Here is a 142,500-nt window from a genome sequence, read left to right on the forward strand (position 1 = left end):
TATTTTATTCTCCTTTTTCCTTTCTACAAGCTTTTGCACTAATTGTGCTTTATTTTTTAAATATATTTTCTGTATATTGTACATTTTCTGTTATTCTTTGTTTCCTGCCCAGAGACTTTAGATGAAAATGAGCTTATACAGCTAAGAAGCTATGCATTGTCTCTGTCAAATAAGCAAACAAACAAATAAAGAAAGAAAGCTTCAGGTTCAATAAATACTTAAATAAACATTCATATTTATAATATTACAGGTTCTACCATTTACAGCTATTCATTTTGTCTGAACACGATACAAGATCTTCTGTTTCATAATGATTTAGTGAAGAGTAGGGCTGTTTCATTTTATTGATTTTAAGTTATTCAATATGCTTTATTGGCATTTATCAATACTCTGAAATTTAAATAATCTGAATTTAAAAAGGCGTAGGTTATGATTATGGCTGTTAGAGTTGAAATAACTCTGTTTTTCCTTTAGTTTAATTTACATGTTAAATTTTCATTGACACACTGAAAGAAATAATAATAAAATGAATGTGTTGCATTTAAAACGTGATTTAAAAAGTTAACACCATTTGTGTCTTCTGATAGAAGAAAGCAAAAACAATATTTGTGATATCTTTTTTTATTTTGCTTTTCAGTTAAAGAGCAAACACTTAGCATACACAACTCCCATTCCCAAATACAATTAAAGTACGCTGAAGCAAAGCTTTGTGTGAGATTATTACATTCAACAATTATTTTCCTTTGGAGTCTTGTTGATCCAGAACAGGAGCTTTGAGATGTCTGTATAGCTGTTAGGTACATTTGTGTTGTACTTTTATAATGAATTGTGGTCACATTAAAAGAGCAATAAACAAACAAAAAAAAAATATATGTATGCTAAAGCAAAACTCTGTGCAGGACCTATGCTCCTACGGTTTGTTCTCAGGACGGTTAATGATTCCGTTGATCCAGGTAATGTATTTAGATGTGTCAGTGTAGACATTTGGTACATGTGGGTATCTACAGTTTCCCCTTTGGTTGAAAGACACGACACCAACAGCCTTCCCGCTGCAGACCAGAGGACCACCAGAATCACCCTGTGAAGAGGAAGAGGCTCTGTTTGTTTATCCATAATTTGATTTAAGATATTATTTTTTCTATAAACTGACGGAAAACATACCTGACAGAATCCTTTGGTTGTGCCAGAACCACCTGCACAGATGACATTGGCAGGAAGATAACCGTCCCACGCAGTCCCACAGTCTTGTTGTTTAATGATCGACACATCCACCACTCTCAGCTCATCAACAACTGCACCACCAGTACGTGTGTAACCCCACCCAGCTACTTTGCACTGTGTACCATCTTTTATGTTTTCTCCAGGACTTGGAAGTGGAATTTTTGTTATGCTGTTGTCCAGTTTAGCCTTGTTTGACAGCTAAAACACACAAAATAACAAATCAAGAATTACAATGTCTAATTTTAATGTTTTTATATGACATTTGTATTTAATTTATCAATCACTGGAATATGGAGCTGATAAAATATGAAATATGATAAAATAAATAATTTCACCTCCAATAATGATGAAAATTAGTACTTACTTTGAGGAGCATGATGTCATAACCATATCCTACAGTCGTGTAAGAGTTGTGCTTGTGTTTCTCTTTGATGGATAGTTTTTTTCCATTAGCATTCTTGAGATTGTGGGTGCCGACAACAACATGTGTAAGACTCCTGAATGAGAGATCATTGAGACTTTGTCAGTACATTTTCCACAGTTTTGACAGCAACAAAGATGTACAAATCTGTTGTTTTTTTCATCTTAGTACATTTAATTATTAACAGATTATAATTACATGAAGTAAAGATTGTCAAAAGGAAAACTCACGGTGCGTCACAGTGTGCAGCAGTAACCACAAAGTCTTCACGGATCAGGAATCCTCCACAAACATGACGATTATTGCTGTTCTGCACTGAGACCATATAACGCATTGACCCCTCCGCAGCCTTTTCTCCATCTATGATGTCGCTCCCATGTGCTGCAAAGATAAGTAAAAATCAAAATTAGGTTAGTGTCCAAGTAAATGGTTGAGAATAAAAACAGTTTCTTACCATGTTGTCCGAGACATGTCAGAAGATGAAAAAGCAGAAATCTGTGCAGAGCATGCATGATGCCAGCAAGACAACTGACTCGTCTTCTTTGGGGGAGTCAAGTTGACCCTTTTATAAAGCAGTTTGCTGCGTGGGCAGTTGCAACTGTCATCTTTTTTTTTCTTAATTTCTGACCACATCCTTTTGCTGATTGTGTGATGTTTTTATCTGTTGTGTCAGCATCCTAAGTATTATTTGATCAGTGTTTAATTAATATAACACAGTCTGTCATTCATTTCTCCTTCTTACTTTTTATATCATTCATTAACTTTTGTATTTGTATTGACTTCAGTCTCTTCATTCATTTTATTCCTCATTGTTTATGAATATGGCTGAGCTTCATCAAGTGACTTTTCACTTCAGTCTGGAGGTCAAATTAGTCACTCTAGCTATTTGGTTATTTTAGGACAAATCATTAATCAATTCTTGATTCTCTTATTTTAACCTCCTTTATGACTTGTATTCTGTATCTTTTTGTTCATTCTAGACAACAAGTCATCCAAACCATTCCTCCACATAGCTCATTTATTTCTGACCTCAAACAGGATCTACAGGAGCATTTTCATAATGAATGCTCCTGCACTGCAAAAAAAGAAAAGTTCAAGGCAACAAAATTCCGATTTTTGTCAACTCAACTGTAAGTTGTACTAACTTATAATTAGGGCTGTTGTAATTACGCACCGGGGCGTCAACTATGTTGGGGTATCTGTTTAAAGATAGCAATTGCCTTCATCAAGGATCACCAAAAATGTGCTATTCCTCACACGCGGGCACAATAAATGTTGGGGATTAAGGATGGCTCTTTTATGAATAAATGATGACCTTGCACAGGGCGTCGAATATATTAATAAAAGGGCGTTATCATAAATACTATCCCTTCCATAAGGATACCAAATATGCAGGATGAACACTTGTGTGGATCTCACGGTTCAAAAGTGTGGCTAGATGGTTATAAGAATTATTAATAATTATCATAAACAATTATTAATCATAAGAAATGATATGACTTGATTTACTCTAAGTCAGGTCGTAAAAAGGGGCACCATCTGTAAGAACAGAAAAATATAGCCAATTCACCTAAATCAGTCTCATAAAGTTATTAAACTATCAATTTGGAACACTGATTATTAATTATGAATATAATTATAATCAAATTACCATTTTAATATTTAATAGTGGTTGAAGGAATCGTGAATTCTTGTCAAAGAAGAGGATGGCATATCATTCATAATGTACAACATTAAATAGACAGCATTTGTAATCAAAAGGTATTTATTCTAAACAAGTAAAGCAAATAAAAGCACACATCTAAAAAATTAGAACTACATTACAAAAGAGTACACAAATGTAGTCCACAAATGTTAAAGTCCACAAATGAACCCAAAATTCACCTGTGGTAAAATCCCAACAGGGCCTCGGGGCAATCGCACCGAGCACTGGTCCCATACAGCAATAGCTGTAGAATACACATTTTGCAAAAAACTGCCCAAAATTTTGCATTGAAATGAATGGGACGGCCAACAAAAAATGAGCGAAAAACAACAATAATTGGAGATATTTAAACGTCTACTTCTCTAGCATAATTTCACCTAGAGACTCCATTTAAACTTTGAACAGTTGACACAAGTCTTGTGTATCAGTGTATTAATCCACGTTTTGATAAGTCATATAGTTTTTTTTATCAATCCCTGTTCAATGACCATGATCATTTTGGAGAAATTCTGAGATTATAATGGGTGTGTATTGCACGGAATGTTCGTGTCACAGTGTGTGACATCATCGCCAGAGTGTAGAGGGAGAGAAACAATTGTCAAAAAATAAATTTGAAAACTGCGCTCCAGGCCGCAAATTCCACTCTACAGAAATAATTTATACATAGAAACATAGGAAAATTTGTCTTCTCACTCACAATCCTCTGGTAAAGCTGTCAGAGTTATAGTTTGGGCGTACGACGCACAGATGATCCACCAACACCACCAACAGCCTCATTGGCTCCCATATTAAAAACGCAGGAAGATTTCTGAGCTGTCTGAGATTTAACAGTTTTTTTAGATCGCTCAAACAAAGCTATTTTGTCATTTTTCTTAAAAAAAAACATATTTAGACGTTCAGGAAGAACTCAGGATGCTCAAAGTGAAGTCGGATCAATGATAGGTATTATGGTTTTGCCAAAAATGTTTTCTGTTCAAGGCCAGAAATTCCACTCTGTCCACCTCTATTACGGAACATTGGCAGGTGTCAGTTAATTCTGTTGATTGCTTTGATCTTTGATGCGATTACAGTTACAGATACACACACACACACAGGTAATGTTATGTGATTTTAATCACACACACACACACACACACACACACACACATTTTGAGGTTAAAGGGCATAGGTTGCTGTATGAATAAATACTTGAAAAGGAATGCTTGTTGTAGGTGTGCTCCTTGTATATAATATAGTATCATAACATTACTAGTATTAACTGTTATAAATCTCTGAAGAATCTCATCATAGTGTACACACACTGGCAGTAGCCCCCGTGGCCCTTTCAGAATTTCCCCAGAGAAAATTTTCAACTTTTACATTGTAATAACTTTTAATCCTTACTTCTGCTAACTTCTGCAGTGTGCTGAATTGGCACGATTGTACCGCTGCTATGAAATGTCAGCTAATGTTGCGACCACAATTTTGAGTTAGCATTGATACGCTAATGGCTACTCTTGTAGCTGTAACAAGCAGCGCCGCTAGCATCAGTTAGCCGCTAGCGTCAGTTAGCCGCTAGCATCCGTTAGCCGCTAGCTTTCGCTAATGACCAAATTTCACTGCCTTCCCGCTTTTCACAACAAAGAAATAAGAGTTAGCAGAACTATTGTCCCTTGTTGTGAACCCCAACTTAAAGATATAAGTAACAACAACTCACAAACTTGTTTTTGAGCAGACAACTGGCTTCCTTTGTTGTGCTAACTTACATTATTGCCCTAAATGTCAATAATTTATATTTCCAAGTTTTACCAACTTAAATCACTGTTTTAGGCCAAAAAACACAAGTTGGCTTTTTAGCAGGAGATTAACACATCGTTTTAAAGACATCGTTAGCGTTGTGAAACTGTTTTTTTGTGCAACAGCACAATTTAAGATTAGAAAAATAGTAAATGTTTAGACTTTAAAAACGAAATGACTTAGTTAGGAACGGACTGCACGCAGGATAAGATACAAAGATACAATAAGTTAATTGTAATTTAGGGAATTTAATGAATAAATGACACTTTGTTAGGTTCTATTAATAATACTTAATGTTTAGCTGGGGACATTTGGCTGTTTGGGGTTTTGGTAAAACAGCACACACAAGATTTCTTTTGAATTTTGCGACAGACCAGATGAACCACAGAATCTGATGTCTCAACCAGTTTCCTCCTTCAGTTATGACACTGGTGTGTCAGTAAGTTAGGAAACTTAACTGCTGATTTAATCAGTATTTATCAAGTCATTATTTGAAAGTAAGTGGTCTGAACTCATCAGCAATTATGAAACGATTCAAATAAGTTAATGTGATGCTTTTAAAAAAAAAAAATTATCCAAAGATGGATTGCAATCTGTAACTGCCCTGCAGCCCCTCAACCTTGTAGCAGTTAGTGTTAAGTCAGTACATTGCAAGTTGTTTTGTTCATTCTCTACACAGAACTAAAGCCTTCAGACACCAGCATGATTATCTGCTCTTTAGACCTGCTCTTGTTGAGGGACCATTAGCTAAAATCTTGTTTAAATGCTTCACACATGAAATTAGGATCATTGAATCCACAAGAGTCTTCATTTTCTTGTGTATTTAAATGTATTGTGTATTTATGTATTTAAAAAGTCTGTTTAGGGACCGCAGTATGCCTAAATATACAAATACAACAGGTTAAAATAAAACATTTTATGCATGAGAAACTTAATGTGTGTGTGGTTTTTTTTTTTTTCAAATTAAATGGCATCTTATCATCTTAAAGTTGGCATGTGTGCAAAGAGGATAAGATATTAGATAAGAAGTAGCTTTTTGCAGAGATGTGTGGTTGATTTGGTGTGGAAATAGTTGGCACAACACACGACATCATGTCTTTGAAATCTGCAACAATCTAAATGAACCACAGAAGCCAGAGCTGCATCAATGTTCTCATAGTTGTTAAACTAATGTTCTCGTTTGTACATGCAGGAGAGCTCAAACATACACAGATCCAGACAGGGAAACCTGTTATACATATAACGGTGTATGTTATATACTACTCTGCAGTAAAAAGGCTTTCTTCCTGTCATGTATTGTTTTCACTTTGGTGAAAGTCACACATTAACATAATTAATTAATCAATCAATCAATCAACACTTTATTTTGGACACAGGGTTGGTCCATATAACAATAAAATAAAAAGCAAAATGATAAAAAAATACAATAAAAGCAGTATACATTGGGGTGCAGAAAGTTTTAAAAAGAGTGATCTTCACAGACAATGAGCACATACAGAATTTCCGTTTCAACATGTTGGCCTGTGCATAGGGCATTGTCTTTGAATGTCCCTATCATCAGACAAGTCATCAGTCAGTATTTGACCTCTTCACACGTTTTAAGGACAGTGCCTGAGAGAGAGAAGACAGGAAATGACAATTTATTGTCTTCCTTGCTTCTGACTATCATAGTATTGCTCTTTTTACCATTGTATTTAATATCAAAGTCAGAGCCATATTGCGAACATACTCTGAGTAACTGCTGGAGGCCAGCACTATATGGACACAGGATAACCAGATCATCCGCATACATCAGATGGTTTACAATGGTGTCACCAACCATACATCCTGTTCTGCAGCTGTTTAGCTGGTTGCATAGCTCGTCCATGTAAATATTAAAAAGGAAGGGAGATAGAATGCTCCCCTGCCTAACTCCATTGCATACTTTAAAAGGAGCAGATGTAGAATCACCCCATTTAACGTACATTGACTGATGTGAATACCAGAAAACCAGGATTCTTATAAGAGATGTGGGAGCCCCTCTATTTTGCAGCTTATAAAATCATTTTTCATGGTTCACCCGATCAAAGGCCTTAGAGGCATCAATAAAACACATAAACATTGTGGTATTATGTCTGTTATACAAATCTAAGATCTCTTTAAGAGCAAAAATGCACGTATCTGTGCCATGTTTAGGTTTAAAACCAAACTGGTTATCGGAAGTCAGGATAAACTGTTCCAGCTTATTCAATATAGTCCGCTCCAAAACCTTGGATAATATGCTGGCCAGGGCTATGGGCCGGTAGTTATCCGAACTGTTGATTTTCCCAGATTTGTCTTTATTAATAGGCATTAATAGAACAGATAAAATGGAATCTGGTAAAATACCATGAACTAAAAACCCGTAAGTCGCGAAAAACTGCCCAAAATTTTGCATTGAAATGAATGGGACGGCCGAAAAAAAATGAGCGAAAAAGAACAATTATTGGAGATTTTTAAACGTCTACTCCTCAGGCATAATTTCACGTAGAGACTCCAGTTAAAGTTTAAACAGTAGACACAAGTCTTGTGTATTGGTGTATTAATCCACGTTTCGATAGGTCATATAGTTTTTTATCAATCCCTGTTCAATGACCATGATCATTTTTGGAGAAATTCTGAGATTATAATGGGTGTGTATTGCACGGAATGTTCGTGTCACAGTGTGTGACATCATCGCCAGAGTGTAGAGGGAGAGAAGAAATTGTCAAAAAATAAATTTTAAAACTGCGCTCCAGGCCGCAAGTTTCACTCTACAGAGATAATTTATACATAGAAACGTAGGAAATTTTGTCTTCTCACTCACAATCCTCTGGTAAAGCTGTCAGAGTTATAGTTTGGGCGTAGGACGCACAGATGATCCACCAACACCACCAACAGCCTCATTGGGTCCCATATTAAAAACGCAGGAAGATTTCGGAAAAAAGGAAGATGGAACAGTTTTTTTACATCGTTCTAACAAAGCTATTTTTTATTTTTTCTTAAAAAAAAATCACATTATGATTCAGGAAGAACTCAGGACGCTCAAAGTGAAGTCAGATCAATGATAGGTATTTATGGTTTTGCCAAAAATGCTTTCTGTTCAAGGCCAGAAATTCCAGCCTGTCAATGTTCCGGAACATTGACAAGTATCAGTTAATTCTGTTGATTGCTTTGATCTGATTGCCTTTGATCTTTGATGTGATTACAGTTACAGATACACACACACACACACATGCGCGTAAGCATACCACACACACACACATGCATACACATGCTTCAAACGCACGCACGCACACACACACACACACACACACACACACATAACACACAGTAACTTTATGTGATTTTAATTACACACACACACACACACACACACACACAACACACACACATTTTGAGGTTAAAGGGCATAGCTTGAAATCTATGAAGAATCTCATCATAGTGTACACACACCGGCAGTAGCCCCCGTGGCCCTTTCAAAATTTCCCCAGAGGAAATTTTCTAGTTAGGACTATTGTTTTGTAGCTTCCTTGCAAGAGAGTCAGACCTCATTGTATTTTCATTCCTCTAGATGAAGCGTAGAGCATATTTAAAACTTGCATGTGCTTGTTTCTTATAGTCAAATAAAGGGCCATGTTTTTGTCTGCCTGACTCAACCCATACCTTGAAAGCCCTCCTAGCCTAGATTTTCACAAAGGGAAAAAGGCACATGATCATGAATTACATGTATTCATTGTTGTTTTTCACTTCATAGATCTATATTCAGATGCAGTTGTAATATTTGATACATAAATGCAAGCTGTTTCTGTCTGGTTATAATACCATTATACTCATCAGGGATCGCTGCAGTCAGACCAAAGAGTTGTTTTCTTGCCTTTTGACCATTAGTGGGCGCCATTCCATCACTTTATGCACTTTGTTTCAAACCTCCCTCAGTCCAAGGCAAACGATGACTCTGACATCCTTGTGAGTCTTTAAAATCAAGATAGAACTGTGTGTTATTGTTGCCCCTTTTTTCTATGTTTGTGAGTGTCTGTCCTTCCAACCTGTTCTCACTCCCAACTTGTCATGGACAATTGACCCTTGGTATCACTTTTCAACTCACTGTGTCAAACAGTAATTCTCCACTATGGTCACAGTTTCTAAAAAATGTAGAACATGCAGTAAATGTTGTGAATTCGAACAAAACTACTTTGTTCAGACAAACATCAGGGCTAACAGTGTAGCTTCATTATTTATAATACAATGCATATTATTATTTTTAATGCATTCTCTTTTGATTTTATGTTTTACAAAATGTTTTTACAAACCTTTCTAGAATCAAGATTGTAAATTTTTGGCCAAAAAAACTCCAAATTATGAAATGAAAAACACGTGTGTGTGTGTGTGTGTGTTGACCTTAGTGTGTGTTCTTAGATTTAAATCTTGCAACATTTGACTTTTTTCTTCATGTGACATCAGGTTTGTGTGAAGAAAGATGTGGTTTTGAGTTATGCAACAAACTGCAGACAGAATTAGTTTACTCTGACATGCAACTGACTTCATCAGTTAAGTTGGATTGATTGAAGCTTTTCAAATTCACCAGTAAAACTAAATGTTAGAAAATTACTTGTCACCATTTTATGATTTTAATAACACTGTTATGAGCTCATCTAGAAAATCATCTTTGCATTTGTTTTCATATTCGATTAGCCATTTTATATATATATCAGTGAAGTATGTTACCTCAAAAAACAAAATATAATACAGGTTTGTTTTTACGCACAAATGGCCATATTCAGTCAATAGTATTTAGTCAATACCAATAGGGTCTTATGGGGGAATCTGCTTGACAACACACAAACAATTCTTTGAACTGTCTGAACTAGTTGAACCACAGTAACCAAAGTTTCCAGCCTCTTCAAAGAGTCATGAAAAATGATCGTATAAACTGGTGATATTGTAGACCAAAGACACACACACACATACACACACACACACACACACACACACACACACACACACACACACACACACACACACACTAACACACAGACACACAGTAGATAAGGTGGCTGACCTTTGACCTTTTTTCAGCTTCAACTTCAATAAATATTTAAATAGAAATTCATATTTATAATATTATAGTTTCTACCATTTACAACTATTGCTTTTGCCTGCTAGAACACAAAATATGAAATGAAAACTTAAAAACTTACAGTGTCTAAAAAATAAATAAATAAATGAATAAGTCTTCAGTTTAACAATCATGGGAAAGTGTATGTGATGATGTTTCCTGAAAATTAGTACTTAGTACCATTTACAACTATTGCTTTTGCCTGCCTGAACACCAGGGTGGGAATTTCACGGCCATGGCCGTCGTTGCCCCGCACTTTGGCCTTGATGCCCTGTGAAAAAATGTTCAATTTACGGCCAAGGCGGCCTTTGTGCCCCTGTCAAAGTTCCAGTATAAACACAAGGCTAGTGACGCGGTGGGCTTATGGAATTATACAGCCATTCTATTGGTCAAACCCCGACCCACTCTCCATCCTCCAGACATGTGCATCAACACATGGCTCATTGAATATTCAAATGAGCCATGCACATTTTTGCATCATGAAAACTAGCATAGCTAGCTAGGTGGGATAGTGCTAACGTCTTCCCTAGCTCAGGAACAAGGGCTCCACATTTAGCTGTCAATTTCACCTCAGCAGTTTTCTTTTTTATGGCAGGAGGAGGCATTTCTCTTTCTTTACTATTAGATGAACTCAGGCAGGAGTCCATCTTTTCAAAACACATTTGTCATTTTCCAAAAAGGTCCTTTATAATATATTTAATATATTGTGCACTGCACCGTGTCAGGAGAACATGTATCTCTGATACTTCTGTGGTTAGGTCACAGTGGTGGCTGTTGTCTTTCTCTACCAGTATTTGTCTGAACCTTCTCACTTCTATGGCCTCTAACACTGTTTCAGCCTCTCTCTCTCTCTCTCTCTCTCTCCCATACTCACAGTCTCTCTTAATGCAGTGTTTTACAATATGATATGTTTTTCAATGTTTTTGAATTAAAACAAATATTTTAATTCATAATTAATGTTTCTTGGTAAATGAGAATGTTAAGGTATTCATCTGAAAGGTAAAACCAGCGTAATTTAACCAAACGGCCTTTGTGCCCCTGTCATGTGGCCCTTAGAAAAAATGTGAACAGGAAGGCCAAATGGCCTTGCCCCTAAAATGACGAAATTCAAAGCCTGCTGAACACACTACTTTACTACTTTTAATATCTTTGTCATAATGATTTACTGTACACTAGGACTGTTTCATTGTATTGATTGTACATAATTCAATTTCAATGCTTTATTGGCATTAATCAATGCACCTTAGCTAAAAAAAAAAAAAATTATTATGCTATTATTAGGACTGTAAAAGGGCTGAATTCATTTTGTTTTTCATTTTAGGTGATTTACACATTAACTTTTCATAGAATTTCTCAACACACTGCTTCTGTATTTATCTGCCTTTCTGTAATAAAGGATGTCCTCACTGACCTGCTTCTCTGACCAAACTAAAATTAATAACACACTGAATGAAATAATACATATAATCAAATAATATCTACCAACACAAGCCAGTTAAAGTAGCTCTCGTATATATCCTCAATCAATCTTACCCTGAGACATTTTGTGGATATGTTCCTGGAAAAAGATTTTGTGCTGTATTTTTAAAAGTGATGTAAACTCCATTTGTGTCTTCTGACAGAAGAAAGCAAAAACAATAATTGGGATATCTGTTTATTTATTTTGCCTTTCAGTTAAAGAGCAAACACTTAATATACACAACTCCCACTCCCAAATACAATTCGTATACAGACAGTTTGCAGAAGAGTTTGCGTGATATTATTATATTTAACAATCCTTTTCCTTGGGATCCTTGTTGATCCAGAGCAGGACCTTTAGCTGTAGCTTTAGCTGTTAGGTACATTTTGGTAGTTACTTTTCTTAAGCAAAACTCTGCAAGATTTGTGCTCCTAAGATGTAATGATTCCGTTGATCCAGGTAATGTATTTAGATGTGTCAGTGTAGACATTTGGTGATTGTGGGTAGTTACAGTTATTCCCTCGGTTGTGAGCCACGACGCCAACAGCCTTCCCGCTGCAGACCAGAGGACCACCAGAATCACCCTGTGAAGAGGAAGAGGCTTCATTTGTTTATTCATTATTTGATTTAAGATATTATTTTTTCTATAAACTGACGGAAAACATACCTGACAGAATCCTTTCTTTGTTCCATATCCACCTGCACAGATGACATTGGCAGGAAGATAACCGTTCCACGCAGTCCCACAGACTTGTTTGTTAATGGTCGACACATCCACCACTCTCAGCTCATCAACAACTGCACCACCAGTACGTGTGAAACCCCACCCAGCTACTTTGCACAGTGTACCATCTGCTATGTTTTCTCCAGGACTTGGAAGTGGAATTGTTTTTATGCTGTTGTCCAGTGTAGCATTGTTTGACAGCTAAAACACACAAAATAACAAATGAAGAATTACAATGTCTAATTTTAATGTTTTTATATGATATTTGTATTTAATTTATCAATCACTGGAATATGGAGCTGATAAAATATGAAATATGATAAAATAAATAATTTGACCTCCAATAATGATGAAAATTAGTACTTACTTTGAGGAGCATGATGTCATCACCATTTCCTACAGTCGTGTAAGAGTTGTGCTTGTGTTTCTCTTTGATGGATAGTTTTTTTCCATTAGCATTCTTGAGATTGTGGGTGCCGACAACAACATGTGTAAGACTCCTGAATGAGAGATCATTGAGACTTTGTCAGTACATTTTCCACAGTTTTGACAGCAACAATAGAAAAAGGTGAATAAAATATCAGTTAATTTTAAATGTTAATATATTTTTATGTTGTATAGTAACATAAACAAAACATCATGAGGAAAAGTAACTCACGGTGCGTCACAGTGTGCAGCAGTAACCACAAAGTCTTCACGGATCAGGAATCCTCCACAAACATGATGATTATGTCTGTTCTGCACTGAGACCATAAACGTCATTGACCCCTCCGCAGCCTTTTCTCCATTTATGATGTCGCTCCCATGTGCTGCAAAGATAAGTAAAGATTAAAATTAAGAGATAGTGTCCAAGTAAATTAAGTTGAGAATAAAAACAGTTTCTTACCATGTTGTCCGAGACATGTCAGAAGATGAAGAAGCAGAAATCTGTGCAGAGCATGCATGATGCCAGCAAGACAACTGACTCGTCTTCTTTGGGGGAGTCAAGTTGACCCTTTTATAAAGCAGTTTGCTGCGTGGGCAGCTACACCTAATATTTTCCTCTTTATTTCTCGCCACATCCTTTGTGAAAGTCTGCAGTTTGTGTTATCTTTTATCTGTCATGTCAGCAGCGTAAATCACACATACAAGTATCAGATAAGCATGTAATGACTGTAACACAGGCTGTCTTTCATTCCTTCTGCTTACTTTTTATATCGTTCATTAACTTTTGTCACTTCAGTCTCTTCATTCAGTTAATTCTGGACGTTTTTGACCTCTGTTCCTCATCGTTTATGAATGAGTTACATAAGGGGCCTATTGACTTCAGTTATTAATCAGTGCTTGATCCTCATTATGTAGAGTAAAAATGAATAATAATCATTCCATGTATCAGTTATCTTTAAGTTATCACAAATCTTAACTATGATTGATAATATATCTAAGTAATAATCATCTTAGTGTAAAAACCTTTATCATGTTTCAGTTATCTGCAAGTATTAATCAGTTATTGAATATAAATCACCCTGCAAGTATTAAAGAAAGTCAGCAAGATGTGTGTGAAGTAAAATCTGTAATCCCTATTAGGCGTGTGTGTGTGTGTGTGTGTGTGTGTGTGTGTGTGTGTGTGTGTGTTGAGCCCACAGAGGACGGATGCCTACTATGACAGAGTTTGAAAATGGGCCCATCAGATAAGCCAGCAGTGTATGCATGCACACACAAACAACAATTATCAGATGATCAGCAATACTCACATGCATATCAGATGTTTTTGAACATCAGCAATATTTATTTCTTTCTTTCTTTGCGTATTTGACAGGGACAATGCATAGCTTCTTAGCTGTATAAACTCATTTTCATCTAAAGTCTCTGGGCAGGAAACAAAGAATAACAGAAAAATGTACAATATACAGAAAATATGACCTGCCATTTTGGGAGTTGACTCAGAAAGCTGTTGCATTTAGTCCACAAATGAACCCAAGATTCACCTGTGGTACGATCCCAACATCCAACTCAACTCTATCTTTACCATGTGTGAAGATGAGTGTCATCCACATACATTTGGGTTTCAACTTCAGGGCAAACAAGTGGCAGGTCATTAACATATAAACTGAATAACAAGAGGTCCTAAAATTGAGCCCTGTTGGACACCTACAGATCAAATAATGAGGTCTGATCTCCAACCCTTGTGCATTGTCTTCTCATAGATAGATAAGACTCCATTAATTTTATTGTACCATCAGATAAATTAAAATTGGACAGTTTGGCGAGGAGAACATTGTGGATTACAGTATCAAAAGCTTTCCTCAAGTTCAAAAATACCCCGACAACCTCCCACAGTACAACTATAGTTCATATTTTCAGTGAAGTAGCTGTTGAGTGATTTGTTTTAATACTTAATTGCAAGGGATGGAATGAGACTTCTCCTGAGTTTAGGAAGTCTGTTAGTTGTTCAGTCACCACTTTCTCTGTGATCTTGGAAACTATGGGTAAAATATTGACGGGTGATCAGTGGCCAGCAATACCCACAAGCTTGCTGGTTGTTTTGAAATAACTGAACAAAAATGGAGGAGCAGAAGTGCATTAAAGTGGGAGACCTGAGCACCTCAGGGAACTGTCTCAGGGTTTTGATTTGTGTTGTTGCCTGAGCACTAATAAAATCTGAAACTTTATTGCCAGGGAAGTTTTGAGTATCGTGTGTGGACTCTTTTGACCTCCAAAAGAAGTGGATTTTTGGTAAATGTTGGGACAATATCTCAGACTAATTTGGCCCATGTTCTAGGAAGATATGCTGCCATAATTCATGATTTATTTTTGGCACACTTGTCTTTATTCTGTAGAATCAAGTTGTCCAAACCATACCACCACGTAGGTCATTTGTTTTTACCCTCAAATTCGACCTACAGGAGCATTTTTTCAAAATGAATGCTCCTACTGCTAGCAGGAGATTAACATGTCATTTTAAACACATCATTAGCATTGTGAAACAGCTGCAGTTTGATAAGGTTGAGGCAACAGAATAACTATGGGTTGCTCATTGCTTACTTCCAACAGAGGTTCCCAGATCAACCATCCAGGACCTCTGTGACCCTGTGCACATGTGTGCATGAAAACGTTGCTACACTTGTAAATTTTGTATATATGTATATATATATATAATATATATATATATATACATATATATGCATACATACATGGGTCAGTGACAAATAAGGCATGGCAAGTTGTCAAATAGTGTAACCACAAATTAATTATAAATATATATATTTATATAAACTTTTTCCGTGGATTGTATTTTTTTCTCTCATTTTAGTTCACTTTTGTTTTCCCTATATTTAGATATGGATATCAGATTTTTATGAAAAAATAATAATAATGGTTACACCAACTGACAATGGATTAGATCACGTCATTGACCCACATACATACATACATACATACATACATACATACATACATACATACATACATACATACATACATAAATACATACATACATAAGTTCTAGCTACAGCTAACAGTATAGCTTCAATATTTTATTAAATAATGCATATCATAATTTGAATGCATTCTCTTTAAATTTACGTTTTACACAATATCCCAACAGAATTGCAAAATTTGGGTCGTAAAAACTCCAAATTGTTCAATGAAAAACACATACGTCCAAATTATTGATAAGTGCAAAAGTGCATGTGTGTGTGTGTGTGTGTGTGTGTGTGTGTGTGTGGTATCAGATTTAAATCTTGCAGAGTGCGTAATTACAATCCACTATCCTCTGTTTACCATTTTCAGGTTTGTGTGCAGAAAGATGTGGTTTTGAGATATGCAACAAACTGCTGACAGAATAAGTTTACTCTGACGTGCAACTGACTTTATCAGTTAAGATGGATTGAATGCACCTTTAAAATTTAACAGTAAAACTAAATGTTATCAAAGTACTTGTTACCATTTTAAGATTTTAATAACACTATTGAGCTCATCTAGAAAAAAAACTTTGCATTTGTTTGTACGGTAAATAAGCCGTTTTATATATATATCAGTGAAATAAGCAAAATATAATACAGGTTTGTTTTTACACACAAAACGCCATATTTAATCAATAGTCAACACAGTAACAACACAGAGGCTCTTATGGGTGAATCTACTTGACAACACACAAACAATTCTTTGAACTGTCTGACACACACACACACACACACACACAAACAGGATAAGGTGGCTGACCTTTGACCTTTTTTCAGCTTCAGTTTCAATGAATATTTAAATGAACATTCATATTTATAATGTTACAGGTTCTACCATTTACAGCTATTCATTTTGTCTGAACACAATACAAGATTTTCTGTGTCATAATGATTTAGTGAAGAGTAGGACTGTTTCATTTTATTGATTCTAAATTATTCAATATGTTTTATTGGTATTCATCAATGCTCCAAAGGTAATGTGTTTTACAGATTATATTTGGAAAAAGGTTGAAAAAGCTTCTTTTTTTTCTCTTTTAGGTTAATTTACAAATTAACTTTTCATTGAATTTCTCAACACACTGCTTCTGTATTTATCTGCCTTTCTGTGATAAAGGATGTCCTCACCAACCTGCTTCTCTGACCAAATTAAGATTAATGAATTTACCAACACAAGCCAGTTACTGTAAAAGTGATGTAAACACCATTTGTGTCTTTTGATAGAAGAAAGCAAAAACAATATTTGTGATATCTTTTTTTATTTTGCCTGTCAGTTAAAGAGCAAACACTTAATATACACAACTTCCAGTGGCGGTTCTAGACCAGTTTTACTCTGGGGGCCAAGGAGGGGCCAGTGTTTAATCAGAGGGACACATTAAAAATCGTCAAAAATGATATTTAAGCATTCAAAACCTTTATTTTAGCTAAAAGTCTCTTATTTGGAAGAACTACATTGATTGAAACAATGAGACTAACCAACATTAACAGTTATTTTTGTACGACAATGACATTTCTCATTTTTGTGCACAATTACTTTTTATTTTATTTTGAAAGTACAGTACAGAGAGAATGATCTTTATATTTAGCTTTTATTGCACAATTAAACTACTATACAATGTACACATTATGGGTCCCTTTTGTGAGCAATGAAATATTGTTTGAACAAAAAATAGTTAGGAATTGTTCCATCGTTCATCGTTATAATTTGATCATTTTATTATTAATTTGACACAGGGGCCACAGCAGGGGCCAAAGGCTTCTTCACAGGGGCAGTGGCCCCTGGAGGCCCCTGTGTAGAATTATTACATTCAACAATTATTTTCCTTTGGAGTCTTGTTGATCCAGAACAGGAGCTTTGAGATGTCTGTATAGCTGTTAGGTACATTTGTGTTGTACTTTTATAATGAATTGTGGTCACATTAACAGAGCAATTAACAAAAAAAAATAAAATTGTATGCTAAAGCAAAACTCTGTGCAGGATGTATGCTCCTACGGTTTGTTCTCAGGACGGTTAATGATTCCGTTGATCCAGGTAATGTATTTAGATGTATCAGTGTAGACATTTGGTACATGTGGGTAGTTACAGTTTTTTTCCTTGTTGTTAGCCACGACACCAACAGCCTTCCCGTTGCAGACCAGAGGACCACCAGAATCACCCTGTGAAGAGGAAGAGGCTTCATTTGTATATTTATTATTTGATTTAAGATGTTTGTAGTATTTCTGCACCAGTTAGATTTTTCTAGAATTTGACAGAAAACATACCTGACAGAATCCTTTGCTTGTTCCATATCCACCTGCACAGATGACATAGGCAGGAAGATTATTGCCCCACATCTTCTCACAGACTCGTTGTTTAATGATCGACACATCCACCACTCTCAGCTCATCAACAACTGCACCACCAGTACTTGTTGAACCCCATCCAGCTACTTTGCACAGTGTACCATCTTTTATGTTTTCTGTAGGACTTGGAAGTGGAATTGTTCTTATGCTGTTGTCCAGTTTAGCCTTCTTTGACAGCTAAAACACACAAAATAACAAATCAAGAATTACAATGTCTAATTTTTATTTTTTTTTCTTCATATATATCTTTATTGGGTTGTCAGGACATAATACATATTCAATCAGAAAAGATATTTCCCCCTTTTAGAACAACCCCCCGCCCGCAAACCAGAGAGTTACATTCACAAAAAATAAGCAAAAAACAATAAATAGTAATGATAATGAGAAAATACAACTCTCTCCCCCTCAAAGAAAAACAGGAGGGATGAACAGTAGCCAAATAAACAATAATAAAAAACGAAAAATAAAAATAAAAATATACATATATATATACATACACACACACACACACATACACATGTATACATACATACACACATACATACACATAAAACCAAACAAATAATAATAATACTAAATAAATATATAAAATAAAAAGGGGCATTTAAAGGAGATATACAGAATGCTTGGAAAAAACAAACAATAAATAGCTATAACAATTTGTATATGTTGTGCCTAGAGTTTGACCACCAAATCAGTATAATTTTTATGTTTTTATATTACATTTTTATTTAATTTATCAATCACTGGAATATGGAGCTGATAAAATATGAAATATGAGAAAATAAATAATTTGACCTCCAATAATGATGAAAATTAGTACTTACTTTGAGGAGCATGATGTCATAACCATTTCCTACAGTTGTATAAGATGGTTCCTTGTGTCTCTCTTTGATGGATAGTTTTTTTCCATTAGCATTCTTGAGATTGTGGGTGCCGACAACAACATGTGTAAGATTCCTGAATGAGAGATCATTGAGACTTTGTCAGTACATATTTAATTTTAAATCTTAATATATTTTTATGTTGGTACAATATAGTAACATAAACAAAACATCAAGAGGAAAAGTAACTCACGGTGCGTCACAGTGTGCAGCAGTAACCACAAAGTCTTCACGGATCAGGAATCCTCCACAAACATGATGATTATGTCTGTTCTGCACTGAGACCATATAACGCATTGACCCCTCCGCAGCCTTTTCTCCATTTATGATGTCGCTCCCATGTGCTGCAAAGATAAGTAAAGATTAAAATTAAGAGATAGTGTCCAAGTAAATAGTTGAGAATAATAACAGTTTCTTACCATGTTGTCCGAGACATGTCAGAAGATGAAAAAGCAGAAATCTGTGCAGAGCATGCATGATGCCAGCAAGACAACTGACTCGTCTTCTTTGGGAGTCAAGTTGATCCTTTTTATGAAGCAGTAATCTTTTTTTTTTCTTAATGTCTAGCCACATCCTTTTGCAGTCTGTATCTTTTTATCTGTTGTGTCAGCATCCTCATCCTCAAAATATCATTTGATCATGTAAACAATACACACTCTGTAATTCATTCCTCCTTTTTTTATATTTAACTTTTCTGTTTCGTTAGAGCATGGGCTTTTAAAGCCTCCAACGCTCACCCAAACAAATGAATAAAGTTAACCATTTATTGAAAGAATCATAGCCAAATGCAATGCTCAGCGCTGGACTCTGCAATGTGATCTCGATGGCACCACAAGACAGAGTGATTACAAATTTTACAAATTTTCCTCTTCTTGGGTTCGGCCCACCCCGTCCATTTGGGTGAGCTTTTTAACGCAATTGGTCAATTTTTGTGTGATGCTTTTCGGTTCCCACCCTTAACCGTGCATCTGGGGATTTGACATCTCCTTGACGTTTCAAAATGTATGTGTGTGTTTGTTGTCTGCTGAGGCCTTCACATCCTGTCTCCCCTCCTTATTCTGCTTCTCACCCTACACATACCTTTCCTGACCTGAAGTAACCTGGCCATAATTTTGAAACTCAGCCAATCCGAATATATTCTTTATTCCTACAGTTTGTATTGTTTTGACTGTGGTCATATTATAGTTATTGTTTAGCAAACTGCATTTGTATGTGTGCCCTGTGTTTTTGTTTTCCTTTTTTATATGCAGATTGGAGTGGGCCATAGCTGTGGTGTTATTGGTGGAGAGGTTCCACGCCTGGGCCGTGATTGGCTGCAGCCGGAACCAGCTGGTTTAAATGGAGCCAAGATGGCGGCTGTCGGTGGCAGCAGGCACTTTCCTCATCCTCCTCTTCTCCCAACCGGTTCACACCTTTTGTTTGAGTTAACTTGTGGTTTTGGACTTAATTCCCTTGTTTTGAGCAGTAAGGGTGGGTTGCCAGGTTTTGTTTCTCGTTTTCTCTTGTTTAAGTAGGTAGGGAGGTAAGATTTTGTATCTTTTGGTTTTTCAGGTAAATTTCTTATTTTTGAGATAGGATTGTTTTGTTTGTTATTTTGGCTTTAGTCCACCCCTAAGTTGAAGAATATTTGTATTTACCTAAGTTCTCTTTGTAAATAAATATTTACCCATTCTTCAAACTTATCTTTGTTTGTGGCTACTTGGGAGATGGGGAAGATGGGGCCTTTTCATGTTGTGCTCTAGGCCCCTAGACTGGGGCATAACAGTATTTACTTCAGTCTTTTCATTTAGTTTCATTCTAGACGTTGTTGGACCTTGTTTATGAATATGACATTAAGTGACTTTTCACTTCAGTGTGGAGATGAAATTAGTCACTCTGGCCAATGCTTGATTCTCTTATTCTAACTCTAATTCATGATTTATTTTCTGTATTTTTTTTCCAATCTGGACAACAAGTCGTCCAAACCACACCACCACATTTGTTTCTATGACCTACAGGAGCTTTTTCAAAATGAATGATCCTACTGAAAGCAGGAGATTAACACGCTATCTTAAACCAGGCGGCAACCTCCGTGCCTGATAATGTGTTTTAGTCTTTTGCGTCATTTTGTGTCTTTTTTTGGTCATTTTGTGTCCTTTTTAGTCATTTTGTGTCTTTTTGTGGTCATTTCGTGTCTTTTTTTGCTCATCTTGTGTCTTTTTTGATCATTTTGTGTATTTTTTTGGTCATTTTGTGTCTTTTTTAGTAATTTTGTGGTCATTTTGTGTCTTTTTTTGCTCACCTTGTGTCTTTTTTGGTCATTTTGTGTCTCTTCTGGAGATTAAATTAGTCACTCTGGCCAATGCTTGATTCTCTTATTCTAACTTAATTCATGATTTATTTTCTGTATTTTTTTTTCCAATCTGGACAACAGGTCGTCCAAACCACACCACCACATTTGTTTCTATGACCTACAGGAGCTTTTTCAAAATGAATGATCCGACTGATAGCAGGAGATTAACACGCTATCTTAAACCAGGCGGCAACCTCCGTGCCTGATAATGTGTTTTAGTCTTTTGGGTCATTTTGTGTCTTTTTTTGGTCATTTTGTATCCTTTCTTAGTCATTTTGTGTCCTTTTTAGTCATTTTGTGTCTTTTTGTGGTCATTTCGTGTCTTTTTTTGCTCATCTTGTGTCTTTTTTGATCATTTTGTGTATTTTTTTGGTCATTTTGTGTCTTTTTTAGTAATTTTGTGTCTTTTTGTGGTCATTTTGTGTCTTTTTTTTTGCTCACCTTGTGCCTTTTTTGGTCATTTTGTGTCTCTTCTGGAGATGAAATTAGTCACTCTGGCCAATGCTTGATTCTCTTATTCTAACTTAATGATTTATTTTCTGTATTTTTTTTCCAAATCTGGACAAGTCGTCCAAACCACACCACCACATTTGTTTCTATGACCTACAGGAGCTTTTTCAAAATGAATGATCCTACTGATAGCAGGAGATTAACACGCTATCTTAAACCAGGCGGCAACCTCCGTGCCTGAGCATCGAGGCCAACCAGGAAGTGCCTTAAGCCTGCAATCCAGCAAGGTTGGTTAGCACACACACAGGTAACTTTATGTGGTTTTCGTTACACACACAAATGCACGCGTAAGCGCGCACACTCCTCCAGATACACGTTACATACACACACACACACACACACACACACACATTTTGAGGTTAAAGGTCATAGGTTGCTGTATTAATAAATACTTGAAGAGGAATGCTTGTTGTAGGCGTGCTCCTTGTATATTATATAGCATCATAACATTACTAGTATTAATTGTTATAAATCTCTGAATAATCTCATCATAGTGTACACACACCGGCAGTAGCAGCCGTGGCCCTTACAGAATTTCCCCAGAAGAAAAGTTTTTATAGTGATATTATTATTTAATTGCAATTTATGCAATTCAAGGACTGTTTAGGTTCCACAGTATGCCTAAATATACAAAATGTGAAAATAAAACATTTAATGCATGAGAAAATTAATGTGGCTTTTGAATTAACCTGCATATTATCAAACCTAAAGTTGGCATGCGTGCAAAGAGGATAAGATATTTGATAAGAAAAAGCTTTGTGCAGTGAGGTGTGGTTGATTCTGTGTGGAAATAGTTGGCACAACACACAACATCATTTCTTTGAAATCAAAAACAATCTAGATAAACCACGGAAGTTTCGAAATTCAGTTTTGAGCATTGATGTTCTCACAGTTGTAAAACCCAGTTGTTTTTCACTTTACAGATATCCAGATGCTGTAGTAATATCTGATTTACATAAATGCAAGCTGTTTCTGTCTGTTTATAACATTATATTAAATCATATATGAGCCTTAAGTACCAACACTGAATTTTGTCCACATGAGAACCCTAACTTGTATTTTTTTTATTTAAAAAAAATCATATTTATACTGATACATATATATTAATGTAATTCATGTAAAAAAATATATATATAATTATTCATCAGGAGGAACTAAAAAAATCTTAATCACACATTCAGCGCCCAAAGCTTTTGAAATATGGATGTGATCTTGGATCATGGTCCATTTCTTTTGCATATTGGGTACAAGTTGTCAATCTTCTGTATTAACACTACACTGCAAAAAAAGAAAAGTTAAAGTTGACACAGCTCAGTGTTTGAGCTCTGACAAACTAGAAGACGGAAGTCATTTTGTGTCTTTTTTTGTCATTTTGTGTCTTTTTTTGTCATTTTGTCTTTTTTTGGTCATTTTGTTTCTTTTTTCTACGTCATTTTGTCTTTTTTAGTAATTTTGTCTTTTTTTTGGTCATTTTGTTTCTTTTCTACGTCATTTGTCTTTTTTTGGTCATTTTGTTTCTTTTCTACGTCATTTTGGTCATCTTGTGTCTTTTTTGGTCATTTTGTGTCTTTTATGGTCATTTCTGTGTCTTTTTAGTAATTTTGTGTCTTTTTGTGGTCATTTTGTGTCTTTTTTGGTCATTTTGTGTATTTTTTTGGTCATTTTGTGTCTTTTTAGTCATTTTGTGTCATTTTGTGGTCATTTTGTGTCTTTTTTTGCTCACCTTGTGTCTTTTTTGGTCATTTTGTGTCTTTTTTGGTCATTTTGTGTCTTTTTTGATCATTTTGTGGTCAATTTGTGTCTTTTTTGGTCATTTTGTTTCCTTTTTTTGGTCATTTTGTTTCTTTTTTTGGGTGATCTGAACTGTGTGTGTGAGATTCTGTTCAGTGAGCGGGGGTCGCGGACAACATGCATGTTAAATTGGGGGTCGCGACTCAAAAAGGTTGAGAACTACTGCTCTAGTGGAGTAAAGACACTGGTGGTGTTGATGAAGCAATGGCTGAGGATCTGGCCGGATGAGAAGTGGAGCAGTACTTCTCATAACCTCACTGGTTGTGATGAAAATCTCTGAGACAAACAAGTGCAACAACTTTTTTTCTGTTGTGTGGATCTACTTTACTCTGCTCAGTGTTTGAGCTCTGACAAACTAAATAAGAAGACGGAAACCAGTTTCCTGACACAGCTCTGAGTATCAGTGGTTTTACAATCACACTTGTGAAACTTGTGCCCTAGTTAAAAAAAATGTCATTATTAATGGACAGCCACAGTTCTTTCATTATTACTCAGTCTCTTAATGATTCATTGAACCAGACGAAGTTATTGTTGTTTGACTTTAGGGTTTTTGTTCTACATAAGATATAGAAAATATATCAGGAAAAAGCTACCTTTCAGTCCTACAGGGCTCTGGAGCCTCTTTAATTACATGTAATAACAAGAAATACAGTGCAGTGTTTAACATTAAAGTTTTATTTTCATTTTTAATTCGAGCAAACTCTGACAGAGCAACTTAAACACAATACCTTCCACAAGAATAAGCACAAAATGCTTTCCAAAGTTTGACATTTAAAAGAAATGAAGAGCTGCAAACGGAATAAACCGCTAATTGTTTTGTAACATAATTAAATAGAAAAAAAAACAATTAAATACAAACGATCATGAATGCATTGCTGAACAGGTCTCCCAGGCCTGGAAGAGACTCAAAATGAACCTAAAGACACATACAATTATAAGATAAGATAAGATAAAATAGAACTTTATTAATCCCGAAAGGAAATTATGGTTCCAGATTGCTCCAAAGCCTCCAAAACATTTTTTTTTTAAAAACAGTCATAATTCAGGATAATATCAGAAAAGCAATGAACAAAATAGGTTAGCTGTAACAGCTAACAGCAGCTACAGAGATGTGATGTGTCAACACTACAATGAGACACAGAATAACAACAACAACAACAACAACAACAACAGCTAAACAACTGTAAAGTCTGTGTTTTGCTCTCTGTAGGAGAGACGGCAGGGCTTTTTGCATGAGGCTCCACTGTGCCAGAGTGAATGTGGAAGTGGAGTAAAGGCTTGCTCTATGGTTTTAAACATTTTTTTTTCTTCAGAACCTTTTTGATCCAGGGAAGGTATTTAGATATATCTGTATAGACGTTAGGTAGATTGGGGTAGTCACAGTTTCTCTTCATGTTGAAAGACACGACACCAACAGCCTTCCCGCTGCACACCAGAGGACCACCAGAATCCCCCTGTGAGGAGGAAGAAGCTTCATTTCTTTATTCAATTACAAAGACTACGAGCTGGGAAAAGGGAACGAGCTGGTATAATATTTTAAAGTCAGAAAAAACATACCTGACAGAATCCTTTATTTGTGCCATATCCACCTGCACAGGTAACATTGGCAGGAAGATTAACTGAGATGCTACTCCATTCTGCCTTGCAGACTGTCAGGTTAACGATAGACACGTCCACGTCTTGCAGCACATTGACAACTTTACCACCAGTCCTTGTCCAGCCCCATCCAGCCACACGACACTTCTCTTTTTTGTTTACTTTTTTCCCAGGCTTTATAAGTTGAACTGGTTGTAAACGCTTGTTCAGTCGAGCTTTCTTAGTCAGCTGGAGACACAAAATCACAGATTGAAAATTTAAAAAAGGGTAAAAACTGGCATACTCGCCTGTTTAAAACAAAAGTGAGGTGCAAGGTTTCACTGGTAACAGAATTTGGCCCCGAACCAAAATCATTTTTTAAGAAAAATGTGTTCTTCCAACCCAGGTTGATATCCCATAAATTCTGCTCTGCACTAATAGTGAGAACCTGGTCTCAAAACTGAAACGGATTTCGTTACAATGCAAGTTAATGACAGTCATATCCCGTGGCTATTCCAACATACAAAGTGATTATGTACATTCACTGAGTGAATATTTAGAAAATAAAACATATATTTCTCGCTAGAAATGTGATCAAAATCCATTTTTATGCAGAAACTATTGATTTTTTTCACTAAAAATGAGAGAACTGTCCGCCATGTTTTTTGTTCTGGCCGCCGGGACCTTGAAAGTCACGTGACTTGGAACAAACCAATAGAAACAAATATCCATGGAATAGCCACGGGATATGACTGTCTTTAACTTGCATTGTAGCGAAAATCCGTGTCAGTTTCACGGAAATTTGATTGATTCCGTGGCTATTCCACGGATTTTGAGTTAAGCGAATCCGTGGCTATTTCACGGATTTCTGTGAGACCAGGTTCCATATTTTGCAAGTGTTAGAACTTAACAGGGTTAATACATTTACATGTATCAATTTGAATTGTTCACTCATCACTATGGAGTTTAGTCAACTTTGACCAGTCAATATCAGTTCTGCACTTGCCTGCATGTGTGACTGTGCACAAAAAAAATCATGTTTGCACGTTCGACTGCTAATAGAGCATCTACTTACTTTGAGGAGCATGATGTCATCCCCTTTAGCGACATCGACAAAAGATGGATGCTTGCATCGCTCTACGCTGTATCTCATTGTCCTATCGTCAACCTTCTGGAGGTCGTGAGTGCCAAGAACGACACTAAGCTTCCTAAATGCACAATCATTAAAATGTTGTTAGTACACTGTAACACATTGCTGTTAGAAAACAGCCAAATTGTGACAGTAACATACTGTTTTCCATCAAAAAGGTATTATACTGTAGAAAACAATGCATTCTGGGCAATAATTGTAGGTAGCTTGCCGTTTCCCATAAAATATATGATATTTTAATGGCTGTATTTTACTTAACCCTATAAAGCCAAGTGTATCATATTTGATACACAAGTTTTTGAGACCTATACATCATCAGTGTGATATTTTTTTCCTGAAAAACCTGACATGTGTTGAAAAAAACAACAACTGAGCAACAAATTGCATAAAAATACAAGATATAGCAAAAATTATATGCAGGTTCCACTGGTGGATCAGTCATTGCTGCGTGAAAACTTCATATAAGCAGATGTATGATGTTGTGTTATATGGAAAAAAATATTTTGCATGTTTGAGGAAAATGTTAAAAGAAAGTAAAGCCTTAAAAGGTTAAAAATGTTGGGTTTTATATGTTTTTGTTAGTTCAAGAAAAACAAACTGTGAGCAATAAATTGCACAAAAAGAACTGATGTATCAAATATGATCCAAATTAGAATCATATATCCCTATTGTTTTGGGATTTTTTTTTTAAATTATCTGTCAGCAGGTTCAATAAACACTCAAGTTTAAAAAAAAAACAAATTCTGGCAATTATTTAATGGTTCAGGCTTTATGGGGTTAACTAACTCATTCAGTATATGGTTTATTAAAATTACTGAGGTTACAGTGAAGACAGCGCTTAATTCATAGTAATTGGCTTTCAGACAGTAATACGCTCTATTTACAAAAAAATGACTGTATTGTATACAGCAAAAATATTGCAACTAGCTTCAGCACTATACTGTGATTTAGTCTACTGTAAAAAAAAAAAAAAAATCAATGAAATGCAGGATTTTACTGTAATTCAGTATGTGGTTTTATCACAGTAACATACTGTAGATAACAGTAGAGGAACTGTAAAATTAACAGCAGAATACTGGCAACCCTGCTGCCAGTATTTTACAGTTAATTTATAAGACAATTGTTTACAGTGTAGCATTTCTAAAAATATACTAAAATAGTGCCTTATTTTGATTTTACTTCTAATGACATGAATCAAATATTGTTGAAAGGTATCTCACGGAAAGTCACAGTGTGCAGCAGTCAGCACAAAGTTTTCATTAATGAGGAATCCTCCACATTTATGTCTTCCATCATTCTGCACAGAGGCCATATACAGCATGGACTTCTCCTTGGTCTTGGTCCCATTTATGATTTCATCTCCAAGTGCTGAAAACATGAGAATATTAGAAGGATGAGTTGTTGTGTTTGTAGATCGGAGACAAATAACCAGATGTGGTGATTGTTAGGGATTAATGAAAAATAGCAATAATCACTTTATGACTTTTAGCAAGAATGCTGCATAGACACATTTATAAAACATATTTATATGCCAGGCACAGCACACAGAAACAAGGAGTATCGAAAGAAAGGACATACTGATAACGCTTTGCACATCGCCACATAATTTGAGGGCAAGATAAAAAATAACTGAAGCACTCTTTGTGCTCCAATTCAAGGCCACGGGCCCAGGTGGAGATAGATACTGACCAACTCTAGACAAGATACAGTAGTGTGCTGTTAGCTTTTTTCCTTCCACAGGGCGCTGACTGGAAGCTGAAGCACCAAGAGGCTAGGACTATAGCCTGCGTGCCAACGTAATGGGTGGACTGAGTCTAAACCAGGGGTGTTCAACCCGTGGCTCCAGAGCCTCATGTGGCTCTTTAGGCCGCCTGCAGGGGCTCCCTGTGGCTGAGACCAAAATAATTATATACATATTTTTACATTAAAATGTTAATTTATCAATGGTGTAGACCAAAAGCTATTTGTATTCCTCAGTTGTAAAATTGTTTAGCCTTTTTCCAGCATATTACAAAAAACATTTAAGTCAACTAAAATGTGCTTCATAGCTTACGAAAGTCTCCGGCCCATCACCTTAACCTTTAAATTTTGCCAACTTTGAGTTTAGTTTCGAGTTCCCCGAGATAGACTAGTTTTGAAAATCGTATTAATAAATGCTCAGTATGACTATTAATAATGTTGGTATTTAGACTTCTTAGGCTGTTTAATTTTCATTTTAGGCTCAATATAAGGTTTGTGGCTCCATTCCGCGATTTTGTCATTTTTTTTTGGCCAACAGTGGCTCTTTAGTTAGTAAAGGTTGTCCACTCCTGGTTTAACCATAGTGCTGCCCCAACAGTTTTTGACCAATCAGAAAGTTGCACATTCATATTATAAAACTCTGTGTAAAAGTAAGTTAGGCATCCTTTTCTGGGAGGTGGTTACAGCTAACAGAGAAGGTCGATGTACATCATTTTACTCTTTCATTATTGTCTTAAATAAATAGTCAAAAGGATTTTATTCTCCTCTCATCTGTTCTGCAAAAAAAAAAAACGAACTCTAACATGATCTTACCGTGAAGTCCAAAACATGTCAGGAGAGGAAACAGCAGAACCGTGTGGAGAGAACTCATCATGCCAGAGACAACCTGAACCTGTAGAGTCCCCCTTATATACAGCAGTGTGCTCAGTGACAGACCCTGTGGTTCACCAAGATGTTTTTAGCTGCATCCTCTGTGCGTCAGTGCAACCTTTAATTTACGTAGTGGTGAGCAGTGGTAGAATGTAACTAAGTACATTTACTCAAGTACTGTACTTAAGTACACTTCTGAGGTACTTGCAGTGTTGGGGGAAGTATTCAGATCCCTTACTTAAGTAAAAGTACTAATACCACACTGTGAAATGACTCCACTACAAGTAAAAGTCCTGCATTCAAAACTAACTCAAGTAAAAGTACAAAAGTATCAGCATCAAAATGTACTTAAAGTATCAAAAGTAAAAGTACTCGTTATGCAGAATGGACCCACTCAGATTGTTTTATATATTCTAAATATATTATTACATTATTTGTAATGTGCCTTTTATGTAACCAGTGTTTTAATTTAGTAAAGACAGGACTCATTGTATCTACTTAAAATACTGTTATGAGGTTTAATTAAAAATATGTCTAATCACTTTAAATTGATCTTATATTTTATGTTATATCTCAACCTGTAAAGTAACTAAAGCTGTCAACTAAATGTAGTGGAGTAAAAAGTACAATATTTACCTCAAAATGTAGTGGAGTATAAGTATAAAGTTACATAAAATAAAAATACTCAAGTAAAGTACAAATACCTCAAAATTGTACTTAAGTACAGTACTTGAGTAAATGTACTTAGTTACATTCCACCACTGGGTACTTGTACTTAACATGAGTATTTCCATTTTATGTAACTTTATACTTCTACTCCACTACATTTAGAGGCAAATTTTGTACTTTTTGCTCCACTACATTCATCTGGCAGCTTAAGTTACTTTTCAGATCAAGATTTAACACGGAACAACACGATAAATTTAAAGTGTTTTGTTTTGTTGTGATTTTTTTTGAAAATCAAACCACAAAACAGTATGTTAGGTAATGAAAATGCTTACACTGCTTACATGAATGCATCAATAATAATGATAACCTAATGATATATTTAGTAGGTTCATTCTGCACAATGACAACTTTTACTTTTGATACTTTAAGAACATTTTGATGCTGATACTTTTGTACTTTTACTTCAGTCAGTTTTGAATGCAGGACTTTTACTTGTAGTGGAGTAATTTCACAGTGTGGTATTAGTACTTTTACTAAAGTAAGTTATCTGAATACTTCTTCCACCACTGGTGGTGAGTGCATGTGGTCAGAAAAGAAATGAATAGTCACGCAGCACTGACATTGTTCCAGTAAATATAAAGCCTGTGGTCCTGAGGCAGATACATAAATGATGTGAACACCATGATTTTCAGTTAAACTTAGTGTTATCCAAACAATGAGAGAAGGTCTGACAATCCCAGAAATATAACATATAGATATAGATTAATCCCTTAGTGCAGTGGTGGGATGTAACTAAGTACATTTACTCAAGTACTGTACTTAAGTACAATTTTGAGGTCCATTTTATGTAACTTTATACTTCTACTCCACTACATTTAGAGCCAAAGCTTGTACTTTTTACTCCACTACATTTAGCTGACAGCTTTAGTTACTTTTCAGGTCGAGATTTAACGCAAAAAAAATTGATTATTTTAGAGTGATTAGACTCATAACAGTATATTAAGTAGTTTAAATGAGCCCTGGCTTAAGAAAATTAAAAGGCTGTTTACATAAAAGCATCAATAATAAGAATGTAATAATATATTTGGAATATATAAAACAGTCTAAGTGGGTCTATTTTGCATAACAAGTAATTTTACTTTTGATACTTCAAGTGCATTTTGATGCTGATACTTTTGTACTTTTACTTCAGTAAGTTTTGAATGCAGGACTTTTACTTGTAGTGGAGTAATTTCACAGTGTGGTATTAGTACTTTCATTTAAGTAAAGGATCTGAATACTTCTTCCACCACTGCTTTAGTGTAAAGGCTGTGTGCAAAGTCATCATGGTGTTCACATCATTTATGGACCACAGGTTTTATATTTACTGGAACAATGTCAGTGCTGCGTGACTATTCATTTCTTTACTGACCACATGCACTCACCACCAGTGGTGGAAGAAGTATTCAGATCACTTACTTAAGTAAAAGTACTAATACCACACTGTGAAATTACTCCACTACAAGTAAAAGTCCTGCATTCAAAACTTACTGAAGTAAAAGTACAAAAGTATCAGCATCAAAATGCACTTAAAGTATCAAAAGTAAAAGTACTTGTTATGCAAAATAGACCCACTTAGACTGTTTTATATATTCCAAATATATTATTACATTCTTATTATTGATGCTTTTATGTAAACAGCCTTTTAATTTTCATTTAAACTACTTAATATACCGTTATGAGTCTAATCACTCTAAATTAATCAACTTTTTTGCTTTAAATCTCGACCTGAAAAGTAACTAAAGCTGTCAGCTAAATGTAGTGGAGTAGAAGTATAAAGTTACATAAAATGGAAATACTCAAGTAAAGTACAAGTACCTCAAAATTGTACTTAAGTACAGTACTTGAGTACATGTACTTAGTTACATCCCACCACTGCACTAAGGGATTAATCTATATCTATATGTTATATTTCTGGGATTGTCAGACCTTCTCTCATTGTTTGGATAACACTAAGTTTAACTGAAAAATTTAAATTCTTTGTCATAAATCTGTCTTTTGAGCTGTGAACTCTGGCTGCTGTTGGTCTTTTGCTGCTGTGATGATGCACCAAAAACTAAACCACAGGCTGCAGCTTCAGGTTTGAGCGTCACTTCTCAAAAGTCAGTCAGAGTCAAAAGTATGACACTAATATTCTGAATACACTGACTGAAAACTCATTTTAAATCTCTTCTTAAAACCCACCTCTTCTCGTTGGCTTTTAACACCACGTAGAGTGTTGATTTTATGTTGATTTTATGATTTTTTGTTTTTATTGTATTCATGCATATTTTATTTTGTGCGGGCAGTACATTTTACATTTTATTTTATTTATTTTTATCCCATTTTTAATTTATTTTATCTTATTGCATCTTACTGTTCTATTGTTTACTACATCTCTTTGTATTGTGTTATGTATTTATTGTTTGTGCAGCACTTTGGAAACCTTGTGTTTGCTAAAATTGTGCTTTATATAAATAAAGTGGATTGGATTGGAAGTGTAAAAGAATATTGTGACTATAGTGTCAGTGTTTTGCTTGACCACAGTGGAATAAGTCAGAGGTAAAACAAGAAGTATGTGAAGAGGAGGCATCACTTAAAGTAAATGCATGAATTAGATTATTACATGCAATAATTTGTACATAAAAACACATGAGGAAGGTAAGTTCAGTGGTGTAAAAAGCATTAAGATCCCTCACTTAAGTAAAAGTACTAATACCATACTGTGAATTTACTCCACTACAAAAAAAGACCTGCATGCAAAACTGACTTAATAAAAGTACAAAAGTATCAGCATCAAAATGCACTAAAAGTATCAAAAGTAAAAGTTGTCATTGTGCAGAATGAACCCCTTCAGATTGAGTACTACTTGAGTAAATGTACTTAATTACATAAAGTCAAAGTCAAAGTCAAATTTATTTATATAGTGCATTTACAGACGGCTGAGCCGCACCAAAGTGCTTCACATAAAAGTGCAAAAAGTGCAATAAAATACAGAATTGACAAAGGTAAAAAAGAGACTAAACTAAACAAAACAAAACAAAACTTTAATTGTAGGCAAGAGAAACCACTGGGTTAGCTGAATTACTTTTTTAGTATTACAGTGACGGTCATTAACAGACTTATTCTGCATGAATCCACTTTAATTCTCTTGATTTAATTAATTTTGGACCTTGTTGTCTCCATATTTGTGCATGCTACTGTGCAGCCACATCAAATGAACTTTAGCTGCGTAAACGTGTTAATTGGAAAACACAAACACCCACATTTCTTTGAAATGCGCTACGCTGCTGCAAAACCACGGAAACCACAGTTTCCAGCTGCAGATTTGAACGTTTACGTTCCCACAGTCATGGTTATGAAACTAGAGCTCATTAATTTCATTATTATTTCTCACACAGCAGAGCTATTTTAAATACAGCTTAAATTCAGCTGCAGGCAGAGGAGCTATAGGAGACTAGTACTATTTTAAACTTATCTTGAGAGGTTTTGTGAATATTAAAATTAGCTCCACCTTCACCAGTTGCAATGTGAAAGTGATGTATACATGACTGCATCAGTAATTATAATTCAATAACTTAATAAACTCATTTGAAATGCATTGTACTTTTTTGGTACTTAGAGTATAAGTTCAAGTTACCACTTTTACTTATTATATGATTCTGGATTATGCTCACTGCAAATACATATTTTTTTACTTGATTGATTGATTGATTGATTGATTGATTGATTGATTGATTGATTGATTGATTGATTGATTGATTGATTGATTGATTGATTGATTGATTGATTGATTGATTGTTTGTTTTTATTTCGAACATGCAAGCAATAAAAAAAAAAGTTTAAATATTAATAGATGAATAAATAAATAAAAAACAAAACAAAAAAGCAAAAAAAATGTAAAAAAAACAGACACTTTCTACATGCTCGAAAGGGGGTAGGAGGAAGTAAAAAAAACGTATCTAGTCCTACCCCTTAACAGATCAATTTGACTTGGATAGTTAGTATTATGTTATTAACATGTCAGTATGGTAAAAGCTATATTAATGCATATGTATATGAAATAATGAACAATTGTGTGTGTGTATATATATATATATGTATATATACTATAAACAATTTATATTACATTATAAATACCTATACATGTATATTGTAAATTACTATATATATATATATGTAAATATTATAAACATAAATACAATTACCATGTATATTACAAAACTACAGTCTACATATGTCCATGTTACAGAGGCTTTTCTTCTTTATGTTTTGTATTATGTGGATTTTAGATTAACTACAATTGATGCAGGAAAATTTCAATTATCTCAGAAGTAGGTGGGCTTCTTTTTCTACCTCATTCAGGAACCTTTTCAATATTTCTCATTAATTAGTTCATTAGTTAAACAATTTCTCAACCACAGATTACAATTACAATTAATAAACCCTGCAAACAATCCTATCCATTGTCTTGTATCCAAGACTATAGTGTATAGAAATCAAATATAATTTTTCTCACTTCACTCCTGCAAAAACTTAAAACTGACTTGTTTATGTGTAGTTACAGTGAAGCACCAGCTGGTGGCAACTGTGTCCTGTGCTGTAATTTCCTTTCTCAGCTTTGCCATCCACTGTACTGTCATACCTGTTTTACCATCATATTTTTATGTGTTTGCATAATAAAGAAGCTCTTGTTCCAAATTAAAGCACAGTCCAAAATGTATAAACTCACTCACTGCAACATAAAACCATAAAGACAGTTGAACTACTTCTAATCTCAGGGTGACAGGAAAATGATGTGTGATGCATGTTTTATACATTATGCTTTCTTTTTTCCAGATCTACATTTGGACATTATTAAGTGTAACATTACATACAGTGTATATTCTCAGCTGCTACTGTCAGTACTTCATGATATTCAGCAGAGAGTGCCAGAGTTTGCAACAAGACTTTAAAATCTGCTCTGCTGTTTCACCATCAGAGGGTGCCGCTTCTCTATCAGAGTAAATTTAATGCAAAGTCACAAATTGAGCTGTCTTAAGAACTTTCTTCCTTCTGTTATGCATTAAAGTTAAATCCCTCACATTAAGCAAAACAGGGAGCATGTCATTTCACTACAAATACACAAATAGTGTCTCACAGTTTGTGACCTGGAGGTTGTTTATACCAGTAGTTCTCAACCTTTTTGAGTCGCGACCCCCAATTTAATATGCATGTTTTCCACGACCCCCGCTCACTGAACACAATCTCATACGCACAGTTCAGATCACCCGAAAAAGAAACAAAATGACCAAAAAAAGACACAAAATGACTAAAAAAAGACACAAAATGACCAAAAAAAGGAAACAAAATGACCAAAAAAGACACAAATTGACCACAAAATGATCAATAAAAGACAAAAAATGACCAAAAAAAAACACAAAATGACCCAAAAAAGACACAAAATGATTAAAAAAGACACAAAATGATCAATAAAAGACAAAAAATGACCAAATAAAGACACAAAATGACTAAAAAAGACACAAAATGATCAATAAAAGACAAAAAATGACCAAATAAAGACACAAAATGACTAAAAAAGACACAAAATGACCAAAAAAACCCCCATTTTAACACAGTGGAGACAGAGCTGACTTACAAAATGATTTGGCGACCCCCAGAAATCATCTCGCGACCCCAATTGGGGTCGGGACCCCAAGGTTGAGAATAGGTGGTTTATACAGTTGGACAGTGATCTATGAGTCCCCATCCTTCTGTCAACTGTACTCTGAGTAAAAACTAGACCATTTTATGTTGGGTATAGAATAGGTTTGACATGTAAGCAATGAGCAAAGACCAAAAAGATCCAGAATAGGTATCTATATAAGTTTGACATCCAAAAGGAGCCAAATATCTCATTATGTGGTGTAGTTAGTTTTAAGATTCTACTAACTCTTCTTATTTAGCCCCAACTAAACCATTATTTAAACAATTGCAACTACTTACAATTTATGAGGTCAATAAGTATCAAACAGGGGTTCTTATGTATAAAGTAATTTGCCTTCCTGCATCTTTACTAACTTTTGCCATAGTTACTTTGAGTTTAATTCTCATTATCATGCACATCTTACAAGAAGAAAGAATGATTTACATATTCCTTTCTGTAGGACCTCTGTTGCCAAATTCTCATTTGTTTATCAAGGTGCAGTGGAATGACATAAAACATCATAAAACAGAATCATGTTCCTCTTTAAATACTTTTAAGACCAAGCTCAAAAAATCCCTATAGATGTTTTACACCTTTGTATTTGTTTTGTTTAAATTTTGTTTGTATTTTTTTTATATTAATCTAGCTATGTAATTTAAGTAAAGTATAGTTACTTATAGGTTTAAGAGGTTGGGTCGCGTATATAAGCCCTTTGGGCTTTTTGATCTTTCCTGCATTTTCTTTTACTGTTTCTTGTACTGTTATTTCCTAACGATTGTATGTTTTTTTTTAAGTGCAAACAACAATAAATAAAAATAAATAAAAAAAAGATTCTTCAAATCTAAATTGCTGATAAACAGCATCAAAATCTTCTGGTTTGGGTTTGAAACACAAGATCTCAAAGCCTCAGAGGTCTGATCGATTGGAGTTCTCCTGTCTGCAGCCAGTGAGTCTGGTGCTGAGGCAGGAAGACCAGAAAACCTTTAAAGATTGTTGGAGAAGTGATGAGCGCTGTGTGTGGACGTGACATGAGCTGCCACTGTGTTACTGTCATACGTTTTTCATATAAAGTAGAAAATGCTGCTGAGTTTTGCATGAAGTTGAACCCTGCAGCTGGTCTAGACACAGATGTTCTGCTAGAATGATTTCAGTCTAATTATCACTGCACTGCAAAAAAAGAAAAGTTGGGTGAACTCAAAAGTTCAAGGCAACAAACTTCGATAAAATTTTAAGTTGGACAATTAAACTTAATATTTTAAGTTTTGTTTTTGAGTTTGCTCAACTCTGAATTCAGATTTTTGTCAACTCAACTGTAAGTTGTACTAACTTTTAATCCTTACTTCTGCTAACTTCTGCAATGTGACGATTGTAACGCCGCTATGAAATGTCAGTTAATGTTGCGACCACAATTTTGAGTTAGCATTGATACGCTAATGGCTACTCTTGCAGCCGTAACAAGCAGCTCCGCTAGCATCAGTTAGCCGCTAGCATCAGTTAGCCGCTAGCTTTCGCTAATGACTTAATTTAACCGCTTTCCCGCATTTCCCAACAAAGAAATAAGAGTTATCTGAACTATTGTCCCTTGTTGTGAACCCCAACTTAAAGATATAAGTAACAACAACTCACCAACTTGTTTTTGAGCAGACAACTGGCTTCCTTTGTTGTGCTAACTTACATTATTGCCCTAAATGTCAATAATTTATATTTCCAAGTTCTACCAACTTAAATCACTGTTTTGGGCCAAATAATACAAGTTGGCTTTTTTGCAGTGTGTAACTGTTTCACAATCTGTTTTCATACACGGCTATAGGAAGGACCAAAATAAATATTATATACAGCTTGTTTTTTAAGCCCTAGTTTTAGCCAGGATTTGAGTAGAAGATTGTTCTCTTACAGACAGATGGATCTAGCATCCTGTTTTCCATCTCGTGTCGAGTTCTTTCTCCTACGACATGATGACAGACCTTGACAGAGGAAATGCTAATTATCTGATGGAGCCTGCAGGTTTTAATCCAATAAAAACTTTCTCACCTGCTTTATTTCAAATCACCTAGCAGGAAAAAGAAATCTTGATTTTGACATTGATCATGAAAAAAGTGCTTTTTCAGAAGAACGCCCACCTGTTAATCTTTGAATTAAAAAAAAAACCCTTCTGTGTTGACAGAGTATCGCTTTGCATGCAGTGACAAAACACAGAGTCTGTCTGGTTTCACTGGCATGAAGAATTACTTCACACAGCGGGGCTCACGGGGCAGGGTGGATAGGCTTTGGCACCGCTAACACTTTGCATGAAGCCGTACTGACTTTGGTCTTTTCCAGTCACTGAGGGCCAAAGACAACCTCATGATGTTGACTGGGACGTTGGCCAACATATGCTTGGCCCGCTTCAATTGAGCAAACTATATAGAAGATGGACTGTGCCCCTTAAGGCTGCCACCACCTTTCAAGTCATCTTTTTATAGTCTTGGATTTTATTTTGATGGCTTGTATACATTTGGTAATATTTCTATATTTGACAATTTGCCAGTTGCAGGAATGACGCAAATATTATGCTCCTGTACAAATGTCACACACATTAGGAGTGAAATGATGGTAGACAGAGAAAAATGATTCCTAGTTCAGCCCACAGACTGTATAGAAGAACATGGACTTAAGTATGTATGGCTTTAAGTCTTGATATAACACATGTATAGTTGTCATGAACGAGGGAATAAGCGATAAGCGAGAGATTGTTTTTCCCCCAGTAAAGTTGGACATTTCAGCATGGGAGTCTAGAGTCTAGACGGATTTCAGAATAAAGGCCTTCTATAAGAAGTGAGGAGCATTTATGGGTACAAGTCAGGAACCGGCCTACCTTACATATCTCAAGGGTGCTGAGTCCAAAAAAAATGGTTCCCAAGCGAAATTTTGAGTTTTTGACCTTCTAATTTGTATATCAAATGGCCACCAAATTGCCCATCTTGCACAGTTATTGGACCATTTCCCCTTAGTTTTTTTGTAAGTAGGCAATCAAAGATGAGGAAATTAAGTTTCTGGATCTATAGTCTAGGGTCAGAGCAAGGATATAGAGGAGGCTCAGTGTCTTTTATATATATATATATATATGCAAAATACCAACTGGAACATTTAAAAGTGATATTGATTGAATATTTATGTTGGCCTTAAAAAATGACACAAATAATGCTTTATTTAACCTTACAAGTTGGTATTTTGCATATATATATATATATATATATATATATATATATATATATATATATAAAAGACACTGAGCCTCCACTATATCCTTGCTCTGACCCTAGACTATAGATCTAGAAACTTAATTTCCTCATCTTTGATTGCCTACTTACAAAAAAACTAGGGGACAATGGTCCAACCCGTGTCAAATCCGTGTCAGTTTCACGAAAATTTGAGTGATTCCGTGGCTATTCCACGGATTTTTTGAGTTAAGCAAATCCGTGGCTATTTCACGGATTCCTGTGAGACCAGGTTCGAAATAACAGACATTTTGTCTGATGTCCCCACACACAGTTTAACTTCCAACCAAGGAAGTAACTCTTATTGTCTTCCTCCAAAAATATTCAATAACCATTCCTGTTTATCCATCATAAGACTCACTCATTTACTGTCCTAACTTTCCTCTCATCCATTCTGATTCACACAATCATCCCTCCGTCCGTCCACCTCTTCACCTCGTCCCCCGGTGTCTGGCACGACTGCAGGCATGCGGAGAATGCCCGACATGGGGTTTGGCCGGTCGGCACCACATACCTGCGGCGTGGCATGGCCGGGCTTTAGGGGAAATGTGGCGCATGTGCCACTCAGCAGCCCTGTCTAATGTCCAGTAAGTGGCTTCAGACATGAACACTAATCCAGTCAGTGATGAGAAGAATCAGTCTGATGGCTCTGCTGCAGGCTGCCAAGACTGTCCGAGCACACTGTCGGGTTCAGACAGAGCACAATGGGGACAAACTCTCAGCTTCAAAGGGAATCAATGCAACTTTAATGAAATTGCATTTCCTTTGCAGGTATTTGACTGTGATGAATCAATTTGTTCATGCCTTTCCTCTCTCTTATGAGGTATTTATTTTCCAAAGGAGACACAGGACAGTGAACTTTGTAGAGGACATAAACAAAGACCGCATGTGGAACAGTTAGAAGAACAGTGTTTTCATTTTTTAAAGAGCAATCATAGTGGTGACCATCGTTTAATGTAGTAGTTCTCAACTCTTTTTGAGTCGCGACCCCCAATTTAACATGCATGTTGTCTCACAGAATCTCACAGGCACAGTTCAGATCATACAAAAAAGAAACAAAATGACCACAAAAGGAAACAAAATGACCAAAAAAAGGCACAAAATGACTTTAAAAAGGCACAAAATGACCAAAAAAAGGCACAAAATGACCAAAAAAAGACACAAAATGACTTAAAAAAGGCACAAAATGACCAAAAAAAGACACAAAATTACTTAAAAAAAGACACAAAATTACTTTAAAAAGGCACAAAATGACTTAAAAAAGGCACAAAATGACCAAAAAAAGACACAAAATGACTTAAAAAGGCACAAAATGACAAAAAAAGGCACAAAATGACCAAAAAAAGACTAAAATTACCAAAAAAAAGACACAAAATGATTAAAAAACCCCACAAAATGACCCAAAAAGACTAAAACACTTTAACACAGTGGAGACAGAGCTGACTTCCAAAATGATTTGGCGACCCCCAGAAATCATCTCGCGACCCCAATTGAGACACTTATGTACTTGAGAAAACATACATGAACATTACTAGAACATATTAAATGTTTGTGATACCCGTGTCACCGTGGGTTCTTATGGGTTAAGTTGTGTACTATCCCACCTGTATCCAGAAGGTTGGAAATTTAAAATTGAAATTGCCACCTGTAGTCTCACATTAAGAAATAATTGTCTCACTTTATGTGTTAAACATGGTATTGTTTGACATTGCTCAATACAGTTTTCAGAAAAATTCTGCACATTTTTCATCTTTGTTGCTCTGTGAACCACAGAGAAAACTACAAGCTATCATTTCTACACGACTTATCATTGAAATGGGATTTAAGACAAACCCCTGAATATTATTTTCACAAATTTGGTCATAAACATAGTGTATACCTGCAAACCATACACACACACACATGCTCACAAACTCACATACACACTCATCCGTCGTCCACCCTTTAGTCCATCTATTCAGCATTATAACTTGGGCTGTTTTTGTAACAAAACAAGGCCTAATCCTAAATTCAGGGAGCTGTGAATGTGCCTCAACAAATGGCAGACAAATGAGAAGGATTAGCGAGGGCCTGTGAAAGAGTGAAAGGTTTGCCATTGATCTACGGTGGTCCTGTTCTCTTTCAGGGCCACTCGGTTTGAAAACCCCACTGAGTAAGAGCATACAGGGCCACTCCAGAGCCCCCTAGGCCACCGAGAGACACACAACAGCCACAATTAGTCTCAGGAGCTGTAATGGCAATTCAATAAGCGCTTTAAAATTGTGCCTTAGTCCGTCTGCCACCCCCCAACCCCTCCCATCCCTCCCATTTTCGTCTACATACATAAGATTGGTATTATGAGTGGCGAGGGGCTCTTTTTTTCTTTCCCACCCACCACAGTTCTTTTCAGTCACTGTGAGAGAAAATGACCACACAGGGTTTCAAAGGTTCCAGAGGCTGTGGTTTGTTGTCGCTGAAGCAGCATGACTTGTGCCCCTGTAGATTTTGGCTAAGGCCCTCAAAATGGGCTTCTATTATTACTTTTTTCTGTCACTCAGCTGCAAATTAATTTCGAAGCAGTCAAAGTAACCTTCTCTATAAACACTATTTTTATTGGGTCATGCAGCGTTACCTTAATCCAAGTCATGTTTCCGTGCATGTGCTGATGTGAAGATGTGCTCTACACTGTAAACAATTGTCTTGTAAATTAACAGTAGAATATTGGCAGCAGGGTTGCCAGTTAATTTTACAGTTCCCTTACTGTTTACTCTACTTTACAGTATGCTACTGTGGTAAAAACACAGGTAACACTTTACAATAACCAGCTAAGGGATGTTTATAGATGGTTTATAAACCAATTATTATTAACCATTTACAAAATTCTATACATATTTAATCTTAAAATGGTTTCAAGTAGGTATAAGAATAATTTTGAAATCATTTACATACCTAATATGGTGTTAAAAATGTTATAATGTGTGTAAAGCTATTAATAAACTAATAATTATGTTTGTTTATGGTAAAGTAATCTATTTGGCATTTATAAATTATAGTTCAACATTATTACATTTTCTATTCACCATTCTAAATGGCCTATATATGGTTTATAAATGATGATTAAACATTAATAAACGATCTGTTTACCATTTATAAATGATGGTTATTGTAAAGTGTTACCAAAACACATACTGAATTACAGTAAAATCCTGCATTTCATTGATTTTTACAGTAGACTTAAACACAGTATAGAGCTGAAGCTAGTTGCAATATTGTTGCAGTATACAATGCAGTCATTTTTTGTAAATGGAGCATATTACTGTCTGAAAGCCAATTACTATGAATTAAGCGCTGTCTTCACTGTAACCTCAGTAAGTTTAATAAACCATATACTGAATGAGTTAGTTAAATAAAATACAGCCATTAAAATGTGGACAAGAAGAGACTTAGAAAGTATCATGTATATACACTACCGGTCAAAAGTTTTAGAACACACCAACTTTTCCAGAATTTAATTGAAAATGATGCAGTTTAATGTCTCAGTGTACTCTGAAATTAATGCACATTTGCAACATTTAAAATTCTTTATTGAGCATGATAGTGTTTTGAAAGTAAAAAAAAGATTCAAAATCACATTTTATGTTGGACTAAAGGACTAAAAAAAGACACAAAATGACCAAAAAAAGACACAAAATGACAAAAAAAGACACAAAATGACAAAAAAGACACCAAAAGACACAAAATGACTAAAAAAAGACACAAAATGACTTACAAAGACATGAAAAGATTTCAAAAATGGACAAAATAGCCCAAGACTCCATAGAGTTAAGTTGTTAACCCATTTCTTGTTCCCTGAAAAAGGCCTTTTAGTATCATTCTGAAATGTACATTATTTTCCAGTTTTGGTTAAGCTTACCTTTTTTTATTTACCTCTGGCAGTTCACCACTTACCTTTGGACCCTTTCAAGCTGTTCATTTGACTTGAACTGCTTGAATTTCAATAAAAAACTGGAAAAATTGGGGTGTTCTAAAACTTTTGACCGGTAGTGTACGTATCATATATTTTATGGGAAACGGCAACCTACCTACAATTATTGCCCAGAATGCATTGTTTTCTACAGTATAATACCTTTTTAACAGAAAACAGTATGTTACTGTCACAATTTGGCTGTTTTCTTACAGCAATCTGTTACATCGATGATGTTTTAAGAGGCCTTTGCAGCAACATAAAGACATGATGTGTTGTGCAGCCTACCAGGTGCTATCTGACAGCAACAACATCATTGCATGACTCACTGTCTCAGTCCTCTGCTTGCACAAAATCAGATCAAACGCAGCCTAAACACCTGTGCTCCTGACATCAACACATCACGCCAGCGAAGGAGCCGAGGACGTCTTCTGGACGGCTGTCATTTCCATTCTCCTGGACTCTCTTTGGGACATTCCTCGTTGATTTTGCACAGTGTTTAGGTTTTTCCTTTTGCTTCATGATCAAAGGCCAGAGCTTTTGATCAGGACTTCCAAAGGATCCCTCTCTTGTTTTGCTGGCGAGCGCACTGACAGGACAGTGGTGCAGCAATGATAATTACAGCTCCCATTTGGTGTCCCTGGAACTGGCACCAACAGGCAGTCGCACCCTTAGGCCAAGAAGAAAGGGGAGATTCTTGGACGGTTAAAGAGGAGAGAGGAGAGGTAGAGGAGAAAAGATGGAGGACACGCTGACAAAGAGGCGAGTCAATCGAGAGAACAGGCAGAAAATGGGATTACTTCGTGGCGTGCATGTTTTAGTGTGTCGGTGCCAGCTGAGGGTTGGATAACGATCATATGTTCAGAAACACCTGGAAAACCTGCATGTACTGTATTTTGCACCACTTTATAGTATTTTTTTTTATAACAAGAAAGCAAAAAAGAAAATAAATCATCTATGTAGTGTCTGTTATAGCACAAAAAACAAAAACAAGGGAAAACTGCAAGTGTAAACGCTAAAATTTGCCATTTAAAGGCAGGTATTTCTTTGCAGACTTGACATTACTCGACATCTCATTGGTCCGACACAGAGAACTAACTTGATGATTTCTGGGGGTCGCCAAATCATTTTGGAAGTCAGCTCTGTCTCCACTGTGTTAAAGTGTTCATGTGTTTTAGTCTTTTTGGTCATTTAATGTCTTTTTTTGGTCATTTTGTGCCTTTTTTAAGTCATTTTGTGCCTTTTTTTGGTCATTTTGTGCCTTTTTTTGGTCATTTTGTGCCTTTTTTTGGTCATTTTGTGCCTTTTTTAAGTCATTTTGTGTCTTTTTTTGGTCATTTTATTTCATTTTGTGGTCATTTGGTTTCTTTTTTTCTCTAACTTCAGATTATTTAGTTGACTGACTGATAGGACATTGGAACAATTACATGACAGCATTTTTTTACAAAGTTTCCACTAGTTGCCGGCCACTGGCAGTGTTGCCGGATGAGGTAATGTAAACTGTCAAACTGGAGGCTGAAAATTATTATATTTTGAGGAAAAACACTGGAACAAAAAGACTTTTGTACATCTGGCAATGTTGGCTGCTGGTCTTTTACTACATACTACCTTCGCTTAACTCAAAATCCGTGGAATAGCCACGGAATCGCTCAAATTTCCGTGAAACTGACACGGATTTCGCTACAATGCAAGTTAATGCCAGTCATATCCCGTGGCTATTCCAACATACAAAGTGATTATGTACATTCACTGAGTGAATATTTAGAAAATAAAACATATATTTCTCGCTAGAAATGTGATCAAAATCCATTTTTATGCAGAAACTAAGTCAAAATATTGATTTTTCACTAAAAATGAGAGAACTGTCCGCCATGTTTTTTGTTCTGACCGCCGGAACCTTGAAAGTCACGTGACTTGGAACAAACCAATAGGAACAAATATTAACTTGCATTGTAGCGAAATCCGTGTCAGTTTCACGGAAATTTGAGTGATTCCGTGGCTATTCCACGGATTTTGAGTTAAGCGAAATCCGTGGCTATTTCACGGATTGACAGAAGGATGGGGACTCATAGATCACTGTCCAACTGTATAAACCAGCTATTCTCAACCTTGGGGTCCCGACCCCAATTGGGGTCGCGAGATGATTTCTGGGGGTCGCCAAATCATTTTGTAAGTCAGCTCTGTCTCCACTGTGTTAAAATGGGGGGGTTTTGGTCATTTTGTGTCTTTTTTAGTCATTTTGTGTCTTTTTTTGGTCATTTTGTGTCTTTTTTAGTCATTTTGTGTCTTTATTTGGTCATTTTGTGTCTTTTTTTGGTCATTTTTTGTCTTTTATTGATCATTTTGTGGTCAATTTGTGTCTTTTTTGGTCATTTTGTTTCCAAAATATTGATTTTTTTCACTAAAAATGAGAGAATTGTCCGCCATGTTTTTTGTTCTGACCGCCGGGACCTTGAAAGTCATGTGACTTGGAACAAACCAATAGGAAAAAATATTAACTTGTGTCAGTTTCACGGAAATTTGAACGATTCCGTGGCTATTCCACGGATTTTGAGTTAAGCGAAATCCGTGGCTATTTCACGGATTCCTGTGAGACCAGGTTCACCTTTTAGATAAAGATTGACAAGCTGTTTCTCCATGTTTCCAGTCTTTGTTTCTCAGCTAAGCTAGCTGGCTGCTGGTGGCGTACAGACATGTATTTTACAGTTTAAGCACAGAAACAACAAAAGGAACAATTCCAAGTCTTTACTTTCTCAAAAGGTAACAATCCCTCAAGGGTGCACTGCACCAGACAAAGACATTTGCATGGCAACAGTACAGCCAGACCCCCCATACTGATATTTTTGTGCAGCACCCAGACCTTCGGAGCTGAACTACAGTGTGACTTCACGCCATTCTGACCAGACATGTACCCCGTCACAGTAATCTCACATTATGACAGGCTGAAAGCTTGGCCTTTATTCACCCCAAACAGCCACTATTCATCCCCGACTCTCCTTTCTGCTCGGTGAAAAGACCGAGTGGCCTCCTGTGCCACTGGAGGGCTCGTCTGTGTGTAAATGACCTTGATGCTCGGGTGCATAGTTCATAACCGCGGAGCTTTCATCAGACACGGGGAGGTCCTCCACATCAACGCCTCTCCTGCTGTGAGTTTTGTCATGATTATGATGAGGAGGGGGGATTATGTCCAAGAGCTCTGATGGAGATGTTACCAACACTTAACAATCAGAGCCATGCACCAACCAGACTGGAATAAAATGCCGTCTTTGCATATTTTTGGAGACATTTGGAGAGATTTTTTTTTTTTTAAAAGCCCTGCTAGCATTAAGGTAGCACTAAGTTTATGAAACTATCTTTCTAAGAGGTTATAACAGATGAGAATAGCTAACAGCTGACTGCTGTGCTACACTGTAAAACATTTTTTGTAGAAATAACAGTAAAACTCTAAACTCTAGTAAAATTGTATATCACCGTATTAGACACTTTTAATTACCGTAAATCAAAGATTGAACTGGAAGAAACACACAGTTTTGCTGTAAAAATATAACATTTTCATGCAAAATTTATGGAGAAATACCATGATGTGTGAATGAATGACACAGTAACCCTGAAAATAACAGGATTATTCAATTAAAATGCCGTCTTTGCATATTTTTGGAGACATGATTTTTTATTTAAGCCCTGCTAGCATTAAGGTAGCACTAAGTTTATGAAACTATCTGTAACACTTTACAATAACCAACTAAATAATGTTTATAGATGGTTTATAGACCAATTATTAACCCTTTTACAAAGTGCGGTACAAATTTAATCTTTAAATGTTTTCAACCATTTTCTTAAAGGTATATGAATAATTTCAAAATCATTAACATACTTAATATGGTGTTAAAAATGTTAAAATGAGTGCAACTAAAACTATTAATAAACTATTAATTATAATTGAATTGTTTGTTAATGGTAAAGTAACTATAAACTTACATTAATATACCATCTATTTGTCATTTATAAATTATGTAGTTAGTTAAACATTAATACATTATGTATTTACCATTCTAAATGGCCTATATACGGTTTATAAATGGTGATTAAATATTAATAAACTATCTGTTTACCATTTATAAATGATGGTTATTGTAAAGTGTTACCAAATATTCCTGCTCATAGGTGAGAAAACCTTCATTTTAGATAGTTTGGTAACACTTTACAATAACCATCATTTATAAATGGTAAAAAGGTTTATTAATGTTTAATCATCATTTATAAACCGTATATAGGCCATTTAGAATGGTAAATAGATAATTTATTAATGTTTAACTAACTAAATAATTTATAAATGACAAATAGATGGTATATTAATGTAAGTTCATAGTTACTTTACCATTAACAAACAATTAAAATATAATTAATAGTTTATTAATAGTTTTAGTCTCACTCATTTTAACATTTTAACACCATATTAAGTATGTTAATGATTTTGAAATGATTAATATTCCTTTAAGAAAATGGTTGAAAACATTTAAAGATTAAATTTGTACCGCACTTTGTAAAATGGTTAATAATTGGTCTATAAACCATCTATAAACATTATTTAGTTGGTTATTGTAAAGTGTTACCTTTTTTTTTTTAAAAGCCCTGCTAGCATTAAGGTAGTGAGCCATGACTCGTGTTTTATCCACATTTTTTTATTGAAGTTTACCAAACTCAGCATGGACCAAGGCATTGAAATGATTTTACTTTGCTGAAATGAATCTAAAGACTGTTTGTTCTGAGACTTTGGCCTTTATATACAACCTACTATTACTGGCCGATAGCTGACAGCTGTTTATGATAAGTGGATCACAAATATACCGATATCCATTAGTAATACCATACAGAATGAGCTGAATATGGACTTGAATACGATTACTTTTTTCCCTTCTTTTTTAACAGCATGACTACATTCCAACACAAAAAGTCGACAATAACAATAAACATCAACCTCAAACAGTTAAAGAGTACAAAATGTTTTAAATATATTAAATGTTCTATTAGCAACAGCCTTGTTGTCAAGAAAATGTTAGCATGACTTAACAGAGAGGCAGCATGTAATAACCTTTTACTACTGTGTACAAAATTAATGGAGTTGCTGCTATGTGACATCTGCTATAATGCATTAAATGACTCAAAACGTACATTATTATTTCACGAATCAGACACTAGATGAGACACAATGCATTCTTTTCTGATACTGATTCCTAATCTATCAGCTGTGGGTTGTTGAATGGAGAAGCAGTCAGACAGAAGCATGCAAAAACATTTCTCAGAAAATCCAGCATGTTATCCCAGTAGTTAGCTTAGTTTCTGTTGTGTTCTTGTCATACATAGACATATACAGACAGAACAGTACATTTATCATTTATGTGGAGATTTTCATCTCATCTGTACAGTTCAGATGCAGCTCAGTGTCTCTTATCCAGTAGTGTCAGTAGAGTAAATCCCAAGAAACATGTTAGATTTGTAGCAGGGCCAGGATCTTTGAAACACTGAGGTCATCGGTCCAAGTTCCCCAATAATTTCGCTTTTTTTTTGTCCGGTCAAAAGTTTTAGAACACCCCAATTTTTCCAGTTTTTTGTTGAAATTCAAGCAGTTCAAGTCAAATGAACAGCTTGAAAGGGTCCAAAGGTAAGTGGTGAACTGCCAGAGGTAAATAAAAAAAGGTAAGCTTAACCAAAACTGGAAAATAATGTACATTTCAGAATTATACAAGTAGGCCTTTTTCAGGGAACAAGAAATGGGTTAACAACTTAACTCTATGGAGTCTTGGGCTATTTTGTCCATTTTTGAATTCTTTTCATGTCTTTGTAAGTCATTTTGTGTCTTTTTTTGTCACTTTGTGTCTTTTTTTGTCATTTTGTGTCTTTTTTAAGTCATTTTGTGTCTTTAGGTATCTTTTTTTTTGGTCATTTTGTGTCTTTTTTAAGTCATTTTGTCTCTTTTTTTATCATTTTGGTGTCTTTTTTTGTCATTTTGTGTCTTTTTTGTCATTTAATGTCTTTTTTAAGTCATTTTGTGTCTTTTGGTGTCTTTTTTTTTGTCATTTTGTGTCTTTTAGTGTCTTTTTTTTGTCATTTTGTGTCTTTTGGTGTCTTTTTTTTGTCATTTTGTGTCTTTTTTTGGTCATTTTGTGTCTTTTTTAAGTCATTTTGTGTCTTTTTGTGTCTTTTTTTGTCATTTTGTGACTTTTTTTAGTCATTTTGTGTCTTTTGGTGTCTTTTTTTGTCATTTTGTGTCTTTTTTTAAGTCATTTTGTGTCTTTTGGTGTCTTTTTTTGTCATTTTGTGTCTTTTAAGTCATTTTGTGTCTTTTTTAAGTCAAAACACTATCATGCTCAATAAAGAATTTTAAATGTTGCAAATGTGCATTAATTTCAGAGTACACTGAGACATTAAACTGCATCATTTTCAATTAAATTCTGGAAAAGTTGGTGTGTTCTAAAACTTTTGACCGGTAGTGTATATTAGCCCTCCCCACTTAACTGCTCATAAATAAAGTTTCAGGTGGAGATAAAATACCAATTTTGTTATTCACTTATTTATTTTTATAGTCACATTCAGCCTTAAAGACTTTATACACTCAGGGTGTTTTATCATGTGATTAATTCACGTAAATATGTATCTTTGAATGGTTATTTTTGTCATCAGTACTTTCACAAAGAATGTGAATATTATGCGCTAAAATGAGGAATTTTTCATATTTCATATATTTTGTAGAGAGCAACAGTATCCTCAGTGGTAGCTACGGCTTCAAAGTTGCTTCTTTTTGTTTTTATAGAGATACTGGTAACACTTTACAATAACCATCATTTATAAATGGTAAACAGATGGTTTATTAATGTTTAATCATCATTTATAAACCATTTATAGGCCTTTTAGAATGGTAAATACATAATTTATTAATGTTTAACTAACTACATAATTTATAAATGACAAATAGATGGTATATTAATGTAAGTTTATAGTTACTTTACCATTAACAAACAATTGAATTATAATAATAGTTTATTAATAGTTTTAGATGCACTGATTATAACATTTTTAACACCAAATTACACTGTAAAAAAAATCTGTTTAATTTATGGTAAAATACCGTATAAATAGCTGTGGTTGCCAGAACTTCACTGTTAAAAGTGAAGAGTTTTCTACTGTAAATTTAAATGTAAATACCAGCAAAAAAATGTAAGACATATTTTAAAACATTATTTTCTTTATTTTTAAGGGTAATTGTGTCCTTGTGGCAATATGGTTTTTCTCCATCAATTTTAAATTAATTTTTTTATATTTTTACAGTAAAACTGTGTGTTTTCAAAAGTTTTGTACTATTTCTTGATTCACAGTAATTGAAAGTGTCTATTATGGTGATATGTATTTTTTTATTTTACTCCCTATTTCTGATGCAATTTGACAGTTTTACTGTAACTTCTACAAATATTTCTTACAGTGTAAGTATGTTAATGATTATGAAATGATTCATATACCTTTAAGAAATTGGTTTAAAACATTTAAAGATTAAATATGTATAGCACTTTGTAAATGGTTAATAATTGGTTTATAAACCATCTATAAACACCAATTAGTTGGTTATTGTAAAGTGTTACAGAGATGCTTAAAATAAAAATATCACTTTTGCTGTACCAGATGCTTCTTCTCTTATTCTGAGCATCTAAAATAGGCTAAATAACAAACCAGTGAGCCACATTAAGTTGTTTCCGTCCCTTTTTTAGTCCTCTTAAAGTCACCCAAACACCGTTTTACATGCAGTTCAGACAAATACTGTAGCCAGACAGATGCCTGGAGATAGTATAACTCTACTGTATATTTACCGTATTACTGAACATTATTAGAAAATGGAGAAAATAACTTAAAAGTACATATTATACTAACTCTACAAATGTTACAACCCTCAACAAAATGTACATTTATGTGACAGGAGGATGGAGTAATAAAAATAAAGATTGCCGTCACGGCGAGATCAACACTAGTGTAAAGGGGGCGGAGCCAGCCGGTTGCCGGGCAGAGTTCAGACTGGTGCAGCTAGGAGGGGAGCATGGGCAGGAAATGAGTGGACGGGTGTCTTCGTCGAGCCTTGTGGCCTCGCCGCGGCTTCCCCCGGCCGTTCAACGAAACAAACATTTGCCTGCCGCCGTGCTTCCAGCGCAGCGAGGCGTACGTGTTGTAGCCGTTCTCCTCGATGCGCTCCTTGAACTTGCAGCTCGGGTTGTACTTCACCTGCGATCAGAGGGAAGGAGACAAGTTTAAGAGGTTATCAGTGGCGGTTCTAGACCAGTTTTACTGTGGGGGCCAAGGAGGGGCCAGTGTTTAACCCTTTGATGCACAACATGGGTCTAAAGTGACCCGACAGTTTTTATGTTCTATATCGTTGCAATAATTCATCATTCAGTATTCCAGGTTTTCCTCAATTAGTTTGTTTTTCATCATCATACATCCTAATTTTTATGTTTTCCTTTATTCATTTTTGAATAAAATACCTTTTTCTGTCACGACTCTTCTAATACACAACATGGTTGAAAAATGAGCCATATCCATTTTTTAGCTAAGTAGCTTGTTAAGCTAACTTCTTTGCTAAGTATTTAGCTAAGTAGCTTGCTAAGCTAACTACTTAGCTAACTTCTTGGCTAAGTAGTTAGCTTAGCAAGCTACTTAGCCAAGTAGTTAGCTATGTAATAATACAAAAACTTTTTTTCTTCATAAATTATGAGAAACAAAATGGAAATAATGATCTGTTTTTATCAAAAACAAGATATTTTAAGAATATTTAGAATGTTCAATCATAAAATAAGTTGAGCACAGAAACACACAGCAAGCAATAGATAACATGGGAAATGAATGCGGGTCATTTTTGACCCATGTTGTGCATCAAAGGGTTAATCAGTTAATTCATTGAAATCAATTAATTCATTTTACAGTGTATACTCGGCCAGAAGTGCACAAAGGTTAACCCTCTATGGTACGCATTATGAAAAAAAGGTTTAGAGAGTCTTTTTTTTGTCTTGAAATAGACCAAATAAACATAATCTGAAGATTTTGGGGTTTGTTGCCCGTAGGCAACATTGTACCATTACGGTGCACAAGTGAAAAAGAAAGTTTGTAAAATGTATTTTAACATTATTTATTTCATAAACATGTGTAAAAGATTCAGTAGCTTCAACAGGGTACAATACATAACATTTTAAATTTAGAAACATTATAAAAGGACATTTTTTAACTAAATGTTGCCTGAACCAACGACCCATTGAAATGATTGTCTTGAACAGTCTAAGTTTATGAAACTATCTAAAATGAAGGTTTTCTCACCTATGAGCAGGAATATTTTAGTTTCAAGATGGAAAAGGGCCAGGAAATGACGTTTTGAGTGATTTTTTGTGGCACAAAATGGCAAAGCTGCACTGTAAAAAATAATCTGTTTAATTTACGGAAAAATACCGGCAGCTGTGGTTGCCAGAAATTCTAAATTTAAATGTAAATATCAGCAAAAGCTGTGATTTAGTCTGAATAATCCTGTTATTTTGTAGGATAATTGTGTCATTAATTCATACATCATGGTATTTCTCCACAAATTTTGCATGAAAATGTTATATTTTACCTAAAACCTGTGTGTTTCTTCCAGTTTATGACAGAAAAAAAGTAAAAGTTTTGTGCTATTCTTTGATTTACGGTAATTAAAAGCGTCTAATACAGTGACATACAATTTTTCATTTCATGCCCTATTTCTGATGTATTTCACAGTGTTTTACTGTTATTTCTACAAACCTTTTTTACAGTGTGTTTCCTTTGTAAAAGTCTGCAAAATAGTGTTTTAATATGGCCTCCTGGAGGTCATGTAACAAATTAAAGCATTGCTATTGGTTCCCTAGACTCTTCCCTCTTTTTTAAAGTATCGCATCACTCAAAAACATGCATTGTATAAATTTGACAGGCTTAAAATAGATATGTTGCCTGAGAGCAACACCGTATCATAGAGGGTTAATGTCTGTTGTTGCAGTAAAAAGTTTCCTAGATGTTTGGAGTTTTTGCATTGGCTGATTTGTTTTCCTTTAAGGCTACAATAGAGGTTTTTAGTGTAGAATTAAAGAAAAGGTTCACTCGAATTGCAAAAACAGCAATTTGTGTCTAGACATGAAGATATATTTTGAGGTTTTAAGATATCTGAAACTTCTTTTCCATCAACCCAATAAAGTTGATGTCAGTGGAATTTAGTTTTCTGCTGCTCACAGCATTGAAATATTCGAACCCAAAAACAACATGTCTTTCCAGAAACAATGTTCTGGTAACTCGCAATCTACAGGCCCCACAGTTCAGTTTTTATTGGGGCCGATTTCTGAAAACTGATCACTAGCTGAAACTGATCACAATGAGGTCTGTGAAATGTCCTGAGTAACTGGGACATTGTTCCTGTAATGAAATGTTGCTCCTTTTTTAAAAAAAATCAGGTTTTCCACCCATTGGACAGGAAAGTAACACATAATAATGACTGCTATTATTTTTTGTGACTGTTTGGAACACACCAACTTTTCCAGAATTTAATTGAAAATGATGCAGTTTAATGTCTCAGTGTACTCTGAAATTAATGCACATTTGCAACATTTAAAATTCGTTATTGAGCATGATAGTGTTTTGAAAGTAAAAAAAAGATTCAAAATCACATTTTATGTTGGACTAAAGGACTAAAAAAAGACACAAAATGACCCAAAAAAAGACACAAAATGACAAAAAAGACACAAAATGACTAAAAAAAAGACACAAAATGACCAAAAAAAGACACAAAATGACAAAAAAAGACACAAAATGACTAAAAAGAGACACGAAGTGACCAAAAAAAGACACAAAATGACAAAAAAGACACCAAAAAGACAAAAAAAAAAAGACTTAAAAAAGACACAAAATGACCAAAAAAAGACACAAAACGACAAAAAAAGACACAAAATGACTTAAAAAAAAGACACAAAATGACCAAAAAAAGACACAAAATGACTTAAAAAAGACACAAAATGACAAAAAAGACACAAAATGACCAAAAAAAGACACAAAATGACTTACAAAGACATGAAAAGAATTAAAAAATGGACAAAATAGCCCAAGACTCCATAGAGTTAAGTTGTTAACCCATTTCTTGTTCCCTGAAAAAGGCCTACTTGTATAATTCTGAAATGTACATTATTTTCCAGTTTTGGTTAAGCTTACCTTTTTTTATTTACCTCTGGCAGTTCACCACTTACCTTTGGACCCTTTCAAGCTGTTCATTTGACTTGAACTGCTTGAATTTCAATAAAAAATGGAAAAATTGGGCTGTTCTAAAACTTTTTAACCGGTAGTGTATATTGATCTGTGTAGGTGATCCAACAGTAAAACAGCAAAGCCTCTTTTTTTTTCATGGGTGGCTGCTGCTTCTTATCAGTTAGTCAAAGAGTCTTGAAAGATATCGTAGTGACAAGAGGTTCTGCTGCATTCCCTTTCCCAGATTGTTATCATGCAGCTATAATGAGGCTGTCTGTGATAGCATCAGATAGTATGAGCCTGGCGTGATTCACCTGCCTGTTTGTTATAATGGGAGACCTTCAGATCTGTTCCTGTCTTATTTACTGTGTTAGCTTGTTGAAGGCACTTCTCTTATCACTGCTGCTGACTGATTGCTTCTCCCTGATTTCTCCTTTTTTTCCGAGATGTAAATACATGAGCTAGACACCACACACCTTTAAGTCTGATTTGTGGCTGATTTTAACAAAAGACAGGTGATTACTTTTGAAAGCTTGTTTTTTGGTCATTTTGTTTCCTTTTTTGGTCATTTTGTTTCCTTTTCTGGTCATTTTGTGTCTTTTTTGGTCATTTTGTTTCCTTTTCTGGTCATTTTGTGTCTTTTTTGGTCATTTTGTTCCCTTTTCTGGTCATTTTGTTTCCTTTTCTGGTCATTTTGTTTCCTTTTTTTGGTCATTTTGTTTCTTTTTTGGTCATTTTGTTTCCTTTTCTGGTCATTTTGTTTCCTTTTCTGGTCATTTTCTGTGTTTTTTGGTCATTTTGTTTCCTTTTTTTGGTCATTTTGTTTCTTTTTTGGTCATTTTGTTTCCTTTTCTGGTCATTTTCTGTCTTTTTTGGTCATTTTGTTTCCTTTTTTGGTCATTTTGTGTCTTTTTTGGTCATTTTGTTTCCTTTTCTGGTCATTTTGTGTCTTTTTTGGTCATTTTGTTTCCTTTCTGGTCATTTTGTGTCTTTTTTGGTCATTTTGTGTCTTTTTTGGTGATTTTGTTTCTTTTTTGGTCATTTTGTTTCCTTTTCTGGTCATTTTCTGTCTTTTTTGGTCATTTTGTTTCCTTTTTTTGGTCATTTTGTTTCTTTTTTGGTCATTTTGTTTCCTTTTCTGGTCATTTTCTGTCTTTTTTGGTCATTTTATTTCCTTTTTTTGGTCATTTTGTTTCTTTTTTGGTCATTTTGTTTCCTTTTCTGGTCATTTTGTGTCTTTTTTGGTCATTTTGTTTCCTTTTCTGGTCATTTTGTGTCTTTTTGGTCATTTTGTTTCCTTTTCTGGTCATTTTGTGTCTTTTCTGGTCATTTTGTTTCCTTTTTTTGGTCATTTTCTGTCTTTTTTGGTCATTTTCTGTCTTTTTGGGTCATTTTGTTTCCTTTTCTGGTCATTTTGTGTCTTTTTTGGTCATTTTGTTTCCTTTTTTTGGTCATTTTGTTTCTTTTTTGGTCATTTTGTTTCCTTTTCTGGTCATTTTGTGTCTTTTTTGGTCATTTTGTTTCCTTTTCTGGTCATTTTCTGTCTTTTTTGGTCATTTTGTTTCCTTTTTTTGGTCATTTTGTGTCTTTTTGGTCATTTTGTTTCCTTTTCTGGTCATTTTGTGTCTTTTTTGGTCATTTTGTTTCCTTTTTTTGGTCATTTTATTTCTCGCATGAGTATGAGCCTGGCGTGATTCACCTGCCTGTTTGTTATAATGGGAGGGCCTTCAGATCTGTTCCTGTCTTATTTACTGTGTTAGCTTGTTGAAGCACTTCTCTTATCACTGCTGCTGACTGATTGCTTCTCCCTGATTTCTCCTTTTTCCGAGATGTAAATACACGAGCTAGACACCACACCTTTAAGTCTGATTTGTGGCTGATTTTAACAAAGACAGGTGATTACTTTTGAAAGCTTGTTGTGCGAAACAGCAATTGGCAGATGGCACGCGAAGACTTTAAAAGGAGCCCAGCTGGCTCTTTGTCACTGCTGGTTGGGTGTCTCTTCTCTTCTCTGCTATTTATTTTGACAGTGGAACAAGACAACTCAAGCTGCAGGTATCGTCACCTGCAGCCCAGGTGTACAGCCATGATTGATTGTTACACTCTGACCTTTTTTCTGGACTTTCCTGCACTGCAGAAAAAGAAAAGTTGGGTGAACTCAAAATTTCAAGGCAACAAACTTCGATAGAATTTTAAGTTGGACAATTAAACTAAATATTTTAAGTTTTGTTTTTGAGTTTGCTCAAAATTCAGATTTTTGTCAACTCAACTGTAAGTTGTACTAACTTATAATTTTACATTGCAATAACTTTTAGTCCTTACTTCTGCTAACTTCTGCAACGTGCTGAATTGGCACGATTGTAGCGCCGCTATGAAATGTCAGCTAATGTTGTGACCACAATTTTGAGTTAGCATTGATACGCTAATGGCTACTCTTGTAGCTGTAACAAGCAGCGCCGCTAGCATCAGTTAGCCGCTAGCATCAGTTAGCCGTTAGCTTTCGCTAATGACCGAATTTCACCGCTTTCCCGCATTTCACAACAAAGAAATAAGAGTTATCAGAACTATTGTCCCTTGTTGTGAACCCCAACTTAAAGATATAAGTAACAACAACTCACCAACTTGTTTTTGAGCAGACAACTGGCTTCCTTTGTTGTGCTAACTTACATTATTGCCCTAAATGTCAATAATTTATATTTCCAAGTTTTACCAACTTAAATCACTGTTTTTGGCCAAAAAACACAAGTTGGCTTTTTTTGCAGTGTGCAAAAGATCCCCTTCACTTCAGCAGAATCAAACATGTTTGGGTATATAGGAACTCATTTGGGACCCCTATACATATATACCTCCCCTCCCCTCTCCAGCCCTCTCATCTTGACCTCCAGAAACAATGTTGCCAGGTTGTATACGCACCGATCCAAAGAGCGTGCCTTTCTTGGACATAGCTAAGTACAGCCCGGTGCTGACAGATTTGATGGCAACAACTCCCACACTGACAGATCGGATTTCCATCAGGCCTGGAAAATAAAAGAGGGAACAAGAGTCTGGGTTAGAAACATCTAGCTTTGTGAGTTTTCCCATCAAAAGCCACTCTATCATTAGCGATTAGGATACGAGACAGCCATATGCTTTGAGGGGGGGGAGAAAAAAACACACACACATACACAGGACACTCATGATGGCCGGAGAGAGCTCCCTTTGTGAAAAGACCAGCCAAGCTCAGAGCATTTCCAACAGGTTAAGGTTTGAATATTACAAAAGGCAGGACATTATCGTTATTTTATCGTTGAAAATATGCTAATTGCTAATGGTTTTGCTAATGGTTTTCCCACATAAAAAGTAAAAACTTTGGGAAAGGGATGGAAGCACATATTTTTTTTCTCCCTCGTTGAGAAATTCTGGATCTGCCCTTAATGTAGACCAGCTATTCTCAACCTTGGGGTCGGGACCCCAATTGGGGTCGCGAGATGATTTCTGGGGGTCGCCAAATCATTTTGGAAGTCAGCTCTGTCTCCACTGTGTTAAAGTGTTCATGTGTTAATGTGTTTTTGGTCACTTAATGTCTTTTTTGGGGGTAATTTTGTGTCTTTTTTTGGGTCATTTTGTTTCTTTTTTGGGTCATTTTGTGTCTTTTTTGGTCATTTTGTGGTCAATTTGTGTCTTTTTTGGGTCATTTTGTTTCTTTTTTGGGTCATTTTGTTTCTTTTTTGGTCATTTTGTGTCTTTTTTGATCATTTTGTGGTCAATTTGTGTCTTTCTTGACAAAACGAAAACTAAGGACATTTTCACTATAATTTCAGTTAGTTTTAGTTAGTTTTGTAACCACAAAATACAGTTTAAGTTAGTTAGGGTTTTTTTTTTAAACTCTAGTTTTTATTTTTATTTCAGTTAACGAAAATGTTTTTTCAATTCTAGTTTTCGTTATTTTGTTAGTTTTCGTTAACTATAATAACCTTGACACACACACACACACACACACACCCACACACACAGTATCTGAACCTGCAGAGTGTCATTCTGCCTTGTTGCTTCGAGCCTCGTGACTCCAGATGTGACACTCCATCCTGATGATGCACCGTGTTGTTTACTGAGGGACACAGTGTCTGCTGGCCACTTAAGCAGCCTCTCAAACTCACTTCACCCCATGAAAAAGCTGGCAAGCTCGTGGGCTAATTGTTTCCTCTGGGCACTGATTGCAAACAAGTCCCATGTGGCTCGCTCTTGATCTGGTTTTTGTCTGCATACAAAAATAAAGGCACACACCCATTGTCATGGCTACGACAGGGAGATGTTTTGGAGATGACCTGAGGGCTTACCGCAGGCTTGTGAATAGCTGCTAATTGCTGGAGATGAAGCTCTTTTTTGGGATGATATTTTCCTGGCTTTATGCGCCCACTTACACCTTCAAAAGCGCCCTGATGTGGCTATGTGCTATCTGATCAGAGCACGGAATCTCCTTTTTACACCCCTGGAAACTAATGCTGGGCTTACACCAAACGATTTTCCCAGTCCCAGACTAAAAGCTAAAAGTCTTTAGTAAATCTAGGAGTCTTACTGGAGTCACAGCGCGCTCCCGTCATCCCGATTGTTAAGTGTAAGGTATTAATCTGCGCTGTTTCACATCAGTCTTTTCCTAATCTTTGGTTTGAGATCATATCAAACGTGTTTGATATGATCTCAAGTCGCAGGGACGGAACACAATCACCAACCAATAGATGAGCGGTTCAGACCGGCCAGTAAAACCACTTTGACAGGAAAAAGTTACATCATAATAATATTATTAAGCTCAGTCCTAAATACAAATATAGAGATGCAATATCTTTACGGCCACAAGCGGGATTTAGGGGGCGCTGTTTCTTAGTAAAAAGAACAGTAAGCAGACCCAGTTAAAATGTATAAATAAATGTATACATAAATAAGTAATAAATAATTAATAAATAATTGATGATGAATGTGTGATTAACTAAATGAAAGTTGATAGAGCTGATAAGTATAATTATTCAATTAAACAAATAATTAAATAGGACATAAATGTATATCATGAATTCTTTTCTACAGTTTCCTTTCCTTTATTCTTCCTTATATCTATTTTTACTGTAAAATAGTCAACTTTTCATGTCAGAAAAACAGAAACCCCTTTTCAGCTTTGTGAGGGGGCATTTTGTGGCGTCTTCTCTTCTTCTTTTTGTTGTTTTTTTTTTCAACACAAACCACTGCACACACAAAAATTGCATGGTAGGTAAAAAATGCTAAAGGAAATCTAGTTGTAGTCTTGTAAATAGTGATCCTGCAAGATTCACAGTCTTTGTAGAATCTCAGTCTGAGACTAGGCTGGGACTAAAAACTCTCAACAGTTGTCTTTAGATGTGAGCTGATAGTTTTGCAGGAGTCTTTCCAAATCTTTTCAAAGTCTTCTGGTGTATAGGTAGCATAAGTCTATGCAGAGAAAACATGAACAAGTGGTGCTCAAAGGCTAGGTACTGTGGGATATTTGTGAAATAGGGATTGTTAGCTTTGGATAGATGCTGTAAACATAGCACCAGATCAAGGTGCTGAAGGACAGGGTGACCCAAAGCTGGGAGGAAATGACGGAGTCGTAAAAAAGCAGCAGTGGGCCACCGGCCACCCAGCTGACCAACCCCCAGCTGCACCGGCACAACCACAAGTCTTGTCCGGAGCAGTGACTGAGTTCCTGAGCCGTCTCGCTGGTTAAACCCATCGAGCATGAAAAATAAACTCTCACACCGGGGGTTTCACAGGTGCTACTCCGTCTGCACTGCAGTTTTTTTTCAAGATATTTATTCGTGTAAATACAGATTTTGTTTGGAAAGAAGCTGAACTTGACGCAAATGCTCAACTTAATATGTTTTTGGATGAAATAGTAAGTTATATATTTGTTTTAGAACAGACTTTAAAGGGTAGGCTCATATTTATTCCAAGTCTATCATCTTAATACACAAATTAAACTTTTAAATTTTTGTTGTTGACCCATTTGTCATCCATGCAAACTTCCTCCTTATTCAGACTTTTTTTTATCTTTTTCGTCTGATAAACTACAGCTGGTAAAGACAGGGAAACACCAGCAGATTTAAAAAAAAATAAAAATTTGCATCCTGCAAACCAACTTTGGTTGGACATAGTTTGAATATATGTTTCAAACATTTCCCTGAAAATGTAAAAAAAAATTGCACTTAACCTGACTGAAAATGTATAAAACTCAATAATGTGATAGCTTGACCAATAATCTAATAAAATGGGGTGTAAAGTGTACAAGTATACAAAATGTATAAAGACCACCTTGTTAACCTACTGAAAAAACATTTGACACTGATACAGATTTTGTTTGGAAAGAAGCTGAACTTGACGCAAATGCTCAACTTAATATGTTTTTGGATGAAATAGTAAGTTATATATTTGTTTTAGAACAGACTTTAAAGGGTAGGCTCATATTTATTCCAAGTCTATCATCTTAATACACAAATTAAACATCATTTTTGTTGTTGACCCATTTGTCATCCATGCAAACTTCCTCCTTATTCAGACTTTTTCACCTTTTTCATCTGATAAACTACAGCTGGTAAAGACAGGGAAACACCAGCAGATTTTTTTTTTAAAATTTTGCATCCTGCAAACCAACTTTGGTTGGACATAGTTTGAATATATGTTTCAAACATTTCCCTGAAAATGTAAAAAAAAATTGCACTTAACCTGACTGAAAATGTATAAAACTCAATAATGTGATAGCTTGACCAATAATCTAATAAAATTGTGTGACTAATGTTGTATTAATGTAAAAAATAAACACATTTTTTTGGGGGGAATGTAAAGTGTACAAGTATACAAAATGTATAAAGACCACCTTGTTAACCTACTGAAAAAACATTTGACACTGATACAGATTTTGTTTGGAAAGAAGCTGAACTTGACGCAAATGCTCAACTTAATATGTTTTTGGATGAAATAGTAAGTTATATATTTGTTTTAGAACAGACTTTAAAGGGTAGGCTCATATTTATTCCAAGTCTATCATCTTAATACACAAATTAAACATAATTTGTTGTTTGTCCATGCCCTGTAGAAGGACGCATAAACACATTTTCTGATCATATCTTTTAGGCAGCAAAATGACATGGTTAAGTTTAGGGAAGGAGCGTGATTTGGGTTAAATAACTACTTGGTTAAGGTTCAAAAAAAACATTGTGGTTTGGGCTAACATCACCACTTTCCTGAGATAACTGGAGCTTTGTCTTTCAGGTTACAATATTAAACACTTTAAGGTTTTGAAACGCTGAACTTTGGTGGGAAATGGGAACCAAACATTAGTCTTCCATGTTAAAGTCTGATGTTTTGTTGACCCATTTGTTATCCATGCAAACTTCCTCCTTATTCAGACTTTTTCACCTTTTCCGTCTGATAAACTACAGCTGGTAAAGACAGGGAAACACCAGCAACGCCACAGTTCTTTGTGACAGATTAAGATGCCCTTATGTGCATAAAAACGGTTTTTGATTTGCAGTGACTGTAAATACAGAGTTTTATACTGAACAAGGACTTTAAATTTTGTATCCAGTTATCACATTTGAAAAGGATCACTATACAGCCAGCATGGACAGGAGCAATGACTGTAACAGTGAACTGTGACCAAAAACTATTTCAATATAAATATGGTAATGTGAAAATAACTCATTGGATGAACTCAATTCAATTGTGGGCAGAATTTCCATCCAACAAATATATGTAGCCCAAACTCAAAACAAGTGCATCGATGCAATATAATGTATTTGAGTTAATGTAGCTCACTTTTTTACATTTGGTCGAACTCAAATTAAAAACATGTATGTATTGTATTTAAATTGTGTTACCTCAACTCATTTATGTCGAGGAGAGCTAAAATAAAGAAATTGTGTTTGTTCAACCTAAAAACATAGAATTGGAAAACTGAAAGTCATTCTTTTTGGGTTGAAGGGAAGGACAGGGGAGTCAATTAATACATGTTAGGTTACACTTCTTAAACCACTTTTGATTTGATTTTAATTGATATATTTTCATTAGACAAACAATACATTAATGTGTCACATCTAAGAAGGGCTTGAATCATTTTTTTTGAGTGGTTAGAACAGACCTGAAAAATGTGAGACTATTCTAAAATGTTGTGACAATTAATACTTTATTATTAATACTGTACACATGACACTAACATTCCAATAGCAAACAGAGGTGCAACTAACCGCTTCCTCTGCTAACATCATCAGACTACTGTCACTGCTTTCAAAGAGCACATCTAAAGTGCTCCAGACCTTAAGAACACACATCTGCTGCTCCCATCATTTAAAACACGCAACTAACTCAAACTTTTTTCTTTTCTTTTTTTTTTACCGGTCTGAACATCTTCAGCCGTGCTTACCAAGTGAGATCATCTACTTAAGGGCATAGACACAAAGAAGTACAAAGAGTAAAAGAGAAGGAAAGAAAAGACGAGGAAGGTAAACAAACACAAACTCCTGTTGAGTGTCTTTCTTCTCTGACAGCACCGTGTAAATGAAGCCCTCTCTCCGCCCGACACAGCTGCAGGGAAGAAGGGAATGCCTTAGTCGAGTGGATCCAGGTACGAGCCCAGCTGCACCCCCATCATTCCTGCTTTCCTCTGATCCTCCGAGGAAACATTAACACTTTGATGGCAGCCTCCTCTTTTTACGAGCTGTGTTTACAAACACCGGGTGTGCTACGGTGGCACCTGAAGCGTGCAAGGGACTCATAAGCAATTAGCCGAGGCCCGGCTGGTGATTGGAGCGCTGCAAGGATTTATGGGGGATTAGTCCAGGCCAATGAAAACCGCTGGTGCCTGAAAGTGGTGCCAGCAGTAATTGCCATTATTTGCTGGTTCGAGTTCCAGGCACAGTAGGTGTGTTGGAAGGATGTTTGTCACATCTCTTGACACTGCAAAGGGTTGTTCATGAACACAATAAAAAATAATAATATACTGTTTGCTATAGATACACTACCGGTCAAAAGTTTTAGAACACCCCAATTTTTCCAGTTTTTTATTGAAAATCAAGCAGTTCAAGTCAAATCTTGAAACCTTCAAACAGCTTGAAAGGGTACAAAGGTAAGTGGTGAACGGCCAGAGGTAAATAAAAAAAGGTAAAATATAACGTACATTTCAGAATTATACAAGTAGGCCTTTTTCAGGGAACAAGAAATGGGTTAACAACTTAACTCTATGGAGTCTTGGGCTATTTCGTCCATTTTTTAATTCTTTTCATGCCTTTGTAAGTCATTTTGTGTCTTTTTTTGGTCATTTTGTGTCTTTTTATAGTCATTTTGTGTCTTTTTTTGGTCATTTTGTGTCTTTTTTTAGTCATTTTGTGTCTTTTGGTGTCTTTTTTGTCATTTTGTGTCTTTTTTTGGTCATTTTGTGTCTTTTTTTGTCCTTTTGTGTCTTTTTTTTGTCATTTTGCGTCTTTTTTTAGTCATTTTGTGTCTTTTGGTGTCATTTTGTGTCTTTTTTTGGTCATTTTGTGTCTTTTTTTAGTCCTTTAGTCCAATATAAAATGTGATTTTGAATCATTCTTTTACTTTCAAAACACTATCATGCTCAATCAAGAATTTTAAATGTTGCAAATGTGCATTCATTTCAGAGTACACTGAGACATTAAACTGCATCATTTTCAATTAAATTCTGGAAAAGTTGGTGTGTTCTAAAACTTTTGACCAGTAGTGTACATTTGTGTGAAGCTCTTCAACAAAACTTGCGTCTATACAGCACATTAAATATTGTCCCGTCTGTGCTCTGGTCTCATGGGTACCCTACATGTCATTTTATTCATACATGCTGGTGTAGCAGCCAGCAGACACAAAAGATCTAAGGACACGAAATGGGGATTTCACATTGTCTGGAGGAATCACTTGGGCTCTGGACGCTTGACCACACATCTATAAAGACCAGTTAGATCCATATAACTCACAGTCCCCCCTTTGAAAAGTCACTCCATTGTGTCCAAAGCCTGAGAAATCAGAGTGAGGTATTTCAGGCTATTAGAGGGTTTTTCTAACTGCTGAAATCCAAAAGGTCACCTCACTGGAAGGAAAGACTGTGCTGAGTTCAGCCTGAAGCTGTAACATTGATATTGTTTTTATAAAAGTATATATTTTTCTCTTAAATTATTATTTATTTAAGAGATGTTCAGAGATTTGATTGTTGGCAGTTTTTGAGAAATCCTGATTTTTTCCCATGCCATGTTGGGAGATTTTTTTCAGCACCATCTCATGATTTTTTTTTTCACTTTGACTTTCTGGATCAACAATTTGAACACCAAAAAAAAAAAAAAAAATTGTGGATGCCAACAATTCAAATAGATTGGGGTGGAAACCCCCAAATGTTGGACTGTCCCATTTAAATTGCATTCAATGAATATATATATTTTCTTTACAAATTTTTAAAAAAATATATATTTTCTTTACAATTTTTTTTTTTTGCATCCTGCAAACCAACTTAAACTTTGGTTGGACACATAGTTTGAATATATGCAACATTTTCCTGGAAATGTAAAAAAAAATAATAATAAATTGCACTTAACCTGACTGAAAATGTATAAAACTCAATAATGTGATAGCTTGACAAATAATCTAATAAGATTATAAGATGTGACTAATGTTGTATTAATGTAAAAAATAAACCTTTTTTTTTATACAAAATGTATAAAAACCACCTTGTTAACCTACTGAAAAAAACATTTGACACTAATTTCATGTCTAAAATGTTTTTTATTAGCCTACATTTGAAATCAAGTAGAGTGCAAATTATTAGATTTTTGTTAAACCCTGCTATGTAAAATCTGGCCTGTTGCTAATTGTTAAGAAATTGTATATACACAGACAGGACTATCTGATTTAATCAAATAAAATCATCCTTATTCTGGTATATTTAAAAGAAAATAAGGCATTTTTGTTTTGTTTTCATTTCAAATCTGTCGAACAATATCAAAACTTGAAAGAGAAACAATGGGGACAAATTAATTCTTTGTCCTGGAGTTGCATTGGAAAGTGAAGGTCACTCCTGCACCGTGTTCTGCTGAGCAAGTATCAACTGATGGCCCTATTGAGCTCATGAAAAAGGTACTTTTGGCTTCCCACTTGCAATTGGCAAGATCTCTTAACCTTTGACATGTTTTGGCTGGGACTGTCAATAAGCTCAAGCTGCCATTACAAGCAAATCCTGCACTATACATGTCTAGTCAACTGTGGACTTGCCATTTATTTCTCCTCTATGGGATTTTTAAAAGCATAGAAAAAGTCTTTTACCCAGTCTTTTTTTTTTTACTCTTTCTTTTCTTTCCGTCCCCCATTTTTTGGACGTTAGCCCAACGTCAGATCATTCAAGCCTTTTCTGACTTTGAAAAAAAAAAGGCAGAAAGGAAAGAGAGAGACACTCTCACGGGGTTCCCTTTTGTCAGACTCATGGTATGGGGGAGAAGGAGGGAGAGTACAGGGTGAAGGTGCTGGTTATAAGATGGGGGTTTGGGCGGTCTGCTCCCCCGAATAAGTCTTTGTTACTCACCTGAGAGGTGAAGAGCTAGACAAGATCTTATTAATGACCGAGCGTTTTCAATGGGGCTCTACAAAGTGTGGCAAAATGGTTCCTTTCATCACAAATTTAAAGCAGAAAAGAGTGAAAGACTGAGCAAAGAGAGAGTGAGAAAAAGAGATTTTTCTGCTCCTTTCCTCCTGTCTTCTTTTTGTTCCTTTTCCCAGGTCTTTAATTTCTTGGGTTGCCCCCTTGAAGCAGCCCTCCATGGCTCAGTGCTCGACCAGAGCCGAGCCTGGGAATCTCGGAGTTCCCGCTGTGCTCCTGCTCTTGATTGACATACCTTTTCAATTATTTCACAGTTTGCTTGCTTTTTAAACGAAGAGGGCCCTGTTGTTTTTTTCCTTCTGCCCTCCTTTTCAAAACACAAGCTTTTCATGTCGGGTCTGGGCTGCCGGGCCTAATGGCTGTGACCAGCACCTTTGATCTGCCATGACCCCCTCGAAGGGTCTGGTCCTGGGCGAAGCAGCCGCCACGGACAAAGGCTGCATCACTCACTATTGCTTTAAACACCTTGAGAGATTACCATGAGAACGGCCGCTCTGGTGGAGGCCATCACAGGTGGTGTGATATGAAAACTTGGACATTAACCCTTACATGTACAGTAAATGACAAAATGACCACAAAAAAAGACGCAAAATGACAAAAAAAAGACACAAAATGACTTTAAAAAAAAGACACAAAATGACTTTTAAAAAAAAGACGCAAAATGACCACAAAAAAAGACGCTAAATGACAAAAAAAAGACACAAAATGACTTTAAAAAAAAGACACGAAATGACTTTAAAAAAAAGACACAAAATGACCACAAAAAAAAGACGCAAAATGACAAACAAAAAAAGAGACATTAACCCTTACATGTACAGTAGAGCAGTAGTTCTCAACCTTTTTGAGTCTTGACCCCCAATTTAACATGCATGTTGTCCGCGACCCAGAATGAACAGAATCTCACATGCACAGTTCAGATCACCCAAAAGAGAAACAAATGACCAAAAAAGACACAAAAGGACAAAAAAAAGATGCAAAATTACCAAAAAAAGACACAAAATTACCAAAAAAAGACACAAAATGATTAAAAAAAAGACACAAAATGACAACAAAAAAAGACGCAAAATGACAAAAAAAAGACACAAAATGACAAACAAAAAAAGACACAAAATGACAAACAAAAAAAGACGCAAAAGGACAAAAAAAAGACGCAAAATGACAAAAAAAGACGCAAAATGCCAAAGAAGACACAAAAGGACAAAAAAAGACATAAAATGACTTGAAAAAAAAGACACAAAATGACCACAAAAAAAGACGCAAAAGGACAAAAAAAAAAGACCCAAAATGACAAACAAAAAAAGACGCGAAATGACAAAAAAAAGACGCGAAATGACAAAAAAAGACGCGAAATGACAAAAAAAAGGCGCAAAATTACAAAAAAAAGACACAAAATGACCAAAAAAGACACAAAAGGACCAAAAAAGACACAAAAGGACTTTAAAAAAGGGACACAAAATGACCACAAAAAAGACGCAAAAGGACTAAAAAAAAAGACGCAAAAGGACAAAAAAAGATGCAAAATGACAAACAAAAAAAGACGCAAAATGACAAAAAAAAGACGTAAAATGACAAACAAAAAAAGACGCAAAATGACCAAAAAAAGAGACACAAAATGACAAAAAAAAGACACAAAAGGACAAAAAAAGACGCAAAATGACAAACAAAAAAAGACACAAAATGACCACAAAAAAAGACACAAAATGACCAAAAAAAAGACAAAATGACAAAAAATGTTGATTTCAGCACCTTTGATCTGCCATGACCCCCTCGAAGGGTCTGGTCCTGGGCGAAGCAGCCGCCACGGACAAAGGCTGCATCACTCACTATTGCTTTAAACACCTTGAGAGATTACCATGAGAACGGCCGCTCTGGTGGAGGCCATCACAGGTGGTGTGATATGAGAACTTGGACATTAACCCTTACATGTACAGTAGAGCAGTAGTTCTCAACCTTTTTGAGTCGTGACCCCCAATTTAACATGCATGTTGTCCGCGACCCCCGCTCACACGCACAGTTCAGATCACCACAAAAAAGAAACAAAATGACCAAAAAAAGACACAAAATGACCAAAAAAAAGACACAAAATGACCACAAAAAAAGATCGAAAATGACAAACAAAAAAAGACACAAAAGGACAAAAAAAGACACAAAATGACAAAAAAAGATGCGAAATGACAAAAAAAAGAGACAAAAAAAAAGACTAAAAAAAGACACAAAATGACTTAAAAAAGACACAAAATGACCACAAAAAAAGACGCAAAATGACAAAAAAAGACACAAAAGCACAAAAAAAGACATAAAATTACTTGAAAAAAAAGACACAAAATGACCACAAAAAAAGACGCAAAATGACAAACAAAAAAAGACGCAAAATGACAAAAAAAGAGACACAAAATGACCACAAAAAAAGACGCAAAATGACAAAAAAAAGACGCAAATTGACATAAAAAGATGCAAAATGACAAAAAAAAGACGCAAAATGACAAAAAAGACGCAAAATGACAAAAAAAAGACGCAAAATGACAAACAAAAAAAGACGCAAAATGACAACAAAAAGAGACACAAAATGACAAAAAAAGACGCAAATTGACAAAAAAAGACGCAAAATGACAAAAAAAGACGCAAAATGACAAAAAAAAAGACGCAAAATGACAAACAAAAAAAGATGCAAAATGACAAAAAAAGGCGCAAAATGACAAAATAAGACGCAAAATACAAAACTTGAATTACTTGAAGTGGACTTTTCCATCATATTCTAATGCATTGAGATGCACCTGTAAAACTGGTTTGATCCAGATTTACCTGCAGTTTGAAAAGCAGCCAAGAAACACAAGGAACGATGCGCACTGTCCTTTCATTTTAATTGTCCATAAAGCATAATAAGGACATGGATTTGGGGCAGAGGTCACTGTTTATGCCCTGACAACATAATGTTGACCCACAAAAATACTGAGATTGGGGCCCTTAGCACGTTGTTACAGATCAAATCCAAGTGTCAGCACAAGAATCACTGCTACTGTGTCACAAAGGGAGCATGATCACTGCTCTGCCTTCATTTTCAATAAGTATTCAGCTCCTTTACTTAACCCTCTATGGCAGTAGTTCTCAACCTTTTTTGAGTCGCGACCCCCAATTTAACATGCATGTTGTCCGCGACCCCCGGTCACTGAACACAATCTCACACGCACAGTTCAGTTCACCCAAAAAACAAACAAAATGACCAAAAAATGACTAAAAAGACACAAAATGACCAAAAAAGGAAACAAAATGACGCAGAAAAGGAACAAAATGACCTAAAAAAAGACACAAAATGACAAAAAAAAGACACAAAAATGACTAAGAAAAGACACAAAATGGCCAAAAAAGGAAACAAAATGACCAAAAAAAGACACAAATTGACCACAAAATGATCAAAAAAGACACAAAATGACCAAAAAAGACACAAAATGACCAAAAAAAAGACACAAAATGACGTAAAACCCCCAGAAATGACCAAAAAAAGACATGAAATGACCAAAAAGACTAAAACACATTAACACATGAACACTTTAACACAGTGGAGACAGAGCTGACTTCCAAAATGATTTGGCGACCCCCAGAAATCATCTCGCGACCCCAATTGGGGTCCCGACCCCAAGGTTGAGAATAGCTGCTCTATGGTACGGTGTTGCCCTCAGTCAACATTCCCATTTTTGGCCTTCCAAATTTCTACAATGCATGTTTTTGAGTGTTGTGATACTTTAAAAAAGAGGGAAGAGAACACTGCAAAAAAAGAAAAGTTGGGTGAACTCAAAATTTCAAGGCAACAAACTTCGATACAATTTTAAGTTGGACAATTAAACTAAATATTTTAAGTTTTGTTTTTGAGTTTGCTCAACTCTATGTCAGGTAATGTTGCGACCACTATTTTGAGTTAGCATTGATACGCTAATGGCTACTCTTGTAGCTGTAACAAGCAGCGCCGCTAGCATCAGTTAGCCGCTAGCATCCATTAGCCGCTAGCATCAATTAGCCGCTAGCTTTCGCTAAATCGCTAATTTGCTAATCTTTCGCTGACCGAATTTCACAACAAAGAAATAAGAGTTAGCAGAACTATTGTCCTAAATGTCAGTAATTTATATTTCCAAGTTTTACTAACTTAAATCACTGTTTTAGGCCAAAAAATACAAGTTGGCTTTTTTGCAGTGTATAGGGAACCACGAGCAACGCTTTAATTTGTCACATGACCTCCAGGAGGCCATATTGAAACCCTATTTTGCAGACTTTTTTTCAAAGGAAACAGCTTTGCCATTTTGTGCCACAAAAAAATCACTCAAAACGTCATTTCCTGGCCCTTTTTTCCATCTGGAAAAATATATATTCCTACTGATCGGTGAGTAAACCTTCATTTTTGATAGTTGCATGTTCAATGGGTCGTTGGTTCAATGGTACAATGTTGCATCCAGACAAGAAACTGGTTAAAAAAGATCCTTTTATAATGTTTTTAAATTTGAAATGTTATGTATTGTACCCTGTTGAAGCTACTGAATCTTAAAATAAATTATGTTAAAATTAATTTAAAAACTTTCTTTTTCAGTTGTGCACTGTTATGATACAATGTTGCCTATACGGACAACAAACCCCAAAAACTTCAGATTTTTTTTCTTTAGATTATGTTTATGTGATCTATTTTAAGACATTCCAAACTTTTTTTTTCCTAACTGGCATAATAATGTGTACCATAGAGGGTTAAGTAAAAATGTACTGTGAGAATACTCTAGCGCTGCTAAGTGCTCACACAAAGTATAGTATCTTGAATTTGCTCTTAAGAATAGTATTTGGTAACGCTTTATATTAAGGTCCTTGTAATAACCATTAATTAACAAGTAATAAGGCCCTTGTAAGTCCTTACAAGATGCTTATTAACATTATTGTGTGTTTATAAGCTTATATAAGTGTTAATAATGGCATTACAAACACCCATGACCCACCCATTATGTCTTTGCCATGCCTTTATTAATCTTATTTTGTTTGCTTATTGATATTAAAATATACTTTATTGCTCATCTATTATAAGTTAACTATAAGTTAACTATGCTTTTTGCAACTACCGGATCTAAAGCGAGAACAATGCCTTATTACTTGTTAATTAATGGTTATTAAGGACCTTATTATAAAGTGTTACCTAGTATTTGAGTTTATTTACTTAGTTACATCCAACCACTGTGTGTTAAAGCTCCGTCCAAGTGATATAATTCAAAAATGTCACCGGAAATGAGTTTGAAAAGTCCATCACACAGTACAGCATATCCTGATATCTTTACGGGCCGCTACGTGATACTGTAAGTGATGATCTCATTGCACTGAGTGGCCAATATGAAAGCTGATCTTCAATTTGCTGAGGAATATGACAGTGCTGCGGAGACAGGGAGATGATTTACAGGAAACTGTGTGCTGGACTGAAATAGTTTGCATATTTATAAAGAAGATGCAAGATAATTTCAGCAGTTCTGCAATGTTTGATGTGAAAGTGAACTTTCATTATTAGTATTTAAAGTGACAGCTGAGCCCCTTTTATTTACTTTCAGGTGGTAGAAAGGTTTATTGGTGTAACTGTAGTGCCACAGCAAATATCTTTATGAACTATATAACTGAACAGATCAGCCCGACAACACACATACACAACCAACCTGGTCTCACAGGAATCCGTGAAATAGCCACGGATTCGCTTAACTCCAAATCCGTAGAATAGCCACGGAATCACTAAAATTTCCGTGAAACTGACACGGATTTCGCTACAATGCAAGTTAATGACAGTCATATCCCGTGGCTATTCCGACATAAAAAGTGATTATGTACATTCACTGAGTGAATATTTAGTAAATAAAACATATATTTCTTGCTACAAATGTGATCAAAATCCTTTTGTATGCAGAAACTAAGTCAAAATATTGATTTTTCACTAAAAATGAGAGAACTGTCCGCCATTTTTGTTCTGACCGCCGGGACCTGACATGAAAAGTCACGTGACTTGGAACAAACCAATAGGAACAAATATCAAATGTCATTAACTTGCATTGTAGCGAAATCTGTGTCAGTTTCACGGAAATTTTAGTTACTCCGTGGCTATTTCACTTATTCCTGTGAGACCAGGTTCCATAAAATACGCTCAAACTGAGTCAAAGGCAAGAATAAACAAAACATCAACAAAACATCCTCCTGGTGAACCAAGTCTTCAGTCTCTCCTGGTAAATTATACTGTATCAACCAAACTCTTGACCTCATACACAGCCCTTGATTAGTCCATGATGTAGAATTCCCTAAATGGCTATCCAAAGCGTTTAAACCACTGACTGTCAAGAAATGGAAGTCACCCTTTGGTTTGTGGACAATGGTTTTGAAGCCTCAAGTCTGCCGTTTTGTCAGTCGCCATCTTGTTTTTGTTATTTGGAACCAGAAGTGACCATATTCAGAAGAGAGGGGGGAAGCTTGGGAGGAAGATGCTAACTTATCGGCTAACATTAGTGCTAGCTAGCTAGCATGGTGCATCTGTAATTCAAAATGACATAACTGAGTGAAACAAAATGTTACAATTATCTCTCATGAACTGATAACACACTGAGACGAAAACACATAGCAACTTGTCAATCATAAGGTAGCCATGCCCTGAAGCATAATCTGCTTTAATGTCTAATTTACTCTAAATGGGATCATAATTATTAAGATGAACATCATGCTGTATTAAAGACGTTTTTAAACTAGCAATAGAGACCATGAACGCACAAATAAAATTGAACTGAAGTAAATAAATCAAGTGAGAAGTAGGGTAATTTTCTCATAGAATTCTATGCCATCTTATAAACAACCAGTGGAGTCGCCCCCCTTGCTGGCTATTAGAAAGAATGCACCCTTAAGGTATGTCTGCATTGGCTTCACTTTCTTTTTTAGGTAGTGAGTGATTTCAGACACAGTCGTGGTATTTTGGGTGGACTGGACTCCTCTAGAGCAGCTATTCTCAACCTTGGGGTCGGGACCCCAGTTGGGGTCGCGAGATGATTTCTGGGGGTCGCCAAATCATTTTGGAAGTCAGCTCTGTCTCCACTGTGTTAAAGTGTTCATGTGTTTTAGTCTTTTTGGTCATTTTGTGTCTTTTTTGCGTCTTTTTTCTGTCATTTTGTGTCTTTTTTGGTCATTTTGTGTCTTTTTTGGTCATTTATGCCTTTTTTGGTCATTTTGTGTCTTTCTTGGTCATTTTGTGTCTTTTTTCTGTCATTTTGTGTCTTTTTTTGATCACTTTGTTTCTTTTTTTAGTCATTTTGTGTCTTTTTTTGGTCAATTTGTATCTTTTTATGTCATTTTGTGTCTTTTTTAGTCATTTTGTGTCTTTTTTTGATCACTTTGTTTCTTTTTTTAGTCATTTTGTGTCTTTTTTTGGAGGCAGAGAGTTCTGATCATGGATCATTTTGGCCACTCCCCCAGCGAGTGATGTCACAGCAGGTGTTTTACATCTGCTTTAAAAAGGCCAAAGTACCAGCTTTGACATGACTGATTGGAGTGCCACGATGATTTTCTGCCCTATATCTTAAATAACATTATAAATTAAGTCTTCTGTGATTAAATTACTCTGTGTGCTCAGACCTTTGAATGCATGCCAAGGATATTACAATTCATAAGCAGTTGCACATTTTTGTGTACTTCACAGACAGCAGGTTTGCTCTCCAATTTAGATGTTTTCACAATGCCAGTTTAGTTTTTATACAGCCTCTAGGAGGTTTCAGGTCCATTCCAGTGAAAACTATTTTCTGCTCTTCACTCTGGGGTTTATTCCTTTAAGGGTTATTATTTTGGTTACAGTTGAGGGTTTGCTCAGGATTTCCCTTTCATTAATGTAAAAACACCCTGGTTGAGTCACTGTCCATAATGTTTCACACACATAGTGATGAAATGATGACATTTGTTTTTGTTTAAATAAGTGTGATCAGACTCAAAATACATATGATGCAATGCCTTTACTGGTTTAAAGGACGGACCAGTTCTGGACAGCAATATAAAATGTACATCGTGCTTTAGTGTGTGTGTGTGTGTGTGTGTGTGTGTGTGTGTGTGTGTTCTTGTACTTCCTACATAGTGAGGACCGGAACACGTTTTTAAGAGTGAGGACATTTTTGCAAAGTGAGGACATTTCAGCCGGTCCTCACTTCTTTTAAAGGCTTTTTTGAGATTTCAGACTTTGTTTTAAGGGTTAAGGTTACTAAAACTAACTAAAATTATAGTGAAAATGTCCTTCGTTTTCATCTTTGTCAACTTTTTTCATACATAATGAAGATGGATCAGACAAAGGAAATAAAGGCTAAATTTACTGTGACCTCTTTTACTCTCCCACCCAACAAATACCCCATTACAAAAAAAAATAAAACTAACTACTAAACTAAAACTATAGCATTTCAAAAAAATAAATACTAAACTAAAACTAACAAAGTCACTCGAAAACTCATTAAAACTAACTGAATTTGAAAACAAAAAAATCACAACGAAATTAAAACTAAAACTAATTAATAATTCAAAACTATTATAACCTTGCAAGGGAATTCACTGTTCCAATGAGGGTCCTCACAAAGATAGAAGTACAAGAATGTGTGTGTGTGTGTGTGTGTGTGTGTGTGTGTGTGTTCTTGTACTTCCTACATAGTGAGGACCACAACATGTTTTTAACCAACAATGCGAGGACATTTTTGCAAAGTGAGGACATTTTTTTTGAGCTTTTTTGAGATTTCAGACTTTGTTTTAAGGGTTAAAGGTTACATGATAATGATAATTAACTGAAACTGTATTGTGTGGTTACAAAACCAACTAAAATTATAGTGAAAATGTCTTTCATTTTCGTCTTTGTCAACGTTTTTTCATACATAAAACTAGCAAACTCACTTTAAAAACTCACAACAAAATTAAAACTAAAACTAATAAAAAATTCAAAACTATTAAAACCTTGCAAGGGAATTCACTGTTCCAATGAGGGCCCTCACAAAGATAGAAGTACAAGAATGTGTGTGTGGTTCTATAGTGACCCTCTGTTGCAGAGTAAAGCAGCTGTCCCTCCATTCCTACAGACTCTACCTGTCTTCCTCTCCTTCTTCCTGTCTCCCATCTGCCAGCTTTCACTGCTTTCACCTCTTTGGTCTTTCTGTCTCAGTCTGGTTCTCTGGATCACCCCTCCTTTCCCTCCTCTTCCTCCTCTTCCTCCCTCCTCTCCTGTCTGCAGCGGGTCTCTGGACATGCATCATACCTATTAACTCTCGGAGGACTGGGATGATTTATTCATCTCTCACCAACAGCTATGAGATATGTCTGCTGCTCTCCAGACTGATTACACACAAAACACACAGCCTGCACTCACACTACCGGTCAAAAGTTTTAGAACACACCAACTTTTCCAGAATTTAATTGAAAATGATGCAGTTTAATGTCTCAGTGTACTCTGAAATTAATGCACACACTGCAAAAAAGCCAACTTGTATTTTTTGGCCTAAAACAGTGATTTAAATTGGTAAAACTTGGAAATATAAATTATTGACATTTAGGGCAATAATGTAAGTTAGCACAACAAAGGAAGCCAGTTGTCTGCTCAAAAACAAGTTGGTGAGTTGTTGTTACTTATATCTTTAAGTTGGGGTTCACAACAAGGGACAATAGTTCTGATAACTCTTATTTCTTTGTTGGGAAATGCGGGAAAGTGGTGAAATTTATTAGCGAAAACTAGCGGCTAACTGATGCAAGCGGCTAACTGATGCTAGCGGCTAACTGATGCTAGCGGCTAACTGATGCTAGCGGCGCTGCTTGTTACAGCTACAAGAGTAGCCTTTAGCGTATCAATGCTAACTCAAAATTGTGGTCACAACATTAGCTGACATTTCATAGCAGCGTTACAATTGTGCCAATTCAGCACATAGCAGAAGTTAGCAGAAGTAAGGATTAAAAGTTATTACAATGTAAAATTATAAGTTAGTACAACTTACAGTTGAGTTGACAAAAATCTGAATTCAGAGTTGAGCAAACTCAAAAACAAAACTTAAAATATTTAGTTTAATTGTCCAACTTAAAATTTTATCGAAGTTTGTTGCCTTGAAATTTTGAGTTCATCCAACTTTTCTTTTTTTGCAGTGCATTTGCAACATTTAAAATTCTTTATTGAGCATGATAGTGTTTTGAAAGTAAAAAAAAGATTCAAAATCACATTTTATGTTGGACTAAAGGACTAAAAAAAGACACAAAATGACCAAAAAAAGACACCAAAAGTCACAAAATGACCAAAAAAGACACAAAATGACTTACAAAGACATGAAAAGAATTAAAAAATGGACAAAATAGCCCAAGACTCCATAGAGTTAAGTTGTTAACCCATTTCTTGTTCCCTGAAAAAGGCCTACTTGTATAATTCTGAAATGTACATTATTTTCCAGTTTTGGTTAAGCTTACCTTTTTTTATTTACCTCTGGCAGTTCACCACTTACCTTTGTACCCTTTCAAGCTGTTCATTTGACTTGAACTGCTTGAATTTCAATGAAAAAAATGTAAAAATTGGGGTGTTATAAAACTTTAGACCGGTAGTGTACAAATCTCAGATTTTTGTCACTTTTTTGCAATAGAACCAAGATTAAAAAGGTAAGAAGGATAAGAAAACTAGATCTTTTTTGGTAATTTTGTTTCCTTTTTTGGTAATTTTGTGTCTTTTTTTGATCATTTTCTGGTCAATTTGTGTCTTTTTTGGTAATTTTTTGGGTTATTTTGTGTCTTTTGGTCATTTTGTGTCTTTTTTTGGTCATTTTGTGTCTTCTTGGTCATTTTGTGTCTTTTTTGGTCATTTTGTGTCTTTTTTTGATCATTTTCTGGTCAATTTGTGTCTTTTTTGGTCATTTTGTTTCCTTTTTTGGTAATTTTGTGTCTTTTTTTGGTATTTTTTTTCTTTTTTGGGTCATTTTGTGTCTTTTTTTGGTCATTTTGTGTCTTTTTTTGGTCATTTTGTGTCTTCTTGGTCATTTTGTGTCAGATTTTTGTCACTTTTTTGCAACAGAACCAAGATTAAAAAGGCAAGAAAAGGATAAGAAAACTAGGAAAAATCTCCCAGATATTCAGTAATGAACTGAACTGAACAGTCCTCGCTCTCATCAGTCAAAGCAGCACATTTTAAGCCAACATGCCAAGTAACTCAGTTCCTCAAATGAGCTCATTTGTCTGGAAGTCTGAACAGTGTTTCTCTTGCCTGATTTAGCTCTGAATTCCTGGACAGTAAGAAATCCTTCAACTCGACTCATGTTTGATCAAACAAAATTCATAAAGAACATAATTAAAGTAACAGCAAAGGAAATAAGAAACAGGATTATTTTTGCACCTTTCTTTTTTCACACACTTGAACGTTCACAGATCCAAACATGCTGTCACTCTCTGAATCACTCTGTACACACGGTGTGCATGTGTGCTGCCGCTTAAATATGACTGTGTACAATGTCCTCTACACCAGCTGTTCTCAACCTTGGGGTCGGGGCCCCAATTGGGGTCGCGAGATGATTTCTGGGGGTCGCCAAATCATTTTGGAAGTCAGCTCTGTCTCCACTGTGTTAAAGTGTTCATGTCTTTTAGTCTTTTTGGTCAGTTAATGTCTTTTTTTGGGTAATTTTGTGGGGTTTTTTTTGTCATTTTGTGTCTTTTTTGGTAATTTTGTGTCTTTTTTTGATCATTTTCTGGTCAATTTGTGTCTTTTTTGGTCATTTTGTTTCCTTTCTTGATAATTTTGTGTCTTTTTTTGATCATTTTCTGGTCAATTTGTGTCTTTTTTGGTAATTTTGTTTCCTATTTTGGTAATTTTGTGTCTTTTTTATCATTTTCTGGTCAATTTGTGTTTTTTTTGGTAATTTTGTTTCCTTTTTTGGTAATTTTGTGTCTTTTTTTGGTAATTTTGTGTCTTTTTTTGGTAATTTTGTGTCTTTTTTGGGGTCATTTTGTGTCTTCTTGGTCATTTTGTGTCTTTTCTGGTCATTTTGAGTCATTTTTAGTCATTTTGTTTCCTTTTTTTGGTCATTTTATGTCTTTTTTTGGTCATTTTGTTTCTTTTTTGGGTGATCTGAACTGTGCGTGTGAGATTGTGTTCAGTGAGCGGGTGTCGTGGACGACATGCATGAATTAAATTGAGGGTCACGACTCAAAAAGGTTGAGAACTCCTGCTCTATACTGTGAGGAAGTAGGACACAGGAAACACTGGGCTGCATGTGTGTGTATTTCTGTGAGTGCGTTCCCTTGCAAGTTACCCGCCCCGTCAAAGAAACAAGGACGATGGATAGAAAGGACAGGAAGAAAGGAAGAAAGAGTGGCAGAGGGCTGGTCTTCCCTGCCCACATATCACTTGCTGTTCCCACATTCCATTAAAATCCCCGGAGGGACGTGAGTCAAGATGAGACCGATAAGATTATTTTCCTCCTGTCTTTTTAATCTCCGTCCATATTCAGTGGCCAGTGGCTTTTGTTCACCAATTGTTTTATCATTATTTGTATTGTTGGCTTTGCTCTTAAAGGGATAGTTCGGCTTTTTTTGAAGTGGTTTTGTATGACGTACTTATTCATAGTCAGTGTTGCAGCTACAATAGATGGCAGTTGGTATAATAAAACATATTTTAGTCACCTAAAAAAATCAGTTTAAGACAGTCTAACTTTAAACAGGTGGTACTGAAGCCGTTATGTGCTCATCAAAGTCAACAGACTCAACTGACAAATACACAAAACACGAGGTTGCTGCTCTTCTGCCGCCTTGATCATTTAGCTTGTTTGGGTTATTGTGAGACTAAACACTGTAATAAAAATCTGTTTAATTTACGGTAAAATACCGGCAGCTGTAGTTGCCAGAACTTCACCGTAAAAAATACAGTGAGCGTATGTAAATGTAAATATCAGCAAAAACTGTAATTTTTTACTGAAAAATCCCATTACTTTAAGGGTAATTGTGTCATCATGGCATTTCTCCATAAATTGTACATGAAAATTTTATATTTACTGCAAAACTATGTGTTTTCTACAGTTTATGACAGTAGAATTCAAAGTTTTATGCTATTCTTTGATTTACAGTAATTAAAAGTGTCTACTACGGTTTAATTTTACAACCTGATGCAATTTGACAGTGTTTTACTGTCATTTCTACTAACATTTTTTACAGTCTACTTGCTTTATCAAGAATATTAAGGATATACTGACTTCAGTTCTCTCCACATAACACTTAAGCAAGACTGTCTGATAGCAAGATCAAGCAGTGCAACTATTCTAAATATATCATATAGTTAAACTGATGTTGATTTTCTTCCCCTTCTACAGCAGTACATTGCTGTTTCTTCAAATGTGGGACATGCTGACTGCCATCTATTGTCAGTAATACACTGACTGTGGAAAAGTACCTCATACAACCCCACTTCATCCCTTTAACTGTGACGTATGAATGATTTCAGAAAATGTATGGAATTTTTTTATGCAGCTTGCTGCCAGAGAAAACATCCTGGCAGTGTAACATCACCTGCTGTATAATATTCTCTGTTGATATCCACGACTGTCTCATTCCCTCTACCAAAGTCATGGGGTGCTTTACTTCAACATGACATCACATCAAGGTTATTATAGTTAACGAAAACTAACGAAATAACGAAAACAATAATAATGTACATTTCAGAATTATACAAGTAGGCCTTTTTCAGGGAACAAGAAATGGGTTAACAACTTAACTCTATGGAGTCTTGGGCCTACCTTTTTGAGTCGTGACCCTCAATTTAATTCATGCATGTTGTCTGTGACAACGCTCACTGAACAGAATCTCACACGCACAGTTCAGATCACCCCAAAAAGAAACAAAATGACCAAAAAAAGGAAACAAAATGACCAAAAAAGACACAAAATGACCAGAAAAGACACAAAATGACCAAAAAAAGAATAAAATTACCAAAAAAAGACACAAAATGACCCAAAAAAAGACACAAAATGACCCAAAAAAGAATAAAATTACCAAAAAAGACACAAATTGACCAGAAAATTATCAAAAAAAGACACAAAATTACCAAAAAAGGAAACAAAATTCTTTTCATGTCTTTGTAAGTCATTTTGTGACTTTTGATGTCTTTTTTGGTCATTTTGTGTCTTTTTTTGGTCATTTTGTGTCTTTTTTTAGTCCTTTAGTCCAACATAAAATGTGATTTTGAATCTTTTTTTTTGTACTTTCAAAACACTATCATGCTCAATAACGAGTTTTTAATGTTGCAAATGTGCATTAATTTCAGAGTACACTGAGACATTAAACTGCATCATTTTCAATTAAATTCTGGAAAAGTTGGTGTGTTCTAAAACTTTTTTTTACCAGTAGTGTATGTAAAGCACAAATTACAAAAAGAAGTCTGGAAACCATTTGAAGTGCTCTCTCTGGTCTCCGGCCAGTTCTTCCCCCTGCCTGCCTGCTGCCAGACTGAGCCACTGAGGGAGGTGTAAAGCAGAGACAATCTTCTTCTCTACCAGTTTTTTTGAGCCTGTGAACAAGCCACATGGTGGTGATCTGCTGAAAGCTGACTCCCCCGCTCCCTCGGCCCCAGCCCCGGCCGCAAGGGGTGACATTCTCTCACACACAATCCAGAGGCCGGTCCTCTTTCAGGACTCGCACTCGGCCCTGTTACCCCCACCCTTTCTGGGAGAAGTACTCCAGGGATTAGCCCCAGCCAGGTCTTTCAAAGGCCATTAGAGCAAATTACAGGTATCCTGTTTCCATAGCGCTGGGACAGGCCAGGTGAGGGGTGCAGAGGCCAGGCGGGAGAGCAGGGGTCAGCTTGGGACAAAAAGAGAGGGCCACCCTGGGCCCCACTCTATCGGAGTGTCTCCCTGGCTCCACAAACTGGTAGGCCTGCATCTATGAATGGCTCACTTGATGGGACCTCAGAGACATTGTCTCACCACCGTAACTTTAGCCTTTTTTTTTTTTCTTAGTACACCTCCACCCGCCCCACAACGCACTCTCCCCACCCTGGTTTTCTTGTCTTTCAATTGATGTGATGTGGGCATGCTTTGCCCAGATAACTGATTACACAAAAGGACTATTAAACATGAGAAAAATTCAATAAAATGCGACACAAGGCTGAGCCGTATCGACCGTGGCATCGAGAGTATAAATGCTGCAAACGCTCAGCCATGCACTCAAAAAAATGATTCAGGCCTTCTTAGATGTGACACATTAATGTATTGTTTGTCTAATGAAAATACACTACTGGTCAAAAGTTTTAGAACACACCAACTTTTCAAGAATTTAATTGAAAATGATGCAGTTTAATGTCTCAGTGTACTCTGAAATTAATGCACATTTGCAACATTTAAAATTCGTTATTGAGCATGATAGTGTTTTGAAAGTAAAAAAAAAAGATTCAAAATCACATTTTATGTTGGACTAAAGGACTAAAAAAAGACACAAAATGACTAAAAAAAGACACCGAAAGTCACAAAATGACTAAAAAAAGACACCAAAAGTCACAAAATGACCAAAAAAAGACACAAAATGACAAAAAAGACACCAAAAGACACAAGATGACCAAAAAAAGACACAAAATGACTTTCAAAGACATGAAAAGAATTCAAAAATGGACAAAATAGCCCAAGACTCCATAGAGTTAAGTTGTTAACCCATTTCTTGTTCCCTGAAAAAGGCCTACTTGTATAATTCTGAAATGTACATTATTTTCCAGTTTTGGTTAAGCTTACCTTTTTTTATTTACCTCTGGCAGTTCACCACTTACCTTTGGACCCTTTCAAGCTGTTCATTTGACGTGAACTGCTTGAATTTCAATAAAAAACTGGAAAAATTGGGGTGCTCAAAAACTTTTGACCAGTAGTGTATTTGTTGGATGGAAATTCTGCCCACAATTGAATCGAGTTCACCCAATGAGTTATTATTATGGGCCACACAAAAAGCCCTGCCTCAGGCCAAAGGTTTCATTTGAATTACATTAACCATTTCGACTTCAACCTAAATTGTAATTGCAACCACACAAGAATAACGTGTGTTCTGTCAATATATCAGTGTGCTGCAGGCATCATGAGACTGATGCTGGTGATAACGTGGTGGAGATGGCCACTGGGAGTTCCGTATCCTGCCATTTTCTTTTTTTTTATGCCTCTTGGCCTCTTTGTGCCGGCCACACTCACAAGAACACACACACACAGGCCTCACCCACTCCCAACCAGTGGATGACAATCTAGTGGAGGAGTTGCGGAAGTGTTTCATTAGCCAATTACCGCTGGGAGATAAAGCCCGCGTTCCCACAGTCCGCAAGGCCGAGGGTCAAATGTGACCAATTACCCTCCATCCCCTCCCAGGACAGATTAGCCCGTCTGATTTATCCCCAGACAGACTGACCCAATACTCCACAACCACCACCCACATCTGGATGCATCTGTGCAGCTGGATGTTCAGTGTTTAAAATCACTGTTTATATAGAAGAGCAATGACAGGTCAAAGATCCTAGCAGCACTAGCAGGATCTCCTCTAGACCAGCTATTCTCAACCTTGGGGTCGGGATCCCAATTGGGGTCGCCAAATCATTTTGGAAGTCAGCTCTGTCTCCACTGTGTTAAAGTGTTCATGTGTTTTAGTCTTTTTGGTCACTTAATGTCTTTTTTTGGGTAATTTTGTGTGTGTTTTTGATCATTTTGTGGTCAATTTGTGTGTTTTTTGGTAATTTTGTGTCTTTTTGATCATTTTGTGGTCAATTTGTGACTTTTTTGGTAATTTTGTTTCTATTTTTGGTCATTTTGTTTTTTTTTTAGTCATTTTGTGTCTTTTTTGGTAATTTTGTTCCTTTTGTGTCTTTTTTTAAAATCATTTTGTGGTCAATTTGTGTCTTTTTTTTGGTAATTTTGTGTCTTTTTTTAGTCATTTTGTGTCTTTTTTTTGGTCATTTTGTCTTTTTTGGGGTCATTTTGTGGTCAATTTGTGTCTTTTTTTTTGGTAATTTTGTGTCTTTTTTTCGTCATTTTGTGTCTTTTTTTTGGTCATTTTGTGGTCAATTTGTGTCTTTTTTTAGTCATTTTGTGTCTTTTTTTTGGTCATTTTGTGGTCAATTTGTGTCTTTTTTGGGTAATTTTGTCTTTTTCTGGTCATATTGTGGTCAATTTGTGTGTTTTTTGGTAATTTTGTGTCTTTTTTTATCATTTTGTGGTCAATTTGTGACTTTTTTACTGATTTTGTTTCTTTTTTTGGTCATTTGTGTCTTTTTTGGATCATTTTGTGGTCCATTTGTGACTTTTTTGGTCATTTTGTTTTGTTTTTGGTCATTTTAGTTATTAGTTATTTAGTTATTTTGTGTCTTTTTTTAAGTTATTTTGTGTCTTTTTTTAGTTTTTTTGTTTCCTTTTTGGGTCATTTTGTGTCTTTTTTGATCATTTTGTGGTCAATGTGTGTCTTATTTGGGCATTTTGACTCCTTTTTTAGGTAATTTTGTTTCTTTTCTGGGTGATCTGAACTGTGCATGTGAGAATCTGTTCAGTGAGCGGGGGTTGCATGTTAAATTTGGGGTCGCGACTCAAAAAGGTTGAGAACTACTGCTCTAGACACACACACACTCCAGCCATCAAACAGTGATTAGTGTATGTGTGTGTGTCCTGTCAGCATGCTCTCCATGGTAGTTACACTGCTGAAAACTAACTTCCTTGGACATGTTAAGCTGTGATTGTATGTAATGGAACATCAGTCAGTTCATTAGGGACCTCCAGGATGCTGAATCAGAGGGAACAGACCCTCCGCTGATCAAACCACAAAATTTACAAGCATGGTGGGGGCAATCGAGGCAGAAAGGGGTAACACTAGAGGACAACCTGAGGGATAGCAGAGGTGAAAAAGGTTAACGAAGCCCTGGTCTGCGTCTGTGAGGTACTGAGGGGCCGCAATCTTACCGACAGAGGGGCCTTTTCTTTAATCAAGGAGGGCAAACTGCCTCCAAATCATGCATCACATCCGTAACAAGCGAACAGCGAGCTATCAAAGGCTTCACAGATAGTTACGAACAGATCTGCCCGCCGAGAGCTTTGTGACTCACGGCTTCTGCAGTTTCCTGCGCTTTGGTACCCTGGGAGGGGCGGCCGGGACGGCGGGATCCACATTAGACTGAGGTCATTCTCCTGTGCCACTAAATTGCAGTAAGCTGGTGTGTTGCATCTGTGGCTGGTTTGGTTGGCTGTCCAGACCAGACTCAGCTTCCCTGAGTGGAAACATAATCAGGACAAAACAAAGGACTTGTTTACAGTTTCCTACCTTCATCTGCCCTGGAAGTTATTGAAGAGCATCTGCAGCCGAGAAAAAACAGCATTCCCTGTCAGCTGTAAACAAATTTGTGCCTACTTTGGCAAATACTCTTATTATTTTACCTTCCTCTTCGGCAAAAAGAGCTCTGAGCTCACAGGCTGGCCAGCGGAATTTGTCACAATTAGTAAATAGCATTCACGTTAAAACTGTAGGTCATTATTTTTTTATTTTTTTTATTTTGGCTAACAGAAAAGGCAGGAGAGAGAGAGAAGATGGGAACTCCACAACTTGTGTAAAGTGGAGATCAAAAACAAACAAACATAGACGCCTCGCATCTCCTAAAGTTTACTGGTGAAAGCATTTAAACCTATATATATTAAAGATATTATCTATATCAGTAGTTCTCAACCTTTTTGAGTCGCGACCCCCAATTTAACATGCATGTTGTCCGCGACCCCCGCTCACTGAACACAATCTCACATGCACAGTTCAGATCACCCAGAAAAGAAACAAAATGACAAAAAAAAGACACAAAATGACCAAAAAAGACACAAAATGACCATAAAAAGACACAAAATGACCAAAGAAAGACACAAAATGACCAAAAAAGGACACAAAATGACCAAAAAATAAACAAAATGACCAAAAAAGACACAAGCTGACCAAAAAAGACACAAATTGACCACAAAATGATCAAAAAAAGACACAAAATGACCAAAAAAAGACACAAAATGACCAAAAATAAACAAAATGACCAAAAAAGACACAAACTGACCAAAAAAGACACAAATTGACCACAAAATGACCAAAAAAAGACACAAAATGACCAAAAAAAGACACAAAATGACCAAAAAATAAACAAAATGACCAAAAAAGACACAAACTGACCACAAAATGATCAAAAAAAGACACAAAATGATCAAAAAAAGACACAAAATGACCAAAAAAAGACACAAACTGACCAAAAAATAAACAAAATTACCAAAAAAGACACAAAATGACCAAAAAACCCAAATTGGGGTCCCGACCCCAAGGTTGAGAACAGCTGATCTATATGATATGGATAGAGTGTATAATACTGATGATGGACTTTTAGGGACACTTCATCAATTATATACAAGAAGTCAATTTTACTTGTCACGAGTACTCAACCTGTGAAAATGTTACAGGTCATTATGTGGTGGTATGTAGAGTTTTTAAAAAAGTATCCTGATAATGTCATGTCAAACTAACATATTTTAACAGAAACATCTGCATTATAATTTGGAGGAGTGATTAGTGAAAAAATGAGACATTTAGGAGGCAGGACTAGTTCTCTCATTCTCGGTCCTGTTCTTTGCTCTTCTTTCCCTGATGAAATTCTCTCCAGTTCTGATAATACTGATACTGTTGCATTACTTCAAGCCCCAAAAAATGGATTTTCATGTGACCTTGCAATATTGCAAGAATCCACCTGCTGTACAAGCAGAGGTGGGTAGTTACACGCTACATTTACTCCGTTACAAATACTTGAGTAACTTTTTGGATAAATTGTAATCTTAGTAGTAGTTTTTTTGGACCATACTTTTACTTTTACTTGAGTATATTTTTGAAGAAGGAACGGTACTTTTACGCCGTTCTATTTGGCTACGTGATGGTAGTTACTTTTTTTTTTTTTTATCTTTTTTTTTTATTACATGCGAGATCTATTTCTACGTCTTCAGCTTTCAACCAATAAAAAACATTAGAAAATGATCTTGCCAATCAAATGCAGCTACTTGGGTCAGATGACAAGTGTTGTCATGTTGGTCGTAGCCATAGCAACAGTGAACGCGCACTTTTTAACGGCCCGCCACCTGCCTTGACTCACATATGAACTAAAGTGACATCCCATTCTTAATCCATAGGGTTTAATATGATGTCGGTCCACCCTTTACAACTTATGGCAATATATTGTATCTTTAGTTTGAAGATTGCTGTTTTATATGTTGTTTGCTACTATTTTATGCCGTTTGTGTTGCTTTCAAAAATAAATCTGGAGAAAACGCAGTACTTGTACTCTTGAGTACTTGAGTAGTCTTTTCACTGCATACTTTTTTACTTTTACTTGAGTAATTATAATCTTAAGTAACAGTACTTTTACTTGAGTACATTTTTTGGCTACTCTGCCCACCTCTGTGTCCTCTGCTGCTTGCATTTGACCATTCTTTGTTTAATTTGTTTCTTGTGAGTCCCTCTCTGTACGTTTCTTATTGTTCTCAGGACTTTCTCAGCTTAGTTTTTTCCTGGAAGCCATTAAACAAACAGAATACAGATTTTTTGTTTTGTTTTGTTGCTACAGTAGTTCTGCATCCAACAGCAGTCTGAAAACCCATCAAATCCAAGTTATTTTGGAGAATCCTGCCAACTATAAGTCAGGTGTGCAGCCAGGTTCCAGTGAGTGAGCACCAGGACACAGAATATTCTCTGTGGCCTGAGCCTGCCCCATATTTACATTATTAAAATGAGATGGGCATACAGGGAGGTGACAGAAGGCACAAGAGTGAAATCAGGGCCCTGTCAGAGCTGTCTCATGCTCCGCTGGCCAAAGGGCCCTGACCCTAATCCTATCCACTGCAGGGGAGCAGAGGGGGAAATGGAGACAGCAGCAGAGAGAGAGGCATGGTGATAGGTAGAAAGGGTCAGGCAGACACAAAGACGGGACGATAGTGAAAGATATGTGTCTAGAAATAATATAACAAAGAGAAATGGGTACAGCTTCACATATGGAAATAGTACAGTTGGTCATTTTGTGTCTTTTTTTGATCATTTTGTGGTCCATTTGTGACTTTTTGGGTCATTTTGTTTTGTTTTTTTGGGTCATTTTGTGTCTTTTTTGATAATTTTGTGGTTAATGTGTGTCTTTTTTGGGCATTTTGACTCCTTTTTTAGGTAATTTTGTTTCTTTTTTGGGTGATCTGAACTGTGCGTGTGAGATTCTGTTCAGTGAGCGGGGGTCGCGGACACATATGGAAATAGTACATAATACACTGATTAATGTTCTGAGAAACTATATTAGTCAGATGTAATTTGTAAATCAAGACGGAAGCTGGTCAAAGACCTAGATAGATAGATAGATAGATAGATTACTTTATTCATCCCCGAAGGGAAATTCGGTTGTCACACCAGTCCGGTATTCAAGTAGAATAAAATACAATAAAATAAAATACTGAGGTAGCAAAAATAAAAACAACAATATAAAAAAACACAGAATAGAACAAGGACACTTAAGAAGTTAAAAAAAGAAGATCAGTTGGTAGGTTGGCAAGATGATGGTAATTATAATTATACTGATGATATGATGGCAACAATGATTAGACGGATTTCAGAATAAAGGCCTCCTATAAGAAGTGAGGAGCATTTATGGGTACAAGTCAGGAACCGGCCTACCTTACATATCTCAAGGCTGCTGAGTCCAAAAAAAATGGTTCCCAAGCAAAATTTTGAGTTTTTGACCTTCTAATTTGTATCAAATGGCCACCAAATTGTCCATCTTGCTCAGTGATTGGACCATTTCCCCTTAGTTTTTTTGTAAGTAGACAATCAAAGATGAGGAAATTAAGTTTCTGGATCTATAGTCTAGGGTCAGAGCAAGGATATAGTGGAGGCTCAGTGTCTTTTTTATGTATGTTTATATATATGCAAAATACCAACTGGAACATTTAAAAATGATATTGATTGAATATTTATGTCGGCCTTAAAAAAACCACACAAATAATGCTTAATTTAACCATAAAAGTTGGTATTTTGCATATATATAAACATACATAAAAAAGACACTGAGCCTCCACTATATCCTTGCTCTGACTCTAGACTATAGATCCAGAAACTTAATTTCCTCATCTTCGATTGCCTACTTACAAAAAAACTAGGGGAAATGGTCCAACAACTTAGCAAGATGGGCAATTTGGCCGCCATATTGATATGCAAATGAGAAGGTCAAAAACTCAAAATTTCGCTTGGGAACCATTTTTTTTGGGATTCAGCACCCTTGAAATAAGTAAAGTAGGCCAGTTCCTGACTTGTACCCATAAATGCTCCTCACTTTCACTTTTTGGACAATTCCATCTAGATTATAGTGACTAGACGGTATATAATTGTAATATATGTAATATATGTGATATATAATTGTAATAGAGCTCCATACAGCGGCCTGATGATGGCGTGGACTATACTGTCTTACTTCAGCTATATCACTGCAGCTTTGTGCCACCCTCTGAGTTCTAATGAGCAGCATGGCCTTCCAGACGGGGAAAACACCAAGCATGTGCACACAAGCTAGCACATGTTAGCGTGCACGCAAACACACACATGCATCTGAATGGAGTGCAAGGTACGGTCTGGTTCATATTAGCCATTAGGGAGAGCAAATGCACATCTTTTTCAGTTTAGGGTCCACTTCATGCTCCTGCAATGGCACAAGTATAAACACAGGCACATGCTCTCTAAAATGTACACACACATTCAAAGAGCCCTGACACGATACTCACATCCTGCTCGTGTTCGTTTAGCAAAATGGCCTCAGAGATAAAAAGCAGGTACGGGTAGACGTGTGTGATGTAGTTCAGAGAAGACGCTGTATGGTATCAACCTGTTGGTATGCATTGGAGTTGGTGTTTTTAGCCCTCCACATTAGCATTAATTATCCTACTTTCAGGAAATGCATTTTTTTAAACAGTTATTCAGTCCAGGCAGGGACTTCTCTGCTTCAGTCTTCAAGGCACAGCAGCTTTAGTGCCACAAAATCATACTGATCATTTGTTTGTTTTCATGAAAATGTCAACTTAGCCCAAAGCAAACCTACACTGCAAAAAAGCCAACTTGTATTTTTTGGCCTAAAACAGGGATTTAAGTTGGTACAACTTGGAAATATAAATTATTGACATTTAGGGCAATAATGTAAGTTAATTAGCACAACAAAGGAAGCCAGTTGTCTGCTCAAAAACAAGTTGGTGAGTTGTTGTTACTTATATCTTTAAGTTGGGGTTCACAACAAGGGACAATAGTTCTGATAACTCTTATTTCTTTGTTGGGAAATGCAGGAAAGCGGTGAAATTCGGTCATTAGTGAAAGCTAGCGGCTAACTGACGCTAGCGGCTAACTGATGCTAGCGGCGCTGCTTGTTACAGCTACAAGAGTAGCCATTAGCGTATCAATGCTAACTCAAAATTGTGGTTGCAACATTTGCTGACATTTCATAGCGGCGTTACAATCGTGCCAATTCAGCACATTGCAGAAGTTAGCAGAAGTAAGGATTAAAAGTTATTATAACTTATAATGTAAAATTATAAGTTAGTCCAACTTACAGTTGAGTTGACAAAAATCTGAATTCAGAGTTGAGCAAACTCAAAAACAAAACTTAAAATATTTAGTTTAATTGTCCAACTTCAAATTTTATCGAAGTTTGTTGCCTTGAAATTTTGAGTTCACCCAACTTTTCTTTTTTTGCAGTGTAGTCCTGTTTAAAATAGTTTAAAAACTCCTCCACTCCTTCATGCTCTGTATCTTATGTACTGCATAGTTCACTGTGTAGTCCTCTGTGGCACCATATTTCTGCACAGAGGTGTCATGATTAAACATATTTATAGTCTATTACACATTGCAAAGGGTTGTCAACTAGACTTTTATGACCAGATTGCCTGACAGCGAGTCAATGATTAGCTAAACAGAGTTTGCGTGTGTGAGTTGTTTATATCTGAGATTAAAGTCTAATGTTAGTTCACGCTCCCATGTGCTGCAGAGGCTTTAAGGGTGGGGAGCCCCAGATTCACTTGAATGTCACCTACACAGCAAAATCTGTAGTGTTGTTTTTTCAGTGTTAATAATTTTGAGTTGATGAGTGTTGATTTTGGAGTTTTTTTTTAACATTTATTGATCAAAAAGCTCTGCCACCTGAGTTAGATTCACTTCAGTTGGAGTTGATTTTTCAGATTTTGTGTCTTGTACGTTCGGCTAAAGACAGAATGCACTTTTAATGTATCGTAAAACAAAACAATTAATATTAATTATCACACGAGTGAACGGAAATAACATGATTTTAGGGTTAAAAATACACTTTAATGTGTCAAAGTAACACAGGAAATGCATTTTTTTAAACAGTTATTCAGTCCAGGCAGGGACTTCTCTGCTTCAGTCTTCAAGGCACAGCAGCTTTAGTGCAAAGGTTGTAGACTTAATGCAACAAAATCATACTGATCATTTGTTTGCTTTCATGAAAATGTCAACTTAGCCCAAGACAAAGCTAATTATAAATCTAATTTGATTTTTGAAATGTTCAGTTTGAGGTACAACTTGAGATAAACTGTTTTAAACTTCACGATTGGTCATTTTGTGTCTTTTTTTAAGTTATTTTGTGTCTTTTTTTAGTTCTTTTGTTTCCTTTTTGGGTCATTTTGTGTCTTTTTTGGTCATTTTGTGTCTTTTTTTATCATTTTGTGGTCCATTTGTGACTTTTTGGGTTATTTTGTTTTGTTTTTGGTCATTTTGTGTCTTTTTTTAAGTTATTTTGTGTCTTTTTTTAGTTCTTTTGTTTCCTTTTTGGGTCATTTTGTTTTGTTTTTGGTCATTTTGTGTCTTTTTTTAAGTTATTTTGTGTCTTTTTTTAGTTCTTTTGTTTCCTTTTTGGGTCATTTTGTGTCTTTTTGGTCATTTTGTGTCTTTTTTGATAATTTTGTGGTCAATGTGTGTCATATTTGGGCATTTTGACGATAGTGAAAGATATGCGTCTAGAAATAAATGTACAAAGAGAAATGGGTACAGCTTCATATATGGAAATAGTACAGTTGGTCATTGTGTCTTTTTTTGATCATTTTGTGGTCCATTTGTGACTTTTTGGGTCATTTTGTTTTGTTTTTGGTCATTTTGTTTTGTTTTTGGTCATTTTGTGTCTTTTTTTGATCATTTTGTGGTCCATTTGTGACTTTTTGGGTCATTTTGTTTTGTTTTTGGTCATTTTGTGTCTTTTTTTAAGTTATTTTGTGTCTTTTTTTTAGTTCTTTTGTGTCTTTTTTTAGTTCTTTTGTTACTATTTAGTTCACAGTGAAAGGGAATAACACGATTTCGAGTTAAAAGTGCATTTATGTGGTGTCATAAAACAACACCAAGCGTGTCCAATATTTAACACTATTAAAGAGTTAAAATATTAACACTTTTCAAAGTGTAATTTCAACTCAGAATCCGTGAGAACTATATAAACTCAGAAAAAGTGTTAAATTTAACACTCTTTGAGTTGAATTAACACTCAAACACAGATTTTGCTGTGTCTGAGAAAGAAGCGGCTGATTTTACTGCTTGTTTTTGCTTCCTTTATGATCTTTACCGTAATAAATACGGTGCAACTTTTTGTAATATTACGGTAAAATGATATAAGCACTGTTGATTTCACGTTTAAGATTGCCATTTTATTCCATATTTTACCATTAAAAAATAAAGTTTTTCCATCAAAAGAAATGCTAATATGCTAATATTTAACACTATTAAAGAGTTAAAATATTAACACTTTTCAAAGTGTAATCTCAACTCAGAATCCGTGAGAACTATATAAACTCAGAAAAAGTGTTAAATTTAACCCTATAAAGCCTGAACCATTAAATAATTGCTAGAATTTATTTTTTTTTAAACTTGAGTGTTTATTGAACCTGCTGACAGATCATTTAAAAAAAAATCCCAAAACAATAGGGATATATGATTCTAATTTGTATCATATTTGATACATCAGTTCTTTTTGTGCAATTTGTTGCTCACAGTTTGTTTTTCTTGACCTAACAAAAACATATAAAACCCAACATTTTTAACCTTTTAAGGCTTTACTTTCTTTTAACATTTTCCTCAAACATGCAAAATATTTTTTTCCATATAACACAACATCATACATCTGCTTATATGAAGTTTTCACGCAGCAATGACTGATCCACCAGTGGAACCTGCATATAATTTTTGCTATATCTTGTATTTTTATGCAATTTGTTGCTCAGTTGTTGTTTTTTTCAATACATGTCAGGTTTTTCAGGAAAAAAATATCACACTGATGATGTAGAGTTCTCAAAAACGTGTGTATCAAATATGATACACTTGGCTTTATAGGGTTAACACTCTAGATTTTGCAGTGTATGAGAAAGAAGCGGCTGATTTTACTGCTTGTTATTGCTTCCTTTATGATCTTTACCGTAATAAATACGGTGCAACTTTTTGATTTCTGTTGATTTCACGTTTAAGATTGCCATTTTATTCCATATTTTACCATTAAAAAATAAAGTTTTTCCATCAAAAGAAATGCTAATATGCTAATATTTAACACTATTAAAGAGTTAAAATATTAACACTTTTCAAAGTGTAATTTCAACTCAGAATCCGTGAGAACTATATAAACTCAGAAAAAGTGTTAAATTTAACACTCTTTGAGTTGAATTAACACTTTTGCTGTGTATGAGAAAGAAGCGGCTGATTTTACTGCTTGTTATTGCTGTTAAATTTGTGTTTTTGTGTTAAATTTAACACTCTTTGAGTTGAATTAACACTCTCTTACACAGATTTTGCTGTGCATGAGAAAGAAGCGGCTGATTTTACTGCTTGTTATTGCTTCCTTTATGATCTTTACCGTAATAAATACGGTGCAACTTTTTGATTTCTGTTGATTTCACGTTTAAGATTGCCATTTTATTCCATATTTTACCATTAAAAAATAAAGTTTTTCCATCAAAAGAAATGCTAATATGCTAATATTTAACACTATTAAAGAGTTAAAATATTAACACTTTTCAACAGTGTTAATATTTCAACTCAGAATCCGTGAGAACTATATAAACTCAGAAAAAGTGTTAAATTTAACACTCTTTGAGTTGAATTAACACTCAAACACAGATTTTGCTGTGTATGAGAAAGAAGCGGCAGATTTTACTGCTTGTTATTGCTGTTAAATTTGTGTTTTTGTGTTAAATTTAACACTCTTTGAGTTGAATTAACACTCAAACACAGATTTTGCTGTGCATGAGAAAGAAGCGGCTGATTTTACTGCTTGTTATTGCTTCCTTTATGATCTGCAGCAAATCCTACAGGGAGGGATATCTGTCTGCAGGGCAACAGGTGCATTACATTCCTGCTATTATTGCTTCCTAGTCCCAGGGTCCCTGTGATTTTAGGTTAAATCTGAACACCTTTAAACTCCTGTAGCTTTATCCAGTCAGCCGTAGCTGTATTGAGGGATGCCAAGTTGTTTTTTTCCCCTCTTCTACCAGGGGTTCTCTTTCACTCTCTTTATTCCTGGGCCAGTGGTTAAACGCCTTCCAAGACATGATGTCTGGCTCAGTTCAAGCAGGGAGGTGAGAGGCTTTATTGGAAGGGTCAAAACAAAACCATTAATCTGTCTTGGTCTATCTAAGGTTAAGGCAAGACCTGTCTCCCCAGACTCAATGAGCTCATTACGTCAGTGTGTGTGTATGTGTGTGTGTGTGTGTGGTGTCCAAGATGTGAGTGGCGGCTGCTCCTTAGTGGGAATTTTTCTTTTTGACGAATGATTTCAAACATGTGGTGTTGCATGAGTAAGACTCGCTGGCCGACTGTTCCCATCTGATCTAATTAATACTCATTTTACACCTTTGAAAAAAAAAAAAAAAACACACAGTAATAACAGTGCTAATGTGTTCTCATTGAGGAAAAAGGCCATTTTAAAAAGCTAGTACTGGCTGTGACCATTTTTAATATTGCATTGCCATACTGTAATGAATTGTGGCTCATTACAATGATGTATAAGGCAACTAAATCATGGAGGGAGTAGCTTGTTGGATGGCAGCAGATGCTCATGGGAAGAAGACGGAAAATTGAAGTATAATGGTTATTTGTTCTGGCCTGAAGAATATTTAAATAGTCAGTCTTGCTTTATTACACTCTTTTAATCATTTTCTGACATTCAAACTACACTGTAAAAAAAAATCTGTTGTTTTTACGGTAAAAAACCGGCAGCTGTGGTTGCCAGAACTTCACTGTAAAAATGACAGTGAGTGGGTTTTCTACTGTAATTTAGACTGAATATTCTCTTTATTTTTAGGGTAATTGTGTCCTTGTGACAATATGGTATTTCTCCAGTAATTTTACATGAATTTTTTTATATTTTTACAGTGAAACTGTATTTTCAAAAGTGTTTTACTATTCCTTGATTTACGGTAATTAAAAATGTCTTTTATGGTGATTTGCAATTTCTTATTTTACGCCCTATTTCTGATGCAATTTGACAGTGTTTTACTGTAATTTCTACAAATATTTTTTACAGTGTACACTGTAAAAAAAACCCTGTTGTTTTTACGGTAAAAAAACCGGCAGCTGCACTGTAAGACTTTGCTGTAAATTTACAGTCAAATTCTAACAGTAACTTGCTGTATTATGATTGTACAGTATATTACTGTGAAAGCAATGCATTGTGGGAGTTATCATGATTGCTCAGGCATTCCAACAGTCAAAATGATATTTTTTTTAGGAATTTACTGTTTTCAGCTGAGCATGTCGGGAAAATAAAGCCGTTATTTTCGAAAAGAAGAAAAGTTTTATTCCATTTTTGTCTGGGCTGAAATAATCACAATGTGTTGTTTTTCAAGTAATACTAATATAGCGTTTTCATGGATTAGTTGTAACATAATTTAGAATTAAACATTTAAACGTCACGCTATTTTTTTTCTTTGTTTCGAGTCAGTTTGTCAGTAAATTAACCTGTATTTCTATAATACAGTAGAGGTACTGTAAATTTTACAGTAACTTACTGGCGAAACTGCTGCCAGTAATTTACTGTAATTTTACAGTAAAAAGTTTTACAGTGTGTGGTTGCCAGAACTTCACTGTAAAAATTACAGTGAGTGGGTTTTCTACTGTAATTTAGACTGAATAGTCTCTTTATTTTTAGGGTAATTGTGTCCTTGTGACAATATGGTATTTCTACAGTAATTTTACAGTAATTTTTTTATATTTTTACAGTGAAACTGTATTTTCAAAAGTTTTTTACTATTCCTTGATTTACGGTAATTAAAAGTGTCTATTATGGTGATTTGCAATTTCTTATTTTACGCCCTATTTCTGATGCAATTTGACAGTGTTTTACTGTCATTTCTACAAATATTTTTTACAGTGTACACTGTAAAAAAAAAAGCCTGTTGTTTTTACGGTAAAAAAACCGGCAGCTGTCGTTGCCAGAACTTTACCGTAATAAATACGACTTTTGCAACTTTTTGTAATATTAGGGTAAAATTATATTAGCACTGTTGATTTCACGTTTAAGATTTTAGCCATTTTATTCCATATTTTACCGTAAAAAATAAAAAGTTTTTCCATCAAAAGAAACACTGTTCTGCCATATAACTAACAAGAAAATACGTTATAAATGCCGCATGAATTAAAGATTTTACCATTATATTTTACAGTATATTTCTGTTTGAGATATGGTGTTTGCATTTAACAGTTAGAAAAAGTGTTTTTACAAAAAATGAATGCAAAAATTATGGCTTGTATATATATTACAGTATATTTTTTTCCTACAAAAACAGTGCCAGTGTATTTTACAGTGGAGTAATGTATTTTTTTCAAATGTAAAATAATACTGTTTTGGCTGATATGTACATTTACAGTGTTTCATTGTTACTGAAACTGAATTAACCCATTTATCATTTTACGGTCTTTTACTGTCATGGTTTTCAGTTTCAGTTAGCAGTTAGCAGTTTGACATTTTTTACAGTGTATTCAACGTATTCTCGTGAATTAGTTCGTATTCCTTAAGAAAAATAATCCACATGTATTCATATAATATCCTGCAATATACTAAACATGTTAGTGTTGTGAAACAGAACAATTTACTTTGGATTTGGTTTTTGGTTTTGGCACCAAAACTACTTGTGTAAGGTTAGGAAAAAAGGACAGGGCTAGGTTTATTAAAGTGTAATTATAACCCTAATTTTTCCAGTTTTTTATTGAAATTCAAGCAGTTCAAGTCAAATGAACAGCTTGAAAGGGTACAAAGGTAAGTGGTGAACTGCCAGAGGTAAATAAAAAAAGGTAAGCTTAACCAAAACTGAAAAATAATGTACATTTCAGAATTATACAAGTAGGCCTTTTTCAGGGAACAAGAAATGGGTTAACAACTTAACTCTATGGAGTCTTTTTATTCTTTAGTCTTTTTTATTTTTGAATTCTTTTCATGTCTTTGTAAGTCTTTTTGTGTCTTTTGGTGTTTTTTTTTGTCATTTTGTGTCTGTTTTTGGTCATTTTGTGTCTTTTTTTAGTCCTTTAGTTCAACATAAAATGTGATTTTGAATCTTTTTTTTATTTTCAAAACACTATCATGCTCAATAAAGAATTTTAAATGTTGCAAATGTGCATTAATTTCAGAGTACACTGAGACATTAAACTGCATCATTTTCAATTAAATTCTGTAAAAGTTGGTGTGTTCTAAAACTTTTGACCAGTAGTGTAGTTTGCTCACGTTTTGCTGACATTTTATTGCATTACTTTTCGTAGGAACTCATACGAACCGTTCATGAGAACAGGCTGCACTATTTCTTCCGTCAAGTATTTAGAAATGGATATACTTGAACCTTGTATTCAGTGTCATTCTCCGTTTTTAAGAAGCTTTTCAGGACATCAGTGCAAACATCTTTTATCAATGGCTTTAAGATCCAAGCAGCTGGTTACTGGCACTGTGAAGTCGTCTCTTTTGTGTTCCCTTCACACCCACAGGATGTCCAGAGCTGTGGGATGCTATAAAGGAATTGGCTGCTGGAGCCAAAGTCAGACTCTATAAACCTGCTGATGAACCCAGTAAATCCCAGAGAGGAGCCGGAGCCAGACTGCTAAAGGTTGTTAGCTACTAATTGCTACATTTCTCGAGCCCATTCATGATATCAAACCCTGGTGGCAGAAACCAGGGATCCTCGGCTAATTAGGGTGACACTGACACTCTTGTCCTGCAATGTTCCCAGGACAGTGATATAGTGTGTGTGTGTGTGTGTGTGTGTGTGTGTGTGTGTGAGTGTGTGTGTGTGTGAGTGTTTCGAGAGATTTAACATGCGTTTTCAACATGCATGTGTGTTGCCAGCAGTGGTGGAACAAGTATTCAGATCCTTTACTTAAGTAAAAGTACTAATACCACACTGTGAAATGACTCCACTACAAGTAAAAGTCCTGCATTCAAAACTTACTGAAGTAAAAGTACAAAAGTATCAGCATCAAAATGTACTTAAAGTATCAAAAGTAAAAGTACTCGTTATGCAGCACGCCCCCACTCATTGTAATGTATTATCTAATATATTATTAGATTATTTGTATTGATGCATTTATGCAAGTAGTGCTTTCTTTTTTTTTTTTTAAATGGGGCTGATTTTAACCACTTAATATACTGTTGTGAGGTTTAACTTAAAAAAAATGTCTCATGACTTTACATTTTTTAAGTTTTTATGTTAAATTTCGACCTGAAAAGTAACTAAAGCTGTCAGCTAAATGTAGTGGAGTAAAAAGTACAATATTTGCCTAAAAATGTAGTGGAGTAAAAGTATAAAGTCACGTAAAATAGAAATACTCAAGTAATGTAAAAGTACCTCAAAATTGCACTTAAGTACAGTACTTGAGTAAATGTACTTAGTTACTTTCCACCACTGACTACAAGTAAAAGTCCTGCATTTAAAAGTTACTTAAGTAAAAGTACAAAAGTATCAACATCAGAATATACTTAAAATATCAAAAGTACTTATTATGCAGAATGCCCCCACTCAGGTTGTTTTATATATTCCCAAAAAAATATATATTACTGGATTATTATTATTGATGCATTCATGTAAGCAGCGTTTTACTGATAGGTAGGTGTACTTTTTTGTGGTTTAATTTATAAAAGTGTGTAACCATTCTAAATTTATCATGTTTTTTATGTTAAATTTCGACCTGAAAAGTAACTAAAGCTGTCAGCTAAATGTAGTGGAGTAAAAAGTACAATATTTGCCTAAAAATGTAGTGGAGTAGAAGTATAAAGTCACATAAAATAGAAATACTCAAGTAATGTAAAAGTACCTCAAAATTGCACTTAAGTACAGTACTTGAGTAAATGTACTTAGTTACTTTCCACCACTGGTTGCCAGTGATGTTTTATTTAGCTTTTGGCCCTTTTAATACAAGGAACAGACATTTTTGTCTCCAGCAGACTGAGGCCAGGCACTGTCCTGATTGAGGGGATAATAAATGCATGATTCGTGGGATTTTACCCTCCTGTTGGCATCCAAAATGTCCACGAATTCCCTCTCAGTTGAGACGACCCAGAGGAAACCTTACATAATGCCTAATGAGCAACGGGAAACGCTCCAGCACTCCTCTAGCCTTTAATTTCCACCTCAATACTGAGCAGAGCACGCCCCAGCCCTTCTCTAGCCTCATTAACATGTGTATTCTCCCGATTCAAAACACCAAAGCACTTCCTTCGGCCAGGTGCTTCCCTCTTTAGCCCCTCCAGCCTGTTGGTGCTGTTGATCCAGTCACACGTCCTCGTCTGAGCTCCATCAGAATTAATGGTGAGTCATGGTACGGATGTAGAATGAAACTTCTTACACCTTTAAAACGGCTCACAGCGCAGAACAGACCTTTTGTAATGTCTGTCTCTTTGGCATGTGTATGCTATTGTCCCTGATTTGTAGCCTAGATCAGTTAGTTCTCAACCTTTTTGAGTCGCGACTCCCAATTTAACATGCATGTTGTCTGTGACCCCCGCTCACTGAACACAATCTCACACGCACAGTTCAGATCACCCAAAAAAGAAACAAAATGACCAAAAAAAGGAAACAAAATGACCAAAAAAGACAAAAATTGACATCAAAATGATCAAAAAAGACAAAGATGACCAAAAAAGACCCAAACTGACCAAAAAAAGACACAAAATGCCCCAAAAAAAGACACAAAATGACCAAAAAAGACACAAAATGAATCTCACACGCACAGTTCAGATCACCCAAAAAAGAAACAAAATTACCTAAAAAAGGAGTCAAAATGCCCAAAACAGACACACATTGACCACAAAATGATCAAAAAAGACACAAAATGACCAAAAAAGACACAAAATGACCCAAAAAGGAAACATAAGAACTAAAAAAGACACAAAATAACTAAAAAAAGACACAAAATAACTTTAAAAAAGACACAAAATGACCAAAAACAAAACAAAATGACCAAAAAAGTCACAAATGGACCACAAAATGATCAAAAAAAGACACAAAATGACAAAAAAAAGACACAAAATGACAAAAAAAACGACACAAAATGACCAAAAAGACTAAAATACATGAACACTTTAACACAGTGGAGACAGAGCTGACTTCCAAAATGATTTGCCGACCCCCAGAAATCATCTCGCGACCCCATTTGGGATCCCTACCCCCAGGTTGAGAATAGCTGGCCTAGATAACACGAGGTGATGATGGAGGATAGTGGTGTTCTCGGACTTTATGTTAATTTCAAAAGAATATGACTTTATATGAATACATGTCCTCTGATTGAAATAATATTAAGTGTGTAATTTTTTAGAATATTACAATGATGAGTGCTTAAAGGTTTAGTTTATTGAAATTGAGTCATATGAGGTCCTTATCCATAGTCAGTGTATTACTACAGTATGTAGTGGTTGGAATACCAACAAAAAAGCTCAGCAAAGTACTGCTGGGAGCAGCAGCACAACATATTTTAAAAAAAAATCAATATCAGTTTAAATTTATGCAATATTCAAAATATTTCCACTGCTTCACCTTGCAGTCAAACAGCCCTGTGTAAGTTTACGCAAGGGAAACAAATTAAAAAAAAACATACTCCACTGACACTGACTTTATTGTCTGTTTTTAATTCTTATTATTTTTTTTGTAAAGCACTTTGTGTTACATTTCTATGTATGAAAAGCGCTATATAAATAAAGTTTGATTTGATTTGATTTGATTTGACAAAAACAGTAATTTTACCTCACAGAACACAAGAGTCATAGTCTATTGCTGCCTCAATCATTTAGTTTATTTGTGTTATTGTGAAACTCAACAGTTAGTTTGAATTCACCAAAGTCACAAAATAATAAAAAACCAATCGAGGCAGAGCTGGAGCAACAACTGCAACAAATGTTCTGTGTGGTAAAATTACTGTTTTTGTCAAAATAAAAAGTTTTTCCATCAAAAGAAACGCTGTTCTGCCATATAACACAAGAAAGACAAGAAAATACTTTATAAATGCCGCATGAATTAAAGATTTTACCATTATATATTACAGTATATTTCTGTTAGAGATGGTGTTTGCATTTAACAGTTAGAAAAAGTGTTTTTACAAAAAATCAATGCAAAAATTATGGCTTGTATATATATTACAGTATATTTTTTTCCTACAAAAACAGTGCCAGTGTATTTTACAGTGGAGTAATGTATTTTTTTAAAATGTAAAATAATACTGTTTTGGCTGATATATACATTTACAGTGTTTCATTGTTACTGAAACTGAATTAACACATTTATCATTTTACGGTCTTTTACTGTCATGGTTTTCAGTTTCAGTTTCAGTTAGCAGTTAGCAGTTTTCACCGTAAAATCTACAGACATTTTTTTACAGTGTATTCAACGTATTCTCGTGAATTAGTTCATATTCCTTAAGAAAAGTAATCCACATGAATTCAGATAATATCCTACAATATACTAAACAGGTTAGTGTTGTGAAACAGAACAATTTACTTTGGATTTGGTTTTTGGTTTTGGCACCAAAACTACTTGTGTAAGGTTAGGAAAAAAGGACTTTGAAATGACTTTGTTGGCTTTGACAAGGTGGTGGAAACTTTATTACGGGAGGTTTTATTTACTAAACATAAATTACACAGATATTTTGAGGTGGCTAAAATAAGTTTTGCAATTACAATTTACCGTATATAACTGCTCGCTTGTCGTACATAATGGTAAGATTTTTTAATATGAAGAATTGTCTCTCATTTTCTCTTTTCAAACCTTTTATCGCTGCTACTGCCGTCTAACTGGTGAACCTTTAGATGGGATTCTAGTGGTCGGCATCTGTTTGCAGCACCCGTCTTGTCTTTTCCCATTTTCAAATTCAAGTCAGTCTCTCCTTGGCAGGTGACAGTTTCCCCTGTCTAAAACAAGTTTGAATAATTTCCACAACATATTTCAGCAGGGTGGAAGATTTTCTTCCCATGGGTCCCTTCCAAGTCAAACACACTCATGAACTAGGAAAACTCTCACATCAAACAGCAAGATGTTGCACACCAAGGGAAATTTAGTAAACACAACACACCCTAAATGTGAGAACTGTAGCGGCAGAATGGAGCGAGCCTGAGAGCAGTGACTTGTGCACTGAAAAAAGAACCAATTTAATTGAATTGTTTCATTTGGTAACACCTAAATCAGGGGTCTCAAACTCAAATTACCTGGGGGCCGCTGGAGGCAGTATCAAAATGACCAAAAAAAAGACACAAAATTACTAAAAAAAAGACACAAAATTACTGAAAAAACACTAAATTACTTTAAAAAGACACAAAATGACCCCCAAAATACACTAAATTACAAAAAAAGACACATTATTAGAAAAAGACACAAAATTCCTTAAAAAAATAATTAAAAAAAAGACACAAAATAAAAAAAAAGAGACACAAAATTACTAAAAAAAGACACAAAATTACTGAAAAAACACTAAATTACTTTAAAAAGACACAAAATGACCCCCAAAATACACTAAATTACAAAAAAAAAAAGACACAACATTATTATAAAAGACACAAAATTCCTTAAAAAAATAATTAAAAAAAAAAGACACAAAATAAAAAAAAAGAGACACAAAATTACTAAAAAAAAGACACAAAATTACTGAAAAAACACTAAATTACTTTAAAAAGACACAAAATGACCCCCAAAATACACTAAATTACAAAAAAAAGACACAACATTATTAGAAAAAGACACAAAATTCCTTAAAAAAAAAAATAAAAAAAAAAAGACACAAAATAAAAAAAAAAAAGACACAAAATTACATTACATAACATTCCACACACAACACGGTAAAGTGCCATTCATATAAAACTCACATTAAACTTTCATATTAAGGTGAGGGCCACAAAATATCGTCACGAGGGCCACAATTGGCCCGCGGGCCGCGACTTTGAGACCCCTGACCTAAATGAATTAAGTTCTTTCAAATTAATTTAAAATCAATTGTGTTAATCTAACTTATTAAATTAATTTGAAAGAACTTAATTACTTTAGGTGTTACCAAATGAAACAATTCAATTAAGTTGGTTCAACAGTGTGGCTTGGCAAAAAAAAAAAAACCCATTTGTATTTTATTTGAATTTGTAAAACAGAATGAGAGGGATGAATAGAAAACAACCTTGGGTAAAGCTTTATAATAAGGTCCTTGTAATAACCGTTAATTAACAAGTAATAAGGCCCTTGTAAGTCCTTACAAGATGCTTATTAACATTATTGTGTGTTTATAAGCTTATATAAGTGTTAATAATGGCATTACAAACACCCATTATGTCTTTGCCATGCCTTTATTAATCTTATTTTGTTTGCTTATTGATATTAAAATATACACTACTGGTCAAAAGTTTTAGAACACACCAACTTTTCCAGAATTTAATTGAAAATGATGCAATTTAATATCTCAGTGTACTCTGAAATTAATGCACATTTGCAACATTTAAAATTCTTTATTGAGCATGATAGTGTTTTGAAAGTAAAAAAAAGATTCAAAATCACATTTTATGTTGGACTAAAGGACTAAAAAAAGACACAAAATGACAAAAAAAAGACACAAAATGACAAAAAAAAGACACCAAAAGACACAAAATGACTTAAAAAAAGACGCAAAATGACCAAAAAAGCCACAAAAAGACACAAAATGACCAAAAAAAGACACAAAATGACAAAAAAAAGACACCAAAAAAAGACACAAAATGACAAAAAAGACACCAAAAGACACAAAATGACTTAAAAAAGACACAAAATGACCAAAAAAGCCACAAAATGACCAAAAAAAAAGACACAAAATGACCAAAAAAAGACACCAAAAGACACAAAATGACTTAAAAAAGACACAAAATGACCAAAAAAGACACAAAATGACTGTTCATTTGACTTGAACTGCTTGAATTTCAATAAAAAACTGGAAAAATTGGGGTGTTCTAAAACTTTTGACCAGTAGTGTACTTTATTGCTCATCTATTATAAGTTAACTATAAGTTAACTATGCTTTTTGCAACTACCGGATCTAAAGCGAGAACAATGCCTTATTACTTGTTAATTAATGGTTATTAAGGACCTTATTATTAAGCGTGACCCGACCTTGTAATTAAACCCATACAATTTAACCCATAAGAACCTATGGTGACACCCGTGGAACAAACACTTTAAATCTTCTAGAATCTCCAATATTCAGCTTTATGCTTCACTTTAACTCATTAAATCCCTAAGTGACACATACTCAACACCATGGTGAGGTGGTCATATGACTTTAACAGGAAGTGACTTCTCTAAAATGTAGCTGTGACTGGAAACAGAAATGTAAAAAAGTAGCTAATTTCAAAAAGCTTATTTTTTGTTATTAGGCTAACTTTAAACCCATTTCACAATTCCAGTCCGTTAATAGGGTGTCCTGTATTGCATTTAACTTGTTCTGACCATATTTCTTGAACAAATTAAAGTCACAGTTTTCATATATGTTATGGAGATGCAAAAGAAAAAGGTAAATTTGTGTCTCTGTCAGCAGAAAATGTATCTAGTTTCTTTCTATTTTAAAATAAGAAATATCAGAAACATAAATACCATAAATGCCCATTGTAACGTTTATGTCACATTACAGATCTTTGACATTTAGGGGTAGAATTAAAAAAAAACCCATCAGAAATGTGTTCTATGTGGTCCACTTATAGAACACATCCTTTAAAGCAGCTATTCTCAACCTTGGGGTCGGGACCCCAATTGGGGTCGCGAGATGATTTCTGGGGGTCGCCAAATCATTTTGGAAGTCAGCTCTGTCTCCACTGTGTTAAAGTGTTCATGTGTTTTAGTCAGTTTTTAGGTCTTTTTTGGTCATTTTGTGTCTTTTTTTGGTAGTTTTGTGTCTTTTCTGGTCATTTTGTGTCTTTTTTGATCATTTTGTGGTCAATTTGTGTCTTTTCTGGTCATTCTGTGTCTTTTTTTGATCATTTTGTGGTCAATTTGTGTCTTTTTTTAGACAATTTGTGTCATTTTTTGGTCCTTTTGTTTATTTTTTCGCGTCATTTTGTGTCTTTTTTGCGTCATTTTGTTTCTTTTTTGGGTCATTTTGCATCTTTTTGGGGTCATTTTGTGTCTTTTTTGGTCAATTTGTGTCCTATTTTGCTTAATTTTATGTATTTTTTGGGTCATTTTTTTTTATCTGAACTGTGCGCGTGAAATTCTGTTCAGTGAGCGGGGGTCACAGACAACATGCATGTTAAATTGGGGGTCGCGACTCAAAAAGGTTGAGAACTACTCCTTTAAGGAAAACTGGGTCTGGGTTCTTATGGGTTAAATGTGCTGTCTTGTATTAACTTTGCCCCAGTACTCTACTCTCTATTCCTTACTACTCTACTCAGCTTTATGATTTGCTTTTGTAATTGATCATGAAGCGGTTGCTGGGCGTGCCCACACAGCTGTTGTGCTGTTGCTCTGTCTAATTAGCACGCTATGACCGATGACCCAGGACAGGATATGATGCGTACCTGCCTCTGGAGCTTTTGTAAACACTTGGGTGTGTTTTTCCCCTCGATCATTTTCTGCTATGCCATAGGTCAAAAGAAAAACATGCTGAAGCCCTCCCCTTCTGTCCCTCAGAGCTGTACTTTGTCTCTTCTTGTGGCTTAAAGTTATTTTTAGACACTTAGGATGATAGTGGCATGTAGTTGAAGGTAGAACTATATTTAGAGTATGTATATTTAAAGCATGCAGTCTGATAATAGTTGAGTCATGATTTCTATCTCTCTAGTTTGATTAACAAATGCACTGAAGCTTTCAACTTCTGAAAAAACAACCGATACCTGACACTTTAGTGTTTGTGTGTGTGTGTTTGAGTGTATGTTTGTGTGTATTTCCGCATGTATGCTCACAAGACAGGACATTTTTCTCAGAACACTTTGGAGATGGAACTGATACGTGTTCAGTCTGTCCTCTCTGTTGCGGATGAACGAGTTGAATTTCATCGCTCAAAGGGCATTTAATCTCTTATCTAATCTGATCTGATGACTGCTGCACAATGTTTTTTTGCATGTCATACCAGTAGCTTAACCTCCTGAGACCCAAGCTTTTGTTTTGTATATATTGTTAGTTTCTCCTAGATATTTTGGATCAGTAGGACAGGAAGTCGTTTTTGAAAAAAAAAATGATGGGTTAATTTTACTGTACAACACAATGAATTCACTAGTTTATAAAGCTGTTTATTTCTTTACATTTACACCCTCTCACTTAAAGAACGATATTAAAAGTCTATTCCTTCTCAAATGAGTACTTCCGGATTAGCAGTGTCGTAGCTTGTTGCTGTTGCTAAAAAATAGTCAAACTACAAAAATTATTAAGCACAAATAAACAAGTTTTAGCCATAAAATCAGATCAGTTTTTGTACCTGGTCCACTTTTTTCTGGGGATAAGCTGCTGATTGACTTTACCAAGATGCTGCCATTTGATTTTTATACTGATTAATGTATTGACTACTGAGGACAACAGGTCATAGTTAAGCAAAATTAAGTATAAGGTCCAGCAAACCTAAAAATTAAATGTCCACATATGAGGACGCAGGGTCACAGGAGGTTATTCCCCATGAATAGAAATTCAAGACTGCAAAACAAAAAATGCATTTATTCACCATTTGTTTTTAGCATTTTTCTCTATCTCACTTCAACCCTGTCCAGCTCTCTCATCTCCTAAAGTCAGTCTCTTTCTCCCTCTCTTCTCTTCCCTCAGCTGTTCCATGGCCCTGCTCCACTGGGATTGATACAATATTTTCCAACCTCAATTAGCAGAGAGCCTGTTGACTAATTCCAACTGTTTTTGCACCTGAGAGGGAGAGTTGGGAGCCGGGGCTGGAAAAACTGAGTGGGGTGGAGGTGAGGGCCGGGGCCTGGGTGTAGCAGGCAGAGCTGTCGGGGCAATATAGCTGTGTCGACAAGAGTGTAAGGGCAACACAGAGGACAGAGGAGGGGTCGGCCAGACTGCTGGGCAGCACTCGCTGGAAGCTGCATGCTAGGCTCGGGACAGGGAATGAGCTCAGCGAGGTTAATCTTGCAAAAAAACAAAGAAAGAAAGACTGTGGAGATGATAAAACAGGCCAAACAGCACTAGTCTGGACGGATTTCAGAATAAAGGCCTCCTATAAGAAGTGAGGAGCATTTATGGGTACAAGTCAGGAACCGAACGGCCTACTTTACATATCTCAAGGGTGCTGAGTCCAAAAAAAATGGTTCCCAAGCGAAATTTTTAGTTTTTGACCTTCTAATTTGTATCAAATGGCCACCAAATTGCCCATCTTGCTCAGTCATTGGACCATTTCCCCTTAGTTTTTTTGTAAGTAGGCAATCAAGATGATGAAATTAAGTTTCTGGACTTATTTCAAGGGTGCTGAATTAAAAAAAAAAATGGTTCCCAAGCGAAATTTTGAGTTTTTGACCTTCTCATTTGCATATCAAAATGGCGGCCGTTGGTCGTTGGACCATTGTCCCCTAGTTTTTTTGTAAGTAGGCAATCAAGATGAGGAAATTAAGTTTCTGGATCTATAGTCTAGGGTCAGAGCAAGGATATAGTGGAGGCTCAGTGTCTTTTTTATGTATATATATATATATGCAAAATACCAACTGGAACATTTAAAAGTGATATTGATTGAATATTTATGTCGGCCTTAAAAAAATGACACAAATAATGCTTAATCTCACCTTAAAAGTCGGTATTTTGCATATATATATACATACATAAAAAAGACACTGAGCCTCCACTATATCCTTGCTCTGACTCTAGACTATAGATCTAGAAACTTAATTTCCTCATCTTTGATTGCCTACTTACAAAAAAACTAAGGGGAAATGGTCCAACGACCAACGGCCGCCATTTTGATATGCAAATGAGAAGGTCAAAAACTCAAAATTTTGCTTGGGAACCATTTCTTTTTTATCCAGCACCCTTGAAATAAGTAAAGTAGGCCAGTTCCCGACCCATAAATGCTCCTCACTTTCACTTTTTGGACAATCCCGTCTAGACTATACTGTGCTACTGTTTGTGTTTAGATAAAATCCTTTAAAAAAAGTTTCCTCTTGCCTGTGTGAGACAAATGTTGCACTCACTTGCAGCATGTGTGTCCCTGCTCCGGTCATTAAATATGCACAACTTCCTGCTTGTCCTGCCACTCTAATCTATAACACGGCCACCGTATCAGTATCAAGAAATTGTCTGGGTCAGGAGGCTTTAAGTCTGATTGAAAGCCTCCTTGTGTGATGGCAGTAACGGTAGCCTCACACAGCAACAGTGAGTCTTCGAAACGGCCTTAAACCAGATCTGTCCCATTGTGAGGCGCAACCACAGACTGACCACAAGGTCTACATGACCGCTGGTCTGGCTCCGTGCAGGTACACACCCTCGCTCTGTGTGAGCGAGCAGATAGAATCGTTCTTTCCACCAAAGGAAATGAGAGGATGATGGCTAAAGTGTATGAGGACATTATATTTAAAGAGACTGCTCTTTTTCACAGAGAGCTACTGCAACCACCTAAGCATTAATGACATGGCAAGAAAAAGCTTTACAATCCTCCGTACAAGCCGTAACTTTTACTGCTTTCCAAAAACTCTCTGAACACTTGTTTCAGTTTAAACTCCCTCCCGTTGCCAAACTGGTATTGCTACCACTCTTCCAGCATGACCTCTGAAGTGTCAAATTCAAGTAAAGTTTGGGAGTAATATTTTATTATAGTAGCTGACATATATTACCTCTAATATGAGAGAATAATGTCCCACAGGTCCACATTTAACACGGTAATAATTCATCTCAACTTGAATTTCTACCAGTGTGTGTGGTTTTTTAAAAATTCTGCCAGATGACTAATCCCGACAGGTTAACAAATGTCATCCAGTCTGCAGCTTGGAGCTTATTGAAACAGTGGCAACAGTCTGGCTGGCCTGTTAGCTGGACGCAGAAGCAGCTCCAGCCCCCAGTAGCCGTATGGAAAAACTCTGACTCACACACTTGTATAAAAAGGCATTAACGACCAAATACATAAATATTACCGTCAAAGGCATAAACGTCTCTAAGGGCTATCCAGTCAGTCAGTCAGTCAGTGACTAATGGAGAAGGAGGTCAGATCATGACCAGAGTCGGCTCATCTGACCTGGTCAAGCATCTGAAAGACGCCCATTGATGGCACGGCTGCTGTATGAGCGTCCTCTTCTCAGGTGTCTCTGAACCACTATCTAAAACGCCAGGCTGAATAACTGTACTGTCTGAAAAGGTGCTTAATGGCTTTTTTTTGGGGTGAGAGGAATAACCACAAACTCTACATTTACAGCAATGTGCACAAAGGTCGGAACATTTGATGGAAAACAACAAACGGTAAGTAAAGCACGAATACAAATGCAGGTTTCAAAGCACTTTTTTAAAATAATTTATCTTTTTTTTAACCCTATAAAGCCTGAACCATGAAAAAAGTGTTTGATGAACCTGCTGACAAATAAGTAAATTAAAAAAAAAATCCAATATCAATAGGCATATATGAATTCTAATTTGTATCATATTTGATACATCAGGTCTTTTTGTGCTCACAGTTTGTTTTACTAAAAAAACCATATAAAATCAAACATTTTCAACCTATTAAGACTTTGACTTCCTTTTATCATTTTCCTCAAACATGCAATATATATTTTTTTCCATATAACACAAAATCATACATCTGCTGATATGAAGTTTTCTCGCAGCAATGACTGATCCACCAGTGGAACCTGCATATCGTTTTTTTGCTACATCTGGTATTTTTGTGCAATTTGCTGCTCTTTTTTCTTCTTCAACACATTCAGAAAAGAAGGTTTTTCAGGGAAAAAAAGATCACACTAATGATTTCAGTTTCAAAAACTTGTGTATCAAATATGATGCACTTGGCTTTATAGGGTTAATACAAATTTTAAAAGTCAAACTACGAACAACACACATGAATCAGTGTTTGCATTTGTCGGAGGAATGTGTTTCCGTTTCCACCTGCTACTTACAATTGATGCACATTCGTCACAGTTTTGACAAGTTAATCCCCACTGAAACTGAAGCTTTTTTTTCAAGCCCAGTTTGCATGCCAACTGATGCTCAATGTCTCTCCTCAAGTCAGCCTTCTTGTGCCGGCTGTCCCATGAGGAGTCTAAATCCACACTAGGGTATTCCCTTCTTACCTAGCAACGCGTCTCTCGTGCTCTAAACACAACACAAATAGCTCAGCAGTGACAGAGCCATAGGATATCCCTATGAACTGCTATAAAAAGTGAACAGATAAGAAAGTCCAGCCATAAAAATAAAAAGGGAGAACGTCATAAGGAATCCTGTACTATGTGACACTCAACACATTTCAGATAGATAACTTAGATGCACTTACTGTCAGCGTAGTTTTTCCGCCGAGTGCCGTCCACCTTGCCTGTTTTATCAATACAGAGGAAGAACTTGTTGGCGGAGTAAAGCCGCCGTAGCCGGACGTCGCCCTCTAGGTGATTGTAACTGCGAGTGTGCCTTTCCAACGTCCATGAACAGTTGATGCCGCTCGCCAGCACCTGTAGGGGTTCATGTCCAACCCCAGGAGGACAGGCCCCCGTGGCGGTGCCAGCAGTGACCAGGAGCAGGCTGAAGCATGCCAGGCAAAGGGAGGCTGCACTGGGTAAGGGGAGAGGTCGCCCGGCGGAGGCTGCAGCGGCGGCGGCGGTGGCGGTGGCGAGGGCAGGTTCAGGACAGAGATGAGCTACGGACGGCGTCCATCTGCACATGGTGGGTCAGACTCCCAAGGTGCACCTTGTGCAAGCTGCAGGCATGCTGATGATGGGGAGATGTCCCAGTGGAGGGATGACAAGAGGGTGGGAGTCCTGGAGAGAAGGGAGGGAAATGGCACTTGCAGCAAATCCTCTATAGATGTCACAGATGATCACCAATCTCCACTTTGGGCTGACAGCAGGCCTTTCCTACAGCAACAGGCTGGTCAAACTTCCTCCAGTTGTCATCTTGAGTCCTTTTGTTTGATTCTGTTAGTCCGATCCTTGAAATCATGAAATTTTTAAGAATCCACCTTTTAAAAGTTCCTCTTTAGTGTTGCTCCTTGTTTGTTCTCCTCCTTGGACTGAGGTCTTCTTTCCGGTACCACAGATAAAGTCCTCAGCTGGATGAGGATGCGCATGTGTGTGTGTGTGGATATTTTGTGTGAGTGTGTGTGTGTTTAAGTATGTGTGTGTGTGCACCTTGCGATGCTCTACTCTTTCCAGCTGAATAGGAACAAGGTGGCTGTCTGAGCTGCTGACCCGTGGCTGAGAGGGAGTTGAATGAGGGTTGGTGACTGACTGCGTGCGTGTTTGTTTGTGTGTGTGTGTGTGTGTGTGCGAGTGTGTGATACAGAGAGAAAGAGAGGGAGTGAGCGAGTATGGGAGGGAGAGAGCCGGTGTGTTTGCGACAGACAGAGAGAGAGAGAGAGAGAGGCAGTGAGAGTGTGTCTGTGTGTCAGAGTGAGCAGCAGTCAGTAAGTGTGTGTCAGCCAGCACGGGGCAGTGAAGCAGCAACGCTCTGCTGTGTGCAGTCAGTCAGTCAGTCCTCTCTTCTGTGGAGGCACCGGCTGAGTTGTCCTGCATTTTATCCTGGGCAGGGCCAGCATCTAGGGGGTTGAAAGAGAGAGAGGGGTGGGGGTGGGGTGGGGCCACCGCACTCATTCATAACCATTTCAAACAAGCCTGCATCAAGCTCCGTCCTCTCTCTGTATTCTCTTTCGGGGAAAACTTTTATTCTGTGAGAAACAAGTAGTTTGCTTTCCACCTGAGGATTTTTATCTATTACAATGTTGCACTGCAAAAAAGCCAACTTGTATTTTTTGGCCTAAAACAGTGATTTAAGTTGGTAAAACTTAAAAAAATATAAATTATTGACATTTAGGGCAATAATGTAAGTTAGCACAACAAAGGAAGCCAGTTGTCTGCTCAAAAACAAGTTTCTGAGTTGTTGTTACTTATATCTTTAAGTTGGGGTTCACAACAAGGGACAATAGTTCTGATAACTCTTATTTCTTTGTTGTGAACTTCGGTCATTAGCGAAAGCTAGCGGCTAACTGATGCTAGCGGCTACCTGATGCTAGCGGCTACCTGATGCTAGCGGCGCTGCTTGTTACAGCTACAAGAGTAGCCATTAGCGTATCAATGCTAACTCAAATTGTGGTCGCAACATTAGCTGACATTCATAGCGGCGTTACAATCGTGCCAGAGAAATTCAGAGTTGAGCAAAAACAAAAAACAAAACTTAAAATATTTAGTTTAATTGTCCAACTTAAAATTTTATCGAAGTTTGTTGCCTTGAAATTTTGAGTTCACCCAACTTTTCTTTTTTTGCAGTGTGGTTGGACTTCCCTGGCTCTAAGAAGGGAGCAACACTGTATATTGTTTATTTATAAGGCACTACTAAAAAAAAAAACTACCATTCTACTTATCGAGCCTAGTGAGCTTCAGATCTTTTAACTTTTCAACTCGTTCATATAACCCACTGGCTCTAAATATCCCTGCTATTAACCCTTTGATGCACAACATGGGTAAAAAAGGACCCGCATTTATTTCCCCTGTTATTTAATGCTTGCTGAGTGTATCTGTTTTGATATCAACTTATTTTATGATTGAATATTCTACGTATGTTTAAATATCTTGTTTTTGATAAAAACAGATCATTATTTTCATTTTGCTTCTAATAATTTATGAAGAAAAAAAGTTTTTGTATTATTACATAGCTAACTACTTGGCTAAGTAGCTTGCTAAGCTAACTAGTTAGCTAAGTAGTTAGCTTAGCAAGCTACTTAGCTAAATACTTAGCCAAGAAGTTAGCTAAGAAGTTAGCTTAACAAGCTACTTAGCTAAAAAATGGATATGGCTCATTTTTCACCCATGTTGTGTATTAGAAGAGTAGTGACAGAAAAAGGGATTTTATTCAAAATAAATAAAGGAAAACATAAAAATTAGGATGTATGATGATCAAAAATAAACTAATTGAGGAAAACCTGGAATACTGAATGATGAATTATTGCAAAGATATAGAACATAAAAACTCTGTCGGGTCGCTTTAGACCCATGTTGTGCATCAAAGGGTTAAAACGGAGGTTGGGAAATTCGCTTTTGTTTATTTCGCTCCTTTTAAATGGAATAATTTACTGTGACAGCTTCAGTTGGATACACTGATTCCTTTTAATCATTTTAAAGACATTCTTATTAATCTTATGATTTCTGAATGTGTATGTACTCATTGAATTTATTGTGCTTCTGTTGATTATATATTATTATGGATATGTAGTGTAATGTGTTAAAATTGTATTGGGCGCCATTGGAAATGAGAGCTTGCTCTCAATTGGCCCTCCCTGAATAAATAAAGGTGAAATGAAATGAAAATGAATTTTTATTATCCTCTTTTCTTTTTCTTTCCTTTTTTGGTCACGGACACCTGGGAAGACTTACATCCCCTTTTCTATCCCATGACCTCTGCTGTCTCCCTTTAATGTGAACGCTGAAGCATTTTGTACCACGGTCAAATCAGCTCCATTACTGTCCAGTGAACCAGCTACGAGACTGTTTTTTGACACCTTCACTCTCTTTTCTTCTCTCTGGCCACATGGGGCAAATTAAGGGAGCCTTTTTCCTTTTTCTTCTTTTACCGCTGCTGGTTTGAATCACCAAGTAGTCGGAAACACAGAGCAGGTTGCAGGAGTGTTGGCGGAGTTAGTCCAGATGAAGCCAGATGAGAGACTTTCTTATCACCTGTGTTAATATTTCAATGAAACACCCTCTCTGATCTTTGCCGTTTCATTTGGGAGAGCAGGACGGAAATGAAGGACACCTTTTTTGTGACTTCTCACACTCTTGTCTGTTTTTTTACAAGCTGTGTAATGAACCTGATTAGGCCAACTGGGCCAACATTCTTCCGGACTTTTTTATTTCAAGCATTTGTGATTATGCCATATTATTATTAACAAAACATTTAACCAGTGTTGGGGGAAGTATTCAGATCCCTTACTTAAATAAAAGTACTAATACCACACTGTGAAATTACTCCACTACAAGTAAAAGTCCTGCATTCAAAACTTACTCAAGTAAAAGTACAAAAGTATCAGCATCAAAATGTACTTAAAGTATCAAAAGTAAAAGTACTCGTTATGCAGAATGGACCCAATCAGATTGTTTTATATATTCTAAATATATTATTACATTATTTGTAATGTGCCTTTTATGTAACCAGTGTTTTAATTCAGTAAAGACAGGACTCATTGTATCTACTTAAAATACTGTTATGAGGTTTAATTAAAAATATGTCTAATCACTTTAAATTGATCTTATATTTTATGTTATATCTCAACCTGTAAAGTAACTAAAGCTGTCAACTAAATGTAGTGGAGTAAAAAGTACAATATTTACCTCAAAATGTAGTGGAGTATAAGTATAAAGTTACATAAAATAAAAATACTCAAGTAAAGTACAAATACCTCAAAATTGTACTTAAGTACAGTACTTGAGTAAATGTACTTAGTTACATTCCACCACTGCATTTAACCAGCTGAAAAGAACTTTGACATTTTGGGAAGTATGCTTATTTGTTTTTTTGCCACAAGTTAAAGAAGATTGACACCACTCTTATATTTGTACTGTAAATATGAGCTAGTTAGCCTAGCTTAGCATTAAAGCAACATTATGCAAGTTTTTTTTTACTTAATTACAGCTTCAAAATAATTTAGATTTTGGACGGAAATGAAGGACACCTTTTTTGTGACTTCTCACACTCTTGTCTGTTTTTTACAAGCTGTGTAATGAACCTGATTAGGCCAACTGGGCCAACATTCTTCCAGACTTTTTATTTTTATTTTATTTCAAGCATTTGTGATTATGCCATATTATTATTATCAACAAAACATTTAACCAGCTGAAAAGAACTTTGACATTTTGGGAAGTATGCTTATTTGTTTTTTTGCCACAAGTTAAAGAAGATTTACACCACTCTTATATTTGTACTGTAAATATGAGCTAGTTAGCCTAGCTTAGCATTAAAGCAACATTATGCAAGTTTTTTTACTTAATTACAGCTTCAAAATAATTTTGATTGTTTACTGACTTGTAATACGATGATGGCTCACTTTTTTTATTCCTACTTCACACCCCAACCACCTGTTCTTGTTCTATGTAACTTTGGTGAGCTGGTACGATTTCACAGGAGAAGTTTGTATTGCTTTAAGGCACTATGGCATTGTTCAGACAGCCAGCTAAAATTATTTTTATTGGCCTATTCAGATCGTATAGGATCATTTTGAGAAGTTTACAGATAATGAGCAAAACAAAGTTGTCACTTGTCTTTTACTCTCTCTCTCATTTAGCAGTTCGCCAGTTAGCTAGCTAGTTAGCTCATGCTTCAAGCGCAGCCACATGCTAACTGATGCCTACATCATTACCACAGCAGCCCATGCAGATAGATTATGTCTGGACAAAAAAATCTGATCTGATTTGAGAAGAAAATTGGATTTGCCTGCACTTTGAATGTAGCCTAAGTCACACATCACCAGCTAGCTATAAGAGGAAGCTAGCTCAGTATTCTCAGTATGGACATCATGTGTAGCATGAAAGCATGGTGGAGTTAGCTCATTAGCACTTATTGACACAATGTGTTCGAGACTCCTCCTGGCTTGATTGGTTGTTTCCCTCCAGGCTCTACACTGCAAAAAAAGAAAAGTTGGATGAACTCAGTATTTCAAGGCAACAAACTTCGATAAAATTTTAAGTTGGACAATTAAACTAAATATTTTAAGTTTTGTTTTTGAGTTTGCTCAACTCTGAATTCAGATTTTTGTCAACTCAACTGTAAGTTGTACTAACTTACAATTTTACATTGTAATAACTTTTAATCCTTACTTCTGCTAACTTGTGCCGAATTGGCACGATTGTAACGCTGCTATGAAATGTCAGCTAATGTTGCAACCACAATTTTGAGTTAGCATTGATATGCTAATGGATACTCTTGTAGCTGTAACAAGCAGCGCCGCTAACATCAGTTAGCCACTAGCATCAGTTAGCCGCTCGTTTTCGCTAATGAATTTCACCACTTTCCCGCATTTCACAACAAAGAAATAAGAGTTATCAGAACTATTGTCCCTTGTTGTGAACCCCAACTTAAAGATATAAGTAACAACAACTCACCAACTTGTTTTTGAGCAGACAACTGGCTTCCTTTGTTGTGCTAACTTACATTATTGCCCTAAATATCAATAATTTATAATTCCAAGTTTTACCAATTTAAATCACTGTTTTAGGCCAAAAAATACAAGTTGGCTTATTTGCAGTGTATGAAATAAACTAGCAACTACCCTACTGTTTCTTGCTAAAAAAGAAAAAATGAAGAAGTGAAAGAAAAGAGGTCAAATGCCGAATTTTTCAAGTGTGGCTGTGAACGGTGGCAGTTACCTCCTTTTTAAAAGCGTCCTTTTTTCAATTATGAGTACCACCCTGAGGCCACGCTTGTCTGGTGCTGGAAGTGTGTTTGAAGAGTTTGTGCTCAGAGAGGGTGACAGTCACTTCACACTCTTTAGCTTGTTAACTGCCCCCTGAGACTTGCTGTCCCCCTAGTCCCTATTTAAACCTTCCCATCATAAAAGAAACACTTGTGAGAAAGAGACCAGTCACCTCTTTCTCCAAAGTCCCAGCTAAAGCCCCTCCAACTCCCCCAAGCCATTCCTGTCTACCTGCCAGTATGTTCTGGTCCTTGGTGCCCGCCAGGCTCCTCATCAAAGCTACTTTCAGCATAGATCTATGTGGGCCCTTCGTAAAAATCACAGTCTTTCACCCTCAATTAAACCACGCTGCCGTGTCTGTTGACTTCCTCTGGTTTTATCTGTTTTCCGGTTCTTTACTCGTCTTTTCTCTCCTCCTGTCTCCGTCCTTGCACTGCAAAAAAGCCAACTTGTATTTTTTGGCCTAAAACAGTGATTTAAGTTGGTAAAACTTGGAAATATAAGTTCTCCCAATGCCCTTCTTTGTTTTTGATTGACGTTTCTTAACAACTATTGGATGGAATGAGATGAAATTTTGTACAGACATCCATGTTCTCCAGGGGATTAACCCTAATAACTTTGGTGATCCCCTGACTTTTTTCTAGCATTATCATTTGTGTACAAAGAGCATTACAGCCCCAATAAGCAGCTAGAATACCTGTTGAGTCTTACACTGCAAAAAAGCCAACTTGTATTTTTTGGCCTAAAACAGTGATTTAAGTTGGTAAAACTTGGAAATATAAATTATTGACATTTAGGGCAATAATGTAAGTTAGCACAACAAAGGAAGCCAGTTGTCTGCTCAAAAACAAGTTGGTGAGTTGTTGTTACTTATATCTTTAAGTTGGGGTTCACAACAAGGGACAATAGTTCTGATAACTCTTATTTCTTTGTTGTGAAATTCGGTCATTGGCGAAAGCTAGCGGCTAACTGATGCTAGCGGCTAACTGATGCTAGCAGCCAACTGATGCTAGCGGCGCTGCTTGTTACAGCTACAAGAGTAGCCATTAGCGTATCAATGCTAACTCAAAATTGTGGTCGCAACATTAGCTGACATTTCATAGCAGCGTTACAATCGTGCCAGAGAAATTCAGAGTTGAGCAAACTCAAAAACAAAACTTAAAATATTTAGTTTAATTGTCCAACTTAAAATTTTATTGAAGTTTGTTGCCTTGAAATTTTGAGTTCACCCAACTTTTCTTTTTTTTGCAGTGTGGAAGTCAAATATGTTCTGCATAGGACAGTTTTTAGTCACCACCATGCATGAGGTTTTCAACATTACTGGAACTGGTGGGAAAACAAAGTAGATCAAGAGAGAAGGACAGAGATGATTATGAATGTGTTTTTTGTTAGTGTTGTATGAACTTTAGCAACTACAAAAACATGCAGACAGTTTCAGTTCAGGACATCTGAGTGCTTGCAGGCTTGGCTCAGTGTTTGATTTATTGTTCTCTTTTATCAGCACTGCAATAGGAAATAGTATTTGTAAACAAAATTATATAAGGCTTTTAGATGACAGCTGCCTTTGCTTTATGATGGACAAAAGTGTAAAACCATGATGGAGCTGAGTCATCACGGCCATATTGGAACTCTTGATGAAGTGATCTGGAAATAGCTAAGACTGTAAAAGAATTGGGCGGAGCCTTCGGGTCTGATAAGCAGTGGTGGGAAGTACATTTACTCAAGTACTGTACTTAAGTCCAATCTTGAGGTACTTGTACTTTACTTGAGTATTTCCATTTTATGCAACTTTATACTTCTACTCCACTACATTTAGAGGCAAATATTGTACTCTTTACTCCACTACATTTAGCTGACAGCTTTAGTTACTTTTCAGATTCAACATGAAAAAATACCATATATTAAATATGATTACACATTTATAAAACATAACAGTGTATTAAGTAGTTAACATTAGTCCTATCTGGACAACAGTAAAATGCTACTTATATAAATGCATCAATACAAATAATCTTATAATATCTTTAGAATATATAAAACAATCTGAGTGGGTTCATTCTGCATAACGAGTACTTTTACTTTTGATACTTTAAGTACATTTTGGTGCTGATACTTTTGTACTTTTACTTCAGTAAGTTTTGAATGCAGGACTTTTACTTGTAGTGGATTAATTTCACAGTGTTTTATTAGTACTTTTACTTAAATAAGGGATCCTAATACTTCTTCCACCACTGCTGATAAGTGAGGCTAATACAGAAGTGTCTTAATCCTGCCTTCTTTCAAATGGCCAGCTGGGGGCGACTCCACTGGTTGCAAAAAGAAGTCTGATAGTATAGAAGTCTATGAGAAAATTACCCTACATCTCACCTGAAGGGGTAGACTGTTTAGAGCGTGGCTACCTTGTGATTTTAATTGTGCTACCCCTGCAGCATGCTGTGTTTTCAGTTAATAAATGATATTCCTGTTGGACTGACTGCCAAGCTTATAATAGTTTTGGATTTTTCATTAGTTTTAGTTTTAGTTTTAATTTCGTTGTGGATTTTTGTTTTCAAATTCAGTTAGTTTTAGTTCGTTTTTAGAGTGAGTTTGCTAGTTTTAGTTTAGTTTTTATTAGTTTTAGGTTTTTTTGTAATGGGTATGTGCCTTCATTTCCTTTGGTTTATCCATCTCAGCCTCAATAAGGTTATTAACTCTTACAGTTCTGGGTGTTTTGAATTTTGGTTCTAGTGTAAACATCCCAGTCTCAGTAAACATATTTACCATGTGTTGCATGTTGAAATAGAAACACTGAATTATGTATGAAAAAAGTTGACAAAGAGGAAAACTAAGGACATTTTCACTATAATTTAAGTTAGTTTTAGTTAGTTTTGTAACCACACAATACAGTTTCAGTTAGTTATCGTTTTTTAAATAACAAACGTTTTTTAATAATACATTTTATTTTAACCCATTGAAGCCTGGAAAGCGGATGTTTTGTAGTACTTGTATAAGCTCTCAAATACTTTTTGAATTTCATTTGTATCTGCTACAAAGGCTGAAAAATCTATAATTTAGTAGGAAGCATTGACACTTCTGTTGAATTTCCAGAAAAACTTCAGGTTTTAGGGGGATATTTTAAAATCGGCCAGAGGTTTTACAGGCAGTTTTAGGCATCAATGGGTTAATTCAGTTAACGAAAATGTTTTTTCAATTTTAGTTTTCGTTATTTTGTTAGTTTTCGTTAACTATAATAACCTTGCTGACTGCTGCAAATTTTGTGATTTTATTTGGTAAAAAAACAAAACAATCAATCAGTCTTTTTTTAGTTTGATAGAGAACATACAAACACATGCAAACACACAAAAGAAAGAAAGACAGAAAAGAGTATAAGAAGCCCCCAGGAAGTCCCAGTTGCCGTTCTTTTGCCAAAATTCCCCCGTAATTAAAATCACACAATCATTCTATGTACTGTATAACTTCTCAAAAATCTGAGTGCCCCCTGAGGTCAACAACAAAGCTCAGGCCTCATGTGAGTGTCAGATGTGGCAGCAGATTGCTTTGTGGTGTCTTGGAAGCAAATGTTTGGGCTCTGAGCTCAGTTCCACAGCAGACTCAAGCAGAATGTATTTCTTTGTTATATGTCATTACGTGCAATCTCATGCTGTTTTACAGTTTGCATCTTTGATGTTGAAGACTTACGTAATTTGCATGTTTTAAACATGGTAACATAGACAGACCTGCATAACATTTAATAAATATTGAGTTTGCAATTTATAATTAAGTCAGGGCGTAATGCACTGCATAACTTCTAATGTCATAGATGAGAAACAGGTACAAGAAAACTTCTGGGAAAAATAGACGAGCAGCTTTGTGAGGCTTTAGTTAGACACAGTGGTGAAAGCATACTCTACTTTAATCTATTTCAAACAGAAACATGATTTACAAAATGAAGAAGAATCGAAACTGGTGATTGAAACCATAATGTCTTTAAGAAAATATTTACTAAGGTAATAAAAGTAGTAAGTAGAGTCATTTTCTCATCAACTTTCATACAATCAGACTCCTTTTCACAGCCAGTAGAGTCGCCCCCTGCTGACTAATAGAAAGAATGCATGTTTTAGGTACTTTTCACATTTGTTTGTTTGATTTATTATTGTTATTTTATTTTTAAATGTATTAACCTGTTGAAAAACTTTATTTTGATATTTAAATCAGAAGGATGCAAATAGAAAAGAGGCATACGATTTTTATTTATTTTTTATTTAATAAATTAATGACATTGATGTGTTTTTTATTTGAAATTTGATTTGAATTCTGCACTATTTAGTTATATATTGTATGTTTATAAGCGTTGCTGGTTCCATATTTAATGTTAAAAAAAACATGTTGGCCCGCAATTTTATTCAAGTTTAAAATTTTGGCCCATTGTGTATTTGAGTTTGACACCCCTGCGCTAGAGGAACAGTTATAGGATCAGTTATCACCATTCATTAAGAACGTAACATGAGGTCTGGACCACATGTCCTGACAAGTCATCTAAAAGTTGTTGAGATATTTTACTTTACTTGTCAACTTGCCGATCACAGAGTCATTAGAATTCATCCTATGAGGACCACGAGTGTCTGCAAAAAAAAAAAAGCATCCTACTCTATCAAATAGCTGAAGAGATATAATTTCAGTCTGGACCAATGTGGTGCTGATTGTCTCTCAGATGGATGTGGGTGTGCCCTGAGCTGAGAACACCACTCTGTGAGCCAGGAACCCAAGGAGGATGTTCTCAAGTGGAGGAACCTAATCTTTCCCAGCAGGAATCCAAGCGGCTCTGTAAGTGTATGAATAGAGATAATATCTCTATAATGAGGCCTGTTTTGTACCATCAAAGTCTTCAAAAGGGTCTGAAACCCGACCTCCCTCCCAGCTCTGACAATCCCTCAGTAATAGCTCCCTATTATTAATTGTTTTGCCTGCCTGCTAAGTCCTTGTCTCTCTCTCTCTCTCTCTCTCTCTTTCTCGCTCTCCCTTTTTCTCTTGTAGTCATGTTTTACCTCACCCATGACCTCTCGCTTTTAAGAGTACTGACTGACATTCTGCCAGTTTGTAGCTCAGTGGTAGGAAGGTGTTTGTTTTTAAAATGAAACTGTTTCATTGGCAATCAGACCCACATACTATGGCTATATGCCCAAAACTGAAAGCATTCTGGAAGGAAGTGTTTGAAACAGTTAATAAAATATTTGGTGGAAATATTACTATGGATCCAATGGTGGCCCTACTAGGTCTATTTCTAGGTCATTTTGTGTCTTTTTTTGGTCATTTTGTGTCTTTTTTTGTCATTTTGTGTCTTTTTTGGTCAGTTTGTGTCTTTTTTTAGTCATTTTGTGTCTTTGTTGGTCATTTTGTGTCTTTTTTTGATCATTTTGTGTCTTTTTTTGGTCATTTTGTGTCTTTTTTTTGGTCATTTTGTGTCTTTTTTTGATCATTTTGTGGTCAATTTGTGTCTTTTTTGGTCAATTTGTTTCCCTTTTTTGGTCATTTTGTGTCTTTTTTTGGTCAGTTTGTGTCTTTTTTTAGTCATTTTGTGTCTTTTTTGGTCATTTTGTGTCTTTTTTTGGTCAGTTTGTATCTTTTTTTAGTCATTTTGTGTCTTTTTTGGTCATTTTGTGTCTTTTTTTGGTCATTTTGTGTCTTTTTTTTATCATTATGTGGTCAATTTGTGTCTTTTTTGGTCAATTTGTTTCCCTTTTTTGGTCATTTTGTTTCCCTTTTTTTGTCATTTTGTGTCTTTTTTTGGTCATTTTGTGTTTTTTTCTGGTCAGTTTGTGTCTTTTTTAGTCATTTTGTGTCTTTGTTGGTCATCTTGTGTCTTTTTTTGTCATTTTGTGTCTTTTTTGGTCATTTTGTGTCTTTTTTTGATCATTTTGTGGTCAATTTGTGTCTGTTTTGGTCATTTTGTGTCTTTTTTTGGTCAGTTTGTGTCTTTTTTTAGTCATTTTGTGTCTTTGTTGGTCATTTTGTGTCTTTTTTGGGTCATTTTGTGTCTTTTTTGGTCATTTTGTGTCTTTTTTTGGTCATTTTGTGTCTTTTTTTGATCATTTTGTGGTCAATTTGTTTCCCTCTTTTGGTCATTTTGTGTCTTTTTTTGGTCAGTTTGTGTCTTTTTTTAGTCATTTTGTGTCTTTGTTGGTCATTTTGTGTCTTTTTTTGGTCATTTTGTGTCTTTTTTGGTCATTTTGTGTCTTTTTTTTGGTCATTTTGTGTCTTTTTTTGATCATTTTGTGGTCAATTTGTGTCTTTTTTGGTCATTTTGTTTCTTTTTTGCAATTAACAGCAATCAAATGCATTACAGTAAGGTGGTTTAAGCCTGACCCCCCAACATATAGTATGTGGTCTGAAAAAATAAAGGAAATATATCAAATGGAACAAATAACATACTCCTTAAGACTTCAAAAACATATATTCACTAAAAGGTGGTGCCCTGCTATGGGTATACTGATATAATTTTATTTCTTTTATTCCATTTTAATTTATATTTTTCTTTGTCATTATAGTCTCTGTATTTTTTTTGATGTACCATAAGTGTTACCATGTGTATGAAACAGCAGATATGTTGGTTTTTTTTTATTACTTTATTGCAGGTTATGAAATTACAAATATTAACAGCTTCATCACATATTCAATTCATCCTGCCACATTTATGCATTTTTTACAAGAGGCAATGCCAAAAGAATAAATAAATAAGTAAATAAGATATTAATTTTTAATTGTTTGCTTATTCAATGAATTCTTTCATTAAGGAAAAGAAAGAGAAGAAAAAAAAAAACACAGCAAAAAAAAAACAGCAGATATGTTGAATATGATTCTGTACACGATTGTGAATGAAACTTAAATAAAAACTAAGTTTAAAAAAAATAAAAAATGAAACTGTTTCCAGACAACAATCTACTTTCTCTTTATTGTAGATGTTGAGCTGCAAGGAGTTACAACACTCACATAAGGAAATTATCTTACGCACATTATTCGCAGGCAGTAAATCCTCATAATTTCAGCTATTATGCAATTTATCCTTTCAGCGCCTCCAACACTGCTGGTGTTGTGTCAGAGCCAACACAGGTGTGCTTGATGTCTCTGAACAGTCTGCTGTGGTTGGCTGAAAAATATCCGGACGTGGTTAAAGGAACTGACCAGACCACCGCGCTGAGGATGTGGCCCTTTGCATATCCTGCTGTGTGACCATTGTCTATTGTCGGAGCCATTGTGATAAGTGGGTCGTCTTATCTGATGTTGTGAAGAGATCCAACTGGCTGATAGTGTTTGATGGAATAAATGTGACTTGTCACATTAAGTTAACATCTGTGCACGGCTAATCTGATGGATCAGAAGCACGAAACAGAGGACAGAGACAGAACAGGATGCAACCTGGTCTCACAGAAAAAATCTGTGGAATAGCCACGGATTTCGATTAACTCAAAATCCGTGGAATAGCCACGGAATCGCTCAAATTTCCGTGAAACTGACACGGATTTCGCTACAATGCAAGTTAATGACAGTCATATCCCGTGGCTATTCCATGGATATTTGTTCCTATTGGTTTGTTCCAAGTCACGTGACTTTCAAGGTCCCGGCGTTTTTTTTGTCATTTTGTGTCTTTTTTTGGTCATTTTGTGTCTTTTTTGGTCATTTTGTGTCTTTTTTTGGTCATTTTGTGTCTTTTTTTGGTCATTTTGTGGTCAATTTGTGTCTTTTTTGGTCATTTTGTGTCTTTTTTTGGTCATTTTGTGTCTTTTTTGGCCATTTTGTGTCTTTTTTTGATCATTTTGTGGTCATTTTGTGTCTTTTTTGGTCATTTTGTGTCTTTTTTTGGTCATTTTGTGTCTTCTTTTGATCATTTTGTGGTCAATTTGTGTCTTTTTTGGTCAATTTGTTTCCTTTTTTGGTCATTTTGTGTCTTTTTTTGGTCATTTTGTGTCTTTTTTTTGTTATTTTGTGTCTTTGTTGGTCATTTTGTGTCTTTGTTGGTCATTTTGTGTCTTTTTTTGTCATTTTGTGTCTTTTTTGGCTGATAGTGTTTGATGGAATGAATGTGACTTGTCACATTAAGTTAACATCTGTGCACGGCTAATCTGATGTATCAGAAGCACGTAACAGAGGACAGAGACAGAACAGGATGCAACCTGGTCTCACAGGAATCTGTGGAATAGCCACGGAATCGCTCAAATTTCCGTGAAACTGACACGGATTTCGCTACTATGCAAGTTAATGACAGTCATATCCCGTGTCTATTCCATGGATATTTGTTCCTATTGGTTTGTTCCAAGTCACGTGACTTTCAAGGTTTTGACCGTTTTTTTTGTCATTTTGTGTCTTTTTTTGGTCATTTTGTGTCTTTTTTGGGACATTTTGTTGTCTATTTTGGTCAATTTGTGTATTTTTGTGGTAATCTTTTGTCATTTTGTGGTCAATTTGAGTCCTTTTTTGCTTAATTTTATGTAATTTTTGGTCATTTTGTGTCTTTTTTTAGTCATATTGTGTCTTTTTTTGGTCATTTTCTTTCTTTTTGGGTCATTTGTGTCTTTTTTTAGTCATTTTGTGTCTTTTTTTGGGTCATTTGTGTCTTTTTTTGATCCTGGTCTCACAGGAATCCGTGGAATAGCCACGGATTTGCTTAACTCAAAATCCGTGGAATAGCCACGGAATCGCTCAAATTTCCGTGAAACTGACACGGATTTGGCTACAATGCAAGTTAATGCCAGTCATATCCCGTGGCTATTCCAACATACAAAGTGATTATGTACATTCACTGAGTGAAGATTTAGAAAATAAAACATATATTTCTCGCTAGAAATGTGATCAAAATCCATTTTTATGCAGAAACTAGGGGTGTGCCATATCGTATCGTTCACGATAATATCGGTATATTTTTTTTATGGTTAAAAAAAAATGCATATCATGATATTGGCAACATTTCTACTTCTTGATGTAGTGGTTAAAGTTGTTTTAATCACAAAAAGCTACTTACTCCCTGTCGCTAAACACATGCACAAATAAGAGCACAGTATGTTAAGAGAACCCACCACAGAATTTACAAGAAGACTGTCAAAATAAGATGCCTTAAATAAAACATACAAGAACCTTTATTCTCCTTTAGAAAATGTCATTAAAATATGCCCCCAGAACCCCTAAATGGTTATTTTTATTATTTGCTCATACTCAAGAGTCAAGAGTTTTTTGTAAATGGCAACTGTTGAGATTTGCACTTCAAACTACATTTTAGATTTTTAATTATTTATACAGACTACAAAAAAATCATATTTTCGATCTTTTTAAGTATTTCCTAATATCGTCAAGAATATCGTTATCGCAAAAATAGCCTTCAATATCGTGATATTCTTTTAGGGCCATATCACCCATCCCTAGCAGAAACTAAGTCAAAATATTGATTTTTCACTAAAAATGAGAGAACTGTCCGCCATGTTTTTTGTTCTGACCGCCGGGACCTTGAAAGTCACGTGACTTGGAACAAACCAATAGGAACAAATATCCATGGAATAGCCACGGGATATGACTGGCATTAACTTGCATTGTAGCCAAATCCGTGTCAGTTTCACGGAAATTTGAGCGATTCCGTGGCTATTCCACGGATTCCTGTGAGACCAGGATCAAAAAAAGACACAAATGACCCAAAAAAAGACACAAAATGACTAAAAAAAGACACAAATGACCCAAAAAGAAAGAAAATGACCAAAAAAAGACACAATATGACTAAAAAAAGACACAAAATGACCAAAAATTACATAAAATTAAGCAAAAAAGGACTCAAATTGACCACAAAATGACAAAAGATTACCACAAAAATACACAAATTGACCAAAATAGACAACAAAATGTCCCAAAAAAGACACAAAATGACCAAAAAAAGACACAAAATGACAAAAAAAACGCCGGGACCTTGAAAGTCACGTGACTTGGAACAAACCAATAGGAACAAATATCCATGGAATAGCCACGGGATATGACTGGCATTAACTTGCATTGTAGCGAAATCCGTGTCAGTTTCACGGAAATTTGAGCGATTCCGTGGCTATTCCACGGATTTTGAGTTAAGCGAAATCCGTGGCTATTTCACGGATTTCTGTGAGACCAGGTTCCAGGATGGCGGTGGTAAAGGACGGAAAAAACACTTTGCTGACTCAGCATTTCTTCACTCACCTAATAGGCACAGTAGCTGAGGTTAAGCTAGCATAATTGAGGTCTCCAGTATACAGGATTCTACAGTATTCTATTAAGATGCACTTGTAAATAGTAGCATGACACATCTTCAGACATTTTAACTGACTCACTAATTGAATCCATCTTTAAATGCAGTAAGAGCTGTGTGAGTCACAGCAGTCCAGTAAAGGCTCGTGCAGAATCCTGAAGGATCATTCTGTCTCCATGTAATGGGCAGTAATGGACATAAATTGTGTGATTGATGAGTTATATTTCATAATTAATGTTTCTGGCGATGCTAGAAGTTTGCAGTACACTGTAAATAGTCTGAATGTGCAGAATGTCTCAGCTGGAGCCACAAAACTGTGGTTAAAAAAATAGTATAAAGGAATACTTCACCCTTAAAATGCCCTTTTGTTTGTCGTTTACTCATTAGATTACCTACAGAGTTCAGTTCATTAAGGAGTTACTCAGATTCTCTGTACAATTATTTGTACATTATTTATTGAAAAAAAAAGTTTTCTTCAAGAATTCAAGTCATCATTCGATTAGATAGATAGATAGATAGATAGATAGATAGATAGATAGATAGATAGATAGATAGATAGATAGATAGATAGATAGATAGATAGATAGATAGATAGATAGATAGATAGATAGATAGATAGATAGATAGATAGATAGATAGATAGATTACTTTATTCATCCCCGAAGGGAAATTCGGTTGTCACAGCAGTCCGTTATTCAAGTACAATAAAATGCAATAAAATACTGAGATAGCAACAATAGAAAAAAACACAGAATAGAACAGAATAGAACTTAGTAATCGGTATACAGATGGTCATTTAAAGGGTGAAGTATTCCTTTAATAAAGTTTTCAAATTCAGCTCTAAATATGACTTTCTCAGATGTAACACATGTGTGGAGTCTCATGTGGGGAGTTCCTGAAGAAGCAGTTTTTTCCACAGGTCACTAATTCCATGTAAGTGGTGCAGACACACACACACAAGAGTCTCTCTCACACACACACACACAACACATGCCAAAGGCATTTAACCAACACAAGCATCTCACAGAGAAGTATCTCCATCAAAAACAGCCCTCTCTCCATCTGTTAAACAAATAGGGAGCCCCTACAAAGGTGTGCAAAAGAGTCCACATGATCAAAGTGTGTGAGAATGGCAGCCTTGTCCCGGCCCGGCCATTATCAGGCCCCATGAATGCCTGTCTTCTCCTCTTTTGTCGGCCGAGGCATTGACAGTCACTCACCCGGCAATGACTGTCACACCAGCGCAAAGAGCCAGCCGCCGACAGGGGCCAACCACATCAAACGAGGCTGTCAAGGGGCCCCGCTCGTGAACCGTGGCAACAAACACCTCCTGATCCTCACCTACAGCTCAGCAGCAGACACCCACCGCTGAGCTCTCTCCGCTGAGAAAAGATGTACTGCCTGGACCTCATTTCCCCCTCTCTCTCTCTCTCTCTCTCTCTCTCTCTCTCTCTCTCTCTCTCTCTGTCAAGTAGTGCTTGTGTTAACCTCCAGCCTGCCGAGACACAAAGGGCCCGCTAAAGTGTTTAAGAATGCTTTATAGATGCATGACAGCAAGGGGAGGCTGACACTGCTGTGGGTCAGAAAGTATCCAGGATGTGAATGAGATACATTCAGTTTTTACCTCCAAATTGGAGCTGAGTCACACTTTTTTGATTTGAATTTTATGACGTTTGAACTTCAAATGTCGACTGGAAGAAGAAGACAATCGTTTTAAATTGGCTGTAACATGTAAAGTTCTCGTGTCAAGTCAGCTCCAAGATTTCTTTCATGGGATTAACCTCAAGTTTATAGTATTCGCTACAGGAACTATATAACAGTAAAGTGCTTACAAAGAAGCATAAAACTTTTGAATTAAGGTCTTATACAAATTTTTGCACAACATTGCCTGTATTCAATATACACTACTGGTCAAAAGTTTTAGAACACACCAACTTTTCCAGAATTTAATTGAAAATGATGCAGTTTAATGTCTCAGTGTACTCTGAAATGAATGCACATTTGCAACATTTAAAATTCTTTATTGAGCATGATAGTGTTTTGAAAGTAAAAAAAAGATTCAAAATCACATTTTATGTTGGACTAAAGGACTAAAAAAAGACACAAAATGACAAAAAAGATACCAAAAGACACAAAATGACTAAAAAAAAGACACAAAACGACCAAAAAAAGACACAAAATGACAAAAAAGACACCAAAAGACACAAAATGACTAAAAAAAAGACACAAAATTACCAAAAAAAAGACACAAAATGACTTACAAAGACATGAAAAGAATTAAAAATTGGACAAAATAGCCCAAGACTCCATAGAGTTAAGTTGTTAACCCATTTCTTGTTCCCTGAAAAAGGCCTACTTGTATAATTCTGAAATGTACATTATTTTTCAGTTTTGGTTAAGCTTACCTTTTTTTATTTACCTCTGGCAGTTCACCACTTACCTTTGTACCCTTTCAAGCTGTTCTTTTGACTTGAACTGCTTGATTTTCAATAAAAAAATGGAAAAATCGGTAGTGTAGTTTCAATCAATTTTCCAGTACACACGCTCATAACTTTACCTTTCTAAACTAGACTATAATTTCTTTACCAGTGACCTTAAAGTTCTATGAGCAAAACTTCTCTGAGAATCATATAAATTAATTGGTTGTAAAAAACATATTTGTGAGTACAAATGTCATAGAAAACTTGTTGCTTGTACCACTAAAGGACACTAATTTCCACCTTGGTCTCCTGTTTGACCTCCAGCCTGCTGTTATTAACTGTGATGAGACTGCCACCTGTAGGCTAAACACAACTCACTATCCATTTAAAACTACTCTGATTTACAGTACATGAACATTTATATATATATATACATATATATATATATATATATATATATATATATGAGCACTTTATATAATAATAATAATAAACATTATTATTGCCCAGTAATAATAAAACAAAAATAAAGTGAAATAATAATAAAAGAGAGAAAAAAAAATACATAATAATAATAATATAATAATAATTAAACATATATAATAATATATAAACATATATATATATATATATATATATATATATATATATATATATATATATATATATATATATATATATTGCCAGGGGTCACAAGCGAAGAAAATTTAAATTGAATCAAAAATACTGAAGTGGGAGCATAATCTCACAGTTTTTATAGCTTTCTTGTTTTTAGCATTAGAAATTGATTTGAAGTAAATCTCCAGTTCTTTCAAAAAGACACAAAATAAAGGTTTCACTTTGGCAAATTTACATTTATGGATGTAATACTTTGCAAGGATTATAATTAGATTAATTAAATAATATTATTTTTCGACTGAAATTTACGTGTTAAGCTACACCACCATTGTTTGGATCTGTTTGTTTTTTTTTATTTTTTTATTTTTATTCACAATAACAATTTACAATATATACAGTTTTTTGCCAGGGGGTTAAGAAAAATAACATAAACAAAATCAAATGAACAGCAATTCCAAAATAAGGGTAAGAAACAAACAAAACAAAGAATAAATAAATACATAACAACTAAATAAAATAAATAAATAAAGAACATAATGCATGATTCTTCAATCACTAAAGTATTGGTCCAAAACAGCTCCAGTTCCTGTAGAAAGTGAACAAAACTGGGTTTGGAGTCAGCCCATTTCTTCTTATGTATGTGAAATTTCCCTAAAAACAGAAGTAACTGTACAAAAAAAACTCATTTTCCTTCTGATTTTTGTCAAAACAAATAATATTTTATTTTTCCCTAAAGTGGATTGCTTGACCTGTTTTCCTGTTGACAAAATTTTGTACATCCTTCCAGAATATTCGAGCATATACACAGTCATAATAAACCATTGTTTGGATCTGTAACGACGCAGAGCTGCTCGCTGCTCGATTTATCTGCGCTCTTCTAGCCACGCCTTAAGATCTCAACGACCGCTCCTCACGATTAGCCTGGTCTTATTTAAGATGGCTGCCTAGAGCGCAGAAGTAACGCGGTTATTACATGTCAACATGTCCCTTCTCAGAGTCTGTGCCTTTGTCAAATGTCTCAATCGTCGCAGTTTATTGGAAAAAGGAGCCGTTCGCGTGTCTCTCGCGGACCGATGTCATCTGTGTGCGTCGCTAAGAAACGGAGGAGTCAGACGGATATCAGGTGAGTGTGTCTCCACCTGGACAGTTACTGTGGTGGACAAGTTTACCCTGTTTCCTTGGAGGACACATGTGTTTAATGTCAACATACTTATATGAAAATCTGATTTTGGACGAACACATGGCTCAAACAGATTGGTGAAATGATTCTTGATGAGAATGAGCAGAATGAAGAAGATTTGTTGTTGAGCTTCTTTGTAGTTGCTCTTGTTCATTAGAATGACTTTACTTGTTATAACTGTTACTAATACTGCGAGAAAACCTGCTGGACCGCCATTGATGTCGTTTAAGAACCTCTATTCACTCAATGTTAGCATTTATTCACCATACCAGTAACATCATTAGCCTATTTTGGCAGACTGTGCAGTAGGGGTGGGCGATATGGCCCTAAAATAATATCATGATACAGAGAATATGATTTTTTTTAGTCTGTATAAATAAATAAACATCTAAAATGTAGTGTGAAGTGCAAATCTCAACAGTTGCCAAATACAAAAATTTTTACTCATGACTCTTAAGTATGAGCAAATCATTTCGGGGGCATATTTAAATGACATTTTGTAAAGGAGAATAAAGATTTCTTGTATGTTTTATTTAAGGCATCTTATTTTGACAGTCTTAAAAGTCCTAACACACCGTGCTCTTATTTTGAAAGCTGCATGTGTTTAGCGACAGAGAGTAAGTAGCTTTTTGTGATTAAAACAACTTTAACCACGACATCAAGAAGTAGGAACGTTGCCAATATCATGATATGCATTTTTTTTAACCATAAAAATAATATACCGATATTATTGTGATCGATACGATATGGCACACCCCTACTGTGCAGTGATTGAAGCTCGGGTGGATGGAGCAGGTTTGCCAAGAGGTTGTGGGTTCGATTCCCCACTTCTCCTCCTAATCCTTCAGCAAAACTGATTGTTTTATAAATGTTTAGCAATAAGCAAGTGTGAGACTGCATATCCAATGTAGAGAAAATAACCCTAAATGCATTAAGTCATTAAAAAAATGATAATTAGGGGAAATGTGTTGTTGTCTAGTTACTTCTAGTCCTTTAAAATATATCTGAGACTATTAAAAAACAATTTTTTAAATGTTTTTTGAACACACCAGATTCACTAGTTTAAGGAAGGACACTGTAATACTGACTGTAATAATGAAGCTCATTATTCATTCTTTTATGCCACATTTTCATTATTGAGCTGACTTTTAACTGCAGTAAGTATCTTAATTACTAAAAATATAAGGTGACATTATGTCCTTTGAAAAAGGCATCTTATGAACTGGGACACAGCTACTGTAGTGCACATCATGCACAATGTTTTTTGAATATTTTTATATTTTTGGCCACTAGAATAAAAGCTTTTTACGCTATTCTTCTTCATAGATAGTGTTTTTTTTTCATTGTTGTGGAAGCTCCTCTATCAGTTTGTTTTTATGTGTTTAAAACGTTTAAAAAAAGGTTGGTCAATAATGTTTGTATAACCTGAGGTTCATTCTAACTAGCTTGTTTAATATTAAGTGTGTTAAACTGAGTTACATTTTTATACAACCTATAATTTATAATGTTTCTTTGACGATAATATCATCCAAAGTGTAACTTAAACAAGTGGTAATGGTTAATTAATAGCTCAATTAGCACAATGCTAGAAGTTATTGTTTATTAACTGCAATTCGTCAGCAGAATTCCCTGTCACTATTGTTTTTAGATGTATGTATAATTATTAGTTTACGTCCAATTATATGGGGTTGGGATTCAATATACTGTGGTATTATTACAATATTGTAAGCAAGAAGATGCAGTGTATTGCAATTTTAAAGAAAATGTAAATTAAGGGAAACTTTCATAGGATAAATAACACACCATTATATGCATAAAATCTAAGTAAAGTAAGTTTACTTCTGTATGCAGTCAGAACAGTGAGATCATTTACATTTATCATAGCGCTACTTTTTGTTCAATCTGTCTGCTACTAATCTTTGCATGTAACTATTAATTATAAATCAATACAGCGTCACGAAAACACAATATCGTGATACTCAACTGTATCAGTATTTTCTTACACCTCTATGTGGAATACTATCTTGGTTAGGAAGTAGAGGAATTTTTTTTTAATTTTTTATATATATATATTTTTATTGATTCACAGTTGCAGTAAACAGTGCAATCTGTACAATACACCAGATCAGTTAAAACAACAGTGTGTAGAAAAAAAATATTAATAATAAAAATAAATATATATATATACACACACCCATACATAAAATGTATATAAAATAAAATAATAAAAAAATAAATAAATACATAAAAAAAAAATAAAAAAAAATAAAATAGAATTAAATAAAACATACATATATATATACACATACACACATACATATACAAATATATATATATATATATATATATATATATATATATATATATAAGAAAATACATATCGACATATATACACACACCCTTACACACAAATATATATAAAATAAAATAATAAAAAAATAAAATAAAAAATAAAATAAAATAAAACATACTTATATATACACATACACACATACATATACAAATATATATATATATATATATATATATATATATATAAGAAAATACATATCGACATATATACACACACCCTTACACACAAATATATACACACCTATCAATATAAAACATAGTGTAACATAGGTTGTTTGTTTGTTTGCTGCCTCAGCATGTTCAACAGATCAGCCCAATGTTCTGGACTGACCTGAGTGCAGGAAGTAGAGGAATATTTAAATGTATTTATTATTTTCTCTATCGGTATATGACTGTTTTTTTTGTTTTTTTTTCAGAGACACCCTCGCAGCTTCAAAGAAGTAAAGTTTCTTATGTACTCCCAAAGAGAGAAGATACAAAGAAACGTGTCCTGGAACAGTCTCAGCTGTTAGACGGTAGGTTGTCATGCCGCATCATCAGAATATCCAATCCAATCCAATCCCCTTTATTTATATAGCACAATTTTAGCAAACACAAGGTTTCCAAAGTGCTGCACAAACAATAAATACATAACACAATACAAAGAGATATAGTAAACAATAGATCAGTAAGATGCAATAAGATAAAATAAATTAAAAATGGGATAAAAATAAATAAAATAAAATGTAAAATGTACTGCCCGCACAAAATAAAATATGCATGAATACAATAAAAACAAAAAATCATAAAATCAACATAAAATCAACACTCCACTTGGTGTTAAAAGCCAACGAGAAGAGGTGGGTTTTAAGAAGAGATTTAAAATGAGACAGTGAGGAGGCCTGTGAGTGTTCTGACTGGTTTTATTCTTAGTATTTTTCTTCTTCTCTTCCTTGTTCTGTATCTTTCTCTCCCTCTGTCACCCTCTCAGTGCTTGAGGCCAGAATCCATCAACTCCAATCAGACACCGTAATAAATGTCCAGCATGCAAAGGTTCAATTTATCAAAGCCCCCTCTTCTGGAAGAGGGGCTTTATCTGGCAACGGTCCGAAAATCACACATAAGGAGAAAACTGACATTCCTAAACCAGGACAGACTGCTGCTAAAGGAGCTTCTACAACTCATCTGAGCCGCTGGACGGCAAAATTAACTCGGGAGGAGAAAAGATTTCAGAAGAATGTGAAGCAAAAACCTGCAGCCAAATCCAAAGCTAGCAAAAGGGACTCCATGGCCCCTGGTACATCACACCAAACTATATCTGCCACTGGTAAAAAGAGCAAAGTGAAACTGTCTGATCAGAAACGTGCTGCAGTTTTTCAAGCTCCCTCCACTGCTGCAGCGGGGACAACAGTCACAGCACATAATGTATCTAAAGGGACACAGAAGGGGTCTCAAAATCAGGTCTGGGGTGAAGAGGGCCACATGAAGACTGGCACTGATGCACAGGACTGGGCTAATCCGGAGTGGAGGCTCAGTCAGCAAGACAGCCAGTCGACTTCTTCAAATAAACCAAAGTGCCTACAGGAGGAGGGGGAGCCTTCATGCCAGGACATCCAGCTGAGCATCCAGTCTTTTCTAGAGGCCTGTGTGTTTAATGGGGACTTTGAGAGGGCGCACAATTTTCTACTCGGTCAGCACAAATCGTTGAGACGACGTAAACATCTGAACACAAACGTCTATAACATCATGATGAAGATGATGGCCAAGAGGGTGAGTTTAACAACTAACACGCTGTTTTAAATGGACAGAATTCTAGAAAAATCTAAAAAAAAAATCTAAAATGGATTATAACTAGCTGTTGTTTAGCTACAGTTTTTGTGTGTATGGGAGTTAACTCATCAAAACACTGAGATATACACTACCGGTCAAAAGTTTTAGAACATCCCATATTTCCAGTTTTTTGTTGAAATTCAAGCAGTTCAAGTCAAATGAACAGCTTGAAAGGGTCCAAAGGTAAGTGGTGAACTGCCAGAGGTAAATAAAAAAAGGTAAGCTTAACCAAAACTGGAAAATAATGTACATTTCAGAATTATACAAGTAGGCCTTTTTCAGGGAACAAGAAATGGGTTAACAACTTAACTCTATGGAGTCTTGGGCTATTTTGTCCATTTTTGAATTCTTTTCATGTCTTTGTAAGTCATTTTGTGTCTTTTTTTAGTCATTTTGTGTCTTTTGGTGTCTTTTTTGGTCATTTTGTGTCTTTTTTTTTGTCATTTTGTGTCTTTTTTTAGTCCTTTAGTCCAACATAAAATGTGAGTTTGAATCTTTTTTTTTACTTTCAAAACACTATCATGCTCAATAAAGAATTTTAAATGTTGCAAATGTTCATTAATTTCAGAGTACACTGAGACATTAAACTGCATCATTTTCAATTCAATTCTGGAAAAGTTGGTGTGTTCTAAAACTTTTGACCAGTAGTGTACATACATGAGAAGCATAATTTAACAGTCCTTCCATGTTTCTCTTTCTATCTGTTTGCAGGGCACATTAAGTCAGATTGGCCGCGTATTTCTGCTCTTAGACTTGGCTGGTCTGAAGCCAAATGCGGGATCCTACTGTTCTGCCCTGGAGTGGATGGGCCGCCAGCCAAACTGCCACCCAAAGGTCATCACAAGGTATGTACACACACACACACACACACACACACACACACTGCACCCATGAGCCAGACTAGTGAACAGCTGTGTGTTATGACTGTAAGGTCACACTGCTGCATTATGCACTTCGTTAGCCACAAGCTAACATTAGCTAGCAATTAAAGTTGTTTTAATCACAAAAAGCTACTTACTCTCTGTCGCTAAACACATGCAGCTTCCAAAATAAGAGCACAGTATGTTAACAGAATCCACCACAGAACTTACAAGAAGACTGTCAAAATAAGACGCCTTAAATAAAACATACAAGAACCTTTATTCTCTTTTACAAAATGTTATTAAAATTTGCCCCCGGAACCCCTAAATTGTGGGTCTCAAACTCGCGGCCCGCGGGCCAATTGCGGCCCTCGTGACGATATTTTGTGGCCCCCACCTTGATATGAAAGTTTAATGTGGGTTTAATACGAATGGCACTTTACCGTGTTGTGTGTGGAAGGTCCATTTAATTACTTTTTTTGATAATTTTGTGGCTTTTTTTTGTGGTAATTTTGTGTCTTTTTTTAAATAATTGTGTCTTTTTTAATAATGTTGTGTCTTTTTTGGGGTTATTTTGTTTATTTTTTACGTAATTTAGTTTTTTTCTGTCATTTTGTGTCTTTATTTTGTAATTTTGTGTCTTTTTTGGGTCATTTTGTGTCTTTTTTGGGTCATTTTGTGTTTTTTTAAGTAATTTAGTGTTTTTTTTCAGTCATTTTGTGTCTTTTTTGGTCATTTTGTGTCTTTTTTTTTAGTAATTTTGTGTCTTTTTTTGGTCATTTTGATACTGCCTCCAGTGGCCCCCAGGTAATTTGAGTTTGAGACCCCTGCCCTAAATGGTTATTTTTTTATTATTTTTTCATACTCAAGAGTCAAGAGTAAATTTTTTTTGTATTTAGCAACTGTTGAGATTTGCACTTCACACTACATTTAAGATTTGTATTTATTCATACGGACTAAAAAAAAAATCATATTTTCTATATATTTTTAAGTATTTGGTAATATCATCAAGAATATCGTTATCGCAAAAATAGCCTGAAATATCGTTATATTCTTTTAGGGCCATATCGCCCAGCCCTAATTTGTATAAGCTCTCAAATACTTCTTGAATTTCATTTCTATCTGCTACAGAGGCTGAAAAATCTATTATTTAAATTATTAAGACACTTCTGTTGAATTTCCAGAAAAACTTCAGGTTTAGGGGCTTTTTTAAAAATCACCCAGAGGTTTTTTGCAGGCGTTTTAGGCGTCAATGGGTTAATTAATTAAAGATTTGAATTTGTAAGGAGAGCAGTGGTAATACAAAGACTCACCAGCAGGGGTCATGCTTCACTCATGCTTTAAACTTCTGCATGTCCTTTCTGAGCTCTGGCAAATAATATTTACTTATGATTTTAGCCATGATCATCACTCTTTATGACTGTTTAAATCTGAGAATAATGCTGTCAGCAGTAGCAAAGAACTCAACAACTGTTTATTTTCCTTTTCATTGCCTCCTGATTTTTGTTGTTGGCTTATTGTTGTGGCAGGATAGCAGATAGAGTTGTTTGGATGCTGCTCTTATCAGTTTGGTCAGATTGGTATTAAGGAGCAGCATGTGGGCTTCTTAAAATCGATGTTCAGCTAAAATCAATTATGTTTATTATGATTTTTGGTTTTTCTGTGGTCAGTGTTTCAGATTTTTATTTTTTCTTTATCTTGTCATTTTTGTTTTATAGTCTGTGATTCTATTTTCTCACCAAGTACTTTTGTTGCCTAAACCAGTAGTTCTCAACCTTTTTGAGTCGCGACCCCCAATTTAACATGCATGTTGTCCGCGACCCCCACTCACGCACACGCACAGTTCAGATCACCCAAAAAAGACACAAAATGACCAAAAAAAGACACAAAATGAACAAAAAAGGACACAAAATGACCAAAAAAAGACACAAAATGACCAAAAAAGACACAAAATGACCGAAAAAAGACACAAAATGACCAAAAAAAGACACAAATTGACCAAAAAGGAAACAAATTGAGCAAAAAAGACACAAAATGACCACAAAATGACAAAAACAAGACACAAAATGACTAAAAAGAACACAAAATGACCAAAAAAAACCCACAAAAAACACATTAACACTTTAACACTTTAACACCGTGGAGACAGAGCTGACTTCCAAAATGATTTGTCGACCCCCAGAAATCATCTCGCGACCCCAATTGGGGTCTCGACCCCAAGGTTGAGAACAGCTGGCCTAAACAATATGACCTACACTGTCTGGATGGTCCAAGCCCTCCGTTGTCATTATACAGTTATTTATCCCAGTTGTCTTGTGTGTCAGTTGTAAATGAAGGCGTGTTTTATTGTGTTAAACAGTCTCTGTGTTAAACAGTATCCTCCTGTATCAGGCTGACAGAATCCTGTGTTCCTAACACTTTGCACCTCATTTGTTGTTCCTTTCCCTCATCGCTGATATTGTTGCCATGGCAACCCAGCATCACATGGCGGTTTCTTAAAAAAAAAAAAAGAGTTGATTGTGGAGGTTTCTATAGTAATTATTGTAGCTTTACACAAGGTTGTGGCAGCATGCTGACACAGTGTTAATGAGGTTGGCTTCGACTAATTAAATCGTACAAGACAGCACAACTCTGTTGCCGTGCACTGTGGTGCATTTAATTCATAACTTATAGCAAGTTTTTGCAACTTTTTTCATCAAGGACAACCTTGAAAACTAGCAGCCCAGTTGTGTCTGAGCAGTAACTAGGTCATCCTGACAAATCAGTTCTATCAATGACTGTGTCAGCCCTACACTTAGATTTATGACATGACATTTCGCACATACAGCGACCACCGACCGTGCACAGCAGCGAGCATCAGCAGCACCATACATGTGTCACAGTGTGTCTTCTATTTGATGGCATCCGATAGAATCAGATGGCCTGCTGCCCAGGCAGCGGCACGGCTCATATTGACTTTTTTTTTTTCCTTATGGGCCAAACATTAGTCTGGAGTTATTATAGCAGGGACAATTACAGGGCACAAACTATATTTGTTTCATTTTCCTTGCTGCTTGTTGATAAATAGACGTTGCTGAACACTTTCATGCCCTCTTTGGAACGGGCCACGTCCTTTACAGTCTGCATTACAGGAATACTTCATTACGTAGATGGGGCTCATTTACTTCAAAAGCTTTCAACTCTCAAATAGATAGATAGATAGATAGATAGATAGAACTTTATTGTCTGCCACGAGTGACAGAAATTCGTTTTTGACAGGCTCATATAAAAAACACTAAGAAACAAACAAACATTAAAAAACACAAAAATGTGTACAATCATGCTAAAAAGGAGGAGGGGGGGCTGTTAAAAGCAGCAGAGTGTTCATTTTTTGTTGTTCAGGGTGGTTATTGCAGAGGGGACGAAGGATTTTTTATAGAGGACTACATCTACATCAAAAATCTATTATTGGTTTGGTTCTGATATTTACTATTAACTCTGTATACTGTCAACACTCTGCAGACCAAAGACCCTCTCATATGGAAAGGGATTGCAGGTTCAGCCCACAGCATTCATTCTTCTCAGTGTCTGACCCTCATAGATGGCAGGGCTTGATAGTTACATTTGCCAAGAATTAGGCAAGAAAACTGGACAAATGAACAGAGAATTTGAGGGTGACTAAGTCCTCATCTTGAATGCTTGCTCAAGTGTTAAAAAAATGGCGGCCCGATGATAAACTTTCTCATTTTAAGGCCAAAAAATATATACTTCTGAAACATTTGAGGAGAGAAATAGACTCTTCATCATTGTTGGCCAGGTTTACAGTTCACAAGCAGTCATTGACATGATTGACAGCTGCATTTGACACCACTCGGCTCTGATTGGTTGTTTTTGTTCAGGAGAGGAGAACTAGCAGGAGACAGTGCATGTTATTTTCACAGGTTATCCATCTCATGTATTATTGTCAGGATATAGTGACTCATCAAATATGACAACTTATTTATATAAAATACTAACTATAGCTTTAAATATTGCCATAACAGTTAGTTTGACTGTGGGACAAAATGATTCAACCAACAAAGAACCAGATGAACCGGAAAACAAAACAAAGACAAAATCTTTTAAGTCTTGAAAGCAAAGTATCTCAGCATCTTTGAGCTGGACAGAAAATTATCCTGAAGATCATGTACAACATACACCTGGATAAGCAACACCCAGATTCACTAGTTTAAGGAAGGACACTGTAATAATGAAGCTCATTATTCATTCTTTTATGCCACATTTTCATCACTGAGCTGACTTTTAACTGCAGTAAGTGTCTTAATTACTAAAAATATAAGGTGACATTATGTCCTTTTAAAAAAGGCATCTTATGAACTGGGACACAGCTAGATTGAATGATCCCTTTAAATTTGTTAACATATATCTCTGTTAGAAGAGACCAATAACTTCAGCAATGTGTTAAAGTTAGACAATAACACATAAAAACCCAGTGTAAATTGACCGTAAAGGCAATACAATTATTTATAACATGAGCAATAATCTTTTGGCCTCCATTTTTGTTGTAGTGTCCAATCACATCATGCACAAAACCCCACTGCTACAACATGATCGTGCATTAAAATGATGAAATATTATCACTACTGGCTTGATTAAAGCTTTATTAGACAGCCCTGCAGAGGCCTGCTGCACAAACCACACACACACACACACACACACACACACACACACACACACACACACACACACACACACACACACACACACGTACTGTCCCCCTGGACCCGGGGGACATCACCCTATGCAGTGTGGTCCAATAGCAGGACAGGTGGCAGGCAGTAAGGTTGTGGGTAGGTATCAGGTTGGCCCATCGATCACTGTAAGCTGATGCTTGTATGACATTGTTCTGCAGTGGTACTCTCCTGCACAGTCTGTAGACCAGTAGAGCTCAACCTTTTTGAGTCGCGACCCCCAATTTAACATGCATCACCCAAAAAAGAAACAAAATGACCAAAAAAAGGGAACAAAATGATCAAAAAAGACACAATTTGACCACAAAATTATCAAAAGAGCCACAAAATGACCAAAAAAGACATTAATGACCCAAAAAAGACATTAATGACCCAAAAAAGACACAAAATTACCAAAAAAGGAAACAAAATGACCAAAAAAGACACAAATTGACCACAAAATTATCAAAAAAGACACAAAATGACCAAAATGACCAGAAAAAGAAACAAAATTACCAAAAAGACACAAATTGACTAAAAAAAGACACAAAATTACCAAAAAAAGGAAACAAAATTACCAAAAAGACACAAATTGACCACAAAATGATCAAAAAAAGACACAAAATGAACAAAAAAGACATTAATGACCCAAAAAAGACACAAAATGACCAAAAAAGGAAACAAAATGACCAAAAAAAGGAAACAAAATGACCAAAAAGACACAAATTGACCACAAAATGATCAAAAAAAGACACAAAATGACCAAAAAAGACATTAATGACCCAAATAAGACACAAAATGACCAAAAAAAGGAAACAAAATTACCAAAAAAGACACAAATTGACCACAAAATGATCAAAAAATCCACAAAATTACCAAAAAAAGAAACAAATTGACCACAAAATTATCAAAAAAGCCACAAAATGACCAAAAAAGGAAACAAAATGACCCAAAAAGACACAAATTGACCACAAAATAATCAAAGAAGACACAAAATGACCAAAAAAGACACAAAAAAACAAACAAAATGACAAAAAAAAGAAATTAAGTGACCTAAAAGACTAAAACACATTAACACATGAACACTTTAACACAGTGGAGACAGAGCTGACTTCCAAAATGATTTGGCGACCCCCAGAAATCATCTCGCGACCCCAATTGGGGTCCCGACCCCAAGGTTGAGAATAGCTGCTCTAGACCAGTCCTCACTATCATTCCCTCTGCCACTCAAAGTGTTTGTAGTCTTTCTGTTCTTTTCTTTCCCCTGTTGTCTCCACATTTATTACAGCCAGAAGTCTGCTGTACTCTCCTAATATCACTCTAGCCTGTGATGTCACCCCTGCAGCATCCTCGCCCTCAAATGTACCAATCTGTTCCCCTCACACACACACACACACACACACACACACACGGCAACTCACGCACACACTTATCCCTTTAAGTTTTCCCTTTTGTAAGTGCTGTGTCCTCCAGAGCTCTTTGGTCCCTAGAGTGCAGCAGAGCAGTCAGCAGGCTGATTATTCTCTATCTTTCAACCTCTCTGCTCTCTTTGTTCCTCTGGACCACAGTGCCAGCACCCAGACTAATCCTCTCTTTGTTCAAGGCTCTCTCATTTACTCAGACCAAAATTGCACATTGCATCACAAGAGACTCCGAGGCATGAGTGAAAATACTAAAAAAAAAAATTTGACCTCTCTGCCTTGCTTTAGAAATGCAACATACACTTCATTACTTCAAACCAGTGGTGGAAAGTAACTAAGTACATTTACTCAAGTACTGTACTTAAGTGCAATTTTGAGGTACTTTTACATTACTTGAGTATTTCTATTTTATGTGACTTTATACTTCTACTCCACTACATTTTTAGGCAAATATTGTACTTTTTGCTCCACTACATTTAGCTGACAGCTTTAGTTACTTTTCAGGTCGAAATTTAACATAAAAACTTAAAAAATTTAAAGTCATGAGACAGTATATTAAGTGGTTAAAATCAGCCCCATTTAAAAATAAATAAATAAATAAAATTAAAGCACTACTTGCATAAATGCATCAATACAAATAATCTAATAATATATTAGATAATACATTACAATGAGTGGGGGCGTGCTTTTACTTTTGATACTTTAAGTACATTTTTATGCTGATACTTTTGTACTTTTACTTCAGTAAGTTTTGAATGCAGGACTTTTACTTGTAGTGGAGTAATTTCACAGTGTGGTATTAGTACTTTTACTTAAGTAAAGGATCTGAATACTTGTTCCACCACTGCTTCAAACACTAAGACGTATAACTGGGTATTGTTACACAACACTTTCTGTGCTGTATTTATTCTTTTTTTAAAATTATTTATTTAATTTTTATTTTTTCAACATATAATACAAACACTTACAAACAGCCAAGACAGACACCAAAAACAGACAGGAAAAAAAATAAAAATAAATAAAAAAATAAATTAATTAATTCAATTAAATTTAAAAAAAATAATAAAATAAAAAAATAAAAAAAGGCAGTCAACCCAAAACGAGGACAACAACAATACATTACATGTTCAATACATTAAGGACTTGTCACAGTAAGCGTACTGTATTTATTCCTTCATGTGCTGAAACCTGCTCACCTCTGATTAGATTAAGTCTGTGGAAGTTGCTGAGCCATGGTTTCCTGCAGATGGTAATTAGCGTGCTGTTATTTTTAATTGTCTTGAGGAAAAGGTGTGCAAGGTGAAGCAGAGCTGTGTCCCCTGTGGTGGATGACAAATGG

General features: G+C 35.6%; 6 protein-coding genes across 6 annotated transcripts in view; 1 reads left to right on the top strand and 5 right to left on the bottom strand.

Moving 5' to 3' along the window:
* Nucleotides 1-659: 659 nt before the first annotated feature.
* On the bottom strand, nucleotides 660-2,251 carry LOC131978392 (duodenase-1-like). The gene is made up of 5 exons (XM_059342028.1): nucleotides 2,097-2,251; nucleotides 1,873-2,023; nucleotides 1,586-1,718; nucleotides 1,162-1,419; nucleotides 660-1,078 (listed from the first exon to the last, which is right to left on the bottom strand). The coding sequence occupies exons 1-5, from the start codon at nucleotides 2,152-2,154 to the stop codon at nucleotides 911-913; spliced, it is 768 nt and encodes a 255-aa protein (XP_059198011.1). The 5' UTR covers nucleotides 2,155-2,251; the 3' UTR covers nucleotides 660-910.
* Nucleotides 2,252-11,877: 9,626 nt separating this feature from the next.
* Nucleotides 11,878-13,464, bottom strand: LOC131978393 (trypsin alpha-3-like). The gene is made up of 5 exons (XM_059342029.1): nucleotides 13,309-13,464; nucleotides 13,081-13,231; nucleotides 12,790-12,922; nucleotides 12,366-12,623; nucleotides 11,878-12,282 (listed from the first exon to the last, which is right to left on the bottom strand). Exons 1-5 carry the CDS (start codon nucleotides 13,364-13,366, stop codon nucleotides 12,130-12,132), a joined length of 753 nt encoding a protein of 250 aa, XP_059198012.1. The 5' UTR covers nucleotides 13,367-13,464; the 3' UTR covers nucleotides 11,878-12,129.
* A 3,640-nt stretch (nucleotides 13,465-17,104) lies between these two features.
* LOC131978386 (duodenase-1-like) lies at nucleotides 17,105-19,912 on the bottom strand. The gene is made up of 5 exons (XM_059342018.1): nucleotides 19,509-19,912; nucleotides 19,283-19,433; nucleotides 19,033-19,165; nucleotides 18,125-18,382; nucleotides 17,105-18,019 (listed from the first exon to the last, which is right to left on the bottom strand). Exons 1-5 carry the CDS (start codon nucleotides 19,660-19,662, stop codon nucleotides 17,852-17,854), a joined length of 864 nt encoding a protein of 287 aa, XP_059198001.1. The 5' UTR covers nucleotides 19,663-19,912; the 3' UTR covers nucleotides 17,105-17,851.
* A 4,496-nt stretch (nucleotides 19,913-24,408) lies between these two features.
* LOC131977202 (mast cell protease 2-like) lies at nucleotides 24,409-39,215 on the bottom strand. The gene is made up of 6 exons (XM_059340402.1): nucleotides 39,093-39,215; nucleotides 30,068-30,119; nucleotides 27,668-27,815; nucleotides 26,373-26,505; nucleotides 25,280-25,546; nucleotides 24,409-25,176 (listed from the first exon to the last, which is right to left on the bottom strand). Exons 1-6 carry the CDS (start codon nucleotides 39,213-39,215, stop codon nucleotides 25,006-25,008), a joined length of 894 nt encoding a protein of 297 aa, XP_059196385.1. The 3' UTR covers nucleotides 24,409-25,005.
* Nucleotides 39,216-49,790: 10,575 nt separating this feature from the next.
* Nucleotides 49,791-110,316, bottom strand: fgf22 (fibroblast growth factor 22). The gene is made up of 3 exons (XM_059342033.1): nucleotides 109,445-110,316; nucleotides 56,815-56,918; nucleotides 49,791-50,895 (listed from the first exon to the last, which is right to left on the bottom strand). Exons 1-3 carry the CDS (start codon nucleotides 109,824-109,826, stop codon nucleotides 50,701-50,703), a joined length of 681 nt encoding a protein of 226 aa, XP_059198016.1. The 5' UTR covers nucleotides 109,827-110,316; the 3' UTR covers nucleotides 49,791-50,700.
* A 19,452-nt stretch (nucleotides 110,317-129,768) lies between these two features.
* polrmt (polymerase (RNA) mitochondrial (DNA directed)) overlaps nucleotides 129,769-142,500 on the top strand; it is a 90,422-nt gene continuing 77,690 nt past the window's right edge. Inside the window, exons 1-4 of the mRNA XM_059341990.1 lie at nucleotides 129,769-129,953; nucleotides 132,779-132,877; nucleotides 133,333-134,111; nucleotides 134,883-135,016. Coding sequence (XP_059197973.1) covers nucleotides 129,812-129,953; nucleotides 132,779-132,877; nucleotides 133,333-134,111; nucleotides 134,883-135,016 — 1,154 coding nt within the window. The 5' untranslated portion in view covers nucleotides 129,769-129,811. The remainder of the gene's footprint in view (nucleotides 129,954-132,778; nucleotides 132,878-133,332; nucleotides 134,112-134,882; nucleotides 135,017-142,500) is intronic.

The sequence above is a fragment of the Centropristis striata genome, chromosome 9, assembly GCF_030273125.1.
Source record: "Centropristis striata isolate RG_2023a ecotype Rhode Island chromosome 9, C.striata_1.0, whole genome shotgun sequence".
NCBI lineage: Eukaryota > Metazoa > Chordata > Actinopteri > Perciformes > Serranidae > Centropristis > Centropristis striata.

Bases quoted from the DNA above. Each gene is read 5' to 3' on its own strand.
- LOC131978393 (XM_059342029.1), bottom strand. From the start codon at position 13,366: ATGCATGCTCTGCACAGATTTCTGCTTCTTCATCTTCTGACATGTCTC. The intron at 13,232-13,308 runs GTAAGAAACTGT...TTATCTTTGCAG, and splicing joins GACATGTCTCGGACAACATG to CACATGGGAGCGACATCATA. The intron at 12,624-12,789 runs GTAAGTACTAAT...TGTGTGTTTTAG, and splicing joins ATGACATCATGCTCCTCAAA to CTGTCAAACAATGCTACACT.
- LOC131977202 (XM_059340402.1), bottom strand. From the start codon at position 39,215: ATGCCACGCCGCAGGTATGTGGTGCCGACCGGCCAAACCCCATGTCGG. The intron at 25,547-26,372 runs GTAAGTAGATGC...TTGTGTCTCCAG, and splicing joins ATGACATCATGCTCCTCAAA to CTGACTAAGAAAGCTCGACT. The intron at 25,177-25,279 runs GTATGTTTTTTC...TCCTCCTCACAG, and splicing joins CAAATAAAGGATTCTGTCAG to GGGGATTCTGGTGGTCCTCT.
- LOC131978386 (XM_059342018.1), bottom strand. From the start codon at position 19,662: ATGTGGCTAGACATTAAGAAAAAAAAAAGATTACTGCTTCATAAAAAG. The intron at 19,434-19,508 runs GTAAGAAACTGT...TTATCTTTGCAG, and splicing joins GACATGTCTCGGACAACATG to CACATGGGAGCGACATCATA. The intron at 19,166-19,282 runs GTGAGTTACTTT...TCTCTCATTCAG, and splicing joins GCTGCACACTGTGACGCACC to GAATCTTACACATGTTGTTG.
- LOC131978392 (XM_059342028.1), bottom strand. From the start codon at position 2,154: ATGCATGCTCTGCACAGATTTCTGCTTTTTCATCTTCTGACATGTCTC. The intron at 2,024-2,096 runs GTAAGAAACTGT...TTATCTTTGCAG, and splicing joins GACATGTCTCGGACAACATG to CACATGGGAGCGACATCATA. The intron at 1,719-1,872 runs GTGAGTTTTCCT...TCTCTCATTCAG, and splicing joins GCTGCACACTGTGACGCACC to GAGTCTTACACATGTTGTTG.
- fgf22 (XM_059342033.1), bottom strand. From the start codon at position 109,826: ATGTGCAGATGGACGCCGTCCGTAGCTCATCTCTGTCCTGAACCTGCC. The intron at 56,919-109,444 runs GTAAGTGCATCT...TTTATTTTCCAG, and splicing joins GCGGAAAAACTACGCTGACA to GCCTGATGGAAATCCGATCT. The intron at 50,896-56,814 runs GTGCGTATACAA...CTCTGATCGCAG, and splicing joins AAGGCACGCTCTTTGGATCG to GTGAAGTACAACCCGAGCTG.